The sequence below is a fragment of the Motacilla alba genome, chromosome Z (assembly GCF_015832195.1).
Source record: "Motacilla alba alba isolate MOTALB_02 chromosome Z, Motacilla_alba_V1.0_pri, whole genome shotgun sequence".
Classification (NCBI taxonomy): Eukaryota; Metazoa; Chordata; class Aves; order Passeriformes; family Motacillidae; genus Motacilla; species Motacilla alba.
In genome coordinates this window covers 17,685,541-17,799,377 of record NC_052046.1, presented here as the reverse complement: position 1 = coordinate 17,799,377, position 113,837 = coordinate 17,685,541, and the positions used below count along the sequence as shown (strand labels likewise).

Below are 113,837 nucleotides of genomic sequence, written 5' to 3'. Positions count from 1 at the left end.
GTGTCATCTGCAAATTTACTACTGAAAGACTCTAAACCCTCATCCATGTCATCAATAAAAATATTAAACAGAACTGGTCCCAGCACAGACCCCTGAGGGACACCACTGGTGACTGGCCTTCAGCTGGATGCAGCACCATTCACCACCACTCTCTGGGCTCGGCCATCCAGCCAGTTCCTAACCCAGCACAGAGTGCTCCTGTCCAAGCCACGGGCTGCCAGCTTATCTAGGAGTGTGCAGTGGGAGACAGTGTCAAAGGCCTTGCTGAAATCCAAATAAACAACATCTACAGCCTTCCCTGCATCCACTAGGCGGGTTACCTGGTCATAAAAGGTGACCAGGTTGGTTAAACATCACCTACCCCTCCTAAACCCAGGCTGACTGGGTCTGATACCCTGGCCATCCTGTAAATTCTGTGTGATGACACTCAATATAAACTGTTCCATTATTTTGCCTGCCACTGAGGTCAGGCTGACTGGTCTGTAATTACCAGGATCCTCCTTTGCACCCCTTTTGTGAATGGGTGTCACATTGGCCAGCTTCCAGTCATCCGGAACCTCTCCAGTGAGCCAGGACTGTTGGTAAATGCTGGAGAGTGGCTTTGCAAGCTCATCTGCCAGCTCTCTCCTTAGCCTGGGGTGGATCCCATCTGGTCCCATAGATTTATGAACATCCAAGCATTTCAGTAGTTCTTTGACTGCCTCCTCTTGGATAATGAGGGGACCATTCTGCTCCCTGACACCATCAACCAGCCCTGGCAGGTGGGTGTCTTGAAGGCAAGTCATCTTCCCACTAAAAACTGAGGCAAAGTAGGCATTAAGCACTTCGGCCTTCTCCTCATCTGTAGATACTAAGTTCCCTCCTTGTCCAATAAAGGACAAAGGTGATCTTACCCTTCCTTCTAGCATTAATATATTTGTAAAAACATTTTTTGTTATCCTTTACAGAAGTTGCCATTCTAAGTTTGAACTGAGCTTTGGCCTCCCTATTTTTTTTCCTGAATGCTCTAGCAGCCCTCTTGAATGCTTCCTTAGAGACCTGACCCTCCTTCCAAAGCTGATACATCCTCTTTTTATTCCTGAGTTCCTCCAAAACCTCCTTGCCCAGCCAGGCTGGACGTTTACCACGTTTACTTATCTTTCAGCACACAGGGACAGTCTGCTCCTGTGCCCTCAAGATCTCTGTTTTGAGGCATGCCCATCTTTCCTGAACTCCTTTGTTTTTAAGGGCTGCTTCCCAAGGGACACTCTGAATAAGTCTCCTAAACAGGCCAAAGTCTGCCCTCTGGAAGTCCATGGTAAGAGTCTTACTGGTGCTCCTCCTGACTTCACCAAATATTGAGAACTCTATTATTTCATGATCGCTTTGCCCCAAGTGACCTCCAACCACCACATCTCCCACCAGCCCATCTCTATTTGCAAACAGCAGATCTAACATAGTCCCTCCCCTGGTGGGTTCACCCACCAGCTGCGACAAAAAGTTGTCCTCCATACACTCTAAGAATTTCCTGGACTGCCTCTTTTCTGCTGTATTAAGTTCCCAGCAGATGTCTGGTAGGTTGAAGTCACCCACAAGAACAAGGGCTGATGATCCTGAAGCATTACCTAGCTGCTTGTAGAATAAGTCATCTACCTCTTCTTCCTGGTTGGGTGGGCGATAACAGACTCCCAGTAGGGTGTCAGCCTTGTTGGCCTTCCCCTTAATTCTTACCCATAGACATTCAACTCCATCTTCCTTAGTTTCAATTTTTATTGCATCAAAAGTCTGCTTTATATAAAGGGCCACCCCTCCACCTCTTCTTCCTTTCCTGTCTCTTCTGAAGAGCTTGTAGCCATCCAGTGCAGTACTCCAGCTATGTGAGTCGTCCCACCATGTTTCTGTGATGGCAACTGCATGACAGAGCGGGCGCTCCGCAGCGCAGTGGCACCGGAGGGACCCGAGGCCAGTAAAAACCAATAACGACCGATTAGTAAAACAAAATATCAGAATCTGCACTAAATCGACAGATGCTTCGGTGTACAAGCGCACGAGAAATACCCTGGAGGTCTGCAGTTATTCCGCGTGTGCAGTTTTGAGAGAAAAGTGATGGGTAGATTCTTACTGCCTGGGATCTAAATGCCTAAATCAGCATTTTGCAATTTTGAAATCCTTTTACCAACGCAATCAAAATTGTTTTTTCAAATAATTAGGTTAAAAAGTAAATTTACAAAATTATATTTAGATATAGTTAGAAAGAACGCTGGCAAGTAGCACCTGCATTTGATTCTGGATTTTTTTTTGGAAGTTTCCTCCACAAGTTTTAAGTTATTGTAGAAACTGAGATTTTGCACTGACTTTTGACAAAAATTGTCTCAAACTGTAAGTTTTTAATGTATTTTACAGGCATGTATATGTGGCCAAAGTAAATTATTTTTCATAACTTGATAGAAATCACTAGAAAGCAACAATTACCAGAAACTTGGCTAAAAATCAACAACGGAGAAAATAAAGTAGAAAAAGCACATTATAATTTCATCTTTAACCTGACAGAAGCTCTGCAACAATTCAGAAGCTCTGAAACATTAATCTTCAGCTCAACTCTGAGTAGTTAAACCCCAGTTCCGGTTTCTAACACCAGCAATGTTTTTCTAGGTTCAAGAATTCAAGATTCATCATAGTCTTGACTGCAGTGAAATCTCCTTTCTCCTCATCCTTGAAGTTGTTTGTCCTTCTATTTGCCTGTGCTGCAAAAGCAAGGATTCCCAGGAAGGGTGTGGGAGTATTCACTCTGTCCTTTCGCTGTTTGTACAGCCTGATGCCAAACCTGAAACCATGAGCAGGAAAGGCAGGGCAGTGCTCTGCCACCTGGCCCAGCTATGAACCAACAACCCAGGTCTTGGTGAACCCCACGCCACTGGCCTCAGCCCATCATGCAGCCTGTCCAGATCCCTCCCTTCCTGCCCTCCAACAGATCAACACTTACACCGAACTTGGTGTTGTCTGCAACACTGAGGATACATGTTCAATCCACTCGTCAAAGACATTGATTAAGATATTAAACAGAAATGTCCCCAGTACTGAGCCCTAGGGAACCCCACTCATGACCGGCCACCAGCTGGATGTAAGTCCACTCACCACCACTCTCTGGGCCCAGCCATCCAGGCAGATTTTACCCAGTGAACAGAGCTCTTGTCCAAGCCATGGGCTGCCAGCTTTTCTAGGAGAATGGCATTGGAGACAGTATGAAAGGCTTTACTAAAGTCTAGGTAGACAACATCCACAGCCTTTCCTTCATCCACTAAGCAAGTCAGCTGGTCATAGAAGGAGATCAGGTTGGCCAAGCAGGATCTACTTTTTCTGACACCATGCTGGTGTCAGATCCCTTGGCTATCCTGCATATGCCATGTGATTGCACTATGGCACTCAAGATAATCTGTTCCAGATTTCCATGTAAGAGGTTTAAATCTGATTAACACAGATTTGATCCAGAAAGCTTCTGATGCAGGGAGCCCAATATTTAAAAACTAGAAAGCAAATGGCCACCTAATACTAATAATAAAAACACCAATTCTAATGTGTGTTCTCAGCAAATGATTATTTGTACAATTAGCTCCTAAACACAGTGAGAGTTCCTCAATACAAACACAGTTATAATGAACCATCCTTACTGCAAAGTTTTAAATATCTTTCAGCTGCATGTTCACTTATATTTTAAGTAGCAAAATTAAAAGAATGAAGTAGGAAGTAGGATAAAAAAGTGCACAACAACATCTAGTCATTATCATTTGCAATAACATGATGAACACTAGTGTAAAGTATCTGGGCTTGTCTATTTTTATGTATTATACCTTCCAGGTAAGACAAGTAAGGTGACTTTACCAATTTATTCCAGATTTCAGTGAGTCTGTCTACATAAATAAGACAATGGGATTTGACTGTATTAAATAATTGGCTGTTATTATTTGCATTATATTATGTATAAACTCTAGTTATTTGATTTTGCAAGAGTTCTGAGCATCTCTGCATCCAATGTATTTAATATAATAAGCAAGTACCGGACAGGTCTGGAAATTAAAACACAAGTGCTTATTGAGTCCTTTATTTCTGAAGAGCGTTTATACTAAAATTACCACTGGCTTTGACAGGAGCAGAATTTTGGGCAAAGACTTCTATAAAGCTGTAGTTAACAGTCCATATTTTGAAGTAATACCTCAGTATTAATTTTGAATTACATAAATTTGACCTATATTATTGAAATAAATTGATCATTTTACCTCTCTCAAGATAATGTCTGTTCCTATCTCAAGTAATCAGTATCTTGGTGACACTAGTGAAGAGCCAGGACAAAAAACGGGGAGGCCATGCTTTTCTAATTAGGGATAAAAACTCTTTTAGAACCAAGCTTTTAAAAGAACAGCTTCTCTCTTTCAAGTTTTTCACATATATTGTAATTGAAAATAGCCTGATTAGTAGTTTTTTTCCCCTTCAACAGTAAAAGCATCCATCTCCAATAACACATTCCATAAACACTGAAGCTAAGGGCTATTTGAAGCCAATTGAATGGTTTATCTCCATTAAGTAGTATTCCTTCCTTGTTATAAGAGATAATAAATAGAGGTTAAAAGGGTGCAACTGTTCTTCAAATATGTCCCAGATGAACACTGCCTACATTTCTTCTGTTGAAGGACAAAGTCATGGTATACGTCTTCTCCAAAATATTATATATCTGAATTCTAGATGTACTCAACTTCTGCCACCCATGAAGTAACATCAAGTGAATATTCACAGTTCTAAATTTTTTAAAAATCCTTAAAATAGTAACTGTTAATGACAAGAAACTGTTTAGATAAAAAAAGAATTATGTTGAAGGAATTATGAACTAAACATTCAATACCAAGTGACTAATTGGATGCTTCTCTCTAGCCTACTCATCTCTATAAACTAAAATTTCTGTGTTTTTTCTAAAATTAGCCTTGCTAACTTGTGAACATAGAGCATATTAAATTTGAAATAAAGAGACTAGATAACTGGCATGATATTAGGATCTTCCACATTCCTAAGTATAAGCAGATCTCAGTTTAATACTGTTTCGTTTCATAGCCAATTTTATTTGCTTTAGCCCTTTTTTCTTTACAAAATCTGTATTGGCACCAACTTGTGCCAGATTTTTTTTTGTTTCCCCCATTTTTTAATTACAAGATTAATTTAGAAACTTTGCATATCCAAGTGAAGTGATGAAAACTGGTTTTGTGAGGATTTTCTACAAGTTTTGCCCATCAATGTGCACAGTACAAAGTTTTTGAAAGTATGTGTATCTTTGTGAACTCTTTGAAAGACAGTGATGACACTTGCTGTGAACTTGTACATTTAGGGTACTGAGGGAGCTGGCAGAAGAGATTGCTAAGCCATTCTCTATCACTTATCATCAATCCTGGCTAACTGGGGAGGTTCCAGTTGACTGTAGGTTGCCAAATGTGATGCTCATCCATAAGAAGGGACAGAAGGAGGATCCAGGGAACTAAAGGCCTCTCAGCCTGACCTTGATGCCCAGCAAGGTCATAGAGGAGATCATCTAAAGTGTCATCATACAGCACACACAGGACAGCCAAGGGATCAGGCCCAGCTGGCATGGGTCTAGGAAAGGTAGCTCCTGCCTGAGCAACACCAAGTTGGGAGGTGTTCAAGAAATTCCTGGACATGGAACTTAGCTCTAATTGTCAAGGTGATCAAAGGTTGTATCCTATGATCTCAGAGGTTTTTTCCAGCATAAAGGCTTCTGCAATTCTGTAATTATTACAAATTGGCTCAAAGGGAATAGACAAAACACCCTCAAAACACAAGTACCAAGCCTCCTGTTTAGGAAATACTCCCCCCCCCAGTTCTCCCAAAATGAAAATATCTTACTACACTGTAGCAATGTTGCCAGAAAGGCTAATAGCATATCTTTAATAAGTAAATACAAGTTTCTTGAAAATACTGGTTTTTATTATGATGGCTATTGTGTATGCATTTAAAATACTTTGAGAGACACCAAAAAACACAGTGGGTTTTTTCCTTCATAACATGTGACACATATGCCAGTGTTATAAAATGAAAACTAGCAATGTGCAATACTGAGGAGAAACTGTTTCTTATTAGGCTGTCAATTGTTTATAATGGAATGACATGCCTACCTTTTCGTTAAAAACTTCCTCCTTGACCAACAGTGGGGCATACGGAGGAGGTACTTGATCATCTGTTTTTCTTTGCATAGCTGAGTAACAGTTGTTTTCAGTTATATTGCAAGAGCCGTCCCATTTCAGCCTGAAGACAATCAGAAAGATGCTTTCTCTAAGCAAGAAGACCTTCCTGGGAAAGGTGTGCCTTTAATGGAGCATAGGGCTCATTTCCTTCACACCAGGATTATCCATTCCAGAGGTGTTAAAATCTAAGGAGGGCTGAAGGTTGCAGCCTAAGGTAGATCCCTGTTAGGAAACCTTCCTTATATGACCTCTGTAAAAATTCCTAAATTAAAGTATTCACATTATACCGCCTCTTATGCACATCTCTTGTGTAATTAACAGTGCTGTAATTATTTGCATGCGTAAGTCATATATCTGTAAGTCTGGATAAAACACCTTGCTATAAATCTTTCTGGTTTTGTAAGCTTCACCAAAAGTAAGCTGCTTTGCTCGCCACTAAAATTAAATTGTTGTTAATTGTTTTTTGCTATTTGTATTTTTTATTATTATTATTAAATACTTTCCATAGCAAAGGACATTTCAGTGTCCTGTGCTCTGCATTCATCAGGTGCCCCAGAGACTGGGGGAGCATGGCCCGAAGAGCTGACCCAGCCTGGCCAAAGGGATGTTCCACACACAGACCGACATGGCCGGGATGTGAACTGGGGGGAGCTGGCTGGGAGGTACTGATTGTTGCTGCAGGATGACAGGCTGGACATCTGTCACTGGGTGGTGAGCAACTCCATCTGAGCATCTCTTGCCTTTCTAGGATTTTATTCCTCTCTCTCTCTCTCTCTGTTTAATTATTATTGTTGTTGAGGATGAAGATATTATTGATATCATTATAATTTGTATAATTATATTTTATTTTGTTTCAATTATTAAACTGTGCTTATCTCCATCTAAAAGTTTACTTTTTTTTCCCTGATTTTTCTCCCTACCTGGGGAAAACAAGCAGGCAGTTGCACAGCATTTAGATGCCAACTGAGTTAAACCATACAAACAACCAGGAGATTTTAAACTTTCTTTGCACATCCATTCTCTGTTGAAATAAAATCTTCAAATTGATGGCATCTGCACAAGAAATGTGATTAGTGTATTACTAATACACTAAATGTGTATCGCTATATGCCTAATACACAGATGGGGTTCCTTTCATCCTCCCCTCCAAAAGCTCAAAGAGTATAGATTGGTGGGAGATCGTGGCTTGTATTTTCATAATATTTCTTTTCCAGTAAGTTGAACACTGCTGTGACATTGCCATCCTTAACATCAAACTATTAGGAGGTTCCCGTGTGTTTCGTGGCCAGCAGCCTTCCTTTTACATTACCCTTCAGATTACTGAGTTCAACTGTCCACCTACAACAGGTGGTCTCTGACAGAAGTAGAGGTTTTGGCTGCAGAGATGCATGCAAGTCTGGACATAAGTTCTGTGTTCTGGACAGAAGTTCTGTGCTTCTTGGTGGTTTTAATGTCAAGCAAACATCCCTGAGCATATTTAATTTACTAGCACAGATACAGTCAAAGAAAGGTCTTAAGACCAGCTCCATTTCTTGAACAAGAAGGCTTTGCTCTTTTTTCTTACGCCTACAGAAAGGGCTATTTGAGGCCATTACTCTAGGGCTTTGGGCAATGGTTTCCTGGAAGAATGTGGACTGAAGTAAAAAAGTAGCACCATATCCTCACCACCTAGACACAAACTAAGACTTCAAACATGCTTATGGTAATCTCTGATTATCATGTGTCTCTTGGATATGTTCATGACAGCACAGACTAAGAGTGCAGGAAGCAGAAGACTAAATTTTACCCTTCTTTGGGAGTGAAGGAAAAAAAATGCTACAGATCAAGAGATTTTTTTTCTAGAGCTTCTGCCCTCTGTCTTAAAATTCCCCATCTATAACTGCTCAGTTTCATTGCATTGTTTGGGATTTTTTTTGTTTCGGGTTTTTTTGTTCCATGTTTTTTATAATTAATTTTAGTTGTTTCTACTTTCTTTACTGTTTCAATTAATTGAAACAATTTTTTGTTTGGTATTAAATCACGTGATAAAATACAGCCAAAACATATATATAATGTATTATCCTCCATTGCTTCATAACGTAGAGTTTAGGCAGATTTTTGTCCCATCTTCTTGATTCCAGTTCAAGAGAAAAGACGCTGGAAATACAGAACTCCATGGGTTTTAAAAGGCACAGCAGCTAAGGAAAACTGCATCTGCATTGATGCAATTATTTGATTTGCTCTGTATATGCATAGGTATATTTTCTTCTGCCATGTCTAATTCTGAGTCCTTGTAAAGTAGAAAAAGAAATCTCACCTTGCCTTTCTATTCAGGGAGGCAGGGCAGAGGGCAGAAAAACACTCGTTAAAGCACTGGGCTCCAGAAGAAGCTCCACACCAACTCCACCAAAGTACAAGATTTTGTTTCCAAGCTACATTTTATAAGCATTTCAGGTTCTAACCCCTGTTCCTGGAGAAAAACTGAGAAAGCAGTGGTGCAATCACATCCCTGTTCCTTTCCATTTCCATTAAGAACAATTCTAGCCCAGTAACTCACCATCCTTACCCTTTATCTTAATCTGCACTCAGTAAAAACCATTGGGAGGTAAAACATCTTGTAACAGCATAGAATACAAGTGCATTATAGATATTACAATTCAAACCCCACTGTGACACAGGATCACAGCAGCTCTTTTCAAACCTTCAAGATCCAGATTTTTTTCCTTTATCTTAAGTAATGGAACATGCAAATATTTGTATGTTTTTCTTCCAGCTACAATTTCCAAGTCCAAAACTAAATCTCAGTGAAAATTCTTTTTGCTGTTATGCTTTAGAATCCAGTAATTTTTATTTTCCTTGTAGCCCCCTGTCCACAGCTCTGAGCAGTGGCATCTCCAGAGTACTTGCTGCACCTTATATGGCAGCTCTGGAATACACATCATGAGCTGTGAGCTCATACTATTTTATCAAAGAGTACTGAATTATAATTTAAAAACTCAATTATAAATCTGATAAAGTATTTTAAGTAGCAAATTAACAATAGATTTTTCTGTAAAATTGCGCACCATTTAAAAGCCTAATTATGTTAAACAGTCAAATGACTCTGAAGTAATCTACTTCAGGAGTGAGGAAACAGGTACTTGCATCCAAATTGGAGAGCATTCCTATTAATAAAATGTATACAGTAGCAAATATGTACTTTCCTAAATTGAGATTGTTTTTTCCTGCTGCGTTTTCTATGCAATTTTATCAATAAGATGAACAGGCCTGTGTATATGTTACACATTCTGAGTTCATTAGAAACTATTTGCCTTACCCAACCTGAGGCTCAAGAGTACAGGGAACTGGATTTGTTGTTTTTAGAGGGAACAAAACTTAGAAACGCTAAGTAGCATTAGTGGGTTATAATGGCATTCTGGATCAGTCAGAGGTGGGAAAGATTAAATCTGCTTTCTTAATTTTTGAGTGGAAAGGATTGACTCTTTCTTCTTAATGTTTGAGTATGTGCAGTGTGCCTTGACATAGCTCATCTCTCTGCTGCTGACCATTTTTACCAGGTAACTTCAAAAAACACGACGACTGACCAGGCAACAGGTTGAGGTACTGATGAAGCTGCCAGTGACTGTGATAACTTTCCTAAAATACATGTTTCTGCAAAGACTTGTATAAGTTTTATGTTGTCAGCATTCTACCCCAGGTACTTTGAGAGCAGTATGACTACATTGTAGCTGCTATGTAGTTTGGAGGTATACAAACAGCTTGAGTCCTGGAATTACATTAGACTCAGCAGTGCAGTATGACACAATTTAATTTACTCTGTTTCTCAGAACAGGTCCAAGCAGAATGAGTTGAGCATTGTAGAATTCTCCTATCCAGGTACCTAAACTAGCTTGAGATCTCTACACTGTCTCTAAACCAAACTTAGGATGCATCCAAAGCAGCCATTTACTTTGTGTACAGCCTTGAGCCTCCCCAATGCCCCCTGTGGGACACAGCCTGGGCACTACTGCCTGTGAGTGTTGCTGTGACACACACCACTCCTCCAGCAGAGCAATGTTCAATATAGCAAGTATGGCCATTGAAATTTGGCCAGAAGCCAAACTGAAATTTGGCCAGAAGGAACTTGTGAATTCAAAATTAAAAGCATCAGTCTTTATAACCTGGGATGAAAGAATCAAACTAAAGACAGCCCAACCCAACTTTATGTGTAGAGGGACAAGAAAATGCTACTAAGAGAACAGGAAGAGTATGTCCAGCAGGTCAAGGAAGGTTGATCCTCTCCCTCTACTTAGCCCTTGTGAGGCCACATCTAGAGTACAGTGTCCAGTTCTGGGCTCCTCAGTACAAAAAAGACAAGGAATACCAGAGAGCGTGCAGTGCAACAAAGATGATGGGACTGGAGCTTTTCTCAGTGATAAATGAATGTGATTCGTGCTAACAATTGTAACTATATTGATATTTTAGAAAGTATTTGTAAAAAAGTAATAGAGGAAAAGGATATGTAATTAGTGTCACTAAACACATGTTTTCAGATATTCATGAGAAAATAGGATGCAGGATGTAGTTTGAGACAAGTAACATCGCAAAACAGAATAGGCCTCAGGATAATTAGAGAGTCGGCCCTGAAATGGACAAAATTGAAATTATTTCAGGTATCTATGAAACAATAAGGCTTATTTTTGGAATATAATGCTGCTTTCTATAACACAAGACTTGGGGTGCATGTGCAACATCTGGGGTTGTTCAAAGGACAGTGACGATGATGAGAAGCCTTCATTGGACGTGATCACCAAAAGCCAAAGAAGACCCCTAAGAAACAAGTGGAGCACGCGCTATGCAGTATAGTGACATAGATTTCAATAATCAAAACCAGGAGGAGATTTATGGGAAAATATTGATGAACATGTATTAGCATACTGTATATAAGTTGTGTTTGGATCCTTTTGCCTTTTGTACGTGAGGCAAGGTGGGAAGACCTCCCTATACCCTGACTGATCGGTTTTGCTTGTGCTTTATCTGAACCGCTGCCAAATTATTTTGTACCTGTTTGATTATATTTGATTGTATTATTTTATATAAAATTGCTGCTCAATTGAAATTGCTGCTCAATTAAAATTGCTGCTAAATTCTAGACATATAGGGACCTCATTCATAACATATCTAATGAGGGGAGACTACAGGACCTGGGCCTGTTTAGTCTAGACAAGACTGAGAGATCTCATTGATCTCAAGGGCAGGTGCCAACAGGATGGTGCCAGACTCTTTTCAGTGGTGCCCAGGAACAGGACAAGACGTAATGACCACATATTAAAATAAAAAAGTTCCACCTAAACATGAGGAAGAACTTTACATTGAGGGTGGCAGCACACTGGAACAGGCTGCCCAGGGAAGTCATGGAGTCTCCCTCTCTTGAGACATGGAACAGCCACCCCGTGGCAGAGGTTTGACCAGGGAATCTCCTGAGGTCCCTTCCAAGTCTGACAATGCGTGATTGTGTAAAAAGGCGTAGATATAACTTGCACATAACAGACATGGCACGTTTGAGATAAAAACACTGCAAAGTAAATTTCACTTTCTCTGTTTGTCAGAGCAGACAACGCACACGAGAAAGGCCGAAGGCTTTGGAGTTCTGGTTCATGTTCCTGACACTTATGGCGCGGGGGTCAGCGTGACGCCAGCTGTCCTGCACAGCAGCACCCGTACCGAGGTGACACGGCCGGGTCCGCTCCCGCTCGGCGTTCCCGGCCCGGGGTGTCGGAGTCAGGCGGCTCTGGCCGGCCCCGAGCGCTTCGCTGGCGGCCCCAGCAGCCGCCCCGCCGGCGGGGCGGGCGCCCTGTCCGGGCGGGGCCGGGCTGGGGCGGGCCGAGCGCCGTCGCCGGCCGGGGCGGCGCCGCCAGAGGAGGGTCCCGGCGGGTCCCCGGCGCTCGCTGCCCCGCCTCCGCCGCCCCGCCCGGCCCGGCCCGGCCCGGCCCGTCCCGGTCCCCCCGCGCCCGCACGGACGGTCCGGCGGGCCCGCGGCCGCCATTGGCTCACGGCGCCATCCGGGCACTCGGCGCGGCGCCGCCGCTCGGCCCCATCGTCCCAATATGGCGGAGGTGAGCGGGCAGAGCGGGCCGGGCGCGGGGCTCGCCCGGCGCCCCGCGGGCCCCGCGCCCGCAGCGCCCCCGCGCCGCCCCGGCACCCCTGGGAGGCGCCCCCGCGGCTGCTCGGCGGGACCGACGGGGGCGGCGGGGCCGGGGCGGCGGACCTGCGCGACCAGGCCGCGGGACGGGCGCGGTGCCGGTGCGCGGCCCGCGGGCGTCGGAGGGGCCGCGGGACGGGCCGGCGGTGTCGCGGCTGCGGCGCGGGCCATGGAGAAGCGCCCGGAGGGAGGGAGGAGGAGCGAGCCGCGGGCTGGGAACAGGGACGAGGCGGCAGCCGGTCCGGTCCGTGACACGTCCCGCCTGGTGGGGCCGGAGGGAGCGGGATCGCCGGCCGGGCCTGGCGCGGCCCCGGGGGGGGGCCTTGTGCCAGAGGAGGAGGAGGGACGGAGAGCGGCAGGCGGGAGCGACAGAAGGAGGGATGGGCGAGGGTGAGCGGGATGGAGCGGCCGACAGGGCGGGACGCTGGGGCTCAGGTTGGAGGGGAGCGGGGAAAAGCGGGGTGGCGGGGAAACGGGGCAGCTCCGACGGCTGCGTGGAATGTAGGGCCCTGCTTGCTGCCGGGCCGCAGGGAGCCCGCTCTTATCTCGCTCTCTCTTTTCCCTGTAGGCTTCCTTTGGGAGTTCGAGCCCAGGTTCGTCCTCGCCCACCTTCGGCATCGGCACCCGGCCTGTCGCCCGCACGCCGTTCTCTCCTTGCTGCTCCTTCCCAAATTTATCCCCTTCATAGTTTTCCTAAGGCTTAGTGTGCACGCTGTTAACCGCCTGCCAGGTTTTTAAGAGGAGATGTGCGCTACGGAATCCTTCACTTAAGTCTAGTTGCAGTTAGAAGTTGGTTCTCGGAACCAAAAATGAAATCAGAGTTGTGTAGCATTTTTGAGTCAACATCTCGGTAAAGCCAGATAGCCTGGAGAGAGACAGCTTCTCTTGTTGCTGATAACTACAGGCTTGTCTAAATTTTTGACTTCTTGGTAATAACAAAAAATGTTTAAAATCATAACAAGAAGTAATTTTTAAGGCTATAACTAAATGCTGTTAAGGTTCTTTGGACTACATTATACAACCAAGCATCATTAACATCAGCAGGGCTATTCTTAAATATTTGGGGAACATACTTTCTTCTATGTAAATACATTCTGCAGTGTTTGTCATAATTTTTAACTATGATGAAATTTGTTGAGTTTGTATTTTTCAATATAGTTTTGAATATTTTAAATTAACATTCAGAACTGCAGGAGAAGTGGGACTTTTAAATGTATAGTCTGTAAAACAGAACTACCCCTTGAGTTAAATGGAACATGAGTAAGAAAAGCAATTAGAAGCAATAGTCTTGATCACACCCTTGTAAGTGCATGTTAGATTAAGGCAGTTGATACTTTCTTAAAACTAGAGTGTGATGTGATGGCCAACAGCAGGAGGATTAAACACATAATGTCATTATTGGAACTGTAGTAGTGTCCACTATGCTGAAAGTTCTGTGAGACCATAATATGAATAGCATGTGAAAAAAAAACATTTTTGGCCTGAATGTTTCTCTACAGTGTGATGTTACAAACTTGGACAGCTTTGTCTAAGGCAAGCTGAACAAAGTTCAATTACCTGCATGTACAGAATGAATACTTAGCATAAATTATAAAAAGTTTCATTCTTTAAGGTTCAGAAATGTTGGTATATACAGCTGTCTCAAGGCTGAAAGCAGTGCAAAGAGGAATATTGTATTATTTTTTGAAGAGAGTTGAAAATTTGTAGTTATTTCTTTCAAAACTTTTGAAGAAGTTCCTTGATAGAAATAGTTCTTGATAAACCTTTTCTTTGATGCTAGAAAGCTAAGGATTGCAACAGACCACTGGTATATGAGGGGAAACCAGAATTGCAACAGAAGTATTAATCTGTCTTTTTCCTCCAACCTGAAAGCCATAAAGAATTGAACATTAAAGAGCAAAGCAACCCTGTAATTTGGTGATTCTTGACTGTGGAACACTGACTACTGATGCAGAATATTTTCATCTTGAAAATTGGTTGACTCCAATGATAGTTTTTCAAATGACAAAGTGCATTTAAAATAATAGTACTTTTTTGATTACTTCTGAGTATTGTCTTCAGTAATTAAAAAGTGTCTATTGGATCACAGAGGTATCACACTGGGTTGTTAATTAATGTGATTCATTAGAAACATTTTGTTATTTTTAGTGTATTTTCCATAGCATTTCTTCAAATTCTTCTGTGTTTATTTTTCTAGATCTAGTGCTACAAATTAATTTTATTGGAAAATCCATGTGTGAGGCTAAAGCAATTGGAAGCGAGTCTCACTTATTTTGCTATTAGTAGGATGTGAATTCATAACCTAAGTTACCTGTTTGCCAGTGAAAAACTATGCTTGTTACCATATAAATCAAATCAATAAAATCGGAGTCTATGGATGACTGTCTTGCAGCTTCTGATATCTCTTTTGATGTATGTGCTTTGTATCTTAATGATGATTTCAAGAGTGTTTTGAACAATCTTTTATTCAGTAAAATATTAATTTGGGATTGTGTTTCCTGAAACTTGGTTTTGCTCGATTAGGTACTTCTCCCTGCTATTCTATTTGTAGCAAGAGAGAAAGCTGTCCTTATTACTTAAAAATATTAGAAGGAAAGGTCATCTAAAGCAGCTGAATTTGTCAAGTAGTTACAAATTTGTTATTCCACTGAGAGTTCTGATCCTGTTTGTAAGAGAATTAATGCAAATTTTTTTGCTGGGATTTAATTTCTTACGTTGGTATAGGGGAAGAAATTTCTCAAATTAAGTTTTTTTTTGATAGTTGGCTCTTTATCATCTGAGGATCATGACTTTGACCCATCTGCTGAAATGCTGGTACACGATTATGATGATGAGCGAACTCTCGAAGAAGAGGAAATGATGGAAGAAAGCAAAAATTTCAGCTCTGAAATTGAAGATTTAGAAAAGGTAAGAGAGACTCTCTCCCTTGTGAATGTACATATTGTAGTTTTCTATACATATTTCGTAAGAACTTTTCTATACATATTTTACTTTTCGTACATATTGTAACTTTTCTAGTGGAAAGAACATTCAACCTGCCCTTCAATTTGTATTGTATAGTGCAGTTTTCTTCAAAAATGCATTTGCAGCTTGTATGAAAGAAAGGGATGTAGCAGTGCATCATCACAGAAAAGGCTGAACTTAGCTTCCTAAAGATACTGGTGCTCATGTTTTCGTTAATTTAGTAGCACATTTGCTTTGGTAGGGAAATCACTGACATAGGTTTTATCTAAGATCACTTGTGCATTGAAACTGTACATTTTGCATACTATTAAAATGGCATCTAGCTGTGTTTCATTTTGTCTGTCAGATTTTACTGTTTCAATATGCAAACAAACAATCCTGCTTTATGCATAATAGGTCACATTAATTTGCTATATAAATGGTATTTCTGTGTTTTAGTTTCATCAGTTTAGCGGATGTACAGAATGATCAGTGTGCTCTTTGGCTTTTTCTATTTCATTTTACACTTCTTAATAAGAAGTTTTTCATATTTACACCTCTTGTTCATCCACGGCAGTGTAGCATGCATTCTAAATGCCTGCTGAACACTGAATGCCCAGAAATTGATGCTGTTTGCATTACTGTTAGGTAACCCACTTACACCAGTCAGTATAACTAGGTTTTGGCCAACGTGCTTCCGAAGAAGTGTATTTTTTAGCATCAAATATAAGGCTGTGTTTATGTAGTTCATGTAAAAACATTTTTTTTTACATGTGGAGTTCACAGTGTTTGTACTCCTGATGTTTTTTTCTTGCCTTACTGCCTTTAAAATTACATTTTTGCTGATTATGAGCTTGCTGTTATAGTAGTGAAGCAGTTGGTCAGGTCTGATGGTTAAAATGGAGTTTTTACTCCACAAAATTCTCTTACTGCTTCAGTAATAGAAGAAGGAAGAACTGAGAGACACTCATCTTAAACACTTTATTACTTTAAGTCCTTATCCTGGAAAGACTTGGACATGAGTTTCTGTTTACCCGTTATGAAAAGTTTTTGCAGGACTAAAACCTTGCCTGGCTAAATAAAAAAGAATTTGATCAGTGTATGAGTTCAACATACATTTTTAGAGGTATCACTTCTAAAGGTGTAAATATTGGAAATATTTTTCATACTCTGATGTCTTGAACCAGGTAACAAAAAAGAAATCTTCACTGTTTCTTGTTTTATTAATTGCATTAGGATGCAAGTATGTTGATAGTTATTAGAATCACTTGATCAAGAGCTATTGGAAAAGACAAGTTAAAAATCAGGTCTTTCTCTTGATTTTTGTCTTTTCTTGGCTGTCTTTCTCTTGTTACATTCTCAGTGGTTAATATAAAATACATGGTGCAGGAGATGAAAGGAAGGGCTTAGAAGCTGCTGTATTGGTTTACTTCTGTGGCCATTTTCATATGTACATCTGTAGCTATGTAGGAAGGAAGTGTTCAACGTTTTCTGTATTTCTCTTGAAGAAATACTGACAAATCATGTTCTATAGTATCAATTCTATAAGGAGCAAATTTTTAATACTTAGTCTTTAGTTGCATCCAGTAAAATGTCTTCCCCAGTAGCTTGACAGAACTTCACTATATGCCAAGAGACATGTTTATGAGTTATTATCATAGAATCACAATATTTTAAACCTTTAATGGTTCCTGCTTTTGGTTTAGTTTTTCTTTGTTTGTTTTTATTTCTGTTCTTCAAAATATGTCAAATATGTCTTATTCTCTTAGGCCTGAACTGTTTACAAGTAATTGACAATATGTTGAAGTGTTGTAAATCTTCTTGTATTAGGAAGGAAACATGCCATTGGAAGATTTACTAGCATTCTATGGTTATGAACCCACGATTCCAGTTATGCCAGGTTCCAGTGCGAATAGCTCTCCAAGTGAACTTGCAGATGAACTACCAGATATGACTCTAGATAAAGTAAGTCAGAATCATTTTCCCTTGAATTGTTGTTATAAAGGAGAAATCCAGGTGGCTTTAAATTACATGTCATAATTTCTTGATGTTACAAAATATATATCTATCTTTGTTAATTTCAATATATATTGTCATTCTGGGATCTTACCTTTTCAAGAATATTGGGCATCTAGTTCTGATAATGGTACACAGCAACTTTAGTGTCACTATATTACTACAAAAGAAAACTAAGTATGTCAACAGTTCTTCTAAAATATGCGCAAAGTACTTTTAAGTAGGTGGTTTGTTAGTTGTTTTGGGTTTTTTTAGTTAAGAAGTGGGATTTTTGAATAATATATGCGATGTCCAGAAATAACTGTGACTTCCACCACACATCAAGTACCAAAAAATGATACGAAAATGACTTGAAAATGTACTCTTGAATGCTTTGGAATTTTATTTTCAAGTGCATACCTTTTAGAAAAATCTCAGCCATGGGGGGTGAGAGATTGTTTTATGTGTAGTGACTATATGTGTTGCATTGCTGATACAAAACCCTGAAACTTTTGTGGTTTATGAGTTAACTTTAAATTCTGAGATTTTATTCTGATTTTTGGCCACAAAGCATGCGCAGCTTGTAGTTGAGCTTAAAAAGTATGCAAGTAGTAAGTATATGTCTTTTTTTTCTCCTGTGGATATGATGTAATGGTAAACTCCACAGAAAGAAGGATATAATGGTGGCTCTGCACATCTGATTCTCATTACAATTCATGATTGTGTTGAGGCTACAAAAATGTAGTCGTCTTGTTGTCTAATACAGCTCTTTCCCTTCCAAATCTCTGTTAGAGGAGTTCAAACATTTCTGCAAGTGGAGGAAGTGTGCCTTTTCTTTCTTAGTATTGTTTCTTTAACTTATGAAAATGTCAGATTATTTTGGTGTTTTATTACCTAGAAGTATCCTCTTAGCAAAAGTCTACAAAAAATTGGGCTGGGGTTTTTTTTTGGTTGGTTGGCTTTTTCCCAGAGTTTAGGAGGCAGTAATAGGCTTTTAAAGCTTCAGTATATCTGTGATGCAAAGGATGCAAAATGCTAAGTACGTGAGGCAGTTTACATTGGTGTTTCTTACTGGAAGCAGGTGGAGGAACATCTGAGATTGATACTTGCAGAAATTAATTCTGGTGCATTTGTTTTAATAGAAGACAGAGGGGAACCACTATGTTTGACTCTGAAATGGAAGGTTTTATTCTTAGAGTTAGTAGGAGCGAACCAGCTTTTTCTTTAAAGAAGTATGGTCTGGTACATTTTCTTATGGGAAGGTAACTAATTTTAATTAATGAGCCTTACAATTGGCTGAATCTAAGTGCTTACCAGTCTATATTTTATAGTCACTCTGAGGTTTCTTCTTTTTTTTTTTTTTTTTTTTTTTAAATGATACAGGAGGAAATCGCTAAAGACCTCTTGTCGGGTGATGATGAAGAAACACAGTCCTCTGCTGATGACTTGACACCATCAGTTACTTCACATGAGGCTACTGACTTCTTTCCTCGGCCACTAAGATGTAGGAAACCTAATTTTATAATAGTACTCAAAAAGTTGTAGCATTATATATAACTTCATACCTTAAAATACCAAAATTGAGGAGTACTACTCAGTGTACAAGGAGTTGAAAACCAGTGCTTTGCAGGATGTTGTACATGAACATTGCCTTTGGTTGGCATTACTGAGTACCTAGAACACATTTGATTCTCTGTTCAAAGCACAAGTAAAATTCATTTCTCTATAAATACAATGACTTCATAGTCAATAGTTAATGCAGTATTGAGGAATGCCCTTCATGATTTTCAATATGTTAGTGAATTATATGAACATGTAACCCATTCTTTTAAATTAGTGTTTCTGTACTAAAATTTTTACTGCTGCTTTTAAGCCAGTGACTCCTCCGTGCAGCCTGTGGATGTGAACTGGGACGCAGTGTCTTTGTGATTATTTCCCTTCACACATTCTGCACTTTTCCATAGGACTTCATGGGGTGAGCCAAAGTAGTTTTATATGGGATGGGGCCTGTAAACCCATGACCGCCAAAATTTCACTATCCATGGAGCTGTGATGGGAAAGAGCCAGTGGTTCAGTTATCCAACCTGGATGAGATATTTCTCATTACCTGTTGCATCTCATTTGTTCACTGGTGTCCTAGAGTTAGAGCAGTGTGGAGGACTTATATCACAGTTTTAATTTGGCAAATATCTCAAGGTATTCCATGGGGGATTTCATTTTTGTAGAGGAGGGGGGAATAAAGGGATTTTGCTGCCTCAGTCACCAGCAATCATAGCCCTTTGCATGCTGTTGTCTGATAAATGCAGGGCATTTGTATTGAAAGAGAGATACAAAAACCTTTAAAATTGCAATGTCCCTTTTTCAGTTAAAAAAACTCCAAAACATGCTGGCACTTAGGAGCTGTTAATGAATATGATGTTTTAAGTGCGGCAGCTTCATAGAGAAATGTGTTAAGCCCCTCATCTGTACTGAGGATTAAGAAACAGTCATCTTTGTTCTCTGCTGTCATGGTTTTCTTTCAAAATGTTACTTTATTAGAACATTAGGCTGGACATTTTAAGATCAAGTATCCACCATTTCAGGGAAGGAGATGTCAGTTCTCTGTGCTGTTGGCAGTTCCATCTTTTTTCTGGTCTTTGTCCGTTTCCCAGATTCTAAGATAACGTTAAGTTTTAAGATACGCATTATCTAATACATAACACAGACAGTTTCCTTACGTTTACATTAACTGGGCAAAATAATTGCCTGATTGTCCAAGCATATTGTTCCATTCATTCAGGTTAGCCCCTTGCTTGCTACTTGTAAAAACAAAAAGTGATAGACTGGTGATTTTAGTAGTTACTGTGGAAGAAGACCATCAGTCCATACAATCTTGGATAGTATCTCTGATGTTCATGATGTTTTAGTTGTGATGAAGCTAAAATTTCAATTTATAAGTATGTTTTTTCTGAAGTTGGAGAATACAAAATAGGTGTAATTGTGTCACAACTGTAGAGTCCCTTCTGATGGGGATTATACAACTATAAAAATAGAACTGCTTCAGAACCCAGTGCCACAGCATTCCAGATTATAAAATATGAGTTATTCTATGAAGTATTGTATTTCACTTGTTTGGAGGGCTTTGCTGTATTTCTTCATAAGGGAAGGGAAAAAAACAGGGTATAAGAGGAATAATGAGTCTTTTGCTCTCTTTTACCTCCTCCATTTTGTATGTCTCTCCTGTATCTTCATTCTGTGCTAAGGCAGCCTGGTGTAAAGGAATGTTGTGAATGCCCATTAAAACTTCTGTTGAAAGGTTTTAGTAGGTAATAAAGGCATGCCTTCAGCTTTACTCTCTTTGTGATTAACCTGAGGCTGTGTCATAGCCCTGCAAGTTTTCTGGTTTTTCTCTATCTATAAATTTTTATTGAGAAAAATCAACCAGAAAAAAAATCTTGTTTCCTTTTGACGGTTGGAAATAGAGTAGATTGTGTCATTTTCAATGGTGATAAGTGTTTCAGTTCTGCAGTATACAAATATCAGTGTGTTCTGACTTTATTCTAGTTTGGTTCTGGTAGAAATCTGGATCAACAGACACACAATAAGTGTCTCCCTGAATAAAAGCAAGTGCTCCTTTCAAAAGTAAATGATAACTTGTAGTTCTATGCTTGAACAGAAAATTCTTTGTAGCTAAAAGCAGACTTCTTTGTTTCTGAAGCAAACACCACATGTGATGGAGATAAGGAATCTGATGGTGAAGATGTAGAGGCAGACAATGGTAATTCATCTGAAGATTTGAGAAAGGTAATAATTATAAAGTTAGAACTTTGCTGTTAAAAAATACAGTAACATTTTTAATATGTATCTAAAATTGTACCTTCATTCAGGAATTCTATGTCACATGCCAGGTTAATGACTTTTTTTATACTTGTATACACAAAATATTGTTGATCACTTTCTCTCTTAATTTTTATTACATTTTCAGGAAATAATGGTTGGTTCACAGTACCAGGCTGAAATTCCGGCTTACCTTGGCAGATGCAGTGATGATGAAAAGGGTATGTTCTTCTAATTGTTTTACTTCTTGTTTTATGTTTATACATAGCTCTTGATGGAAAAATGTTATTTAAATTTGTAAGGTCAATTCAGTTACCTTGCTGAAGTATCAGAGACCATTCAAAAAAGGTACTAGAAAATTGAAGTAGCACAGCTGTATACACTTACACCTCAGAAGTGTGACTCTCCAACTTAGAGAGGACATTCTTATGACAAAATGAGAGGCTTAATTCTGAAGTGTCTGGTAATATCAGGTGTCAACTAACTGTAGGAATTAGGAGTTTTGTTGGAGAATCATAGCTGGTCTATTTGCATGTAACTTAGTTTACACTGAAGTTGTTCAAAACTGTCTTTTTCCTTGCCTTTTTTTTTTTTTGGCAGGTAAAACAATATGAGTTACAAAATTGATATGGAAAACAAAGCAATAAGCTATTTAAATTTCCTTGTATAGGTCCTGTTATACTGTCTCTTAAAAATGGGGTGTTTTAAATATGATGTTACTCTTGTGCACATTTAGGTTAAAAACTGCAGTTGTGCTAGAGTGGAAAAAAAGAGCCTTATTTAATAGAGTTTTTGTTTCTTTAGAAACATAGCAAATATAATTGTGAAATTAAAAATGCAAATAATGCAAAAAATTTGCTCATGGGATGGAACAGCTGTGAAATTAGGAAACAGGTAGGGTGATGTAATAATAAATAAAGGGCATTCTGTGGGTTTTTTTCTGTAACTTTTTGATATTCTGTAAGGTTCTTAACATTTAAGGGGGATATTATTTGAGTGAATTGTATTGAATCTTTTCACAGTTTGTTGTTGAAACCTGCTCTTTTGAGAAATAATCCTTTGCAATAGAGAAGAAGAATGTTTGGTAGAGATGGAGCTGGAAGTGTTAGGAGGTGAATATCTTTGTGTTGATTAAGATTTAGGAAAACCTCCAATTTTTTAAGATTCCAGCATGGTGCTAGTGGGTTGCAAGAAATGGAGGAGTAAGGACTGGATTTATGTGGGTAGTTCTTTTACTATTTCCCCATCTTGACTTATGCTTAGCCAAGAACTAAGGAAGTTCTTATAACCAGAGGATGCCCAAGGAGGGGTTAATCTGACGATTTTCTCTGTAATGAGCTGGTAGTAGAGAGAGCCAGTGAAAGTGTTGTCTGATAGCATGGCCAAGAGCAAAGGGGTAGCTGCCAAATCAGAGAGCTCAAGGAGCATCTTCTGAGGTTATTAGTAACAGTCTCCAGCAAAATGCACTGCCTTGTCTTGGTTGATAAAGAAAACTGAAGGGGAGTATCACCAGCACTCTGGAAGTTTGGGCTTGGTAGTAGGGCTGGAGGGTTAAATGAAAGCCTCTTCAGTACGCCTGAAGAACTAGTGATGGCAAATAGGGGCTTACATTTGTGCTGTGTAGTCCAGCTACCAGAATTGAGATAGAAGGCAGTTCTGCACTCGTATAAACTTTACACTTGGAACGTGTCTTACTGGAAGCTTTCTGTGTTGATAAGCCGTAAAAGAACTCTCAAAGGCATCATTTTATTCTTCACCTTAGCCTAATGTTGTTTCCTGCAGTTTTAGGAGAGCTTTGAGCAATCTCCAACTTTTCTGCTGTAACAGCCATTAGGATTCTATGTTTGAATTAAGTAACTCAAATTTTGTATTGCCAAGAGAGTACATAAAACATGATGCGCAACAGTATTCACATCTATTGCTCAGAGTAAAAAATTTATCGTTTAATCTAGTATTGAAACATATTCACAGACTAACACAGGTTCAGGTCAGCTCTTGTGTGTTGTATCGTCCTTGAAATAAGCTGTCTGAGAATTGCAGATGTCATTTCAATGTACTGTGGGGGATTGTACATCCTAATCACTTAAAGCATTCAACATATCAAGTTCTTAACTGCATTCAGTTGCTACTGAATGAAAAAGCAAGTCACCACATTGCCATATAGATTGCCTTTTTTTTTTTACATAATTTTTGGCCAATTTTTAGTTGAAAATTACTAAATAGCTGAAGTGATCTGCAGTTTAAAAGTGGTATGGTCATGCTTGATTTGATTGCTTCTGTGTTCTTGTTCTTTGTGAAATAGCTTTTAATGTTACAGCCTAAAAAATGTAATACATGGCATGAATGGATTTCTGTTTTATCAGCTTATGAAAATGAAGACCATTTACTTTGGAAACCTGATGTGATCTCAGAAAGTAAAGTTAAAGAATACCTTTTTGAAACCTCCTTAAGAACAGGAAATGAAAAAATGATTGGCAGAATTCCTGAAGGACTACATACACGTGACAATGAACAAGTAGGTTTTATATCCTGTTCCATTTGTGACACAGAGCTCTGTAATTAACATGTGGTCTCCTTCTCTGCTTTGTGCTATATATCAGTATTGAATATTATGAAGTCAAGATCTTAAAATTTTTAAGCACATGCTTAAAAGTCTGAATGTTGGCAGCCTCGTGATCTGTGATGTTTCTGATTGTCATACTGTTGACAAGTTCAGCCTTTTTAATAATTACTTTTTGTGTTTTACATTTCCTTACTTAAATCTTGCCTCAGCTTTTGGGTGGTTTTGGTTTTGGCTTTTATTTTTAAATTTTCATCATATGTAAAGATAAATCCTCTATTTTTTTATGCTAGATATGTTCACTGGAAGACTAGAGGTTTAGAACCTTTGGAGGTCTAGACGGGATATTAGAAAACTTTGACATTTTCTAAAGCCTTTTTTTATTTTATAGGCACTGTATGAACTTCTTAAAAGCAGCCATAATGTTAAAGAAGCAATTGAGAGATACTGCTCAAATGGAAAGGCATCTCAGGGTAAGGGAATACCTGTTTTTTTTTCAGAAAAGTGTGGTTTAAAAAAACAAAAAGCTGTGTGGAAAATCCTTGAGTAGGAATCACATTGTCAAGCACATCCCTCTCATGATGATTTTAGCACAAATTAGGTGTAATCTGACACTTGGCCAATTGAAAGTTCTATTACAGAAGTTTGCAGTTTGTAGGAAGGCTGAGGATTTGAGTTTGACCTTCACTTCTTTCCTCCACAGCTGTTGTAACAATGAAACAGATTGAGGAGAAGCGTGGGGAGAGATGTGATTCTGCTGCTATAAAGTAGTTCTTGCCCCCTATTTATTTAGTATCTCTTTGAGATCATGATTGATTACAGTCTGATAGCATTTGTACCAAAATCAGAATGAGGTTGGTACATAAATAAGCCCCCTCTTTGTGCAAACGTTTGTGCTATGCCAGCCCTAAACGGGCTCTATTGTATAGCTCCATAGGGCATGGAGAGCTTTCCTTGAGTCTGCATTGCAAAATGGGCTTCCATCTTGTTTGTCCTTATTATTTATTAATCCCTTAAACGAAAACCAGTCTCTGTCATTTAACAGAGATGGGGTTTTGTCCTTTATTTTTGCATATGTATTGTGTGAAGTGGAATGGGTTATGAGCTCTGCTACAAGTTGATATTCTGGCAGATAGCCCTCTACTCAGATCCAAAGGGAAGTTCAGTGTATGCAATTTAGGTGCTGTGAGAGACGGGTGTCTAAGTGGTTGAAGGCTGGCAACTAAAGTACCACACAGCTGCTTGCTCCCTTCTGCCCCACCACTTCCTTTCCTAGTGGAGATGAGAATTAGAGGAAAAAATTAAAACTTTGGGGTTGAGCTAAGAATAGTTTAATAATTAAAACAAAAAAAGAATATAGTAAGAATAGTAGTGATACTGATGACAATAATTGTAATGAAAGGGAAAGAGAGAGGAATAAAGCCCCAGGGAGGCGAGTGAGGCACAGTGGCGCGGGTGCTCAGCACCTGCTGACTGATGCCCAGCCCATCCCCCAGCAGCTCCTGGCCCCTCCCCCCAGTTCCCATCCTGGCTATGTCGGTTTGTGTGTGGAGCATCCCTTTGGCCAGGCTGGGTCAGCTCACCTGGCCGTGCTCCCCCAGCCTCTGGGGCACCTGAGCAATGCAGAGCACAGGACACTGAAATGTCTTTAATTGTACAGTTCGGCACCAACTAAAACATCAGTGTGTTATCAATATTATTTTCATATGGGATCCAAAACACACCACTTTACCAGCTACTAGAAAGAAAATTATCTTAGCCAAAATCAGGACGCTAAGGTCAAGCTTAAGGGGGCAATAAGGACTATAAGAAGAATGATTAAAAAACGTCATGTAGAAGAGGAGATTATGTAGACCTTAAAGTATCAGCTGCAGGGCTGTATCCTAAGTCTAGTACCTCTCTGGAATTTAGGTTCCTGTTTCAGGATTGAAAAATACCTCTGTTCTTTTGTGGCCTTTATGCCTTGTGAGGGCTGACCTAGTACAGAGGCTAGATGGAATTAAAGAATAAAGTAGGTATTTATTAAAAGGCCTCAGTGGATACACCTTGGGCACTACAAGAGCCCAGCCAGGGCTACACACAAGATGAACCCAAAATGGTCACAAAGTGCAGGACCAGTCATGAGGTCTCTCACTTTTACAAGTTCTGACTCATTTGCATATTGGAGTTAATTGTCCAGTTATAGCTTTATGTTGTGAAATCCCATTCTTCTTGTTTTTCTCTCTTCGTTCCACTCTTGTTTATGCTCTTAGGCCTAGATTTGGATCGGCTGTCCTTGGGTCCCCAGCTAGGAAAGGAATTGTTTTGTCTAGCTACTATGTGAAGAGAGCTTACCAACACTTAATATGAAGCTCAGAACCACACACTAAAACAGCACAGAATCTGAAAATATAAAAGCTAAAACCTGAGGCATCAGCTTAGAGGCAAAAATTCCATCCTAAGGACTAGTAGTCCTTACCCATACCCCATCCCCAGTTCAAAGGGAATTGTTATATCCTCATTAAAATGTTAAGGGATAGATGGAGGAGTAGAGCCTAGTAGATGAGGGAGAGGTTGTGGATGTTGCCTACTTAGACTTCAGTAAAGCCTTTGACACCATATTCCTCAGCATTCTCCTGCAGAAGATGACAGCCCACGACTTGAACAGGGGCACCATTTGCTGGAGTAAAGCTGGATGGCTGAGCCCAAAGCATGGTAGTAAATGGAATTACACTCGGCTGGTGTGTTCCCCAGGGCTCAATACTGGGGGGAGTTCTGTTTAATATATTTATCAATGATCTGGATCAAGTGCACTCTCAGTCCACTTGCAGGCAAAACCAGTTTGGGTGTGAGTGCTGATCTGCTGGAGGGCAGCAAGGCTCTGCAGAGGGATCTGGACAGGCTGCCTCGATGGGCTGAGGCCAGTGGTGTGAGGTTCAACAAGGCCAAGTGCCGGGTCCTGCCCTTGGGTCACAACAACCCCAGGCAGTGCCACAGGCTGGGACAGAATGGCTGGAAAGGGACCTGGGGGTGCTGGTGACAGCAGCTGAACATGAGCCAGGGTGTGCCCAGGTGGCCAAGAAGGGCAATGGCATCCTGGCCTGGATCAGCAATGGTGTGGCCAGCAGGAGCAGGGCAGGGATTGTCCCCCTGTGCTGGGCACTGGTGAGGCCACACCTCGAGTGCTGTGTCCAGCTCTGGGCCCTCACTGCAGGAAAGACACCGAGGAGCTGGAGAGAGTGCAGAGAAGGGCAATGGAGCTGGGGCAGGGTCTGGAGCACAGGTCCTGTGAGGAGCAGCTGAGGGATCTGGGGGTTTTTATCCTAGAGAAAAGGAGGCTCAGGAGAGACCTTACCATTCTCTACAACTGCCTGAAGGGCGATTGTGGCAAGGTGGGGATTGGCTTCTTCTCCCAGGAAACCAGTGACAGGATAAGAGGAAGTGGCCTCAGCTGCACTCAAGGGGAAGTTTATATTAGATATTGCAAAGAACTTCATGGACAGGGTTGTTAGACGTTGAAATGGATTTTCCAGGAAGGTGGTGGAATCACCATCCCTGGCAGTGTCCAAGAAACAACTGGCTGTAAGATATTTAGTGCTGTGATCTAGTTGATGTGGTGGTGTTTGATCAAAGTTGGGCTTCATGGTCTTGGAGGTCTTTCCCAACCTTAATGATTCTATGATTCTGTAATGCTGTCAGTGTCTATCTCTTGAAGTAGCCTTTATACTATGATCTACTCTACCCACTGAAGCTCACTACTGTTATCATTGTGGAAATCAAAAATACACCACTCCAAGGCAAGTTTCTTAGCAGTGAGACTTTCCATAGGGGTATTTTCTCTTCTTCAAAGGCTGAGAACTCTGTAGTAAGGAATGCAAAATTAATGGGGCTGAGAAAGAAAAAACAGCTTTGCAGTGGAGTGATTATCACTTTTCATCTGGGAACAGAAAGGTCTAGTTTTCAGAGTCTGCATCCAGAGATACTTTGAAATGAATGCATTCAAAGTGAATGCATTTTCCCCCACTGGCTTTAAATTTTAGTTGAGTGGAAACTTTTTTAATCACCATCATGAATATAAGATATCTGAAAAATCCCACCTTACTTATTTATATACCCAAAGCTACAATCAAGATAGGAAATTAACAAGAGTCTTGAATGATGATTGTTGTTGTTTGTCAAACCAAAATCCAGTTTTAGAAAATGTAGGCTTAATTATTTAAAAAAAAACAAAAGGGAGAAAAAAAATTTGCAGTTTCTCCTTAAAAGATCTGAAGGGGTAGAAGAGATCTGTGGCTCTATAGGACCAGGTGTTTATTTGTTTGTTTTTTTTTTCTGGATTGCCTGATATGCCTTATTTTTCAAAATCCTGGATCATGTTAACTATAGTCCCAGTCAGTTTGTCCTGTATGGCTTCCTGACCTAGGCTTAGTGCTGAGGCACTCCTCCGTGGTGTATTATGCCTTTTCCAGGAGTGGAAAAACTACCTCACCAGGGGATTTGTGATATCAGGCAAGGTGTTTCATGTTCTGGCCACTTTGTCTTGTGCTGGATCCACTTGGGTGTTAGTGTCAGGTTGGAATTGCCCTCCTGATGACAGTTCATCCCAGCCTGTGTCTCAGCTGCGATTTACAGTGCCATGCACCAAGGCTGGCATCCAGGCTGGTAGTTGACTCCTGGGTAAGACATGGCCTAGACTGCTGAGTGCCTGGGAGGGTGTGGGCCTAGCACTGTTCCTGTGGTTTGCACAGTAGGGCTGAGCTCTGTCAGGCCTTCTTGTCTGTGATGCTCAATCAGTCAGAACAGGGCCATCCATCAAAACACAATTTTTCTTTGATCTTTCTTCCAGCAACCACTCTTCCTTGTGTCCTGTGTAACAAGAAATATTGAGAAAAATTATCACACTTACCACCTCTGTGATATTTGTCAAACACTATTTTTTCATGACAAACCTGTTAAGAACAATAAACCTTTGAAATATGCTTTGCCTTCAAGTATGAGAGATTTCTGAAATCAAACACTCAGATCATTCTTTGTAAAGAAGTACGTTAAATTTCAGGTAGGATAGTTTCTCAGTAGTGGAAATAAAATGGATCTAAATAACTGAATTACTTTTTTTTTAGAATGCATTTGGATATTCATCCATTAGGAACAAAATTTTTACTCTTTGTAAAAGGTTAATGAGTGAAATCAAGTTTCTCATGCTACTTTTATAATTATCTAGAAGAAATGACAGCATGGACAGAAGAAGAATGCAGAAGCTTTGAAAATGCACTTCTGATGTATGGAAAAGACTTCCATCTCATACAGAAAAACAAGGTTAGTATTTTACAGTTAATGGAAGAGTTGCTAAATTGTATGATACTATGTGAAGGCAATCTGTTTGTCAGAAGCCATACAGAAGAGGGAAATAAGAACAATATTAAAATAAATTTGGCATTTTTGAACTAATTTTTCTTTTCTTTGCACTAATGTTTCCAAATATCATTGGAAATACTAGGCATTGTGAAATGAGTTAATATATTGTCTCTGAAATCAACTTAAGTTGACATTACTTCTATTCATGCATGTGCATTACAATTCTGTTTAAATTCATGCCTTTCCTAGAATTGAACAGTATTTCTATACCATGGCTGTAGGAGGGGAGAATGCATCTTTGCATTTATCTTTGCATTTACACTATCACCAAGTTTACAGAATCAGGCTGAGTTCTGTGTTTTCATAAGGTATAGTCATCTGTAATACTCTATTTTCTGAGCCAAAAATGAGTTCTAAGCTTGGTCCGGATTGCTTCTGATTGACTTCTCTGTGCCTGAAGAATAGGCCTTTTTGGTTTTTTTATCAAAAAACAGTACTTGACAGTATCAGTGTTTCCAAATTTCTTGCATACCTCTTTTATGCTTTTGATACTATGTTAAAGGGTTTCTTTCTTTAGGAGTCTGGTGTTTTTATTGTATTTCAGATGAACTTCATAGGGTTGTGGTTGCTGTTCAACAACGGTCTGGTGGTCTTGCCCAGTACCTGGTTTGACCCATCCTAAATAATTTGGACAGTTCAGATTTTAAGCAGATTTTAACAGTAAGCATTAATGCATCAGAGATTAAAAATATATTTTCCAACATGGAACAAAACACATCTGTTTATGTGTCTGTCACTGTGGACCAGAATTTGTCTAAGAAATCTACTGGGTATTTTTCCCAGGCAAAAGGCAAGAAAGTTTAGGGAAAGTTCTGGGATCCAGTATAAGGTGATGTCACTTGTACACAGCAGGTATCAGCTAGACGAGATGTAGTGTGTGGAGGAGCATAACACAGGATGTGTTTCCTTATCACTGCGGTGCAAAGCTTTAACTGGGACTTCATGCATTTGCATATGGACATCTGTTAATTTCTTCCCCTTCCTGATATGTCTGTGCCCAAACTAGCAAGGTTTACTACTTTTTGGATTTGCCACTGATCTTTCTGTATGTTTGAAAGCACTCAAATATATTTTACTGCCAGACTGTATTAGATAGTGTTGCATACTGGATAGAGTTGTAAAACTGGAACTGTGGATGATGTGATGATGATGTGAAATGTTTCTGCATAAAAAAGTACATACAAGTGGAAGTAATGACTTTTTCTCTAAGAACCTGACTTCACATAGCACCTCCATTCTGGGGAAAGAGAAGCAACGTAGATCAAAATTAGTCTTTTCAGTCTTTACTACCTTCTTAACAAGACTACAGTTTTATTTTGTTTAAGCATTTACAACTCTGTTGCCAAAGCTTTTGCTTTGTTCTGGACTTTCCTCAAAGAAATGCATATCCACAGTCTTTGATACTTCACTCCTCTTAGATCATTCATTTGCTCAGCTTTTTTCATCACAAGAAAGGGTATATCTTACAGTTTAAAAAATGTTTATATATATGTCTAAGTACTTTGGATGTAGATAGAGTTTCAGCCTAGTTTAAAAAAAAATCCAATAATGCATTGGATACAGAACAAATGTAATACTTGAAACTATAGGTCTTTTTGAAGTCTGCAAAGATTTGTTCCAGAACAATAAAAACTAACAGATTTGTTACAGAACAATAAAAACTAACCATATTGCAGGAGTGGGAATTAGAAAGATGACAAAACCTAAGTCTTTGCATTAATCTTGTCAATTCTTCTTGTTCCCCTTTAGGTAAGAACCAGAACAGTTGCTGAGTGTGTGGCTTTCTACTACATGTGGAAAAAGTCGGAACGTTATGATTACTTTGCTCAGCAAACAAGATTTGGAAAGAAGAAATATAACCATCATCCAGGAGTTACGTAAGTAAAATGTTCTTGGGATGTGTTTCTGTTGCAGATCATAAGTGTAGACGACTTCCCCCCCCACCCCACTTCCGTCATGCAGTGTAAAGCTTCAGTGGCTATGGCAACTGAAATTAAATCTATCATCATTTATAGGTCTTGTTTTCTAGTTGCATAATACATTATGGATGCAATATTCTTTTAGGGACTACATGGATCGTTTGGTAGATGAAGCAGAATCCCTTGGAGGAGCAGTGCATTCTTCAGCCTTAACATCTAATAGTCGAACAGAAACCATTCCTGACCAACAGCTAAGCATTCTGAACTCTATTACTGCCAATGAGTTGACAGGTAAATCAAGAAAAAAAAAAATCTTTGTTGGAACTACGCAAACAACTATTTCATTTGCATTTGTGTTCATCTGTTTTCCAGCACTGACAAACAGTGTAGCTACAGTCTGCCACGCTTCAGATGTGAACTGCCTGGATGATGCTTTTCCTCCCATGGACACCTTACCCCGAGCACCAGTTAATCATGTGCCTGTTGGAACAGAAGAATTGCTTAACTTGCCTAGCAATGGTGAAAGTGATTGTTTTAATTTATTTGAGACTGGCTTTTATCATTCAGAGCTAAACCAAATGAACATGTGCAGTGAGGAGGCGGAAAGACCTGCGAAGAGATTGAAAATGGGGATTGCTGTCCCAGAATCTTTCATGAATGATGTCTCTGTAAATAACCTTGGTGTGGACTTCGAGAACCACACACACCACATTACCAGTGCCAAAATGGCTGTTTCAGTGGCTGACTTCAGCAGTCTATCTGCAAATGAGACGAATGGTTTTATCAATACCCATACTCTCCACCAACATGCTGCCCTTCATTCAGAATGATTGTGGAAAACTAAACAAACAGTGGGTACTTTATGCAGTAGTAGTAAACTTGATGGAAGCTATCAGGTTTGCTTAGTCTTTCACTGGAAGTTTGAACTTTATGACATCAGTGATGTCTTTGTATGTATAGAACTATATCTTGATTTATCAAGAGTAATTTCTTTTTTCAGTCCATAAATGTGGAAATGTCATAGGATGTGTGGCAGAGTTTGGGACTAAGAGAACTCTGTGATGCAGCTTTAAGCTCTGCTTCAGTTTTTTTTCCTAAAGCCTGTAGACGGAGGCCACCGTTTCAAAACCAGCACAGAAGTTCTGAACGGATTGGAGTGGCTTTTTTAGTAAGTTACTTTTGGCGTAATGGATGCAGTGGAATAACAATGTTTACAGGTACCGATCCTGATCCCTGCTCAATGTAGCATTTTTTTTCCCCCTTATAAAGGCAGGGATGGGTTTGTTTATTTTAAACTGCACAAACATACAAGGATGTTTTTTAAATGGAACCTTCTCTCATGTGATACTAAACTAGAGCACTTCAGTTTACAAAGCAGCAAATTCATGTTGGTGGAAGCTAGCACAAGGGACTTAAGATGAGTAAAGTGAAGAGCTACACTTGAATGCTGTTGCAAAATTAAAGGTCATGGCTACCTTTCAGAGAAGTAATCATGCTGCCATAGATGTCTGTGTACTTAAAACTTACTGGCTCAAACAGATGAGTTTTAGGCTATATTGTATTTGGAAGGGGTTTGTCCACAACTTTGAAGAGTATTGCAATCATGTACCTTAACTTTCCTAAGGCAGCTGATGTGTAATGCCACAGTCTGCACAGCTTAGGATTTACCACTTAACAGTCCACATTTGGAAGACATCTTAAGTTTTTTGGAGCACTGCAGTTCTAAGTGTTACAGTTTTGAGAGACTATCTAGTTTATATAGTAATAGTAGAACCTTGAAGTACATGCTTGAAAGTTTTTATTTAGCATGGATTGCATTTATTTGTTTTGGCAAGTCATTGGCTTTAAAATGGCACTTCACTTCTTTGGTCAAATAGAAAGGATGAGTAAAAATACATCCCATAAAAGCAACTATTTGACTTCATTACATTTTTTTATTTTGAACCTTGAGTGCAATTTAGCCATCCAGGATGTTTGTCTTGAAAATGTTTGTTCCAATTACTGCTGGAACCAAACATAGTACTGGCTTGTAACATGTTGTAGCATACAGCTTGCAGGGTGTTCTGATGAAAGCCTGAACCTCCCTTCAGTAGGATTACTCCTGTCCTTCCATACATTTTCTTTGCACTGTTTGTATTACAAGTTTAATTGCCACTAATTTGTTTTCATTATTCAAGCAATTAAGTTTGCATTGTTGATATTTTCAATAGTTGCTTCAAGGTTGTGCTGAGTAATTAGAAAGTAATGACTTTAATATTTGAAAGGGAAGAGGGTATTTATTACGCATACTGTGAACTGCATTGATATCCCAAGTTTCAGATGCAGCATGTGGAGTTTTCTTTACAGCATTGTAATGAAGATTGCTTTGAAGTGTTTATGCAATAGCACATTTATCATATTAAAAACAAATTAGTTTAGCACAGTGGACAAAAGTAGATATGATTTTGTAATCAGTTCTTAACTTAAACATCTGAAATATTTAACTTTAGTAAGTACACAGTAAATAACGGGTAGCCTTGGCCCTGTATTGTACTCTTGACATTTTTAGCCAAGTTCTCAGCTTCTTACTGCTGTGTTTCGTGCTGAACTTTGTACCTTGTTTTCTTTGTTTATGAATCAACCCATTTTAAGTAATTTTTTAGAATTCTGGCCATAATCTTCCATTGTTACACATTCAGATTTATCTATGGGTTTACAGTGAGTGGCTGGTCTGTATAAAAATCATACAAAGATGACTGAATGCTTATACCAGTTGCACTTAAATGAACATGCCCATTTTCATTAGTTGATGCAGTAATATACTCAGTTTATCTATGCATTGCTGGGCTCTTAAAGTAGGCAGAGACTTGTCTATAAGGTCTGGGTTGTCAGCAAGTTGAATGGACACTTTAGTTATTTAATAAAGACTTTGACCAAAATTTCAGAAAATGATATGAGAGAAAAATGAATTCCGGGTAGTCTAATATAAATGCTGATCTTATTTAGCCTGTTGGCTAGCTAGCTGGTATCGTTTACTTTTAATTCCTTGTTAAAATGAGGCAATAATTTGCAAGATTTCGTAAATATGTAAATTCTTCATATCTTTTTAGATATCTCTTTCAATATTTTCTGACTACTTCTGTGTATAGTAACATTTTTGTGCATGCTTGATGTGACATCCATAAATTTGTACCACTATGACTTTATCCATGTAAAATAGCTATTTATTGAACTTTACTTTTAAAAGCTGGACTTACTTTTGTTCCTCTCAGTTTAAACATTTAAATGGAGAACTTGTTACTGTTTATTAAAAGAATTGTGTTTTGAAAGTCAGCATGGATATAACCTGAATTGCAACCATGTGAAGAAACTACAATACCTTGGCTATTACAGAGTGAAGCACAATTCTTGTAACAAACTGTGATGAATTCTTTGTCCTTTGCCATGTGTTTTCTTCATACAAACAAACCAAAAAATCTGTAATGGGCAATTGCAGTGTTGGTAAATGTATCCTTTTTATGTACAGGGAATCTGAAGAGGGTAGCAGATTCATGTAGAAGTGTAACTGGTGCTGTGATTATAGCAATACCACAGTTGGTCACACGTCATCTTCCCATGCTAGGTTCTTAAGTGTTTAGTCTTCCTCTTGTAATGGTCAAACTGCTGAATTTACTTGAAGGATGTACAGTACTGTTTGAAGAATACAAAATTGTGTACAATTAGGTCAGTGAATTGTGCAATTGAAACTGAGCATCTAAAACATAGGAAAACTTCAGTTCAAGTAGGACACAGTGATACTGCTTAATTTAACCAAAGTCTCTAATGAGTATTTCAACTTTGAATGTAAATTAATGGATAAACTGACCAACAGGGATGCTATTTGCCCAGCATTACAAGCACATCGTCTACAGACAGGGAAATGAAATACAGTAATTTGTAAGATAATGACAAGGTTACTATTTTTCTTATTCCTATTTTTCATTGAAAGAAGGAGGAAGATGCTATCAATTGTACAATAAAGTAGGAATGGTTATAGTCTTCCTAATAAAACAGAGATTACAGTTATTCTCAGTTCAAAGTAACTACCCTGTGCATAACAACAAATCAAGTGACAATCGGAACATGTTTTAGTATCAGATGTTCAAGAGGAAGTCGCTGTTGTTGCATTGGTTTTAATATTTGTACATAAACACTGATTTTTTTGAGCATTATTTTGTATTTGTTGTACTTTAATACCTGGTGTACAGTTCCAGAAATAAATGTCTGGAAACCTTTCTTTATTTGTAAAGCTCTTCATACATCTACACTGTGTTTGTTACTTCATTTCCAGAGATATTTAGCAGTAACTCTGAATGCATTTTTAAGAACTCTGCACGTGCTAGAGGTACGCAGAGGAGTGAAAAATGCAGCGCACAGTGCTGCAGGTAGCTAATAAGTAATGGTTTCTTTCACACATTTGAAATATTATGGCTAAAGTATAGCAAATCTCAGATGGGAGTTAATTGTAGCTTCAAGGTAAAACATTGCAGCAGTGTCATCCAGAGCTCAGACTACACCTAAACTGTATGGAACACATACCTGTTTTCTGTGGAAAGAAAACTCACCCAATAAATCCATGTCAAGCTCGATTTCAGCTGTGAATACAAAACTTTTACTTGGCTTAGGCCTTAATGTTGAACTTAAACAGTTTGAAATGCTTTTTGCTTTGATTCTCCAGTCCCTCAAGACAGCAAGCACTAATCTTGGACCCTGAATAGCTGTAAGATCTTATGTACCAAATCTGTCAAATGCCAGATGGAGTTAGTCTAGTTTCCTAGACCCAGCAGGCTTGTTTTTACAGTGGCTGGCACAGTAAATCTTCAAGTAAATTTTTTTTGTTTTAATTAGACAGGAGTACAAGGTGGTATAATTCTAAACAGTGAAAGCTGTAATTTGCCAAGTAATGAGCTTTGCTTCCCTGGATGGAGAGATCCAAGGATGTCTTTCTAATGATGGCCAGTACAATCTGCAAAACAAAATACCTGTCAAAAACACTTCAGTTACAAGCTGCGCCTCCCTCTTTTGAGTTTAGCATAAGGATCAATGTTAGAATAAATTATAAGGACTGACCCCATCTAGTTCTTGTTTTGATGCAACTAATTGTTAGCCTTGCAGTACTGGAGTCTTAAAAATGGTTGTATTTTAGTATATGTATATTTAATCTAAACTTCCCTCAACTCAGTTACTTAACTTAAACTTCCGTTTAGGTAGGAAACATTTGTTTCTGTCACTAAAAAGATAAGATTCAGTCCTTAGAGTACTTTGGCAACAAACAGCCAAGTCATAGAATCATAGCATATGTTAAGTTGGAAGGGACCCATTAGGATCATCCAAGTGCAGCTCTGGCCCTGCACACAATACCCCAAGAGTCACACCATGTGTCTGAGAGCATTGTCTGAACACTTCTGGAGCTCTGTCAGGCTGGTGCTCTGACCACTTCCTTGGAGAGCCTGTTCCAGTGCCCAAACACCCTCTGGATGAAGAACCCTTTCCTGCTACCCAGCCTAAACCTCCCTGGACACAACTCCACTGGTCATGAGAATGAAGAGATCAGTGCCTGCCCATTTGCTTCCTCTCCTGGGGATGTTGAAGACCACAGTGTGGTCTCCCCTCAGTCTCCTCCAGGCTGAACAGACCAAGTGACCTCAGCTGTTCCTCATCAGGCTCCCCTCCAGAATCTTCAACATCCTCATGGCCCTCCTCAGGATGTTCTCTAGTAGTTTAATGTCTTCTGTTTTGGCACCCAGAAGTGCCCCCAGCACTCGAGGTGAGGCTGCCCCAGTGCAGAGCAGAACGGGACAATCCCCTCCCTTGCCCGGCTGGTGATGCTGTCTCCGATGCCCCCAGGACATGGGTGGCCCTCCTGGCTGCCAGGGCACTGCTGGCTGATGTTCAACTTGCCATGGACCAGAGCCCCAGGGCCCTTTCCATGGCACTGCTGTCCAGCCTCTCATTCCCCAGTCTGTCTGTACATCCAGGGCTGCCCCATCCCAGGCGCAGAATCTGGCATCCACCTTTGTTGAACTTCATATGGTTGGTGACTGCCCATCTCCCTAATTTTATAAGATGTCTCTGCCCTCAAGGGAGTCAAAGGTCCTCTAAGTTTAGGGTAATCAGCAAACTTAGTATTCCTTTTCATGCTTTGTCCAAGTCGTGCATGAAGATGTCAAAGAGCACAGGCCTGATGATGGAGCACTGTGGAACACCCCTAGCGACAGGTCCCCAGTCTGATACCACCCCATTCACCGTAACCCTTTGTGCCCAACCCATGAGCCAGGTCTCGCCCATCCCATGATGTGTTTGTCCAGCTGTGAGCTGGACATTTTGCCCAGAAGGAGAGAGAGCAATGGGAGCTTTACTGAAATCCAAAAAAAGATCACACCAATTGTCTTTCCTACATGTGCTATCTTGTCATAAATGGAAATCAGGTTCAACAAGCAGGACTTTCTCTCTCATGAAGCTGTGCTGGCTGTGACCAGTGACTGAATTGTCCTCCACTTGTTTTTCAATACTTGCCAGAATCATCTGTTCTATGATTATACTGGGCACTGAAATGAGATGGACAGGCCTGTGTTTTCCAGGGTCCTCCTTTCCCTGCTTGAAAATCAGGACATTTGCCAGCTTCCAGTCAGATGAAACCTCTCCAGATTCCCAAGATTCCTCATAGATCTTTGAGAGAAGTTTTGCAACAACATCACTCGGCTCTTTCAGGATTCCTTGATGAATGAATCCTATTCATCCTGATATGATGAGTCCTATCAGACCCCATACATTCTTAGGGATCCAGCTGGAGCAGCAGGTCCCACACAAGCTCAGGGTCAGCTGGGAGCTGATCATTCTCACAGTCATGGTCCTCCAGCTCAGAGCACTGAGACTCCCTTAGTCCATCCTCCTATCAATATTATTCTTTGTTACTCTAAGAATCAAGGAAATCACTACCTGTACTCCTGATCCTTCAGACTCCCAATTGTCCCAAGGACCTGAAGGCTCTTTTGATGGCCCTCAGACTTCTTGTTGGCCTTTTGTCTCTGCCATTTTGAACAACCAATAGCAGCTAGTAATCAAATGGCCTTACTAGACTGAAGAGCTTTCCAGTAACATCCTTCATCTGAGCCCCTGGGAGCCAGCAGACTTCCCTGTGCATTGGGTCCGATTGCATATTGGCCTTCTGTTCTCCTCAGAAGAGAGTCTCCTATTAAAACTACCCCTTTTCTCCTAAATGATATGGTTGTGGAGTACAGGTAGTGTTGTTTTACAAGGCCTCACTGTTCCAGAAGGATCTTCACCTACTTCATCTGTTGTCTGGACTTCTAGTTCCAGGGCCTCATACCTGTTGTAACTGGTGCTAGTCCTAATTGTTTTCAGGAGGAGCCTTCTTCCTGGTACATGCAGTGATCTGCTTTCAGCCTTCATCTTCAACAGACCCTTGGCTAATCACCTTGCAGGATTCTGAGTACATCAGCTTCCCCACCATCATGGAGGTTTGAGACTCCTGAGAGACTTGAGAGTGTAGCTTCTCTGTAAATAACTGTCAATCTCTTACTCATTCACTCAAATACGACTTGTTCACTTCTTCCTCTGCTCCTTCACCCAGTAACCCATCTCTTAACCACAGCACACCTTCTGCAAAAGAACTGTTTGTTGGCCCAGCCTGAGAGGCATCAGACACTTCTGGAGAGATACATCTGTCATCAGCAGGTCTGCTGTCCAGCTGGAGGCCTCTGACATGGCTAGCAGCAGCTGCAGGGGAATGAGCTCTGTGGTGCAGCAACACCACAACTGAAGCTTATGCTAATATTAGCTTACATTAATAAGACTGAGGCTGAACGGATATTTTGTGGCTCTTCCCCACCAGATACTGAGTCTGTTTATCTGTCTCTATTGGCTCCTTGCAGATGGTCACAGGATCCCTTCCTGGTCATCCTGCTGTACCATGTTCCTGTTCACTGCACTCTGGGTTGCTGAAGCTCCTTAGAGCCGATTAAATCTGCTGCACTGGTCCTGGCAAAGTGGCTGATTGGCTGCTTCTAGGTCCAGACAGGGCTTGGGGCTGCTGCTCAAGTGCTGCTGAGCTCGGGGATCCCCTGAACAGCATGGCCTAACCCTCACCTCCAAATCTATCCAACCAATCACTGCTGCTGCCTCACTGGCTTGTTTTGTCCACAAATTGCAAGGCAGCAAACACTACAAGCACAAACCCTGGCTATCAGTTTGACAAAACACTTCCTCTACTAGTTCTTGGATTTCTCTTCCCTCTCGGTAGGGGAAAGTAATTTTAAGCTCCCAGTAAGTCTTGTCCCTCGGATAGGGGATGAAGCCAGGATGCCCCAGCAGAAATGTGCTTTCCTGCTCCCTTCACCGTGCTGAGCCCTGGGCCCACTCCTGCCCTGCAGCATGACTTTCTCCCACCCGCTCCTTTGCTGTGGCTGGCACGCACCTGCCTGCTGTGCCACCAGCAAAGGAGCAGGTGGGAGAAATGCACAGCTCTTTAAGGCGGCAGAACATCACCACTCCCTCTTGCTGCAGTTCCTGACATGGTCTCCTCTGTTGCCAGGTAAGCTCCAGAGCCGGCAGGGGGAGGAGCAACCGGCAGTGGTGAGCAAAGCAGCCTGGCAGGCAGTGAGGAAGTACCGCATCACCTTTATGTGCAAAATACAACTGTCTGAAAGCACAGCTTTGTAAGACCCAGGGAGTCAAATCAGCAGCTCTGACACCACCTATGGGCTTCCTGCTCTCTGGCTCACTCTGGCCCTTCTGTAGGCTGTCTTCTATGAGCTGCTTCAGCTCACTGCAATAGAAGAGAACAAAACAGCAGAGAAAGCATGGGGTGGTGGTGTTACTTAGCAAGTCAGATCAGCTCATGGGAGGGTCTGATGAGCAGTGGCCAGGAAAGAACAGCAGCTTTAATAGAAAGGGGAAAAAGGACAAATAAGCAGCAGCACACACACACACCTTTCCTACTCTACTCCTTCCAGAGTGCCATGGGAGCTGCCTGGGGAACCGCTCCCCCCCACACTAGGAATACTTCAAGTGCTCTTGACATCCAGCTTCCTTCACAGATCAAGAGATCCCAATAACCTCACAGAGAGCTGAGAAGAGTCAGCTCAGGAGAGAAGGGATCTTCAGGGTCACGGAGGATGAATTCTCTCTTCAGCAGACTGCTGGTCACTGCTCTGATGCCTTACCAAGCAGTGAAGACACAAAGAATGTCACTAGAAGTTGCCCTGATCATCATCACAAAATGGGCACAATCCATGCTGAGCCTGATGCCACTATCTCAGAGCTCTGCTGGTTAGCTTCAGCTGGTTAACTGCTGAAATAGCCTGTCCTTCACTGCCTCCTCTGGCACTGAAGGACTTCCAAATGAATGTGACAGGCAAGGTTCAGGTTTGGAAACAGACCACGTAATGCAAACATCACAAAGCTTTGCATTCTGAAAAGGAGATGATGTCTCAGCAGCTAAGCAGGGAACCCTGGCTGCCCCAACCACTACCCAATTTGTAACAGCACAGCATTTCCCAGTTCCTCCTCTCTCATGAGCTTACGCCAACCACAAATCCACTGGGAGGCTTGCTTGAACTTCTGCAGTTAAATACTGGTTTCATCTTTCTGAAAGCAGTTTGCAGACAGCAGCAAAAGTTAATGTACAAATAGCTGGCCCTGTTTATACCAGCAACTGATTAATGAAGTCCTCTTGCGAATAAAAGCAATGGAATTTGCCACATGCCAGGAAACTTGCCATGAATCACTGGAATCAGGACTGGAAGAGGCTTAAAGACACACAGGACTGGCACAGCTAAAGCCAGCAGCTCAAGATGGCCTCAAGAGGACAGTGCACCATGCAAGTACAGCTGAGGGGCCCATCAGCATGGATCCAAAATGGGCTTCATACAAGATTAGGACAGCTGCCTGTACTGCTGTGTTTTTTAAAAGCAAGCTGATACCAAATGGGTCAATTTCAAGAAAACCAAAAAAAGACCTAGTAACTACTGTGAACTATGCAGATTAGCATTATATATTATACAATTCAAGAGGATAGCCATTCTTACGAGCTGCGTCCATTTAAAGGAAATTAAATGGAAATACACTACAACATTCCCAATTACAGACAACTGTGCAATCTGGTAGATTAAATTGCATATCCAGAACTTAAGTTTTAATTTTATGAACTACCTTATGGACAGCTGAACACCAATATACAGAAACATCAACAACAGCAGACATCTGAGAACCTAATGATGTAAATGGTTAAGTCTTCACCTGTACATCAAATGCAGATTATTTTCAGAGAAATTAAATTTTGCTGAATTTCTACAGTTTTGCTCTCTGGATGGTAAAACTAGAGCTCTCCCTTACACAAAAATGATGATCAAGCTTGAAGTATAGGCACTATACATATTTTATTGACACAGATTTCTTCAGTTTTGAATCTATTAATTCAGCTGACAACAGTGTAATAATTTGAAAAAAGTTCTTCTCCTTGCTTGATGTCTCTGAGAGTGACAAGAACTACACACCTCAAGTGGCTGTAAAAGAAGAAGCAAAACATGTGAAAGTGAACAATTATATTTTCCTTTGAATTGTTTTCAATTCTTCATTTCAAAAAGCTAAACCAGTGGCCTTGTCCAGATTAATTTTGAGTAATATGCGTAATGCAGGGCAGGGAACATGGGAAAACAACACTGTAATACAGACAGCAATATAAGTAAAACAAATATAATTTAAAAACCAACAGCCTATGTGGGCATGCAAAAAGTGTTTCCACTCAACTGTTCCACACAATCATTCAGAGATTAAAAGAATTAGTCAAGATTGCAAGAGACACACTTACTCAAACAGGAACAGAAGCTACAGCAAAGTTCATGCAGCGGAAGCCACTCTTGTGGACACACCTGTCCACAGGTGCCAGCTGGCTAAAGTGTCCCTCCTAACGCCCACCACCACCCAGGAAGACGGCTCTTAACTGCATCAGAGATCTGCTACCATCTGCAGAGATGGGTCCATTATCACAGAATCACTAGGTTGGAAAAGATCTTTAAGACCACTGAGTCCAACCCATGCCCTAACTCCTCAAATGAACCATGGCACCAAGTGCCACATACAGTCTTTTTTTAAACACATCCAGGGACGGTGACTCCACCACCACCCTGGGCAGACCATTCCAGTACTTCATCACTCCTCCCATAAAAAACATTTTCCTAACATCCAACCTATATTTCCCTTGTCTGAGTTTAAGACTGTGTCCTCTGGTTCTGTCAGTTGCTGCCTAGTGAAAGAGACTGACCCCCAGCTGACTCCAACCACCTTTCAGGCAGTTGTAGAGAGTGATAAGGTCACCTCTGAGTCTCCTTTTCTCCAGGCTAAACACCTCCAGCTCCCTCAGTCAGCTGCAATCAGGGGCTGGCAGGCAGTTTCTCACGGAGAAGTACAGAAACCCACCCCTCTAAACTTCCTTTTAGTGAACGACCATGCCCTTAAACTGAAGTACGTGTTCTGGGAAGGAGAGCACATGCTTTGCGTACTGATGAACCAGGAAGCGGAAAACAGCATGAACTCAAGTCTCCACTATTCAAAATTTAGTGTAAGGCCATTTTGAAACATGAAACAACAAGGTAAGTAAGTACTGAGAACTGTTTCATAAGACATAAAAAGATCTAGAAACCAGATAATCTATGCTGTCAGCATGGTATACATCAGTATCAAAACAAGCACCTAGAAGCAGATGGAATCTTTTGTCTGGTGGCAGCACACTGGGAGAAATGAAGATCAGAAGACCAATATTTTCTTGGACAGATTCCAAGCAAAGGCAACATTCCCCTTTCCTGAAGCAGTCCTATAGTTTATATGCTTTCACACTTCAAGTTCAGTATCCAGGCTTCCTGAGATGAGTCCTACTGCTTATTTTATTAGCACTTATTTAATTATCTGCAGATTTCAAGTGCATCTTTAACCTTCACTCAACAAACTCTAAGTTTAATCAGAAAAGCCTTCACTCAACAAACTCTAAGTTTAATCAGAAAAGCTGTTTTTCCCAGTATGCACCACAACTTTCTCCAATGAAATTTCAAAGTACTTAAGTAACTCCAGAATTACACTAAAAGTTCAGACGATCTGCTCTAAAATTCTTGTACATCCTTGAAATTGAGAGGATTACATGAGAAATATTTTGAAGTGTTCTATTTCTGAAAAAAGGTGGACTTTCAAATCATGAACAGGATGTCGTAATTTTACTAATTGTACTGTAAGTATATGCCCTTATATTGCACAGCATTTTAATTGTCTCAATACAATATTAGGTTTCTTCTTATTCATTTGCTTATTTGTCACATAAGCAGAAGACATGGAGAATAGAGAGTAAGAAGCCTAAATGTGAATTATCTCAGAAGGGCTTTGGTCAAGGATGAAACAGATTTGAGATAGGAACTGAAAAGCCTCAGTACTGTAATACAAAGTACAACTACTGCTTTATGGGATTCAGAATTGCACTGAAGTGCAACACTGCTTGTAAAACTGTGTCTTTAGAGATATGCTGATTTCATGTGTGAAAATGTGGAAAAAAGAATGAGGAGTCTTGCAATTAAAATTAAGTCTATTCAGCGGTAACTCTCCCATACAGTTGCACACTTTTGTATAACTCATCTTCATACGGTTTGTTATTTTTCAACCATGTCTGTCTTTTCTTTACACATGCAGTATGCTTTGTATCATACAAATCTACCAGCTCTTTCATTTGCTGCCAACCTCTCTATGTCATGGCTGTAGACGATGTTTGGAAGATATTGTTTCAGTTCTACTGGAAAATGTCCTGGCACGTCAAACTCTTGATAACACACATTTGCTGCTTTTTCTAGAAATTAAAAAAAAAATGTTATTAGATAGGGCTTAGAGATATGAAGAAACATCAAATGTGCTGCTACAGAAGAACCAGACCCTTCACCAAACCTGAAAACTATTCCTCTGTTGGGAGGTACTGCATTCCTCCGAAGGCCTATTTTGAATTACACAAGAGGTACGCAATCAACTATAGGAGCTTTGCCCAGTTATCAACATGTCAATGAAGAGGCACATTATTGTTTAGTGCCAGGGGTAGCTTACAGCACTGCTAATAGTTCCAAGTACATAGTGTTTGCTTTTACAATTAAAAAAAAATTGGAAAATATTTTTGCTTGGTGGCAAAACATGTCTGAAATAAAAGCGGGGAAAAAAATCACCAATTACACAGACATGACCTGGAAGAAAGAGTTTCGTGGGACACCCCTGTATCTCTGTGCCAATCCCCAGGTTGCTCCTCCAGCAACCTTTCTGAATGCTAATTGGAGGCAGAGAATCTTTAGTGTAATGCAGGTTATGAAAGCCACTCAGAAGCTGAGTATGATATCAATTCAACTCTCTGTACAGTACAACTGCTCCTGTGAGTTACTTAAGACCAACAGTGACACAGAAGAAGTAGTTCCCTTCTTCAGGTCCAACAAGTGTGATTACAACAACAGTTTCCTAGATTTTGTGCATAAATGTAAGGAAGTCTAAAAAAGGTCTTACAGTTCAAAGTGAGCAGTGATAGAATCTTACTGTAGATGTCACTGTGGGCAGTTTTCTCATGAAGCCTCATGGAACAATACTGGGAAACTTGATCTGCAACTCTAAACTGTCTTAGTCCGGTGGTACTTTGCCAGGTATGCTTTCCCACCATCTCACTTTTGGAGTGTGTGCCTTTCATTTGACATACCAGGAGGGAAACTGGGACATAAGTGAGAAAAGAAAAAGTATATTTGAAGTGTTGCTGCGTGGAAGGATTCTAACACTCAGCTGTGACAAAAAACCTCAGAGAAGTTTTACTTCTTAAGTGCTTGTTTTAAACAGTACTACTGCCCCCCCCCCCCTCCGATCAATTTCCTATTCACTGTGTAACCTTCAAAATAATTTATATCCATAAAGCCAAACTCACACTTGGAAAATTCACCTGACACCTTACCATGTGAGCAGTTGTTGACATACTGTCCCACTGCCAGTGGGTTTTGCAGGGTGGCTGTGAGCCAGCTCTCATCACTCATTTGAAAAGGGCCAAGTTGGTCTCTTCTGCTGCAAGACCTGAAATGCCCGACAGCATTAGTGTGGATCATGGCTCCTTCATCTAACAGGTTATCTTATTTCCTCTGTAGGAATGGCCACAGTCACTGCATAAACTTACAGCTACCCAGCCCACCTGGGGTGGAGGGCACGTGAATAGACCAACAGATCCCACTACTCTGTGGTGTCCTTCAGACTCTGGTGGAAGAATCTCCACAAAACTACTAAACATTCTCTTCCGCAAATCAACATCTAACGTTACCATTACAGAAGTGTCAACACCTTTCAATCATCTCTTAAAATGCAAAGACTCATTACAATATTAGCTTTCAACTCATTCCAGAAACTAAAATCTGGTATTCATGGGTATTACTATTCAAACTAGGTATTAATTTCTGTAAACCTCTTAGTTCTTTTTACATCATATTCAAACACAAATTGCAACAAATTATATCTTAAGGTAAATCAACCAGTTAGCTGTGTCAGGGGAAGTTCAGACTGGACATCACGAAAAGATTCTTCACTGAGAGGATGGCCAGTCACAGGGCTCCTCTGGGGAGTGGTCACAGCATCAAGTCTGTGACAGTTCAAGGAACGTGTGCGTGACGCTCTTAGTCACAGGGTTCAGTTTTAGGTAGTCCCATAAGGAGCAGGGACTTGGACTTAATGAAGTAAGCAGGTTTGAGTAACAGCTCAGAAACATTCCAATACTTTTACACTACATCCTGCTCTAGTAAAACTATTTTCTGTACAGGAAGGTCTCTACAGCAAAATGCATCTCACTGGTGTTACAGATGAAGACACAAGTACATAACGGATCACATCCAACACGTCTCACCCTTGTGCTGTTCGCACTACAAGCAATGCACAGGTGGATGACAATAATGTACAACTCAGGGTAAGAAACAGGGAACTAAGATGAGGAGTACCCCTGTTTTACATCAGATGAGTGACAATCCTCTATTTCTTCCACTTACCTGTACACTGATCTTGACAGTCCTTTATCATTCCCATCAATAAGGACACCATCAATGCACCTAAAAATAAAGGGATTGCCAAGGGACTGGAAAAAGATGGGCTCATGCTTTCTGTATACTGTACCTGTTGCAAGACAGATATTATTTCAGAAGAAAAGAAGTTAACTGTCAGAATGGGCTTTCAGTCCCCTCCACACAGAAACTCAAAGGAGAGACAGTGGGTAGGAGAAAAGTCCCCTCTCACTTAGTGACACTGACATCTGTAAACCTACAAACTTTCAGACACAACTTTTTGGGATGTAAAAAATCCCCTCTCAACTAAATGAGCTGATATAATATAAAGAGAGAAACCTCATAGGAAATCACAGAAGACCTGAACTGAATATCTTTGGAAGACATAGATAAAGCCTTACAGCCAGCTAGCGTGCTTCAGAGATGAAAACATCAAGTGATACTTGTTCAGGAAAACACAGCTTAAGACACTAAGCAGTTTTATTACTACTGCATCAGGACTCTGAATAACACACACAGATTCAGCAAAGAATCTGAAACACCTCCCTCCATTACTGCAGGGATTTTGTTTGGTCCAGGAGATGAAAAATGACAAACCAAGAAAATATTTCAGCAGACTGTTTCCTAAATCTGAGGTGAGGATTTAACCTGTCACGAATTCTAAGCAGAGAAAAGCAACTGGCAAGCTGACTGGCTTGCCAATTTTCATATCACTGTCCTGCATCCCTCACACCCACTACATCTTCAGCACCTCTCTGCAGAAATCCTGCACTGCAATATCACAAGAAGCCAGAAAAAGGCCACAGGCAGGGTGCAGTCCCTGCACACAGGTCCCATGCTCAGCTTGGCAGGTCATTACCCTGAAAAGGCATTTCAGCAGCCCATCCTCTTGTTTTGGTAGAAAATCTGATGCAGCAGACTCTGAATGAGCCTATGCTCACATCTAGTATGTGTCTGAAATTTGAAGTGAGCTGCAAAAGTGGCAGGCTCTCTCGCTGTCTCATCAGTTCACGAGTCATCAATGGCAATGGCCAGGCACCCCAAAAAATGCACTCCACTGCCCAGCGAAGGCTGGGGCTGCTCCCAATGCTGCATTGCTGGCACAAGCCAGAGACCACAGGGGATGATTTTGCTGGCAGATGAAACACTAACAAACCCAAAGCAACTCAGCAGAGCTGCTAGCTTGGCCATTCTGATAAAATTACAAACCTTCTTAAGAATAGTATGCAAATACATTTCCAAGAAATGAGGAAGACAGAAGTACTGATTTTTTCCGATACACTTCATGGAATAAAGTTCTGCTAAAGGAAGGTTTTATTTTCATTCTCCATTTTGTACTTCTGTACTTTGAAGAAGCTCACACAATTGTCTACTGACCTGTGTGGAGATGTCAAACCTAATTTTTCAAATCCTGAACCAAAACAGAAACCCCAAGGAATAAACTGTTCTGTTCATCTACTTTAAGTTTCTCCTGTGCATTTACATTTAAAGAATCTGGAACAAGTTTTGCAGCTGCAGGAAAATCAGGCTTTAAGTACTAAATTCTTTTTCTAAACAAAGTTATCCTTCCCAATATTGTTTTTTGCATTTCCAAAATAACTCTAGATAGTTTATAAATATTCTCATGCAGCCTAACTGGTGATTTTGTTAAGGAATGAGAGAAAGAAAACCCACAGAATAAAAATTAGTGTAGATCTTTGGCATTCCATGATCAGATGGTGAGAAGTCCCATCTAACTTAATCAAAAATAAGAACATTCCATTACCAGGATACATAGACACAACCGTCCCTTTGGGAACAAAACCTTTGGTAACAAAGACTCCAGTTCCAGCAGACACCAGCGAACTCCGGTCTCTGCTAACAGTGAACCCAAGTGTGTTAAACAAAACTTCCTCAGGACAAAACACGTGCTGAGCCTGATGGCTACAAGAATTTACTCCTGACCGCTTCTGCTCCACAGTAAGTAATTCTAGATACTGACGCTTGACTTCTGGAAGTAAGGCCAGAATATCTGCTTGTCTACTGAAGTCATTTATGAACAGAGCTTTAAATGTTTTCAGTAGTGTTTCATAGACATCTTCATCAGCAATTATTTTGTCTTGAGAGCTTTCAGGAACATATCGAAGGGTCCTGTAAAGAAAATAAAATATTTTAAAATTAGAAACATATAATTTTCTTCTAAATAGAGAAGAGCCATTTTGCAGCACCAGTAACTTCAATACACTGTTGTTTTAGAAAACCCCAAGCTTTTTTCATGTTTGCTCAAGCTAAAGCCACTGTTCTTAAAACACTAAAAAAGACTCTTTAGTAAAAACCAGTACCTGTTCTATAAATCATCATCAGAGTACTTACCACAAGGTTAAACCCTACTGAGCTCTCAGTGAAAAAAACACCAAAAATAAAACATAATTATTGTAATGTTTATTTTAAAAAATACAAAGAGTTCATTACACTTTAAATGAGCAAAACAAATATTGCATGGGCAAGGAAGGTTTTTAGTTACTTATTTTAATTTTGTTACTTATAACCATGTCACAATAACAACTTAAATTCAAACACTACTTTTACGATTAAAGTAGGGAATACACATCTCACGAACAATAAATTATTTATCTTATTCTATCTATCTATCCATCTAATCTTCAACGTTAAACACCATTTCAACGTGGCTGACTTAAGAATTCCATGACAGCCGAGGGGCGACCAATGCTGAAGCACTTCTGAGTGACAAACCCGAGTGAGCTCCTGCGGCGCCCCAGACCGACCCGACGAGGGGCAGCGGGGTCCGGGCTGGCGCCCGGGGCCTTTCCTCGCGCCTCACCTGCGCTGGCGGCGGAGGTTGAGGGCGAGCCAGGGCACGAAGCGGTACTTGTAGGAGCGCCAGCGCCGCCGCAGCTCCCGCAGCATGGCGACCGCTCCCCCACGGCCGCGGCACCGCCCCCCTGCCGAGCCGCGCCCGCGCGGACTGGAACAACCAATCAGCGCTCCGCACACACGCCGGCGCGTTTGTGTCCTGAGCTGCCATTGGCTGCGAGCGGCCGGCGCGGCGCCGAGCGGCGGGGCCGCGAGCCCCGGGGCCCAGGGTGAGGCCGCGCCGCTCCGCCGTAACGGCGCGCAAGAGCCAGAGCGGGGACAGCTGCAGGCACCGGGAATGAAAACGCATAGCTCCTGGGTGCACGCTTGCAGACGGGAGTACACACAGTTCTCTCGGAACAATGTTACTTTGCACCTTCTGTATTGTACTGAACAGTCAAAAAAGATCAGATGAAAAGGTGGTTTAAAAATTATCTGAAAGCGGCCGTTAAAGACCACTCCTTACACGGTCAGATCACTTCTCCAAAATCATCCAGTGCCTGCTTCTAGCGATGCTGAGGGCTGTTAGTGCCTCAGATAGTCACAGAACGAATTAGGTTGGAAAAAACCTCTCAGATCGAGTCCAACCTATGACTAAACACCACGGTATCATTGTTCAATCTTCCCTTAAACATCTCCAGGGACAGTGACCACCATCTGCCCGGACAGCCCATTCCAACGCCTAACCATCCTCCCTGTCAAGAAATTCCTCCTAATATCCAACCTGAACCTCCCTCACAGTAGCTTAAAGGCCACATCCTCACATCCTGTTTCCTGGGAGATGAGGCCGACCCACACCTGGCTCCAACCTCCTTTTCAGGCTTCTTTTTCTCGAGGCTGAGCCCATCCCCCCACGAGCTCCCTCAGCTGCTCTTCCTAAGACTTGTCCTGCAGAGTTGCGATCCATGTCATAGAAAGAGTGGCTCAGTAATAGACATGAGCCTTGTTAACACCTCTGTTCACACTTTTAGCTAGTATGTGACTGTGGTAACAAGGAGGCATGAGTTGTACTTTGTAGCATCATAAGCTACTGTAGATTTAAAGGTGCTACCACTGACTGATGTACAGCAAGCAGCAGCATTGAAGTACACAGAGTGAAGGGATATACTACAATTCACGAGCATTTACAAACAGGTACATAAGGCCTTTTAGTGTCACATTCTACCATCACTAATCTCTAAGGTAATTAAAAAAATAGTGAGGAAAACAATCACTCAGCAATTGGTCTTCAAAAATTAGCAATGGCCCTCAAAACATTCTCTACAAACCACCACACGTATAAAGATAAGGGTACTGTTATCATTTTTGGCCACTGTTGTCCTTTGGCTGCCTGGATACCTAGTTTTATAAAACTTTTATCTTTGGATGCTGCTGGATGCTGCTCCTTATCTTGAGTTTTAGTTTAACACTGCCAATGAATTGGGAAAAAAAAAGAACACGTATGCATGTATTTTACTTTATTTGGAAAGCAATTTAAAAAATATGGAGCATTTGAGAATTGGTTTTGGAGTAAACAGAGAAATCAGACCTCAAAACACTCTAAGGGGTTACACTCCTTCCCCTGGACCTGAAATTTTGACAAGGGTTTGGGAAATTTGAGACAGGCCCCTCAGAGCAATGTAACTATAAGAATTAACTTACCATCTCGGAGCTTTACAAATATTTAAAGTTGTACCGTGATTTATTCTACAATCACTTCAATTCCACTGTTGGCCTGTCTCATCTTTTCCAAGAACAGGAGCTGAGTGAAGGGCTATTGCAAACAGAAGAAATTGAGGGGAAATGCAGTGGCTGCTGCAAAGTGCTTCCCTGCCATCTTCTGGCCTTCCTCAGTAATTACAGGGAAGAAAAGTCTCACTTCAAGACTTGCAACTCTGGTTTCAGCAGCGGCGTGTTATAAGCACTAAAAAAGACACATGTTCGCCACATCACATGCATACTGTGGCTCTTAAAAGTAAGGAGTCATAGCGTGATTCAGGTCACTAAGGAAGACTAAGCAATGAGTGAAAAGTTAGCAAGGGAAAGAAGAGAGCTTTGGGAGGTGGGCTGACAGGTCACAACAGCCATGCACACAAGTTGCCCACTTTCATGTGATGAAGGGACATACGTGACATTCCAATGTGTTCTGGAGGCAGTTCTTAGCCTCAAGTGAGAACTTGCAAAGATGAAACACCATCAGACTTTCAACCTCTGACCAACACACAGAACCATTATTTTATTCCCACCAGAGAAGTCACACCAGGCACAGAGCTTACCCTCTGCCTGTGGAAGAACTGAATGGGCCCTGTGCACATACTTGGCTCCCTAAGTAGGTGTCTTTGAAATTTACTGCCATCTGCGGGGCACCAGTGACCTCTGCCATCCCTCGTTCCTGAGAAGGAGGCTGCAACATCTCAAGTAGGACACAGTACTGCAGGATTCAGAACTTCTACAGGAAATCAGATAAAGATACATTATAGTAAGTTTATCTCCTACTTAATCCTTCTTGCCATTATTTTCCTTTCTGACATATCAGGTAGTACAATTTTATGATTTGAGAAATTTATTTGAAGATTTATTTGAAATATAAAATTTATTTGAAGATTTCTGCTGCCAGTTTTTTCTGAAATGATACACTTGTATCTATCTGAATAAAGTCTTATACCAAATAAAAATAATAAAAAGTGCAGTCCTTCAAAATACAGAATTTATAGTCACAAGAAAGCCTATAGTTCAAATGTTTCCATAAAAAAAATTAATTTCTAAAATTTCAAAAATATCTGGAGAAAGACAACTGAAACAAGCCCTAGCTTTGCAATACATGGATTGCCTGAATAATAAAAGGCTTATGTTTGCTATTAAAATTTCAAGCAGTGGAACCATTTCACCAGAAACATAAAACAACAGATTAACTTCCAAAACACACTTCAATGGCTCCAAAACTGACCTCACCAGCTCACTTGAATACTTGAATAGGTAATTGTTACATTTGCAGTAATGCAAAATTTAGACAATTCCTGGCTTAAAGGGATAATCAAGTGAGATTCATAGATAACAGTGCTGTCGTAAGAGAAGTTCCCTTCTTTATCATTAAAAAAAATTAGTCTTTGTTGCTGCCCTTTATTAGAAAATAAGTCTTGATATATCAAGTGTATGAAATCATGTATAAACAGTGAAGTGTACCAGAAATATTTTATTTCCATCAGTAAAAGGAATGTGTTTGTCTTACAGTAAGCAAAGGACAGAGTTTGTTCAAAAACTTTTATTTACTATAAAGACAAAAAACACCAAAATACGTACAAATTATACTATATAAAATTGGTTCAATGGGGTAAAAACTTTTAATTAAAATATCTTGATATATTTAAAATAACAAAGGATACAATGAAGCCAAATTTCTTAACCCAGAGATTTCTGTAAAATTTGCGTGCACAGTAAGGTGCTAATAGAAGTTAGCCCTTAAGCCCTGGAAGTCTTAGGAATCAGTCACATAGCAAATATAATTTCATTGTGAAAGTGAACTTTGGTAGAAGAAACTCTATAGGACACCTGAGGTAGTAGAAACTGGAATAAACAGCAGTAGACGTTATTTACAACTTAAGTACCAAATAACATTAAGAACACAAAAATAATTACACAATACAATTTTCAGTCCAGCTTTGATCCAAAGAAAATAAGAATATTACATCACATCTCCATTTTAAAAACACCACAATTACCAGCAAGCCGAGGGAAATGCAAACTCAAACAAACGCATTTGGACACCTAAGAGGCAGTTTGAGTTTGAAATGTGGTAGGCATGGTGATCTACATAGTAATACTGATTAGCTGAGGTTCATCAGTTTATACAGTTTACATTTCTGCCAGAAACAGTATTAATCTGAAAACTGATCTTTCAGTACATGAATTGGCAAGAGTGCATCCTTTAAAGCTTGCACATAGGAAAGACTTGGAAACAATCTTATTAGAATGAGAAATTCTAAAGTGGTCAAAAAAAAAGTCAAGTACAAAACAGAGCTACCAAACTTCACATTTCGGTATTATCTTTTTAACTCTTCAAAGTCTGCCAATCTTCAAAAACAAAGGAATGTAAAATTTCCAAAAGAAACACATTCACAACTAATAACATGGTTTGTTGTTTTTTTTTTTTTTTTTATTAGTATGAGCACTGTCATTCATGTAAACTTATCTTTAAGATGTCTTGCTTCCAATTTGTATTATACACTTTTAAGGTACTATAGCTTATTTAGTTTGTCCTGAGTCTTTGAAAATAACCAATTCTATTTGAGTCCAACAATCCAACTGGCTTCTGAAGAGTTATAACATGAACAGTAATTTTTTTCAAAATGGATTAAACACAATCATCATTAGATTAAAAAAGATCCCCATTTTTAAAAAAGCAAAAGAAAAAGCTGCCATTTTCCTTCAGAATTACATGCATCAGAATCTAAAAACCTGCCTTTAAAATAATTTTAAAAACCTGTTTAAAAAAAAAAACCCCACATCTCCTAAAAACCGACAAGTTTTGCACTACAGGTGAAGCTTTACTTCACATTTTACTTTATCTTGATCTTCAAGTCCAAGTTTGTTTCTTGTTAAAATAAATACCTTTCTTATGGTAATATTTTTAACATTTTCAAATTAAATTACCACTAATGGCTACAGTAAATAGATGATGTACGGCAGAAGGAAAACAGCAGGTAAAACTTGTTATCAGTAGAGAATGTAACCTCAGTTTCTTTACACAAAGAGATTTGCTCATTTGGCACCTGCTCACACTGAAGTACATGCCAAAGTCTCCCATAAAAACTTAATGGAAGCTGGGTTTGGGAGGCCCTTGACATGAAACTTCTCTACATGATTTGCCAGAAGAAACTGATATATGAGAAAAAAAGGCTCAACAACTTCTAGCATGGTTCAGACTAAGTTGCTTTATACAGAACAATCTTGTTTATTAAATAACCTATACTATCAGAGCCTTCAACATATCCTTGTTGAAGGTGGCATTTTATCCCAGATTTCCAGCAAATCTGGTTTTAAAACTCTTGTGTCAGGAAAATACTCCATGACACAGCTTGCATCTTTTTCTCTAAAGACTATTTTAAAATATCCCCTTTTCATGAAAGTTAAAAATACAAAGAAAACAAACTTTGATTTCAAAAGAAATTACATGGCCAGCAGTAAATGCACAGTGAACCATGAGTGCCTGCTCTTACTTTATAGGAAGGCAAATACTTTTTTAAAGTTTCCATCAATATTTGGATTTGCTACACAGAGAGCATCAGATAATTCAAAGGGACAGATACAGAATGTCCGTTTAACCAGTATTGAAAACTTACTAATTGCAGAGCATCTACATGTGAAATGGAACAGTGATTGCAATATTAAAATATTGCAATATTAAAATAGATCTTGAGCCTCTCAGCTTCCAATAGTGCTGAAAAAGTGCTCTAAATAAAATAAAAATCACTTACCTGCTAAATAATTATGCAGATTTAAGGAAAAATGTTTTTATGTTAACATAGAGCCAGATGTTTGAAAAGGCACAGTTTACAAATCTCTGCTTGAATTGTCAAATGTTGCATACTGAGCTTAGGTAAAGATCTTGATTTGTCAATCACACACTTAGGCAGGGTCCTCCACTGGCCTTATGTTCTTGATGTATCTACCACTAAGGCCAGTAGAATAATATAATTTGCTGCACGTAACTGCACTGCAAGACAGTTACTGTATATTCAGTAGCATTTTCTTCAGTATTTCAGCCTTACAAATAAGTAGCTACCATGTAGTACGGAAGACTGGGTGTTTCAGCAGCTCCCTTGAAGGTGGTCTGTCCTGAGGTTGAAGTTCCAAACACCGAAGAGTCACATCTTTCAAGCCTGGAGATAGATGTGTGGGGATTGGTGGAGCAGTAGTTGCACTAGCAATCTGAACAAGGGGAAATAACTTTTTAGAAGTCAGTAATTATGCCCCCTCTCCTAGCCCAAAAACATTCTACAAACTGCTTATTAAAGCTGATGAGTTAGATTTATGAACTTTTCTCCATTCAGCATGTTTCCTGTTACAGTTTGAAGATTACATTACGACTTTCAGTTTATTGTCCTTATGCCTATTGCTTTTTAGTTTGACTCCCTCCTGATACTTTTCTCTAAAAGTTCTCACATTAAGATCATGCAGTGATCATCTCAGAGCAGGCCATAGGAAAAGCTCCTACAGCATTAAGCTAAGTGATGTTACTCTACAAGAAGTTAAACTGTGTGTGCTTTCTTGCACTGCCTTTACTGTATTTCTGCTACTACCCCCAAAGGCAAATATTTCTCAGAAAGACACAGATCCCTCTCAAACAAATTATCTTTAATTTTATCTAGCTGGATTAAAGCAGATTGACTGGGAACACTAGAGTGGCACCACCTGATTCACAGTGATGCAGAACCAAGACAATTACATCTCTTAGCACCAGTGATTTTACTTAGAACATATCTGAGTACTGCTGTGCAATGTCTGTTTTCTGCAAACACTTCCTTTACTTGCAGCGGTATTTTCTTCATTCATGCCTACAGTTCAACTGGACCTTCAGAATTAAATATAACTAATTGATTTTGGTATGAAACACGAAGGCCCAGATGAATGATCTAGCAAGCAAAGGAAGGGGCAAAAAGCATATATAGCATGGCATAATGGAAAATAACTTTCAGCAAAATCTGATCATGGAACATTAGGCTTTTATAAAAGGACTTTCCCCACTGTGAAATATGAATACTTACACAAACGGTTTATGGAAAAAAGAGCTTCTGTATTTTACAGGATTGTTAGAAAAAGTTAACATCCCAATCTTCTGTCTAATTTAAGATAACTCTATTCCTAATTTTTTTTTTTTTAGCCTGTTACACTGTATTTTTATATCTTAGACCAGACATTTCTGACCACAACCTGGTCTAGTAGAAGGTGCCCCAGCACATGGTAGGGTAGGTGGAACTAGATTATCTTTGAGATCCTTTCCAAAACAAACTGTTCTATAATGATTTTGAATATCATGTATTAGTATCTTTTTTTTTTTTTATCAGTTTCTTCACGTTTTTTTAAAAGAAGCAAGCATGATTATACTGGTACTAGTATTGCTTCTGCACTAACAGCTCCAACATTAAAAAAAAAATGATTGCAACAATCCCTGCTACACACTTTTATAAAATTTACATCGCTGTATACAAGATTACTTGTCATCTTTTGTAATATATTGGTAATAGCAAAATATCTTACCTTAAATATCAGAGCAAGATGATTGGAGTGTTTCTCTGCGTTCCAAGGAGGTTTAGCACAAGCCATTTCTATGACAACGCAGCCAACGCTCCACACATCACAGCTCCTTCCATATTGCTGACCTCTCAGGACCTGAACAGACAGACACCAAAAATCAGATTATATAATTCAAAGTCTAAGTCATTTAAAAGTAAACCTCAACACATCATCGAACAAGTATATTCTGATTAATATGTCAGGCTAAGAGAGTGATCAGTGATGTAAATGCCACAAGATTTACACAGGTCTAGAGATCTAGTGAATAAAATACTTGACCAAGCGGCAAGCAAAGTACCTTGCAATGGCTAGTTTTTGAGCAAATGGTGATTTGGGCATTAGTAACAACACTTGTGATAACTGTGTCTTGTAACAAACTACTTGAAACAATGACAGCAAGAAAGAAATGTTATCATTGCAATGTTGGAATCATTCCTAATCTTTAGAACAAAGGCATTTAAAACACATTTGAAGCATATACAGCAATTTTCTGTTATTTGACTACATGAAGTAGCTTAAAGAGTTCAAACAAACTTTTTGAAATAACTTTAAAAATCGGTTTCTTACCTCTGGTGCCATAAATGCAATAGTTCCCAACAACTGTCCCTGAAACTCTCCAGCACCAGTTCCTTTTGATGCCAACCTGGCTGCAGCTCCAAAATCAGCAATTCTTAATCTATGACCTGTGCTGTCAATTAGCAAATTGGCACCTGTCAACAGTACAATAAAAATACTACTAGTTGGCTCTCTATTAAAGGGAAAAGCATGAACAGACATTGACATTTTTGCTCCCTGCATCTCAAAATTATAAAACAGTTTGACATTCCCTACCTCACTATCAAGGAAATCTAAAAATCAAGGATACGGTCTAATAACCTCACTTTTCTGTTATGCCTGAATGATACTGCACACAGCTTCAGGCTGTTCGAGAGATTTCAAGAGGCAATCAAATTTTCAAAGTAGGGCAAACACACAGGATTCTGGAACAACGCCTGGAGATGGTATAATAGAAGAAAATGGTGACCCAAAGTCCTGGAGGCTTTCATTGCCTGCAGCTCCTCTTGAAATTTGAAGTTATTTCATTATCAAGCAACCCTGAGTTGCTTTAACAGTAATTACAAGCAATTTAAAGTTTTACTGTTTCAAAAAGAATTAGTAAAGACATAATTGTGATCAATATGTTCTACTTGTATAAATATACCTCCAGATCATGGACAGTTATAGTGACATTAAAGGGAAAAGTTCAGTAAGACTGGCATTTCCCAGTTAAGTTCACATGTTACTCAGGGTACAACTGTATTTATGTTCAATTAGGATGAAGGAAGAAAACTCATCACAGTATCTCCACACATTAGAAATCTGGCCTCTTTATCTTGGTTCCTTCACAGATTTTACTATAATTTCAGCGTAAACATTTACATTTATTTAAGTAGCAGTAGTTTTAAAACTGTATGGCAACTTTCTATCTTGTTTTAATCAACTCAGAAAGACAATTTTTCTAAACTATTAGTACAGGCAGCAAATACCCACAAGCTTGCCACAAACATTTTGATTAATTTCAGTAGCATTTTGACTAATTTCAGCAATAGACTTTCTTATAAATGATCAGAAAATCCCAGTAGAAATACGACTCCAGAGATGGTATCTGAGAGAACAAACAGGTCTCAGGCCAAAACATATGCTGCTTTCTGAATACTCCTTCTAAAAGAATTTATCAGTTATTCTCACCTTTAACATCTCTATGGATTATCTGATTCTCATGGAGGTAAGAAAGGCCACGTAAAAGTTGTTCTGTGTAATTAATAATAACCGATTCTTTGAAGGCTCCATATTTACTTAACAAATGAGCAACTGAGCCCCCTAAAAGACAAAACAGTAGTTCTATCAACACTTACACATTCTGTTAATAGAGTGCAACACTGCATCCTAAAACTGGAACTTGATATTAGTATTTCTAATTTATATTTCTGCCTCCCCTACCCCCCAAAATTAAAATAATTTCACAGGCAAAAAGTGATGTAGTTAATTCCTCAATTACTTTCTAAACTGAATAGTACACATTAAAAACAAAAGTCTTCATGCTTCCTAATTATTTTATACTTCCTCAAAAGCAACACTTTATCCACACTTCACATTAACATGTAAACAGCAGAACATTAACTATTTTTTGAGGCAATAGGTAAGTGGCAACCTCCAGCAAGTATTCCCTCTTAATATTTTAATTTACATTAGTTATCATTCAATACATAGAACTACACAGACAAGCAAGGAAAAGCAGTATCTTCCTCTATTTTCTAAAACTGGTAAGAGATTCTCAAGATTTTGGATTTAAATTTTTTCTCCCAAAGTATTGCAATATGGCCTGGGCTCGAATAAAGTAAACGCAATTCCTGACATTTAACTATCTAAATAATAATATTTTAGAAAAACATTACACTTAAAAGGTTTAGCACTCTAAATTTTGAGAAAATATTTCTTGCACTACTTCTTGTAATGACACATATTTGGGGGCTTTGCATGTTTGCTCTCTGACCATAATTTAGGGTGCAATGCTTTCATTTACAGCAAATAAGGATGTATAAAACACCACTTGGTAACTGGACAGCAGCAAACATTCATAAAATTAATAAAACTACTTCCTGGTCTACACAAATATGAAAACATTTCAATTTTTTTACTAGATTACCAGTTAAGAGATTTAAGGTTTGAATATTTTTTCCAAAAGCACTACTTACTAATTATTTGAAACTTACTTTAAATGTTCTTAAATGCCTCAGCACAATGCCTGACAATTTTAATGAAAAATTTCCAGACAAAAATAAATGACAGGTATTCCAAACTTTCTAGCAAAGTTTTTTTAATAATAACCTATAGCTACACAGATTCAAACTGCTGCATCTTCAGTGTAAGACAGTCACTTCAGTTGGAAATAAATCAAAATTTAAAACTTCTCACTTGGAGTCAGAAATGGAAAGAAAAGTCAGAGTTTCCAACTGCTTTAACAGATTAGGTATGGAAAATTCCAGATCACAAAAGGATGCACCATTAAAAATATTGCTATGACCACTTCAGTAGACGTTTATACATACTTCTATTGCAAACACAGCAACGAAAATATAAATTCACAACCTCAAGCGATGCAACACTATATATTTCAAGACTCAAATAGTATTTTCACCAGTTGTTTACCTGCCATCCATTCAATAAAGAGGTTATAGTTGCTCTTCTCGCATGTAGCACCCAACATTCGAATAATGTTAGGATGGTTCAGATGACTCATCATCCTTATTTCTTCCCTCAGTGCTTCAACCACCTCTTCTTGCTCAGATGATGTGTTCCTGACATATGTCACCTGTTTGGAAATATGGTATTCAGACTTACTAATTTAAGTAAAAGTCCTGTAATTGCCTTTCAGTACAGCAGCAAGAATGGATGGTTTTCAACCTTGTGGAACTACTTTTTTACCCCCAACTCCATCAGCTCAGAACACATCTCCATGTGAGATAGTCATAGAAAATTAAGAGTGATCTTCTAGGGTACAAACAAAATCTTCTCCAAGTACAGAGTGGGGAAACATCCCTCTTTTCACCTCTGTTTAAACTAGGAAAAAACCCTTTGTTTCCAGATATTGAGAAAAATGAAGAAAGAAAAGGCCTGAAATGGGATCCTGAATGTCCCTTATAAAATTTTACTAGTTAAATGATAAATGTTTCATAACTAAAGCTCTTACAGAAAATGCAACTTGCCAGATCAGAAGTAAGGGAATTGGAGCTAATCTCAACTGTGATCCGTACTAAATATGACATAATGGTATGCTGCAGGGAATTTCCCCAGGCATCACCATCATCATCTCTCTGGGACTATATGAACAGTCCCACTTTTTTACACTGTAGAACTGATAAGAGTGTTGGGACTAAAATTCCCTCTATTTTGTTACTACTGATTCAGCCCTAGGGCAGCTCTAGTGTGAACAATTTAGTCACACCTGAAACCTTCAAAAAATCTTGACTGAAGCATGTGCCTCTTCTCAGCCATAACTTCTGTATCTATTAATTTAAATAGTAAGAATACTTGCCTCCAAGCTGCCTTTAGTTAGTTAGCAAAGTTGAATCAGAAGAAACAAATACTAAACTATATTTCCTCCATTTAATGTTATAGGAAAAATATTCTTGACAAGTGAGGAGAAACTATTTAAAATAGCTATCTTGCAAATAGGGCATTAATTTGGAATCAAGTTATCTGGGCTCCATTCTTAACTCAGCCACCACTTTATGAACTTGATAGAAGCGAAAATGCACTTGAAGAACTATGGAAGAAAATGGGCACAGAACAAAGGACTTTTTTTCACTCTAAGAAGACTGAAAAAGCTTGTATATATTAAGTTAATACATGCACATAAAGTTTTTTAAAATTATGTATTATGTCAGAACACATGACAGGGAGTAGAAGAAGCAGGAACACAAGAGGTCTGAAAGAGAAAACACAAGAAAGTGAGGTACTTTCCTGAAGTACTTACCTGTTTTACAGCCATTAATGTCCCTGTTCCCACATCTTGAGCTTGGTAGCAGGAAGAGAAAGCTCCAAGACCAATTTGCTGACCTTTAAGCCATTCTGCATCTTCTCTGTAATGGTGTTTTGCTTTGGTATGTCCAGGAAGGGTTTCCGGTGTCTGCAAATTAAATTCAAAATCAATTCCAAGTTTACTAACATGCATCTAAAATACAGACATTCTAAAGTGTTAGAAAATATCCAAGCTTACATGCCTCTCCTCTCCCTTACACTTCCTTGAACTGCTTGTTATATAGATCTCAGCTGGGATGAGAGCACCAGAGTATTCTGTAACCCATATACACTACTACATGAAACAGTTTCCTCTGTATTACTTCATGAAGGTGAAATGCAAGATTAGAGGACACAAGTAGGAGAACAACTTTTTTTTCTATTCCTTGTCTCACATTTAGTTAAGGCTTTAGCTCGCACCTACAGTAAGCAGAACCAAAATCAGGTTGTTTTCTATTTAATTTATCCCTCAAATTTTATGCTTTACATATTGTTACCTCAAAGGATCAGAAATACAATACCCCTTTTCTCTATTATTATTTCTTGTGCTTTTTGTCTATTTGAAAATATATATGTGTTTTTTTCTGACTAATAAAGTATTTCTTATCTTCTCTCAAGGTCAGATGGCAAGATCTTTTCCCATTCTTTCTTTCAAAAATTAATTTGGTTATGTACAATTGTCTTCAAAGTAAATCAGCATTAGGACTCAGTACAGTTCTACTCCTGCTTAAAATTTTTGGTTTTATTTCCTGGTTTCCCCAATTTTACAGTTTCTTTTTTGTCACTTTAAATGTTGATACATGATATGGTGTTCCTCTTGCAAACACCTTCTCTAGATTTGTTAATAACATGGAAGTATTCCGTCAGTACCCTCAATTTTATATTCGATTTCCTATGAAAGGTTATTGAGCATCTTCATGTTTTCTATCACTTCTGAAATATAACAGCACTGCTTTATAATTTCAGTGACCCTCACTTGAGACTTAACCTAAATTCTCATATGTATACTTACATCCTGCTGAATGATTATGATATCTTCACCATTTTCAACCTGTAGTTGGGGAATTACTGGCAAGGCATCTTGGGATGCTGACATTGCCATAGCAATAGCTAAAGCTTCCTCCTCTTCAGCTTCCATCTTCTCCTTGCATTTTTGATTATGATTTACATCATCTTTGTAAGTATCATCATTTTCTGCCCGCTCAGGAGAAAGAACTGCAACTTCAGATTTGAATGTAACTGTGCCATCACTCGTTGGCATGGAGGCCTCAAGCAGGTCCTCAATACTGGAATTGAGCTCTGCATTAACATCCAGCCGGCACTTCTCATCTACTGGTGTGAACACTGTCTCTTCACTTGGTATAACTGCACTGCTATTGCCATCACACTGTGAAATATCATTCAGGTCAAGTGTCATACTGCTTTTTAAGGTTTCTCCTTGCTTGTTCACATCACTCGGGGTGGGTCGTGATGGCTTTGGCCTATGTAGGTGACTGGATGGCAGTGGCCTGACTTGGGTAAAAACCGGAGAGAGTTTCTCAGATTCTTTATTTTCAGAACAGTTTCGCTGAAACTGGAGAGAAAGTTTCCGCTGTGTTTGAGGAGAAGGTGAGGGGATTTTGCAGGGAACAAATCCCTGAGGTCTGAGTTTAGAGACATCTGTTACAGTGCCAGCTGGTACAGATGGGTTTGATGGAGACAGAAGCATTGGGAATAGTGACTGGGAATGACTGGATGAGGGAGAAGAGTTCACACACTGACTATGGGGTTTTCCTTTTGTTTGAATGGCTGGTTTTGGTTGCTCAGTGGTTACTGATGAAACAGGAAGTCCCATAGCAAGGCCAGCTAGCATCTCAGAAATGTCATCTGGACTGGCACTCAGTTTTCTGTCACTTAAACCTTTCCCACTTTTCCCTGATAACTGGACAGTATTATTAGGAGTATTATTTTCTGTAGTTTCTGGAGAGTTATCTGGCACAGGTAGGTGTAAAAAGTCTTCATGTTGGCATTCCCCAGAGTGCATTTCTTCCATGCCCAGCTGAATGGCTTCTGCAATTTCCATTTCATCTGCTATTGCCATCAGACGTCGACGCATCCTTGCATAATGAGTTGAGCTTGTCACACTCAACATATCTAACAGCTTTACAAAAATATGGGGCACTCTTGCTACCATTCTTGCTGCACTCAAAAATATTCTCCGTGACAGTTTGCCAACCATCGAGTGAGAATTGTCCATTGACTGCAAGGCGAAAGTTAAGAGGGAGAGAAGCTTCTTATACCTAAAAAAAGAAAAGCGTACATCTAGTTTTGGACTCTAGTTAACTAGTATCAAAAAAAGCAGTTTCAAGATAATGTATTTAATTGTCAGTTCTGAAGTAGGAAGATTTATTGCAGTGGTGCTTCAAAAATGCTTCACAGGTCAGAAGTTTCTTAAAAGACAGCTACTTACTCTGTAAAGCAAGCACACTTTGCATATAAATATATGTTGTTTACAGGAATTAGAACAACTACTACTTTTATGAAATCACCACCAACAAATTCAACTACAAAGAGTAACATTTGCATAGAGTACAAGAAAGTACCTGTCAACTACGGTATCAGCCTGCAAGACATCTCCACAGACAATGTGGGGATAAAATTCACTAGGAAATTCCAACAGAAGTCTGTCTATTAGACAAAGTCGCCCCAGCAGTGCTTGCCAATTGCTAGATTCAATTTCATTTCCAAGAATACAGTTTAAGACATAATCAACACCTCCAATACCGATGGATCCTATAAAAAAGTTAATAAAATGAAGATTAGGTATTATGTTCAGAGTCTACACAAAGATCAGAACTGTATCATACAGAATTACTCATTATTTGCCCAAATTATCCCCCTTTCAAACCGTTGACAGGAACACTGTTCTCTTTGCTATGCTTGTACTTGATAAATTCCAGTACTATCTGCTTGTATAATTTAATTGTATATGAAGTTATTACCAGATTTAAGTATTTCTCTTCCAACTGCCAGCTCGCCTGCTTGACCTTTACACATCTCCAGTAGTGTTGAGACTGAAAGTTGACTTGTTCGACTGTAAGAAAGTAAAACCAAAAAAAGAACTCCTTTAGCAAGTGCTTTCAAGGAAAAAACATCCTATTCATTATACTTAAAAAATCATCACCTAGGAGTTATGTGTAAAATGATTTCACACCACCTTATTCCAGTAAATTGCTATAACCCACTCTTTGTAAGTTTACCTGTGGTTGTGACATTTTTACAAAGATACTTCTAGAAATGTAATGTCTATCACTAATATACAAACAAACCCCCAAATTGCCTTGTTCTCTTGCAAAATGCAGCCAAATGCATAAAAACAGTTCTATTTCACTTACTACTTTAACTATAAACATTGTCTTGCTAGACTGTTGCTGAGGGATCTCTAGCTGCAGAAAAAAGTGCTGCTTAGAAACTAAATCTTGAGAGACAAAACTCAAGCTGGTGGAGTTCTGCATCTAGTTTACAGTACAGGAGAAGAAATGGTTGGCCTGGAAGAACAAACAGCATAGCCTAGGACAGGAAGACTTAAGTGAAGGGCAGTTCACCCTAAATAGCTATCTCCTACCATTACACTCTGAACTACAAATCAAAACTGTTATGTTACTGCTACTACTTCATGGCAAAGATGTGTTACAACTTCTGCTGAAGTAGGAAGAATACTGAGGAGTACTTGCTTATAGCTCTAAGGAGAGTCACGAGAAATAGGCCAAAGCAATACTAATGGAGATGGAATGGATGGGTTCATGACTGCAACTTACATCTTCCTTTACTTTAAGGGGCAGGGGAAAAAGCCCTCACGAAAACAAACTATACAATCACTTGGCTTCAAAGCTTACATATTTCAAGCCAGAAGTTTGCCAGCTGCAATTAGGTTAGCAAAACAATTATATAATCTTACAACCCATACATTTTATTTTAACACCAACTGGTTACAAATGAATAGCAACAAATGAAGCTTTAAGATATTTCAGTAATGAAGTTCATGAGACATCATACCTGTTAGCATCTGCACATTTAACTAATATCGTCTCTACAACTGGCTTCAGAAGTCGCTGTAGTTTAGTCCTCTCTGCCAAAGTATGACAGGGAGTGTACACTAGCATGGCTCTTAAAGTTTTCTAAGAGAAAGGAAAAAAACAATACATATGAAATCCAAGTAGCTACACAATTTTTTTAAAGAGATGTAAATAAGCATTAAAAAGTTGTAAATTCAGTTTTACATAAATTGTGTTCAAAATGTCAGTGAAATGTTCAAAGGATAAATAGCTTACTACATATTCACTGCTATTACTAGTCAACTCCTCTTTGAGACTGAAAAGACATATGAATACTGTCAATACTTAGCACTGTGGCAAGTGCCAGTGAAATCATGTGAAATCAAGTGCCAGTGAAATCACTTATGATGAGTATCTTGATCACCCCACTTTCAAAGCACAGTTAAAAGTCACCAGTGGTGCTCAACAGTACTAGGATTCCTGATTTCACCAATCTTCTCCCATTTCCTCCTCCTTCCAAAATGAAGTAAAATTAGTAGAATACAACAAGTAAACAACTACTTACTAAAGCAGCAACATACACTTTGTAGACAGGGTCAGCACAGACCATGGACAGCACACTGCAGCAGGATTCTACCACCACATCTCCTGAGATACTGGTCTGAGATGACCCACTAGCTGCTCCCAGAGCTCCAGCAGCTGTGTTGTTTCCATTGCTGCTTCCAGAGTTTCCAGTGCTTTCACCGTTAGCCAGTAATAGAGCACCACTAACATCATGGGAAAGACGTCTAAGTGCCATCTCTCGTATATTCCAGTTTCGAGAAAACAAGCAGCCAACTAGCTCCATCCCAAATACCTGCCAAGGAAGAAAGCAACATTACAGGAGTCAAAATTAATAATGCTGCAACTTAAGTACTTGACAAGAGCAATCAAAAAGAGAAAATATATTTCTAGTTAAAAATTATCAAGGCTGACAGCAAAAATATGTCCAAAGGTACAGTGTCTTAAAAAGATTTTGTGATAGAAATAAAACATCACCAATTATATGCTACTTGGTTCTGTAAAAACTCTGTTAAGAGAATTTTAACTATTAAGTATAAAGTTGGTTTCAAGACATTAACAGTCCTGAAATCAAGGTCTGGCTATACCAGACAAAAATAATGGCAGAAATAAAGGTAATACAAGTTATCTCATTTTTAAGTGTGACCCCATGTTCAGCTGAACCCACCTTTACATTCTAAAAGCTATTAGGTCTTTCACAGAAGAGAATTACCTGAATCCATGGCTCAGCTGAATCTTTATATGTAGAAGGGATCTGCTGGACTCCATAATGTGTAAGGTTAAAATTGCTATCTTGAGTTCTTCTCTGTGATCCAGCTGTAGACTGCTGCTGAGATTGTTGCTGAACCATACGGAGAACAGAAGAATCCACAGGGCTTGGCAATTCATGACTACAGATCAAGAACAACACAGATTAACAAATTAAACATCTGAGGTAAATAATGCAGTATATTCAGAAATATCAATTAAAGATTCAGAAACAGTTTATTGTACACTAACTGAATCCTCACCTATAGAAATCATGAGATCTCCATTTAGATCTACAGAGTGGACAGATGAGTGGCTCTCTGTTTCTTCTGCATTCTTCTGCCCCTGGAATACAGCAACAGGATCATATGCACTGAAGTTTTACAGTGTACAGAAACAGAAGATAGAATAACTACTTCTAAGTTTTACTGAAGAACATTAGTTTCATAATGAATACTTTTCAACTGAGCCACTTTCAACAGCCTGAGCATTAAAATATGGATGCTTAAACATTTTTTTTCTGCATGAAGAAATGCTTCACTTTAGTACTACAATTAATATTTTAATTTATGAACTGAAATTCAGGTCCTTTTGTACCTCAAATATACAAAAATTTTATTTGTTAATGCAATCTGCAAATATTTACATATTGCATTTGATGTATTATAGAAACATATTTCATAATTCATTATATAACCCTAGCTAGCTTTACATGACTTTTATGCATTCTAATGACAACTCACAGGGAGCTGAAAGTCCGTTCCTAACCTTGTTCTAATTAGACACAGTGTTTTCACTCAGGTAAGCAGGCTTAAACCTCTAGACTTGCAGGTAACTTTTCAGAGCATCGAATTACAAAATCAATTTGTGAATAACAGATAAAAATAAGGTGTATCAGTAGTATTTGAATGATACCAAATTTTCAGAGTTACCAGTCATCATTTACAAGCAGATTTTTGGTTTTTTTATTGAACATAAAACAAACAATTCAAAACCATACTAAGATATAATACTTTTGCAGATTTAGAGTTACCAGAACTTGACAAAACAAATATAACATACATATTGACATGCAGTGGTGGTGTAATTTGTTTCTGCAGCCATCTTCACACACAGTTAGACTCTCTTCATCCAGCATGCCTAACAAACAAATGGGGCACATCTGTTCTTCTTCATCCTTCATACTATAAAAAGAGACATTTGTGATTGTAGAAGAGGCATATCAGAATTCAGAACAGGCTTTAACAGTGAAAAAATATTAACTACCAGTTTGGAACAGTCACTTCTAGATAACTATAGGCTATCCATGAAATCATTCTCCTAAACCTTGGTCTGAATAAGTAAGCAACCAGATTTTTAGAAGCACTGAGTACAGACAACACTTTGTTAAAATGAAAGGGAAAGTCACAAAACACATGACATCTTTTCAAACTAGGTCAGATACCAATTAGAGATTGAAAGGCCCAGCTTTGGGCACTTAACATTTTTTCCCTAAGGCTTCTTTAAACAAACCAACCTTCACTTTTTAATTTATCATTTCAGGTTTGAAAAACTAAGCAATTCTTATATTTTGAAAACTACCCACGTTCTTTTTAGTCACATTCCTTTCAAAGTATGGAGTCACAAGGCAGTAATTAGCCCTTTACAAGAAACTGTAAATACTCTTCAATGAACATAAACTCAAAACTAAAAAATAAACTCAAAAAATAAACAACTACTCAAGAATCTTCTGCAACTTACAGAAACTGATGGAATAGATTCACATAAACACTAACATACATGTCACACTCATATATTTTAAAAAACTCCTATTTTCCCTATTTTGCTGTTTCTATCTGCTTTAATTTTTAAATGGATAACCAGAGATTTACCCAAAAAATTATTCTAAACTTAAACAACATGCAATGAAAAGCACAGATTTTTAATCTACTGCAATACTGTTTACATGTGCAAAACTCTAATTACTCATTGCAAAAAATTTAAATTATAGTTGGTGTGCATCTAAAACTTCGCACGCATCCTGCATTTGTTCACCAACAATATATTTTTAAAATAAATTAACTTGTTCATGGATTATTTCTATACACATTTATTCCTTTCTGTTTCTCTTGCAAATGCTTGAAAAGCTATTTATTCCTTGAAAAGCTGCACAAAAGTAAGCTTACAATGAAAAATAATTCTCCACATGTGTGTGTATATATATATATTAATTAGAAACTTATTTTTGACAAATTAGCAGTAAGCAAAATATAATTGCAAGTCACAGGAGCTATCAGAACTGAGTAAACTTCTATCTCAAATGAATCTGATACTCAGTGTTCTTCAATACCCATACCATACAAATTTAGACTTGGACAGAACAGTGGCTTCTCTCATTGAATTACTACTGCAGGGTGAATCAGTACCACCAGGTGTACTGGCAAACAACTGAAAATCTTTCATCCTTTAAGAAGTGATAACTAATGCAGCAATCCTGTGGGGGAAAAAAATTCCTATACAAAGCATCAACATAGAAGGAACTGGCTTGCCAGATAAGTAGTTCCAGAGTAATTATGAATTTAACAACTTTGTTTATGCAACTTATTTACAGAGACAGTTTGGAAAAACAAGTAAAAGATGAAATGAGATTAGGGTCACAGTGTGTATATCAAAATTGTAAACCTGTCAGAATACATTCATCTTACTATATGCTCATTATCACAAGGTAACATATCAAGGTACTCCTTAAGTTAGATTCCAGTTCACACAAAACAAAGCCTCAATTAAGCTTGCTGTCTTTGGTCTGACCTCTCTAAATGAAGTACAGCTGACCCACTAAATAATGCAAGCACAAATTATTTGTTTAAAAAACTTAATCAGTATCTTTTCAAAACCATGGAAAAGTATGTACAAAAGAACTGAAGTAGGGGTAGTCAGGGGAAAAAAATATGAGAGAATAACACATCACTGGAAATTCATAGACAAGGCATCAATTCACAGACAAGGCATAACTAATATGTTAATAGCGCTCTTAAAATAATTTAATTAACCATTTTTATTTAAGTAGTTTTAAAAACATATGCTTGCTTCTGTTTTTATATTTATGTATGTGTTTATATAGAGTGCATTTACCTAACACAAGCTTTTCTCCAAAGCAGGACAGGAGACGAAAAAAATCACATTTATTCTTTTGTTAACATTTGCACTAGTGCTGTATTAAAAAAAAAATGCAAACAATAGGCTTCCAAAGTTGATGTATGCTTCATTCTGCACTCACGATTTCAAAAGTTTGTTTCACAAAATTTATATAGGGTAAAAAAATTATTTTCACAACTCTACTTAACATTTCCCAAACAGAAGTTACAAAACAAATATGCCCACTTGGTACCACAGTGATTAATGTATGCTTGACTTGATTGCTTGCAAATGCAGAGACTTAACGTGGCTTGAAATGAAAGCAGCTTTGAACAAAAAGAATGTAGGTGATTCTGAAACTACAGAATAAAGCTTATAATTCCTTTAAAAAATACTAACCTGTTTTCTGAACTAGATGTAGAAGTACTAGATGATGACAATGTATGAGAATTGGACATGCGTGAGACAAACTTCTGGATGGTGTTACGAGATGGAGCTTTGATCCTCGAGCTACGCCTACTGTGATATTTCTGGAACAAACTCTCAACCTAACATCAGAAAAAGATAGCAACAGTCTTATTTATGCTATGAATATCTCGTAATTAAAAGTCATATTACCAAAGTGTAAACTACTGCTAACAGGAAAAATCTATTCACCTTCACAATAATGCATTAGCAGTCGCAGCAGCAATTTCAGAAGTCTTACTACTAAAAAGATCACAAGAAACATTTTACACCAAAAACTTATCTGCTTATTGAAAATAAATAACAGCCTAAAGAATACACACAATTACTTCAAAAATACCCACATTTTATCTTCCTTTTAGCAAATCAGTGAGACAGATCTATAAATCTTAATAGAAAATCCCATGAGTTGAATTACTCATCAAACTACAGCTCTCTACTATTTATGCAGTTATGTCTTGTATTTGCAGGTAATTTTTTCCACTTACAGAACTCCTGAGACTGAATTAAAGATATAATTATAAACACATATTCTTGTTGCTTTGAAATCTAACAGTTTTCAGCATGTTTCAGATAGTGTCCTAAAGACATTACGAAGTGTATTCTAGATCATCATTACATCAATCAGAAATTGATTACCTCAAAGTTCTTCAGTGTCTTTCTCCAGAGCATTGGGTCTGAGGGTTCAAGCTGAAAGACCCTCAGCATAACAAACAGCAGATGAATACAAAATGTCCCACGGCCACAGCTACAAGTCTGCAAAGAAAAGTATATCCTAAGGTTCTACTGACTTGATAATTTTTCCACATTTAAGTTTATCACAGAACATACCCACCCCTCAACAGAAAAAAGTATTTCATATATAGGCATAAATGTTATTTTGCATAGCCTTGCAAAAATAGAGAATTCCTAAAATAGTATTAAGAAATGCATACATGAATGCATAAAATTACTACACCAATTTTCAATTCATTTTCTCCCTGCCCCTTTTTTTATCAACTGAAGCCATTTTTATGCTTCCTACTGGAAGTATGATGTCACAAGATGACATCAATCAAACTTAAATTACATGCTTCTGTTCACCCAACCTGGATGTGTCCCAATACTGCATCACATTAGTACCAAGAAAGCCTATGAAAAGGATCTCATTATTGGTATGAATGAAATTATCACACTATTAAGGGAATTATGTGTTTGTCATCTATACACATTCCATGAATAGAGGAATTAACTGACCAAATTTTAGCCAAGAATATGTAAGACATATAATTCAGAGCCAGTTCAAGGAATTAGTCTTTTTTTCTTTTAAAAAAGAGAAACTGTAGACAAATGTAATTTACAAATTACAAACTGATTTTGGTATTACATGAGTACAGACTACAACTTTTAAACATTACTTTATACAACAGTGATTATCAATTGAACTAATCTGGCTTTGGACAGTTTTTGGGGTTAACTTTGAATTGATAAAAGCTATAGACAAGACAAAAATGTTCCCTACCTGAGGCCCAATAAATACTCTGTATTTATTATCAGGGCTGTCTCCACCAATTAAGAAAGAGTTGGGTCCTATCTGCTGCAGCAAGTACAGCCTGGCTCGCATCACTTTGTTGACACGGCGATTTGTCTCCTCAGGGCTGTATGGAGAGAAGCCATCTGGAGATGGGGCTCGTCGAGGTGGTGTTACCCGTCCGCTCTGAAACTACAGAAGTGCCTCCGTATGAGCATTCAAAGGACAGAAAAATGTTTAAATAGTATGGTTTATTTATTTATTTATAGGATAAGAGTCCCCAAAACCTGGAACTACTACAATCTCTTGGACTATATGATTTAAAAGGATTACTTTTCTCCCATGCCCAGTAACAAAGGCCAGAAGAAAACCGAAATTCTGCAGCTGAAACTTGTCTGACACTGAGACACAAAAGGAGTCTTTCAAATTGCTTCTTATTTTCATGTTGTCATAGATTGCCTTACCATATTACTACTGAATTATCAATTGTAATTCAATCTGAAGATAATCAGGGACTTATTACTTATTATAAAGGAGATTGTTCTATATAGCTGTAACACTAATATATTTCATGAATGAAAAAATGCTATGACTACAGTTTAAAAAAGGGAATATAAGTTTAACAAAGATCAAAAGTTGAAAAAATTTCCAAAGGAAAAAAAAAAGATACAGCTTGCTCCCTTTTTTTCACCATGTAAGCAACTTTTAGATGAGGATGCTTTGGGGTTTTTTTAATACTGTTTTCCCCATAATCAAAAAGTCAATGGCCCAAACATTTTAGGAAGATTGTCTTCATTTAAATTCTTCACATTTCTAACATTAGGAGATGTACTAATGGTTCCATCCCATTTCAGATCTTCTGCTTTTATTTGTATGCATTGAATTTCATGTTAGGATGAAAGTAATAATGAATTCACTGTCCATCATATAAATAAAATACAAACTGATTTTTTAATGTTTTTAATGTGAAAAGTTAATATAAAACAAAAACGTCAACCAAGTAAAAATGGTTGGTTTTTTTTTAACCTTTCAATTTCTCTTGTCAAGAGGAAAGGATCAGTCCTGCTGCCCTGTAACTTCTGATACTTGTCTCTAGTTCAGAAGAATGTATGTATTTTAACTGATACTGGAAAAACTTGTTTAGAACAATGGGAAAATAAAACCAATTCAATCTTATTTATCCTCTAATTGCAATGTGAATTGCACTGTGAATTTAACTGTTGATAAGCCTTTTTACAACACACTAGAGCATTAGATATTATTACTCAAAATATACTCTTGATCTTCTTTAATTAAGCCAGTTACTCTTTCTCAAAACATTCTATTCTAGATGTTCTCTAGAATGCAGTGATAGTAACTGTAGACTTCTAACAAAGTACAAAGACATAAGTCTTCCCTAATCTGTACAGAGAAGGTAAGTTCTGAAATAGAGGATCACTACAGCATACCAGCAAGACTTTTCTACAGAAATTTTCATCTCATCCACAGTTCCATCCTTAATAGAATATACCTGCCCAGAGAACTGACAGGCAGGAGAAACTGAGTACAGTTATTAAAAAAAAAAAAGACAAGAAAAAATACCCCACCAACAAACAAACAAAAAAAACCAAACCAAATGAAAAAAAAGACCAAAAAAAAACCAAACAAAAAACCAAAAAACCAACAAAAAAACTACCAGCACTTCTCCATGCTAATCAAGCTAAGGAAACATACATGTATTCATGATTGAGGTACCTATATTTCTTCATTTATTTCCTAGCAATAACAAATGAAAGCAGGACTGAAGGAAAAAGAAAACACACATGAGAAATACCATATGAGATATATGTGTCACTCAAGTGATATCCTGTAATAACCTCTTTATATCAGCATCTTGCTCTACACAGAGGGAGGACCAACTGCCCCTACAAGCAAAAGATTGTAGAATATAGCCAAACTGAAAATTACATCACAGCTTGCAACTTACAGGCACTGGAGATACCCTTTTTCTTCTAACACCTGGTGACTCAGATTTAACTGTCCTAGCAGATGATGAAGAGGAACTGCTAGGGGAAGGACTACGTCTTCCTTTTTGCGCAGGTGAAGAAGCAGTGTTCTGTCCTTCAGCCTGAGGATCCAGACAGAGTTTGTTCATTTCTGATCCATCTAATTTTCCAGGGATAGGTTTCACCACCTTGCAGGAATTAAACCACATGTTAAAATTATTAATTGGTAATTTCACATTAAAGCAAATTAATAATTCTTTTGTTGTAATTAAACTGTTATATGAATATCCAACTACTTCTTAGGCCATACTACTAACATTTGAGAGGAATTAGCTTAATGATCTATATGCAACACAAAAGCAAGAACCTTTCTTCCTGTTTGTGCAGCTTATGTCAGTTGTGGCAGCAACTGATTTGATTCTCTGAGTACTCCTGTAACTATCACTCATGATAAGTCAAAAAACAGCTGTTTCCCCATCTGGATAGTAGGAGACAAAATAATTTTCTTCTCTACAGGCATTGTGATTATTAAGAGCTATAATACTGGATCCATGCATTCCACATGGTACCAGCCGAAAAATATTAGGGCTACTATTTCTTTAACACAACGCTGTTGCAAAACAAAGACTTCAAGCATGGAGGTAATCCAGCAAAATTAGGTGTCCTGCTCTTTGTAAAAACCACACCCAGGTTTTTGTCTGCCTTACAAGCAAAGCAGCTACACCAGATGTGGTATCCGAGCTAACCACTATGCATGGTGCTGCACAATGTGGATAGAGGGGGTGCTCAAGCAAAGGGAGTACATACATAATAGTGCATCAACACTAAATTTTGACATTGAGAAGCAGAATATTTCAAGACAACTTTCAGCTTTCTGCCAGTCAGACCCACATAATGCATAAGAAGAGTAACGTCCCTGGGAATCAAATTAAAAAGTCACATTGGGAAGATTCAGTTTTAGTTCTTAATTTCTCAATGTCTCAGAGGCTTGACTCAACACTGGAAGGAAGTTCCAAGGAACAACTCAGATAAACAGAGCAGATCTTTCCTAGAAAATTCCAGAGGTCTCTTTAAGAGGAAAACTTAAAGGGGCTCTCTCTCCTCAGGGCAGTAAGAGATATCTAGACTCAGTGCCCAGTTACGAAAGTGAACAGGATAAAAGTGAAATATAAAGAGCAGTGAAAACTCTTTTCCCCTCCTATCAATTAATGCAGTAGTATTAGAGCAGAAATGCTTCCCCTTGCCTGGACGATCAAAATGCAAATTCCTGTACCTATGGAGAAACTACTTGTGCTTGAAAACATCAGAAGTGTCCAATCATAGTAACTGAGAATCTGGAGCAAATGTTGTAGTAACACACCCACAAGCCTCAAGGGAAGTGGGCTGAGCAAGGAAATAATTTCAAGCTATTCAGTAACCCAAAAGCATTTAAATTTTTAAAGTTAAAATTGTGTTATTTGACCATTTGAGGTAATGGGGTTTGGTGCACTTTTAAGTATTTTCAACATTATTTCTCACAACAGAAACAACAGAACCTTATTATTTCTCTTCCAGAAAAGCTGTCCCCAAACACTTGCCTATTGCATCAAATGATCTTAACTTTACATTAGTGGTACATGGGAGTCATATCAACCAATTGCAACTATGTTCATAGGTAAGTAATGGCCATTAATTAACCAGCATTATACTGAATAGAATCGGAACTACTCTTAAAGTATTTCGGGTTTGATCTACCTACGTTTCTTAAAAGCACTTCCAAGCCATTTAAGCCAAAGCAGTATCCAAAAGTCTAACAGAACACTGTCATCAAAACTTCATCAGAGCTGAGAGCTGGCTGAAGGAGCGGCCGAGTTTGGGTTTGCTCCTGGCTTTAGCGGCGCTCGCTCGGTCGCTGGCGCTGGAGGGCAGCAGTGCCGCAGCCGTGCGGGAGGCTCACGGAGCAGCACCGCGATCACGCCTTGGCTTAAAAACAGCAGCAACCGCCGGACACTGCACTCAGCCAGCCACACTGTCCTGCTAAATACCGCGTAGGAAACGGACAGGAGCACCATAACTAAGAGTAGAGAAATTGTTAAGAAAAAGAGGTTTCTAATAGAAAGAAATTTAAGTGATTTTTATTTGCAGTAGCTGTTAGAGATACTGTCCTTCCATCAGCGCCACTTACCACAGGGCCTCTTCTGCTTCTTCTTTCCAGCCATTCATGCTTCCAGGCTGGCATACATGTTGCCTTGAGTTTCTCCCTGATCATGCGCTCTTCTGGGCGGTCATCCATCTTCTGCAACCCCCTAAGGGTTTCTTTATTCTCCATGTCACGACTACAGCAAAGAAAAAAAAGTCATAAACACAATTAATTTCAGTTGAAGTATAATGTCACAGTACTCTTAAACTTTGTGCCACCCTATTCGCCCTCTCCTTACAATGCAGCTGCTAAAACATTATTTCCACCAGACTACAGGAAGCCTTTTAAGAGTTACAACTAATTTCTTATTCTGCCATTTGAAGCAGAAAACCTGTTTGGAGGGATATTTCTTTAAAATGTGTGCACTGCTTGTAGCATTGAACACCCAGTAAAAATGAAGATCTTGGCAAATACAAAACCACTACAAAAATTACGCTATATGTAATGTTATGCCATTCATCAAAAGTTTCACAAATGTTACAGTTATGCCATTCATCAAAAGTTTCACAAATGTTACAATGGTTCATGCATTCCGTTCTCCATTTTAAAATAATTTACAAAATTAATATAAATTAAAAGCAAAAATTTCCCATAATCATAGGATGCACAAGCATGGAACTATGTACCTAGTGCCTCTTCATATATTAACTCTGCTCAAAACCAGAGAACTCATAAACTAATACACAGTAAGTATCAGAGAATAATAAAATAGCCTGAGTTGGCAGAACTCTTAAAGATCATCTAGTTTTGATGCTCTCACTGTGGGCAGGGACACCTCCCACTAGACTAGGCTGCCCCATCCAACCTGGCCTAAACTGTAATTAAACTAGACACAGAAGTCACAAAATTAAGGCTAGTGGCCTTGTGAGTTCTTTCCACGTGACTAAAGACTCAAGAGCTCTTAAAATCAGCTACATTAAGAGCAAAAATTCACAGCAAGTTCATATCTGTAAAATGAAAATTCAATCTATCTGGGCTTGTACTTTTTCATCTACAGCAAAGTAGTTCTTTGTGATTGCTGGCAACAACAAAAAGGCAAGAAATACTGTCAGACACTGAAAAACAAATATGAACAGTCTGGAAGATTTCCTGATTCTGCTGAGCTATCTGCTAAATCACCAAGAAAACCACATTCTTAAGCAGCAGTGCATGATCCCCACCCATCTTCTTGAAGCCAGTGCTCTTTCAAAATAAGCAAGCTTGATTAAGCCAACTGTCAGAATGAGATTTTGTTCCAAAAATAAAATCGCAACTTAAAAAGGGAGAGAATGTAATAATTTAGCTACAAGCACTGCTTTCTTCCATGCAATCTCAGCTTCTAAAACATTTAACCATGCAGTCACAACTGCATTTATGTATCTTATGATGACCTAAAAATATATTCCCTGCAATATTCATTGCAATAAAATTATGTTAAAACTACAATTCCTATCTTCAGCAGCATTATATTACCAAGGTCATTTATCACATAAAGCACATATATCACATAAAGCACAAATAAATGTGCTTTAAAGAAAATGAGAAATTTTTGCAGGTCAGAAGGAGAGTACTGTTATTTTTTTTCTTCTCTCATTGTAGAGACAAAGGAAACAAAGGATTCTGAGGCAGGAAATAATACTTCCTGTTCAGTGCTGAAACGTAATAAGCAGATGGACACTGTAAAGAAAATATATTTTCTTTCAAGCTAACTTCTAAACCTACTATTAATAACTGATTTTAGATATGCAGAACTGTGTGATTCTAATGATTAAGGACTTAAAAATGTTTGTAAGTAGAAACACAATCCACCTAAGAATTAATGTTTTTTCAGAGGTTAAGCATTCATGCTTGCTTAATTTTAAAAGTAATGCAAGTGAATTTCATAACACTGCCTTCTAGATACAGAGGCAAAAGTAGTGACAATTAATGAAAACCAAAGCTATTATAGCAGTAGTTAGAGTCCAAATGAAAAATGTGCTTGAAAATTTCAAATGTGGAAGAAACCACTGTGTAAAAAAAGTCAGCTTTAAATTTTTTCGTCAGTCAAAAAAATCTGTTCAAGGACAAAAAATATTTGATAAGAACACAGCTCTGAAGTAACATAGGCACAAGTTAAGACATCATTATTTTTTATATTAGTTATTTCATGACATGAACCATCTCAGTTGCATGAATACTTCATATACTAGACAGAAAACACCACACCAGCAGTGAAAGAACGACACAGTATTTCATTTGTTCATATAACCATGATTAACTTCCCAACTGATACAAAAAAAGTCTTTTAGAGCCCTTGGACTTGAATTCATGAACAATGTAATACAACAGTAGAGGCTTTACAATCTCTGCTTGTTCTCTAAAAAGCAGAAGCAGCTATCTTCCTCTCATGTGACAGCTAAACTGATCTACTCTTTTCTGCACAAAGAACTCTTGTGCTTTCTCTACATGCAGGTGGGAAAGACCAACTGTGTCTGAAAGCTTTTGCTTAGTAGATCAGTTATGTCATGCAGAATTTAAGTTGTATGTATATCCATATATATTTCTTTTTACTTACAGAGCACAACTTCTTAAGTGATTGAAACAACTTCATATTTTATATTTTAAATCAAGCCTTGGCTAAAATATTCATTAGAATATTCATACCTGCTGGGTCTGTGGAAAAAATATTTTTCCTGTGACTGCACCAAACTCCTACATACTCCTAGATACTCTCACCTTGTGACCCTGAACCTGTGTGGTTCAGGGTTTGGGGTTTTTGTTTTGTTTTTTACATCTTAAGCAAACTCCCTCATCTATTCCAGGCAAGCTGATGTTTTTCTACACAGCAATGTCTAGATTGTCAGCATCTAGATCACTGTACCTCAGGACAAAATAAAAACAAGAAATCCAGAGCATATTCCACCAAGGACTTCATTCTGCAGTGTAGAGTATTTTGATCTTCACAGAGCAGCACCTATTTGTGAAAGCCACATACCTAAGTGACTCTCAGGTAGTGTTTTATTTGAATCACAGTGCAAAGCTAATGAGCAAGCTAAAAACAAACCTCAGAGAACATGCTTGAACCAGGAGAGCCTTACATTTCTCAACAGCCCACCCCTGTGCTTCTTTAGGAGCAAGGATTTTGCTCTTCAATGTTTCAGCTTCCCACGAGTCAAAGAAAAAAAAGATAAAAGTAACTTTTTCTGATAAATTTTAACTTTTTAACTTTGCCTCCCTCCCCCAACTCCAAGTATCTTCTGAATTCTTTGTATTGGTATTTTCAAATGAACAGATATCAGCTCCTGTATTAATAGTCAAAAGTTCCAAAGAAATGGGTCTAAACCGAGTTCTAGAGTACTGAGCAAGATAAACAGTGTGATGCATACTGGAGTTTAATGCGTAAGATCACTGATCTACACTTTAATAATTCCACTATTAACTTTGGATTTTTTGCTTGATGAACTACAAAACTCAATACAGTAAGATTAACACACTGCATGGAAACAATCACTGCAACATCTTATGCAGCAGAGAAAGCAAAATGTCCTTCATTTCTGTGTCTTAATTTTGAAGACCTGCAAACAGTAATAAAGTAGCTAGATTATTAGCAACTTGTTTTCAATGGATCAATGACTCAGTATTTTATACTGAGGTATGTATTATACATGCTATTTTAGTGAACTATGGTAAAGTACATAAGCAAACTTTACTTCTAAGAACTTAGTGAATTCACTACTAATTCTCTGCAAGTATTTTTCTTACAAAAGTATATAATGGCAAATGAAAGCTCAACTGTAGCTCCAGTTCATTTGCCAATTGTACATTTCATTGTACTTCTCAACAGTTAGATGTCTTGGCTTCTCTGCTATCTTATATGGGTAAAAAAGCTTTATCCAATAGCTAGACTGGACCACATTTCATTAGCAGCAGGAAGACAAGAAAAATGCAAGCTCTGAAATAGGAGTCAATTCACCAAGAAAGGGAAAGGAAGTTCTGCTTGCTATATCCACAAGTAGCCAGTCATAGCAAAGAGAAAAATTATTAGCTGCTGAGTTGTTTGGGTTTTGTTGTTTTTTTTTCTTTTAAACACTTGTCTGAAGCAATTTAGCAAAAGTAACTTGCATATGAGCAGTGGTCAAATCACGGGGAACCAGAAGAAACATTACGAACAAAAGTGGTCACAAAACAGCTATGCCAGAACAATCAATGGAGCTAGTAACAGGATTGATGGAAGAGCACCGGATGAGGAAGAACCAATACAGCAGACATTTTATAATCTGTCCAATAAAAATGCTATTATAACAATCACAACCAGAAGCGACCTTAGATGGGATATAAAGATCTCATTTTGAGGATCTCAAGCAAGAACTGAGAATATGGTCACCCAGCTAAATGCAATCCAAGCCTCAACAGGTCCCAAGAACACCAGGTTAGTTGCCCAGCCAGCCAGGAGGCATGGCACATGGGAACAGTGCTCAATGTGAAGAACAGGGACAAAAGAGTTAGCCATTGCCTGAACTGAGTAGGTCAGCTACTAGTATGTTAGGTAACTTCTTGCCACAGTTTCAGCACAGCTCACAGTTTCTCTGTTGACATTAAGTAATTGTAATGAAATAAAGATTAGTAAATAAAAAAACAGAGCAAGATGGACAAGCCATGGTCTGATCTCCTGACAAGTCTCCTGTTCCTTCTCCTGATGATTTGCTGCTGCTGACATCTCTCATCTAACCATATGTGTCCATTCTAACAATACAAAAGGTATGGCACATACTATGAAAAACTTCAAAACTTCACAGGGAACTTTCTCAACCTGGTAATAAATGGCAGCAACTGCCACTTAACAATAGAATTGTATGTGCTACTTCCAGAGACAAGGGTACTTGGCTTCCAAAAATAGTTACAGAGATGTTATAGAGTTACCTGGATGTTAAAGAAGTGTGAAATTTAGTCGTATTTTTCTGTTAAGAGTACTCCCTCGAAGGCTGGTATGTCAAAAGGTGCAATTGTCAAAGAGAGTATTTCACTGCTAACAGGACAATATTCACAATCAAAGCTCTAACTACACAGACTAAGCCATCTCCTGCAGTGGGACCTCACAAGCCCTGGTCAGGAAGGATCATCCTTCCTCTGAGCCTCAATGATGAAGGCTCAAAACTCCAAACATGGATGTCAAAACATACACAGGTAGATTTCCTGCACAGGCTTTCTAGCTTCTATGAAGTAAAATTCACCTATGTAAAACATTTGTTTTATTTCTTGCTCTGAAAACATCCTTTGAGATACATTACTCAGTGGCCACAGAAAATGAGTCCTCGTACAAAACATGAAACAACAGCTGGCAACAGATACTTGCTATGAAATTAATGAAATGGGCTTCTCTCCTGTGTATTTCTTAAAAAAGCTATCAGACATCTCACATCAGTATTACAGAAAAGTTCCTAGGGCTCTCTAGTTCTTTCTATCATTATTTAGTCAGCCAGTCGCAGTCCAGATTGATCAGGGTGTACACACAGGTGTTTTCAAAACAACAGTAACGTTACATGATCTCTCGGGCTCTACGCTTCCATACTAAATGCTTTAGAGAGAGAGAAGTTGGTACTTTATCTCTAAAACCCTTAAAGTTTGTGCCATTATTGAACAGAATTTCTAAGACTTCCAGGAGGTAGATAATTTATATTGATACAAGAGACCCAAAGGTAATAATAATTGTGTAGTTTAATTATTTTAATTATAAATTTTGCTCAATATACCAAAATGAGATGATAAAGGTTCATATACTTATTACTGGATGACAAACTTCAGCATCCCAGCAGAGAGCAGAACACAGTATGCCTAGTTCATGTTATGCCAGCCAAAGAGAATATACAAGTTCTGTCCCCATTGTGGCGCAACATAGCACTGGGTCTTACTTCAAAAACAGCAGTAATGTCATTACAAAGACTCAACAGGAGTGCTCACTGACAGCTATATGACTAGCTCATCAGCACCAGGTCGTAGCATCTCACGCATAGGTGTTGGGGATTCTTTCCCCTAGGTCTGCTCACCAGAGCTGTCCTCTAACTCTTACGTAAGCGTAAGAACAAGTTTTAACTTGTTACATATCATGTAAATCAACTCCCTTTTTAACAGAATCAAATTCTTCACTTCTAGAATGAAGTTTGATCTCTTAAGCACCAAACTGATCTTTCACTCCAGATTCACCAAGGCTGTCCTAGCCCAAATTAGGAGTACTAGTTGAAATGTGATTGGCAAACACATAGAAAGGATCAGGTCAGAGCAGATACAGCCCCCGCTAATGCAGAAGTCAGAAGCCATTACTAGAAAGATGAGAATTAAAGGTAGTGCACACTCCAAAATACAAGTCCTTAAACAAAGTTCTCACTGGAAATTATTTTTATATGTCAATATGTCAGGTACATATCCTACTGCTTCAAGTGTTTGTCCTATTTTTAAAGGCAAAACTACTTACTGTATATTAGGTGACTGTCAGAGCAGAGTAAAGCGTCTCCACACATAATGCACAGGATTAAGAGTTTCTTAGCCAATTTTACTCCCCTGTCACCAGTAGAGAACGTCAGATATTTCATACAAAAAAAAATTATGCTTTGAATCAGCTTAAGATACTAGGGTTAAGCAGATAAACTTGCCCACTACATTCTCCACCTTCAATAAGAATGTTGGAAATAAGACACAAACAAGTAACTAGGACAGGATAAGCCACATAGAATTCAAAAGCTACAGCCTACAAAATTATTTCTGTAATAGTTATAAATAAGAAAAAAATGAATGTCTTGAAAAAATTTATAATGTCTTGGCGCTGTTCAAAATGGCAGAATTATTAGCAGATACCAAATGTTCAGTGACTACTGCTGCAAAGTTCTTTCAGCAAAATATATTCATAAAAGTAAAAAATGAAAGAAAGCAAATGGAAAAAACCTGAAGGCTTATATATATTATTTCTAGAAAACAAACGTAACATCCTCTACAAATTTTAGGTCTTAATGACTGGTTAGTCTGGCCTCACAGAAGTGGACTAGGGATGCAGAAAGAAATTTAACAGGACTCCTGCTCTCTTCTCAAGAATGATCTGATCAACATGCTTTCATGATAATCACTATTTCTCACCAGGGTTATATTTGTTTCTTAGCATACACTGCTGACAATTCCAAGCAATTATCATTGTTATCAATTAGTTATACTGAAGTGGCAATCAGAAGTCATGAAGCAGGCCCCTAGTGTTCTAAGCATCCCAATTTGTTTTCTCAATTTATGTTCTGTTATTTGGTAGTCCTTTTTTAAAGTTAAAGCTTAAACTTTTTTCCTCTTTTCATATTTCTTGTCTATATATTTATCAATCCAAGTCACACCGGGAATTTATATCACTAGTATGATATCATGATATAAAAAGAGTAAGCTATACTAAACAGGCACTGAACTTGCTAAACAGAGATAAGTCTTGCTCACTGACAGTCAGACCCATTCAAAAAGGCCTTGTGCTCTGAAGATTCGTGTATACACTGAATTTTGCTCCAAGGCCAAAGTGGGCTAAATGTTTCCACAGAGATTTCTGACTGTTACAAGAAACTTTCCTACGATGGAGAAATAACATAAAAAATTCCTTGCAAGCCTATTGTGAGTAATTGCTGGGTGAAAAAAATATAACCCTAGCAACCCCAAACCACTTATGGTAGATACATATTGAAGAGTATTATCTTCTATCAGCAGAGAGCCACAGGGGAACTGGATATCACCATGAAGATCCAGATTTAGGTTCTGCAGATCCTTAATGCTCACACAGGCAGTGGCTTTGCAGGTATAGAGTGCCCTGTGCTGAACAGGGTTGTTTCCTCTGGAACAATGAGATGTTTTGTCAGCCAACCTAACCACAGGCCAACCATACAGAAACTACACCCACTTTAACAATGGCACCTACTAATGCAAATGCTTATTTTTTAAAAACAACTAGCTACCATGACAGAAAAAAGAGGAAAAGGCATTCAAAACTTCTGTGAGCATATGGGTAAAAATGATACAGCCTCAGAAACTCCTATGTTGTCTTCTTTAAAATTTATAGAATAAAGAGAAAATAAGTACAGGAATCTTACCAGATAAGGAAGAGAGTGTTTAGCAAGACAGTTTTTAAAAATTAAAAAATTGGCGCAGTTAGCAAGCAATAAAAATATTTTTCCATAATAACAAATCAGGGCTCTATAACAAAACAAGAAAGTCAAAACAGGACAGCAAGTATACTTCTTAAAAAATATATAATTGTTTCTTATCATCTTCAGTGGGCTCCTGATATTTTATTTTAAAACTTAGCTGCTTTCCCATCTTACTTATAACAATGTTTTTAGGTTTTAATTTATAGCAATGCATACTCCTTACAAAATGTAAATCTGGATACTAACTAGAAATTACATACTGTCAGAGTAAAAATTTCTGTATGATAAGGGTCCGGGTAAAGGAAATGAGTATCTTCAGTATTTGCTTAAAAAAAGACTTACAAATTGCAGACTCATTCACATAGCAGTGTGAAAACATGACTCAAGAGAAGCATTACTTTATGAGAACTCCAGCTTGTTAGCAGTGACTTGAAGACACTGTTTCATGGAAATCAAATTTGATCAGAAAGCCTTTGCATTCAAGTTTTCAGATACACCATTTAATCCCAGGCTCCTAGACACAATACATTCTAGTGTGCACAAGTGACTGCTAATAACAGCATCATAAAACATGGGCACCCCTCCATAAAAAGAGAAAAATAACATTACTTTGATCTAGAAAGATGCATCAGAATCTGACTATATAGATAGATACTGCAATTATGCAAAACATGCTAGTATATGAAAAGGAATAGTCTGATTTCATCAAGACATACAAGAGGAATTAGAAGCAGTATGGAGCTTCATACAGTACCTGAGGCATGATGTAAGAGTAAGAGCTATTAGGTCGGCTGGTATCAGTTTTCCTATTTGTGAAACATTCTTAAAAAAATGAAACCAGCAAAACTAATTAATTTTTATCTAGTGACATATAAGACCTCCTTCTAAGACCAGGTTCATTAAGTATTTGACATTAAGTCTTAAAGAGACCCTAGTGGTGAATAAAGATGCCTTAATTATGCTCAGATTTCAGTTAGCACACTGACTGCCAGCAGACTATTCCCATCCTGAAGGTTTTGTGGGCTACCCCACAAACTGTCATCCCTCTGCTTATAAAAACCAGTGCTCAGAACACACAGCAACACACTGACTTTCTGCATTCCACTCTGACCACCATCCTGAGTTCTCTAAACCTACGGCTTCATTAATTACAGAAAAAGTAATAAGTGGAGATGCAAGGGGGGGGGGGGGGGGGGGGGGGGAGGAGGGTAAATTGCACTTCATGCAGAATGTCATCAGACAGCATTCACTTACTGTGAATTCAAAATGTTGTGGAGGAAGCTGCACCACCTTCCGTTTTGCCTTTCAGCTGTACACCAGAAAATGCTTTGGCTACCTGCAATTCCTTGCATTTATTTTGGCAATTTTTCACTCAAGCACTTTTTAGTATTCCCATGCTTGCCAGCTTTAAGAAATATTATCCTTCCTCCAGGATTGTGTGGAGTGATTGTTTAGCAAAAATTCTTAAAATACCATCACTTTACTGATTACACCACAACTTTGCACACTGAAAGCCACTCCATGCATTAGGCAGTACAAAAAGATTAAAATATATGACCTATTGGAAAAAATGAACCACACTGTGGAACAACCCCAAATCTACACTGATGTTTACTCATCTTGCACTACTGCTTTATTCAAGTTTGTACTTAGAGTGGAGTTGGAACTACAGTGTAGGTGTAGCTGGAACTACAATGTAGTTGTAGCTGAAACTACAATGTAGTGGAACTATAATGTAGTTACAAGATACAAATCCCTCTCTAACCTCATACAGGACTTTGAGACCACAATATATATTGAACATAAATAGTCTCATATTAAAACAAGTAACGAACACTAAGTTACATGAGTAACGATTATGTCACCGGTATGTACAGCTGGCAAAATGCTGAACGATCTCCTACTGCTGTTAAAAACACTTTTGAAGAGGAATGAAGGGAGGCTTTCCAGAACTGGATAGTTAGTATTTCCCTGTCCTCTCTAATCAGCACCACAACTGAGTAAGAGTAGTTACTGCTCATTACTACATTCTGAGATCTCCTCCCAAAGGTAACTTGGGAGCATGGGGCTTGGCTGGGAGGGAGTTACAAGAATAACTTAAATTTTCATACATTATTGATGAATCAGAGTAGCTAAATTTACCTTTTCTTTGTATTCATCCAGAAAAATCAGAGAATGAGGAAAAGAAGTTGTGAAAAACATGAAACATATAAACAGGAATAAACACAGGCAATCATGGAACACAAGTCTCATGGGCATACAAGGTTCAAACAACTATAAAAAGTTAAACAACTGAACTGAAAAAATCTCTAAAATACTTATTTCAAAAATACTAAAAGGTACTAGCAGCACTCACTGATTGCTTTATTACCATGCATAGGTATTACATAAAAGTAACTTTAAAAAAGCTTCTTCATTTATCCTAACCCACAGCCACATAAGAAGAAATAATCTTTGGAGGAGAAGCCTCACATTGCTGAAGCTACAACAAAGTATGATTACAAAAGAGCTCATTTAGTTTCTCATTGAGAAAATTACTGCACTGTTTATAAGACAAGCACCAAAGGTATTTTCAGTGGAAATAATATATAATTATTTGGAGCACAGGAATATAGAGATATATGTATACTTCAGGCACATGTAATATGTTTTCTATTATAAAAATCTTTCACCTATTTACCCTTAAAAAAAGAACTTAAGAAGCAGAATTAAAATTATGCACTTAAAATTCCAGTTTAGCTTAACCTGGGATTTGATCTAAATATTTAATACTGGCAGTCATCATAAATGCAGTAATTAGTACTTCAAAAAAATGCACGATGACCTATCACTCTTTGTAACTATCTGCCCATTAAACTTCTTGCTTCATCAAAAATTGACTGTCAACATTCAAGACAAAAGGTTATGATTTTCTTTACATTATTGACCACTTAAGATACCGGTTACCATTTAAGACATATTTTTCTTTAGTCACTTAAAACCAACAACTACTCAGATCATCTTTCAGGTAGCTGGCAGCAAGTCTGTGGCCATCCAAACTTTTCAACAATAAAGTCAAAGTAGAACAGCAAGAAAAGACTTCAAGCCATGAACCAGCAACCAAGAAAAATTTTATTAAGAATTGCCATGAAATTCTTCCACAGTAAAGGACCCTCAAAGTTTATAGACAAGAAACAGTTAGTAACCATTTGTTATTGTACCCTCAAGCACTGCTTCAGCTGAGATAGCAGCACTCTGTGAAGTCCATGGCTTTAAAGAAAAAAAAAACCCATTAACACACAAGTGTATTTTCAGATTTTTAACTGCTCTCCCACATAGCCGAAAAGACAAACATTGTGCTTGTTCTGCAATAGTACACAGGCTTTTGTGCACTACTCATATAAGCTCATCAATGCAACCCTCAAACATCCATCTCCTGTCCACAGTTGTGTTTGACCTCTACCCCATCTAAATTAATTGAACTGATGGAGCAGTTCTCTGAAATTTATACATTATTATTAAGCTTCCATTTTGAATATTAAAATAATAAGAGCAAAATCCTTTCATTAATATTCTGGATATATGAAGAATGCTGGGATGCTCCTATATGAGGTTCACAATGTCTAAATATTCTGCACTGTAATGATAACATTCCCTTGCTTCACTACTGCCTCCACACCCAAAGGAATTAACTTAAAATTTTGATATAAAACATGTGGTTAGGCTCTCATGAAACACTAAGGCTTAGCTGAACTTTACAGTGACATGAAAGCAGTGTAGTGCTTTTGTGAAACCAGAAAAGCTGAATGTACTAAAGCTTTTATAACAATAACTATACTAATTAAAATTAGGGTATGCATAAAAGCAAACTTTCTCCAATACGCCAAAATTAAAATAATTACAAACATTTTTGATTGCTTGAAACATCACTTAACCTCACAGACAAACAAAAAAGTTCCAGGGTTTTCTCAAACTTCTCATGAAACATGTTTGAGAAACTTGTATAAACAAACATCTGCCTGGAAGATGACATTTCGCTATTACACGTAAGAAGTAAGGTCATACTGAAATTAAAATTTCAAGTAAATTTGGGCTTGTTAAGAAAGCCTTCTTAAGTAATTTTACAGCATGGTTTTCAAATGTCTTTATTTGCAGACTTTATTTCAAAACTGTACTTTTGTACAGAGAAGCCCTGCCTTTCTTATTCTAGCTTTGTTAACTAAGCTGTTCATCCTGGAGAAATATGCAGGTTTATGGTTCAGAAGTATCTGTCCTACAATACAAACCAATCAAGTCATATGTCAACTATCACCTTTTTTACTTTTTTTTTTTTAAGATGTCTTCTGTGACTGTGCAGATTTGGAGACTTCTAGTATAATTGATGTGGCTGCATTTTATTCATATATATTTGGCCTTTAGCTCAGAAGTCAACTCCCAGAAACATCCTCAACTGAAAGTACTCCATTATCCTAAGTAAGATTTTTCCATAGTTCTCAGCATGCCTCCCTAAAAAAAAAAAACCCAATACGCCCAGTCTACCATCCATTTGAAATAAGCAATCTAAAACAAGGAAAAGTTAAATTACAATACTTTGGTTTTATTCCACCAACTGATTAACATCATTATTAGGAATTAGTAAGTATGATTCAGGCAGCAGAGGAAATGAAAACATTTCTGTAATTTACTTAAAATAGTTCAAAAGAAACTTCAGTAGTGAATAGCAGATGTTTTATTCAAATTGTGCCAGCATGCTTTAGTTTTCATAAAAAAGTATCAGAACTTTGATTTTCAGTTTCACATGTACTGTACTTGGAATATTTTGGGGGTTTTGTGGTTTGTTTTTTATTGAGGCTGGTGATGGTGGTTGTAAGGAAGAAAATAACTTTCAGGACAAGTTAAAGCTGTATGGGAAAAGCATGTGTGCTTTGTCAATCCCTGGTGTAAGTATCCCTCATTTATGAAAGGATCATGAACAAAAGTATTTCATATTCTGTTTTGTTGCCGCCAACATATAAAGCATTTTAAAAATCAACATGTTAAGCAGAAAGCCTGCTACACAAAGCTCTATGTACAGGACAGTATTTTTTTAAGTTGTAAAGCAAGATGAAAGAACTTTGTATGCTGCTGGAAGCGTATCATATATATTCCTCCCTACAAGGAAACTTTAACATGAGTGCTTCTTTAATGCACAGATATGTTTTACCTGGATCTTCCTATGTACTAAGCTTTAATGCCCCAGCAAAGTTGGATTTCAGGTAGTTTCCTTAGAATTAATTCACAATTAACACTTTAACGACAAAAGGGAAGAAAATGTGGTCTTGTTTATGGACACATCTACCTGCTCTAGAGAGATATAGCACAACTGCAGCCCTCATCTCCTAGAGCATCTCCTGGTTTTTAATTTACCACTTAACACTGTCACTGCACCCAGTGTGACACAAAATTCAGCACTGGATGGAACACACAAACCACAGACTGGAGGCTGTGCCACTGCTGAGTGCCACACTTAAAGAAAATGTCTAAAGAAAATTCTCACACTTGTGAGAAAATGTTGCTACAGCAGTGTGATGTGAATCTAGACTCATGAAGACTGCTGCACTCCCCTGCTCAGGGCAGGGCACAGTTAGACTTCATATATAAAGCTGGAGTAAGATTTCAAACTGAAGCCGTGATTGAAAGCTTTGTTTTCTATGCAGTTCATTTCAAAATAACTACTTCCTGAGGCCAACTTTTAAAATTCATTTTCCTACAATTAAATATAATATGAAATATTAAAAGGCTGTTAAGGAAAAAAACTGTGTAATTAATCTTTTAAAATCTGTCATGCATAAAAAACCTGCAACATTTTTCCTAGTCAGCTCACTTGAAAACGCAAAATCAACTAAGTAGGAATGCTGAATGTTCTCTCAAAAACACAAGTACAGCTGACAATTTTCTTCTGAATATTTCAACTTAATCATGTAATCATACAATAAAGGGGAAATTTGACACAAAATCTACCCTACAGGCCAGAATTGAACTAGATCACAAAAACAGAAAAATGAGAAGTACTACATTTTTCTGCCAGATAAAGCAGCTTCCAGCAAGCTGCAACAAACTTCCAAGACTTTCCTATTTATAAGCAGAATGTGACAGAGCTACTAAGGTAGTTTTAACATTATAATGAAGTCTTTAAAAAAAGCTGAAATGAGTCTCAGAGGATGTTATCAAACTGAATGTCACATAGAACATGTGTAAATTGGAGGTTCTAAGAGGTTACTGAGAGTTTATTCCAGCTGACAACACAGAAAAAAATAAAATTTGTAAGTTTTTTACTTCTTTACCAAGCAGCTTTCAAAAATTTGAAGAATGAAAAGCAAAAAAATTAAAATGGTTTTTCAGAGTATTCAACCTAAAGCAAACCTACTTAAGGAACACACCCAAGTTTCATTTCTTCTTATGTCCCTCTCTGCCACTCTGTATCAATCAAAGAAAAGCCAAGGTGCTGGGTGTACTTTGTCAATTTGGTCATGGATCTCAACATCAGACACAAACATCTAAGATTTATAGATTAAGATGATTTAAAACATTAAAAACATACCAAGTTTTTTTTTTTAAATAATAATCAAATGGATTACCTAAAATATTTATATGCAAGTAGAATCTTGAGTTTGCTGCTACAGCACTCTTAGATCAAGTACTAACATTAGAACTAAAGTGGTAACAAGCCTAGAAACACTTTAGGTAATACCCAGGCTCTGAAAAACAGCTATTTATGCCAGTCCAAAGAAGAAGGGGCCAGAAGCTATCCTAACTTGGGCAGGTAACCTGTTGAAACAGTTCCATATACCATCCCTGCAGACACGAGGTCAGTTTAAGGAGTTCCTATTTCCTACCTAAGTTATTAATTTCTATTTATCCCTACTGATATTGATCTGACTTCTGAACCAAACCCCAAAATACCACCACACATTTTGAAATTTTAAGCTGGAGATGAGAAAATGGATAACTGTTGGTCTGGATTTGATCTCCAACCTAATTCATGTGGTGCTCCAACAATTTCCCAGGAAAACAAAACAGGATGATGCTTCTGACAAACAAGCTTCTTTTACAGTACACATGCATTGTAAGACAGATTTTTTCCGGTGGAGAAGATCCCCACATGCAGAAATAACATTTATCATACTAAAGACTATAGTTCTGTAGGATGAAGAAAGTCTTATTACTAAAATAAAGCTGCCAGAGCAGAAACAACACTCTTCAAAAGCTGAAATTTGTTCTCCTCAGCCCAGGAAGATAGCACAAGTTATGACCTTCAGCCATGAGACTAAATGTATTACAAAGCTTAACACTGAAAGCAAGTCCTATCACCGTTTTTTCCTTTTTCTATTCAAGTTACCCCCAAAGCAACAGCTTCCTTTGTTTCTTATTTATTGTAGGAAGAAAATGCTACATTTCCAGGACAGAAAGGAAACATGTCAGTATGACTAAGCATAAGAATAGATCTTACAGAGAACTGCAGACCTTGTGCATTCACAAGGCTCCCAGCTGCACCGTCTGTCACTCCACGGGATCTCCCCACAGAGGCATCTTTGTAAGTCCAAGCTGCAAGTCCATCCAGCCCAGCATCCTATGTCAAACTGCAACTAACTGTGCATGCTGTGGTAAAACCACACCACAAACCCTGAGCAACTCCTCCCACTAGATTCTTCCCCACTTTCACCAGCCAATACACGGCTTCAGAGATAAATGAGAGGAGGATACCTCCACATGAATTTGTCTGATTAATTTTTTATCTGCTCTATCTTTCATCTGTTGGTTTATATGTAGACTGCACTCTAAAAATTGAAGACATGGCATGCAAAATGACCCAAGAGGTTTAAAAGATGCTGACCTCAGAGAAAAAGTAAAAATTGTGTTTACTCACCACACCACAAAACTAAAAAAAAACTCCTTATGTTGAAAATAACTGCAGTACAGAAAATCATTAAGATACATGCTAGAGGTAAATGCCCATTGTTTATTTGAATAATATGCCACCTCTGTGTACAAATGTAGGTCAGGAAACAAACCCCCACTTGTTATAAACCAGAAAGACTGTAGACTCGGGAATACAGTAACTTAAGAAAATTACTATAAAGACACACACATGCCTTGAGCTTCCTGCTTCTACTAAAACCCTCATGCAAGTATTAAAAGAGTTGTAACCATCAAAACTTCTCCTGCAGGCAAGTCAAAAGAGAGGAGAGTGCTCAGGTATCCTCCTGAGGTATTAAGAAAACACACTCATCCACAGGTACAGGCTTTGCTTTCCTTATTTTCGCTTTGACTAAATTTATCTTGAAAAGGTCTTTGGCTTCTCTAGGCAGAAGATATTCCATGTCATTGACTTCATGCCACACTATCAGCATTATTGCACAAGAAACATGCAAGAAATTCCACTGTTTCAATGTTCAGAAAATGTTAAACCAGAAATGCCATTATATGCTACTGAATTTAAACTACACTAGAATTATCCAATGAATTATTCAATGAGTAAGTCCCACTCAAATTAAACTGGCAGAGAGAAAAACCCGAGCAACCTACTTGACCTTTTGGGGAGAGAAAAAGGAGAAACTGTAGAACTACAGTTTATGTTAAAATTCTAAAGAAAGTTGCCTGTGCCAGCAGACATTCAACACACACATCCGTCAATGAAATCATGTATATACAACTCAGAAGATGAAAAGAAAAGCAAGTTCCACTTTATGAAGGTTTTCCCTTAGGCAACTATACTAGCAAAAAAAATCTTAAAAATAAGGTCCATTTGCACAATGGCATGTTAAAAAATGATTTCTAAATTATACAAGAATAAATCAGAAGATGATCTAATAACTAAAAATGATACAAACAACAATAACAAAAAACCAAACCAAACTAAAACCAACCAAACAAAGCCACCACCACCACCAAAAAAACAAAACAAAACCCAGATGAAAATCCCACCAAAAAACCAAAACAAGTGTCCAGTTAGCTTCCTCCTAAACAGTAAAGTTAAAATAGAAACATTTTGTGTCCTGGAACATGTTCCTTGGAATCTCAGTAGCTCTTCCTGCTGTACACATTGAAGTCTCTGACAAAGAGTTAGAAGTCTGTAATTTCCTGCTTCACAAAACTATCAAAACAACTGTCACTTTTTCAGCATTTAACAAGCAGACAGGAGATTACTGTACTCAGAATGATCTAGTGTTTTTTAATCACACTGGAAATGGAACCTCAGCTATGAAGGGAAGCTGGCAGCAGAATTTAAGATAAACAAAACCAGAAAAACCACCTCAGATTTCTGAGTGAATCTACAATAAAAAGGCAGTCCCTTCCCAAAGCCTAGAGAGAACATGACCAGACACTGATCAAGAAATATGCATTCTCATAATCTCTCAAACAGAAAATTCAATACATACATTACAGTAGTATATGTCATAACAGAGACAGCATTAAGACAAAAGAAAATTACTAATTAAAGTTTAAGAAAGCTTCATAAGGACTCCTTCTCTTGCAAAGTGAGGGAACAAAAAAGCATTTTGCCGAAGTCAGCTGCATGCTTTCGGTTTCTCTTATCTGGCTAAAAAAAAGCCCTTCTCTCTTCTTGCATTGCAGCTTGCAAAAATTCTATGAAAAACAGTTATTGACAGGCACATATCTGAAAAACAGAAGTTAATTTCAAGCTCTGTTAAAATATCTGAGCATGTTTTGCAAAGCAATTTGCTTATTGCTTTAAAAAACTAAAACAGCCAAAGTAAAACTACAGTAACTACTACTTCTAGTTTCAAAAACGAGAAGAGGGAAATGTGTGTGTGACTTCGTCTTACATGACTTTTGCACTGAATTGTTCCAAATAGCACAGTATGCCAGTTGACTTGAAGTACATCATAATTAAATAAACTTGAAAGGTATGATCAGCACAGAACTGAATTTTACTATACCATGTCACAGTTCAGCTTCTCCTTAGATGGCTTTTTAAAATAATAAACAATTTACTATAATAGAGCTATTGAGAACACAACAGGAAGAGTTCCACTGGAGATGAGGACTTTGTTTTCTTGCACTGCAGAACACACTCACTGGGACTGTTCTCTGTGTTACCTCTTGACTTTGCATCAAGTCAAAACCAAACTCACCATCTGCTAAAGATTCAGCTGCATAAGGTAAGCTAAAAATAGTGCAAGGTACTTGTTACCTGTAATTTGTCTCAGAAAACTTTTATACCAGTAACGTTAAAGATGCATCTAGGTGAAGAAACACCTTTCAGATCTGCCTTCTTTTTTTAGGGAAAATTTTCCAGTTCAAAAAATGCAAATATTGATCCTATACAGTTATTATCTTTTCAGCAAAAGAAAACTTGAGTCATTCACATGTAATACATTTAGTTGAAAGGGGTATAGTAAAGAAAACACGGTATTATTTAAGAGATGTTACTATGTAACTAGCAGCTGGATGTTACAACTTATTTCTAGTTTCATGGTGCATTAGCAAGTAAGTTACTTATTCTTATCCCATGGGTATCTTTCATCCATAGCACAGCAAAGAGAGGTGTTCACACTTAGGTAACAGCATTAATTTAAAAGCAATGTTCCTACTAAGAAGAAAAAAGATCATGAAATCTAGCCCACGAATGGAAGTGCTGTCAAAAAAATTATGATCAATGCAGGAAGCAACTTATCTGAACTTTTAAACGTAATTTTATGCAATCAACATATTAATAATTATTCTCCCTTATGAAGGGCAGCAAAATACTCATGTATGAGAGAAATAAGTGAAAATGTCTATATCTAATTTAAAATACGAATGCACAAGTGCCACTAGTGTCTGGGGGGGTGAGGCGGGGGGGCAGAGAAGAAAACGTTATCTTTGTCTGAATTTTACTATACCACGTAATATATGTACCAGGTGGTGTATACCACCTTTTTTCTCATCCCATATATTCACCAATTATTTATTACAATTTTAAGTAAATTGTGACATTCTAATGTACACCCCATCACAGCTTCATTTGATCATTAAAAGCACAATTTCTAGTGGGAAACATTGTTAAATTGTCATAAGATCAAAATATACTAGAGCTATTCTGGTATTAATGTTGTGATTTAAGTGTACTTCCCAGGACCTCCTTGGTAATAGACACTATTAAAAAACATTAAATAAATTTAATTAAGTTTTAAACTGAAACAGAGGTGTAATTAGGAAAGAATATGCACTTAATTTTAAATCTTAAGTTCAAAAGTTATCTATACAATTTTGCACCTGCAAGAACAACTTTATATAAACTAGCATAGCATGAGTGTCTGAGCTTTCAGGCAAGAAGCCCACCTCCCAACACCTAGTACAGAACCTAACTACAGAAATATTTTGTCCCTCCTTTTCTCCCTACTGTTTAGTGCAGTGAAGAAAAACAAATGGAAAACACCTGAAACATCAACAAAGGCAAACACAGAAGAGGCCATAAATGATAATGCTGAAGAGGTCCAGAATTTCAGTAACGCCAAGCCCTGACTCTTTCCCTTTCCACATTCCATGGCAGACACAAATCTTTACCAACACAGGCTACAAGTTTCAAGGCTGTCTGAGAAACCATCCTGTCTTACAAAAGGTCCAGCAGATTGATGGTTTGCAAGTGTTGTCATTTCACTTCAGAACTACTCTAAAAGTTCCAAGCCTAGTAACTTCACAGCACTTAATTCACTGAGATACTCTTTCTGCATTGTTGTTTTAACAGGAATTTCTGAAACTAATACATATGAGTTTTTATTTCAATTTATTATCTGTTTCTCATGAAATCTCATATAGATTTGACCACCACAAAATTCAAGGGTGTTTTAATCTAGTTTCCAGAGCTTTTCCACTTCATTTTATTTCAGGGTTCTAAGGGAAGGTAAAACTAATATTGACTGAATTTTCTATTTCTGTTTAAAAGCCATCCCATAAATTCTTCACACAACAACAAATCCTGGTCCATTAAAAAAAAGAAAAAAGCAAAACACCAAAACTTATTGGCTCAAATTAGTGGATGAAAGCCAATTGTCATCACAGACTTTTAACCAAAAGCACCTCAAGCAAGATATGTATTTTGAGAAAAGGAAATTTTCTGCATTATTCTTAGAAGACTTTTAATTACTTCCAACTTCAAAGTAATCATGTAAGTAACATTTAATAAAGTGTACTCATTCCTTAACACGTCAGAATAAACCACATCACTTGGAGAAACTGGCTGATAAATGCACTCTTCTGGTGCTTTGTTCCCACTGTCAGCTTTGAAAAAAAAGGGCACTATATTTCTGAAAAAGGTAAGACTACTAGTGACTATTTTCCTGTATTATTCCCTTCCCTGCCTTCACATTAAAACAGCTTTCCAATTCATATCAAAGCATCCAAGGAGCATTTTATAAAAAATATCAAGCCTCCCAAAGCCGTTTCCAAATTTAGGCTTCACATTTAAGTAACTAAATCTGTATTTCAGTGGTATTCAAAACCAGCCTTCACTTTCAGCATAAGCAATTCTAGTTAAAGACAGCAGAGTAAAGAAAAAAGAACAGAAGAGGCATTTTTTTCCAGAGAACACATAAATCAAATACCAACATGAGAAATTCAGAAAAAAAAAAAATTGAGTAACTAAAATGAGGTTTCTTTTCTGCATGAACATTTAGACAGAAGTGTATCAACCTAGAAAGCAGCAATACAGGACAATAACGTGTTTTAAAAATCCAGTATTAAAAAAAACAAAACAAAACAAAAACAAAACCAAACCACTGAATAAGGGATATGACAGTTACTTTGGAAAAAAGTTCACAGTAAAAATTATACTGCAGTGAATGAGAATCCAACTGGATATATTAAAAAAAAAAAACAACCAAAAAACAAAAAAACCCAAGAAGAATTTGTTAGTTTGAAGTTTTGGTATGGTTTCTGAGCGTTTTTCAAGTACCAGCAAGTACTTAAGGCACAAGTGAGGCCCATCTCATTTAATCCGTTTTTGATTTGATGAAGCCAAACTCATCCAGAACTGATTTCTGTAATTCTTTATATCCACAATTATGCTGAAGTATCTTCAGAAAGTAAAAATCTAAATTGCACAGTTCAAAAGAGTATTTATCCTTGTGCTTTATTATTTAATTCCTTCTGAAGCAAATTCCTCACTCTTTGTATTACTCATTTGACCAACCTACAGATTTTAAAGTGACTTCATGCATTTGCCAGCAGCCATAACTGACTTTATTCAAAATTAAGTGAAAGGAAAATGGAGAGCTAATTATATTCAAGAACATTAAGTCTTATTTGGAAAGATGAGATTGTCCCATCTGCTTTAATGATTTCCTTCAAGTTTCATGGGTGTTTTTTGCACAATCATAGCTGAAATCTCAGTTTTGTGTTGTCCATATTTCCGTAATCTGTTGGAGGATTTAATATCAGAATCCATACAAAAAAAATCAGTATAGCCTATGCCACAGTGTTGTTTTTTAAAGCAACATATTTAAACATAGGAAACACAAACTACAACTTGAAGTGATAGCAATGGATATCATAAAAATATGGGAAACAAAAGCCAAAGATTTCACTGAACCAACTTAAGAAAGGGTAAATTATGCTACTCATTGTAGAGGAAGTATCTTTCACTCAAAGGAAATCAGTAAGAACAACTAAACCTAAACTCCCTGAGGTGCTACCAAGAAACTCATCAGCACTGATTCAGCACATGAAATGGTAAAGCAGAAACAAGTTAAACAAGATTACCAAGAAGTCTGAGCATCATGGCAGCTTTACAAGTTAAGAGTTTTACTTTACAGTGATTACCCCACCATGCTATGACTTCTCTAAAAGGTCTTTCGGCTTCAGTTGAAACAACCTGACATAGTAATAATTCTGTCCCAGAATTTGTCTGATTATTCCAATTTCATAATCCCATTTAATTTTATTTACTTTTCTACACCATGTAAGCTTTTATCCTTTAAAGGAAAAAAAAAAGGAGGAAAGATATCAATACCTCTTGCAACTAGAAGATGCTCCAGTTTAATGGCATTTTCACATATTCAAAGTTTAAAAGAACTCACGTAAAATCAACACATGATCAGTTTTCTTAAAAGTTTAACCACCACCACTGAAACACATTTGCAATATGCTCATTTTACAGCCTAAAGAATACTATTCTGAAAGATCTTTACAAGACAAAAGCCTAAAGAGAACAAAAAAGCATTTTCTACAACAGACGGATAACTTATTAAATTTTAATTTAAAATATTCAAACATTAGGCAAACATTTGTCATCACTAAAATGTCACACTAATTTTATTTCTTACCATGAAAACTTGTATGCCAGCACAGCATCTCAAATATGGGTCAGTAACTGGCTTTCCCAGTCTCACTTCTTTAAGGAGGTGTGCAAGTGCTTTTCAAATCATTAAGAAATCACAATAATATATAAAAGTCCAAAAATAAAAACTAGTTTCCAAGGCACACTGGTATAACTATAGCTGGGGGAAAGTCTGCATGTGAAACAAGTCGTGACCTTGTGACTTACTAATGGACTGTTTATGGAAATACTTTTCTCAACAAGTTAATCTTTTACTAGGTACTGGAGTGACCTGACTGTGAACTAGAAGCTGAAGACTCATGTCACCCATTGAATTAATTGCTACATTAAAATGTCAGGCAACCTGGGACATGCAAAGAGTGACAGAGCCTCAAGCCCATGCAGACATCAGAAAGAAAACATGCCTCTGAAATATTTTGAACAAGGCTGACTGCAGCCCAGAACCAGTGAAGAACACACTGTCATGTAATCCTGTCCTGGAAAACCAAAAGCATTTGCATAGTTAGCCTCAGGAACACTCAGACTTGTTACACAAACTGTATCACTCTGAACACTCTCCACAGGGAAGGTCACCACTTCCAGAAGACATACTTCCCATACTTGCTTAGTATGTCTGGGTTAAGCATTAGCTAGGCCAGTCATGCACCTACACAAAATTATAAACAAGCTGCTGTATGAATATGGAAGAGCAGAGTTCTCAATTCTTACTCCTTGGCTACCCACTCACAATGACTGAAGGACTAATGCAGTTACACAGAAAGAGTTAAGAATTTTAAATCCTGTCATTATAGATTATTTTAGCGAGTGCAAACAAGTATACAGTAGCCCAACAAACCCTTATCAAAAGTCACCATGGTAAGAACTAACCACTTCCCTTGTGAGAGCCAGCTTCATCCCCTCCCAGTTATAAAAACATGCCATTTATTTGAACATGGAAAGGGAGTAACAGTGTGAGACCCATATTGTCTCATTTCCTATTTCCTTTTAAGTATCAAAATGCAGGTCTTTTCACAATGAGATTCAGAAATGCAATGAAGCATACATTAAGCCTTCAGGAGATAAAGTGAAATGTTAGTTCTCTAAAATGAACTTAACAGGAGAAAAAGAACAAGTTCTAGAGAGCATTTTTTCCTCCCCCAAAGTAGTTATAAAGAAACATGAAGAAAGGTTGGACAGACTGACAGTTAAAAAAAATGCCAAAACCTTGCCCGATAATAACTACACCAAAAAACTTTGCATAATTATTTGGGGTTTCAAGCAAAGTCCAGTAGTTTAAAAAATGTTAATAGCACAAAACCCATACGCCAATTCTGTACTTCCACCAAACCAAAAATTTATTAGTCATCATGTCTGATGCACAAATATTTTGAGATCTGGAGGCAGTAGTGTCTTCTCAACCAGAGATTAACTGACAATACTTTAAACAAAAGCCTGTCCTTCCAAAGACATCAGCTCCCATAACACAAGCTGTGTTCTCCCCACAGAGGGGAGACAGAACACAGTTGGTCCTAAGCAGTATAACCAGTTGGGTTCTCTTGCACAGATGACATGTCACATTTCTGAAAATGCTGCTGTAGTATAAATCAGTCCTGCATCTGGTTTTGGCTTTGCTCCAATCCAGTTCGTTTACTTACTACTTGTGCAAATCAGAGCTTTAGCACTTCTGGCTCTATGATCAGAAAAACTTAATATAGCTTTAGTACCAGTGTTAACCAGAGAAGGTAAATTTGTTCTGTAGTCTTTCCCCTCACAAACATTAATGGAACAGACCTGAATTATTTCCCAATAAGCTGGATGAAACAAACCGAGTATTTTTTTCAAAATCTTACAGCTCTGTAAGTATTCACAGCTACAGGTCCTAGGTACATTAAAGAAATAGTCACCATCTTACTTTTGACAACTTGCACCATTGTATCCTTTCAATCCAGGTTTTAATAATGACAAACCCATGAGTTTCAGATATTTAACAAATCAGCATGCACCAAAAACTATCAGCACAGCCTAGGTAAAAACAGCTTAAGTGTGCTAATTGAAACACACACTTCTAGAGATTCTGTTACAGCCAGGAGGTATTGCAGTTTGTAGCACATACTACACAACCAGATGCTGCATCCTTCTTTTTCCTCCCAAAGTTCTACAAAGGTACACAGTGCCTGAAGCATCAGAGGCAGTCCAGCTTGCTAACTTTACAGGTCCTTGAAAAAGTTTTATGTAGCTGTGTGCCACAAGGTGCAGAGAACTTACCTAGCCACTGTGAGTACAACAGATATGGTAGCTTCATCCTGCTGCCAGCTGACACACAATGCTGATAAGCAGAGAAAGCCCACTCAGAACCCCAACAGAGTCACATGTAACTCCAAAGTGGGCATAATGGTAAATTCAGGCGCTGATTTTCCTCTGAAGAGAAATTTATGTTTTGAACAAACCCCACTCTAGTTAGTCACATATTTAGATAAATGCTCTGCTTTATTTCAGGCTAAGGTACCAATATTACAAATATGGTAGATATACATGAAGTGAACCCTTGCACACAAAGAATACCAATAAAGCCTTATAAGTCTCCACCACTGTTTAAGGTCTTTCCTAGAGGCTCATTCACAAGATTAAAATCTGAGTTTTTGTCTAAGTTCTAGCTATTTAGGTCTCAACTACTTATGCACATGCAAGCACGTTAAACACAGTTGAAATACTAATGCATACAGCTAAGCTGCTTCCTGGGAAGAGATACTTTCAAAAAATTATTTGTCAAATAAGAAAAAGTGAAAGCTTTTGATGAAGCTCCTATGGAATACTGGCTACATGATAGAAACTGGCAGATTTCCTACTAGTTCCCCTTGCTAGTTCCTCAACAGTCTACCCAGCAGGCTGAAAAGAAGCCAAAAATCTAAAAGTTCTGGCTGTGTTCTCCCCTGCAGTCTTGATTCCCAGGGTCTACAAGTGGTTTGCCCTGGCACTGGACCTCTATTCTCATTTGCAGTCAATTTTAAAATAAAGGAATGTAATTCATATGTAGCTGATTTCAGTGTCAAAGCAATTCTCCTTCTCCAGTTGACTTTGCTGGGCATCATCACTAGCAGCAGCAGAACTGTAAAACTCTGCCACAAACATGCAACTCAGAGCAGGTCAGAACAAGCTAGCAGTAGAGCATACTAATTTACTGCTGAGACACCAGGGAGAATTAAATACTTCAGCACATTTACCAGGACAAGTTTATCGGTGTACCTGAACATGCTGGAACTTAACCATATGTTTAAAAGACAAATCTTACATACAGTAGCACTGTTCTGCTTACACTTAGCTTTTTTATGAAAAGTTATCTATACTTCAGAGCTCTCAATATAAATAAGAATTTCAAGGTCAAGTATAACTGTACTTCAAGTGAGTTTAGAAAGATGAACAGTAAGCAGTTTCATTAGGTTACTATCATTGTTTACCAGAGTTCATAGTTTCATTAGTTTACCACCATACTCAGCTTGGTTAAAGACACTATTTTTCTGAGAAATGCCACTTTTCACTAAGGTTTGTGACATTATTAGTAAGCTGTATCCCAAAGAGCAACAGCCAAGGAAACTTACTGTCACTGTTTTATTTGGAACAGACAGTAAACATTTGAATGAGATGTCATCAAGACCTTTTTCAAGGACATGTCAATGGGCAATGCTCAGATCAAACCTTTGCAACAATTTTTTTTTTTTTCCTTCAGAAAGGGAAGTCCATCTTCTACTGTAGAAAAGAGACAGGATTTGCAGGACAGTCTATGAGTTGGCAAATCCTGACTTCTCTCCTTTTGAGGAATAAAAAACCCCCTCAGACTAAGAAATTCTTTTTATTCTGTTGGTTAAAATAATGAGCACATTTCTCAGGTACAGGGAACACTCGACTTTTTTTTTATATTATACTCTGGTACTTTCTAAGCCCTTTTCCTATATTTTCCATTTTTAAGAGAGTCAACTTGGACCCACTGGGATTTGAAGTATCTATACAAGAAAAAAGGATTCTTTTTCAGAATTGAATCCTTTGCTACCATCAATATAGCAGAAATGAGCGATGACAATAATCACATTGAACAGAGGATGCTGGCATGCAGCATAACTCAAATGCAATGAGCAGGCACAAATCTCCCAAGTCGAACACCTTGCCAATCCACACCTTTCCTCACTCAGCCTGCCAAGTGTATCAGTATATGCTGGTTTACAATGCTGAACACATCCTCGCATGAAAAGACCTTACAGCTTTGAGAAGATGGAAGACATCTTAGTTTAATTGCAAATATTCACTGTTTTATTATGTGCCCTCTCACCACAAAAAAGGGCACTCAGTCTGCATGGTAATCTTCAGAGTAAGAGAAACCAAGCAGATCCAACTTTTCCATATTGTTTGGCATAAGGCATTTCTAGAATGAAAACGCTGAAGGCCACCTACATTGCTCTCTGCCAGAGCTCTGCATGGCTCAAGGTGCCTCATTTTATGCTTTCTTGTCCAAAAGGCTGGAGGGGAGGTGAAGCAGTAAGCTTCTTCTCCCTCTTCTTGTACTACAGGCTTAAAGCACATGCAGAACAATCTGCATGTCCTTAAGATCTCTTTTCCATGTACCACTGCTCTCCCACCCAAAAGCCTCTGGGAAGGGTAAGAAACATGCAGTTGCAACTCAGAGTAAATTCTTCTCCGGGGAACAAACTCTAACTTTTTGTTAATTTTAGGAAGATGTTTGAGGAAGTGTGTAAACAAGGCTGTGTGGAGCAGAATGTACGAGGCCACCAGGCCTAGCCCTAACCTTGGAGGTTCAAAGAGAAAGCAAGTGATCCTGGTTACTGTGACCCTGCCAGAAACCAGGACCCACCCCTGGCAGGTAGATACGGAAAAGCTTGGCTGCACTTAGTGGGCATTATAGAAATAGTTTCCACACCATGGAAAACCTAATAGAAACCCCAAAGGCCTCGCACTTTCTACAGGCTGGGACATTCAATTTGCCTGCAGAGATCAGGAGACCTACTGTAATAAGCTGTTCATTACAAATCAATGCAGAATTTACAGTTAAAAACCCCAAAAATCAATGCTAATTCTATCTTTACAGGAGAAGCCATTTTGTGGATTTATATGGAGGCATTACTCAGTTATCTTTTTAAAAATAAACTAATGCATATTAGTACAGTTTTAAGAATAACTCCATCCAGCTCCACACAATTAAAAACTAACTCTTCACTCTTCCATTTTAAGTATGAACTGTGAAAGAACTTTACCTAACTACAGAAGCCACTCCCTATGTTTTAATTATATGAATAATCTAACAAAATAAAATGCAAAACAGGTCTTTAATATGAAATATCCTTCCCAAGTTTTTAAGAATACATTAACACAGTCTCAGCAAGCTTCCATGCTAATCAAAACTGAAATAATTTCTTACATTAAGCAAAGAAATCTGTAATCCTGTTGCCTAGAGTTCTGTAGAGGCATTTCCTTCAGTGAAATGACAAACATCTCAGAGCTTTACTTATGGAAAGATTTAAGACACTAATTATAGATCTAATGCTAAAGTTAAAACCTGCAATCAGAGAAAAAAGATTGAAAAGACTATTACTATCAGACCTTGCAACTCCACCATCTAAATCCATGAAAGAAGTAACCAAAAAATAAACAAAGATAAACAGAAAAACTGTCACTGACTACACAGGAATCTTCAAACTATATATATTCAACAACCAGAAATTAAACATACAGTCATAATTCAAAGCAATAACAATATAGTCTTAGCCATGGTGGTAAACAAATAGTAGCTTGCTAGAGAGTCTTAATCTGACAGCTCAATAAGCTCAATAAACTCTACATGAACTGCAAAGTGGATGTCACTGCAAGCTTCACCACACCTTTGACATATACTTACATTTTTGTATACATCTCCAAATGCAGAGCACCTACATATTATCTGAGGGCAAAATATCATCCACTTGCTTAGAAGCCTCCATTTTAAAGAATACTAAGAATTACTAAAATTATATTGTGCAGACGTCTTATTTGCAGTAGAATGGGAGGTAATACAAACAATTTGAAAAAAACCAAAAAAAACCCCAAAAAAAACAACTCAAAACTGTTTCTCAATTTGCTATGACAAATTAGGGTTAGGATTTTTTTTTTTTCCCCTTCAGCATTTTAAATATTTAGACTAAGCTCTTTCAGCACTCTAAAGGAACTGTCCTGGATATAGAAACACAATGGTTATATATTCAAAAATCACCAGGCTGTAAGATGGTATTTCAGAGAAATAACAACTGAAATGAAACACATATATGCACACATTTGAGGGTGAACTGCCAGCTCCCAAAAGTACCTGATCATCACTGCTGACAGCTGAGTAAGAACTCATTTCAGTTTGCTCAAAAGCAAGATGACTGGAGGCTCAGGAAGAGGATAGGGAAGAGCTCAGCAAACAAGATGTCAGATGTGGCCAGATGTCAGTGAGGTCAAGCAGATGCAACTCACTTCCTAGCACTCTATTTCCACCTTCCACAATGACCCTGGGTAAGTTACAAGGAGCTGCAGTACCAAGAGCAGGATGGGAAATACTGGGAAAGAACTGAAGTCGTCCAGCATAATAATCACATTAGTAGTCATTTAACTACCAATTAGAATACTAGGACAAGAGAGATGAGAACAGACAGTATTATGCTATATTTCCATTAATGATTTGAATAGTTTACACTTCAGGGTCACAAATTAAATATATGGAGACAGTCTGAAATAAAGGTAGACTGTCTTGAATTGCAGTTTAATCTCACAAATAGGAATACTCCATGACAATTTAAGATTAAAGAAAAAAAAAAAAACACTTTCTGCAAACATCTTAAAATTTTTAATCATCACATGCGGAACACTATCAAAACAACTGGACATTAATAAGCCAAAAAAGGAGAGGGAGTGATGCCTCTATCACCTTTTATTACGACAATCTGAAAACTATTTCATCCATTTCCAGAAGAAGGTAAATAATTTCCAATTTCAAAGTGCTCTTGGGCAGCAAGTAAATAGAGCTGCTGTGTTTTCAGGACATTTTACAGCCAGGATTCAACACAACTGATCTTCTAAAAGCACACCAACATACAAACAACCACAACAAAATAGAGTAAACAAACCCCCAAAACGCAACAAAACAAAAAAACCAAAAACCGACAATCCAAGAAACAGACCAAAAAAAAAAAACAAACCGAAAAACCCACCACCCCTCCCCCCACCAAAAACAAACAAAAATCCCCCTCAAAACTCCAAACATACAGGAACAAAATAGTCAAGACACTTCAGCACCAACCAGAACACTCCAGTTCTACTTGTGCAGTGTGAGACTGGAAAGCGGAAGCAACCCTGCAGGCAATACACTCAGCCTTCGGGTAAAGATAAAGTGGGGGTAGCAACAGAAAGCATCTCTCCACTTAACCACGTTCTTGTCATACAGAGACAAGTAATGAAGACCTTTAAAAGGGTTTCTGTCCACTCTGCCTTAAGAAAAAGAATGAACTGTACTTCTAGAGCTTTAAGTGAGCGCACAGCAGATAAAAAGTAAATTAAGATGACCCTCGGGTCTCTGCAGAGAATCCTCTGAGAACACTCAGATTAGCCTTAGAAACTCAGAACTCAAACCAGATCCATCCTCCTATCACCACTTCTGCTGAAAACTAGCTTTACAAGTTTGTTTAAAAAACAGCTACGTGGCAATGTATAATTTGTATTTTAAACAAGCTTAAGCCAAGTTTCACCAATACTGGAAGCCAGTGAAAGCCAACAGAAGCATTCCCATATCATTCCACCCCCAGATGCTTGTTTCTACTCCTGCCTCATGCCTCCCTGCAGCAGCATAAATCTCTGCACAGCTGCACCATTACTTTTGAAAGCGTTAGTACACTAAAAGGTCTTGTGAAGTTCAAATCCATCATACAGAAGGAAAAACTGGTCTTCAAATCTTGTGCTCTTCATGTTCAGCCTTTGGGTAAGATACGTCTACACACAGGTATTGCACTGAGCAGTACTTAGACTCCACTGAGTGACAGTAGAGACTGAACCTTTAGTATCACTAAATCCAATGAGACAGAAAGCTCCAGATTAGTTAGTTACAATCTATTTACTTTGCACAGGAACAAAGAAACTGCCATACCAGATCAGACCATTTAAGCAGAACCCTACCACTTGCAATAACTAAGAGTGATAAAAATCAGACATAGTAGAGGGTGACCCTCTTCCAAAAGTACTCCCAAGCCACAGAGCACAGAAGAGGTAGAAAGGCAATCTTCTCTCACCACGGTATCCACTCAAACTGGAAGCAGAAAATTTGGTAGCTTATTTACACAGATGGTTATAAACATCAAGCATTAGAGACTTGGATAAAATACAGAATTATATTTTACCTTATCTGGGAATAGCCAAGATCAATAATAAGGTATTTTTTTTCCTTAGCTACATTTTGACAAGAACAGAGAAAGTTCGCCCTTCAGTGACAAAAAAAAAATCCTTGGCCATGCTGTGCAGTCATTGCAGATGCTCTCCTGTTCCCACTACAACTCTGTTAAACGCATTCTTGTTCTCCTTTGAAAGTCATCAAAGGTGCTGCAAATTGATAAACAGAGCTGAAACTGATGAGCTTTTACTAGCACACTTGTACATACAGGCAAAACTTCAGTTTTACAGTGTGACTTTGGTGTCTCTGGTATGTATCAAATGGGAACTGCAGAAAAATACAGTATAAACAACTACAAGGGTTGCTTTGCAGCTGAACTATCTAGCACATGACTTTTCCAACACCTAATTTTCATGGAAGTCACAAAGTATGTGGTGCAGCACACAGATGAACTGCACCATTTATCTCCTTTCATTTTTATTAAAACATTATTACAGCAATATAAACTAATGCTGTACTTGAGGAAGTAATAAGGTATCTACACCAATTTTTGACACAAACATCACTTTAAGGTCTGGATGTTTCAAAAGCATATTGTTAAGCTCACAGAGAAGGAAGAGCACTTTACCTCCATGGATTTCCCTCACGCAACAAGGAATCACACTACAGTTATCGATGAATTCACTATTTGGATCTTGCTATAAACAAACACAGCATACTGACAGTAACCAATATATTTGGGATAAGAGATCTGAAGTGCTTTATCATGTTGAAGCTGTAATTCCTAGGAAAACAGCTCCCTTCTTCTCTTACAGTGATATAAGATAGCTTACACCCTTCACTGCTTTTAGTGAAAATATTCACTCTAGTGTCTCACATGCAGAATCCTTGAGAGCTTGAACGAAAAAGGTAATATTTACATCTATAATTCAACAGCAGTCGGTTTCCCTTCTCAGGTTCATTTTGAGGCTCAAGAAGGTCTTCCAGCATAACCAGAAACAGAGAATCTACTTTAAAGGAAGTAACTGTAATACCAAAGAGACTGATAGGGGGACTTTGAAGCAAGCATAATATCTTCTAACTAATAGTAGAGACTTAAAGGAAAGTACAACTAATTGCATTCAAAGTGTTCCCATAAAACATTCTTTAAATTATGCCTTTAAGTTTGCCTCTTAGTAAATATCTGGGCAACAGCTGCCCAGGCAAATTTAATGTGTATTACTATTATTCACATATAAATTAGCTTCTCTCCTCCAGCTGAAATGAGTCAATATTAAAATGAGAGCAGATAGATGTTTTACATATTTTAAACTTTAAATTTTTTTTCAAAGCTTGACAAAGTACTACTTGGTCTAATAACTGTTTATTGGTAATACAGCACACACAATAACTGAGTTACTCTACATGAGCATTTATGGCTACTTCTGAAGGACAATCATTGTTAAAGTTGTCATGTATTTTCAAATGCCCTTATAATAAACTCAAACCAGACTCAGTGAAATACTGAAGAGAAAAGCTTTTGGCATTCACTATTTTTTTCTAAGATTTGTTAACATTCCTAGTCAAATAGCACAAAGTGCTTACAAGTATTTTAACTTGTATACACACTCAATACACTGATTTTTCAAAATGCAGGTAAAGTAAGCAAAATTGTCCATGTGAAAAGGAAAAAAAATTCCACTGCTGCTTTGTCATTGCTGCTGTGGGACAAGCTACCAAGGATGGACACAGCGTTTCACCACTGATGCGACATAGATTGACCTTCCTGCACCTCTAACGTCGGGCCTGACTCCCACTTGCTATCACCATGAGACTCAACCTCTTTAAATATATTCTGATATTCTTTTTTTTCTTGAAAGCCATGAAACTTGATATAACTGTATTACAATATACAGTACATTATAACAACATGACTTTATTGAAACAAAGATGGTGCTAAGAGTTTATAAAAAGACAAGGCACTCACTAAAATTTGTGCATCATTACCCTTCCCCAAAACATTTACAATTTCCTGTTAATCCTTCTGTAAGTACAGAGCCATTTCTTATCGGCAAAACCACACCATAACAAGTATTTTTACACTGCCCTAGGAACAGGCCAAAATCCATCTGAATTGCTGAGAACACATATGAACAGGACATTGGTCTAGAAAACAGCTCTTTTTACAGGACTCCCGTGGTAATTCAACCTTTAAAAAAATATTCCTGAGGTTTGACTGACATAAGACGCAACTAAAAAGAACACACAAGTCATACATCCAAACAGAAATTATATTTTTATGAGGTTCAAATGATCAGCCAAACTATAAGGCATCACTAAAATAGGTCCCTGGATGTTAATACTAAGTTCATAAACTACAGATAAAGCCTTACAAGAGATCCAGGTGAAATTGTCATCTTCACATCAAAATTACCTGGTCATACTGCAGTGCCTACACACACGTACACCAGTAAGACCCAGCGAGTACATGTTAAAGCTGAAATGTGTTCCAAAGTATTTAAAGTGCTTCACCGCGGCATAAGTTCGCTTTCAACCTGAATACTTGCACACATGTTAAACAGGCAAAATAGTGGCAGATCACAAGAAACTGGATTTATATCAATTAATACATATAGAAGGCAAACACAGGCTGCAAACACCACGGCGCTGAATATAACCACTGAAATTTATCACCTAGACTAAGCCACGACAAAACTATTTTCTCCTAGAGAAACAGTAAGGATTTATACTTCAAAGTCTTTCCTCTTCTTACTAAAAGAAATCAGTTCTGCATTATCACGAAGTTGCAAACTAGAATCTGACTTCGGAGAAGTGGGGGGGGGGGGGGGGGGGGGGGGGTTGGAAGGGGGGGAAATAAAAATATAATAAAGTCGATTGCTCAGTTTTGCAGCAAAGTACTCGGGCAGCGCCTGGGGAGTCCGCAAGACAGCCGCTCAGCCGCTCAGCCGCAGCCCGGCCCCGGCCCCGCGGGCAGCACCGCGCTCGCCCGCCCCGAGCCCCAATGGCTGCTGACACATCCGGCCCCGGCCCCGCCACCGCACCGAGCTCACACTTCAAAGCCTTTCGGGACTCCGGCAAAAGTCAAGCACAAACGCACCCCGCAGCCAGACGGGCCGCCCCCTGCGGCTCGGCTCCCGCGCAGCCCCGCACCGCTGACAGCTGCGGCCGGCGGGGCAGCCCGGCCCGGCCGTGCCCCTCCCTCAGCCCCGGTCCAGGTGCCCCGGGGGAAGGCGGGCGGCGGGCGAGCTCTGCTCGCCTCGCCCCAGCGCTACGCTCCACGGCTGCTCCCGCCGCCCCCGCATCCGCTACCGGCCCGCGGCCAGGGGGGAACGGGGCGCCGGAGCCCGCCCCGAGCCCCGTCCACGGGAACAGCCCCGACGCCGCCGCTGTCACGCAGCGCCCGCCGGGACCGACCCTTGCCCGCCCCTCCAGCCGCAGGCGTCCCTCACCTCGCGGCGGGGGACGGCTCCATCCTCCGCTCCGCGGCGGGGTCCATCCCCGCCGGGCTCCCCGCCGGCAGCGGCTCCAGGAGCTCGGCGCAGCGGCTGGGGGAGGCAGCCGGGCTGGCGGGGCTGGAGCGCGGCGGCCCGGGCAGGTAATGGAGCAGCAGCGTCTCGGGGGGCTCCGGCGAGGAGGAGGAGGAAGAGGAGGAGGCGGCCGGGGCGGCGGCGAGGAAGAGGGGCGCCTCCGGCAGCCGGTCCAGCTCCACGCTCCGCACTTTGCGCAGCTGCTTCCGTCTCCAGTCAGAGCGCTGTTCTCGGCTGCCGCCGCCCGCCTCCCGCAAGAGCCCCCCGCCGCTCCCGGCGACGCTCCCCACCACCGCGCCGCCTCTCAGGCTCCCGCAGGCGGCGGCGGCGGCCGCCTCCGCGCCGCCGCCCGAGGATAATCCCGATGACGAGGCGCGATCCCCCGCCGCCGCCGCCATTTTCTCTGTCGGGTCACATCGGGCTCCCGAGCACCGGGGACCGCCGGCGGATAGCGCGCTGCGCAAACGGCGCCGCCTGCGCAAACGGCGTAGGGCGGGGGCGGACGGCGGGCGCGGGTTGGTGGCGGCGGGCGCCGGGGGCGGGGCCGCGCCCGTAGGTGCCGCGGGGCCGCGCCCCGCCCGCCCCCGCGCAGGTGTCGGGGCGGGGCGGGAGCCGGGCGGGAGGCGCCTCTGCCCCTGCTCCTGCCCCTGCTCCTGCCCCTGCTCCTGCCCCTGCTCCTGCCCCTGCCCCTGCCCCTGCTGCTCCGCGGGGCCGGGGCTGCGGCTGCGGCCGGAGCCGGGGCCGGAGCCGGACGGGGTCTGTCCGTGCGGCCGAGCTGAGCCCGGGAGCCGGTGGAGGCGCCAAGCGGGGAGCGTGGCCCCGCCCCCACGCTGCCCTCCCCACGTGCGGGGGAGCGGCGGAGGCTGCGGTGGCCCCGGGGCGGGGTACGGCCGGCCGGCCGGGCTGGGCTCCCTCGTGCGAGGCGCGGAGGAGCCTTTCCCGGATCTCGGAGCGCTCCCAGCCCGCGCCCCCGTAATCTGAGCCTCTCCTCTCCCCAGCATTTCCTGGCAGCCGGCGAGGGGCCAGGAGGAGCGGAGCGCCCGCGGTGCCTCGCTGCGTGCAGCCGAGGAATCGCCTCTCCAATGTGCCCCAGCTCACCTGGTCGTCCCTCTCTGGAGTCAGTAGGAAATTAAATGCACATCCTCGATCGTAGCCTCCGCGCGTCCTTCTTCGGGCTGCCCTCAGTTGGCCGGCGCCGCTCCCCCCATCCTCAGGTACTTCTCCATTTCTGCAAACGACGGAGAAGCAGCGTTAATGTCTCGGAGCGCAGCCGTCTCCATGTGTGCGTAGGAATGCACATGTAGATGAGGTTATACCCTGCCACGCACACCTACCGCTGCGGCTGTTTCCTGAGAGACTGCGAGAGAGAAGAAAGGCAGGAGACATCACATGACCAGAACCTTGGGAGGTTCAAGTAAATTTTCTACTTGTCGGGATTTTCGCTCGACCGCATTGGGACGGTTTGCTTTTTGATCTGAGATGAGAAAAGGAAAACTGAATATTGCTATGCGTACAAGGTTGTTTTCAGGATGGTATGGTTTTTAGATAAAGTAGAAGTCACACAGTTCAAAGCACTTAAGCTGAATACTTCATGCTTATTTCTCAGAATTTGGTGTAACATCCAAGTGTAACATTAACTAAGCGTCTCAACAATGATTATTAGTTTGGTCAGTTGGCTGGGATCAGTGATTTGATCTGAAGCACTAGTTGGGTGAGAATTACCTTCTAACAGAAGCAGATTCTTTCTTGCCTTACATACATGATCAGAGGCTAACCTAAATGTAGGGTCTTTGCTGGAGGATGTGATGAGGAGATAGGAAGAGGTTTTTCCCTCTAGACAAAAGCCTGAGTACATTCTTTGTACTCTATATACTTGCAGAATAATATCAGTAGGTAAGGCCTTGAGGTCACACTGAGTGAATTGTCTAGGTGGTCTGTCAAGATGCCGCACTAGAACTGTCCTTGTGCAAGTTTTTCAGTGAAGGATGCTGTGAGAAGGTCAGTTGCCTTCATTGTCATCTTGCAAGTATGGTTTCTATGGGATTAGCAGTTCATCTAATACTCTCTTGTAATGTACAACTCAGAGATACAAAATAAATCTGAGTTTCATAAAGGTAGCATTTGACACTTAAAGCCTCAGTAGACCAAGACACCCTGACAAAGTGAGACTGTTACTCATGGGAATGAGATAACAAAGTATCCACTTTGTAGACACAGCATGAAATTAGTTCCATGCAAATCATTGCACTATTACATCTTTTCAAATTTCCTCTCTGCCATAAAATCCCATTTACAGAAAAAAAAAAAAAAAGAAAAAAAGAAAACAACCACACAAACCTCTATGCTTTTAAGGACATCTAAACAGAACAAGAAGATGACTTTAGGTATTTTATAAATGCTCATCAAATGGAAGAGGAATATCCCTTTGAATAGCAGTTGGTTGGAATAGAATACAGAGAAGAAGAAGATCTTCAATAAAAGTAAATCTAAGAGGGAAGGGTGTACACAGTATGTGTGACAGTTCTGGGTACAGCTCTCTCAGGGTGTAAAGGCTCCAACAAGGGAAAAGGAAACAGGAAATTCAAGGAAAATGTCAGAGTGGCAGTGGAGTACTGAGGAATGTCCATGTCACTAAGGTGAAATGTTTTCTGGAAAGCAGCTAAGAACAGGGCAAAATATAAAATACAGGGACAGTGGGAGGCACCACTGTAAGAAATAGCTAAAAGGAGACAGGTGCTGGAAAACCCTTGCTATTCTGTCATTTAAAAATGCATGGCATGCCTTATAATGGTTGTTTATCCTTTGATTACTGGCTGAATTTCAATTCTAATAAATTACATCCTGCCTATAATTCTTATATTCACCTTATTTTTTTCAAATGTGTGTTTCTCCACAATGCCTTAACCAGAGAAGGAAGCACAGTGGATAATAAAACCCACCTACCATTCCTCACTCTTGAACACTACATAGTGCACTGCTGGCATGCAGCACAAATTTATGCACAATATAAAGGCTCTAGCACTTTGAAATCAGAAACTGAACCTGCTGATTGACACCTGGGTTTTCTCATTTGCTCTTAAAAAATTTTTTGCACTTAGATAAACAAGTTGACCTGATTGAAAAAATGTACAAAACTTACTGAAGAACTCTGAAAGATACTCAGTTACCTCTTGCACAGATAATTTCCTAGTCTGTCTAAGACACAGCTCTAGAAGGTAACCTGAGATTTTTAGCAGTTTTTAGTCACAAGTAACGGCACCCAGGGTTTGTTATGAAACAGAGGCCTTTGGCCTCAAATTAGCATCATGCAATATTTGGAACATCTACCGTTGTACACAAAGAAACTTCTGTTTGGGAACACACTAAGATTTTGCAAGCCAAGGAGTTTCCTTGTTGCACAAAACTTGTAACAGTGTAATGAATAATCAACAATTTTCAACATGCTAGAGACAGGAATCTGCTGTGCCCCTGAATATATAACCTAGGCATCATCATGCACAAACAGAATAAATATGAGAGATAACACAGTCCATAGTTTCTGGTCTTGACTAAACATGCAAAAAGTGCTTTAATACTGTATACAAGCTTGATTCTCCATGTCTTGTTAGTCTGTGTAGAAAGACTTATCCCCACCTTGATCTTCTATTCATTCTTTCCGTTGTGAGAAAGGGAAAACAAACCTGCTCCTAAGCCAAAATCCTTTCCTGTTTACACCTCTGTAATGTAATGGAAAAGTCAAGCAACTAAATGAGAACCGATCTGAGGACCTTTCATGCTACTTTCCTAAGTCCTACTGAAAATATGCTGGCATCACTGTTTTCTGTAGAAATGCTTTGCCATCTTGCTGATACACCATTCTTACTTTATAGCATTAACAGGTATACCTTTCAGAAGAAATTTCCTTCAGAAAATCAGAATCCTGTACCACTTCTCAGGAGAGAGAATGTCAGGTAAAACTGGAATCTGCTACAGAAAATGATAGAGGTTTTGCTCACACACTGGGAATTTCTAGTCTACTGCTATTTATAAATTTCTTTCCTTAATGTTTTACTTATGCTTTTCATTATTATTTTAATGGAAAACACATTTAAAGATTTTTTTCCCCTCACATTTCAGTCCACATGGTACTGAACTTTTGTTAAAAATATT

General features: G+C 38.8%; 3 protein-coding genes and 1 long non-coding RNA gene across 11 annotated transcripts; 2 read left to right on the top strand and 2 right to left on the bottom strand.

Annotated features, from left to right (window-relative positions):
• Positions 1 to 12,050: 12,050 nt before the first annotated feature.
• MIER3 (MIER family member 3) lies at positions 12,051 to 35,262 on the top strand. 2 transcript variants are annotated; one of them, XM_038124636.1, is made up of 13 exons: positions 12,051 to 12,295; positions 12,950 to 12,974; positions 15,143 to 15,288; positions 17,155 to 17,289; positions 18,703 to 18,823; positions 21,017 to 21,102; positions 21,284 to 21,356; positions 23,499 to 23,650; positions 24,087 to 24,168; positions 28,896 to 28,990; positions 30,839 to 30,966; positions 31,154 to 31,299; positions 31,381 to 35,262. In XM_038124636.1, the coding sequence occupies exons 1-13, from the start codon at positions 12,287 to 12,289 to the stop codon at positions 31,836 to 31,838; spliced, it is 1,656 nt and encodes a 551-aa protein (XP_037980564.1). In that variant the 5' UTR covers positions 12,051 to 12,286; the 3' UTR covers positions 31,839 to 35,262. The 2 variants fall into 2 exon arrangements, with proteins under 2 accessions (XP_037980564.1, XP_037980563.1); XM_038124635.1 differs by having other exon boundaries at positions 12,154 to 12,295; positions 28,899 to 28,990.
• A 4,103-nt stretch (positions 35,263 to 39,365) lies between these two features.
• SETD9 (SET domain containing 9) lies at positions 39,366 to 49,051 on the bottom strand. 6 transcript variants are annotated; one of them, XM_038123522.1, is made up of 7 exons: positions 48,904 to 49,051; positions 47,757 to 48,212; positions 46,071 to 46,130; positions 44,999 to 45,114; positions 44,596 to 44,763; positions 43,768 to 43,873; positions 39,366 to 41,552 (listed from the first exon to the last, which is right to left on the bottom strand). In XM_038123522.1, exons 1-7 carry the CDS (start codon positions 48,987 to 48,989, stop codon positions 41,465 to 41,467), a joined length of 1,080 nt encoding a protein of 359 aa, XP_037979450.1. In that variant the 5' UTR covers positions 48,990 to 49,051; the 3' UTR covers positions 39,366 to 41,464. The 6 variants fall into 6 exon arrangements, 4 of the variants coding, with proteins under 4 accessions (XP_037979450.1, XP_037979452.1, XP_037979451.1 ...); XM_038123523.1 differs by having other exon boundaries at positions 39,383 to 41,552; positions 46,071 to 46,194; positions 47,848 to 48,212; XR_005255165.1 differs by lacking the exon at positions 39,366 to 41,552 and adding an exon at positions 41,561 to 43,013 and having other exon boundaries at positions 43,050 to 43,873.
• Positions 49,052 to 53,052: 4,001 nt separating this feature from the next.
• Positions 53,053 to 110,725, bottom strand: MAP3K1 (mitogen-activated protein kinase kinase kinase 1). Of its 2 annotated transcripts, XM_038123520.1 has the most exons (21): positions 110,384 to 110,725; positions 109,611 to 110,335; positions 75,348 to 75,498; positions 73,165 to 73,371; positions 71,190 to 71,390; positions 70,328 to 70,444; positions 69,623 to 69,771; positions 67,172 to 67,293; positions 66,373 to 66,454; positions 66,075 to 66,252; positions 65,367 to 65,657; positions 64,803 to 64,924; positions 63,749 to 63,840; positions 63,350 to 63,539; positions 61,780 to 63,046; positions 60,724 to 60,876; positions 59,397 to 59,559; positions 57,936 to 58,067; positions 56,775 to 56,917; positions 56,172 to 56,303; positions 53,053 to 54,842 (listed from the first exon to the last, which is right to left on the bottom strand). In XM_038123520.1, the coding sequence occupies exons 1-21, from the start codon at positions 110,687 to 110,689 to the stop codon at positions 54,693 to 54,695; spliced, it is 5,073 nt and encodes a 1,690-aa protein (XP_037979448.1). In that variant the 5' UTR covers positions 110,690 to 110,725; the 3' UTR covers positions 53,053 to 54,692. The 2 variants fall into 2 exon arrangements, with proteins under 2 accessions (XP_037979448.1, XP_037979449.1); XM_038123521.1 differs by lacking the exons at positions 109,611 to 110,335; positions 110,384 to 110,725 and adding an exon at positions 90,951 to 96,061.
• LOC119695305 lies at positions 109,620 to 112,539 on the top strand. The gene is made up of 2 exons (XR_005255167.1): positions 109,620 to 109,756; positions 110,687 to 112,539. It is a non-coding gene; the product is annotated as an uncharacterized LOC119695305 (long non-coding RNA).
• The last annotated feature ends 1,298 nt before the right edge of the window (positions 112,540 to 113,837 follow it).

What these genes read in the sequence shown, in the direction of transcription:
- MIER3 (XM_038124636.1), top strand. An exon ending in CATCTGAAGATTTGAGAAAG is followed by an intron (nt 21,103 to 21,283) that starts GTAATAATTATA and finishes TTACATTTTCAG; the next exon opens with GAAATAATGGTTGGTTCACA. An exon ending in AACCATCATCCAGGAGTTAC is followed by an intron (nt 30,967 to 31,153) that starts GTAAGTAAAATG and finishes ATATTCTTTTAG; the next exon opens with GGACTACATGGATCGTTTGG.
- SETD9 (XM_038123522.1), bottom strand. Translation starts at nt 48,989, where the DNA reads ATGCTGCGGGAGCTGCGGCGGCGCTGGCGCTCCTACAAGTACCGCTTC. An exon ending in AACCTCCGCCGCCAGCGCAG is followed by an intron (nt 48,213 to 48,903) that starts GTGAGGCGCGAG and finishes TTTTCTTTACAG; the next exon opens with GACCCTTCGATATGTTCCTG. An exon ending in TGTCAACAACTGCTCACATG is followed by an intron (nt 44,764 to 44,998) that starts GTAAGGTGTCAG and finishes CTTATGTCCCAG; the next exon opens with TTTCCCTCCTGGTATGTCAA.
- MAP3K1 (XM_038123520.1), bottom strand. Translation starts at nt 110,689, where the DNA reads ATGCTGGGGAGAGGAGAGGCTCAGATTACGGGGGCGCGGGCTGGGAGC. An exon ending in ACATCTAGTTCAGAAAACAG is followed by an intron (nt 67,294 to 69,622) that starts GTTAGTATTTTT and finishes CTCTTTTTATAG; the next exon opens with TATGAAGGATGAAGAAGAAC. An exon ending in AAGTGTATGTTGCTGCTTTA is followed by an intron (nt 64,925 to 65,366) that starts GTAAGTAGTTGT and finishes CCTTTCTCTTAG; the next exon opens with AAAACTTTAAGAGCCATGCT.